The sequence below is a fragment of the Equus przewalskii genome, chromosome 1 (genome assembly GCF_037783145.1).
Source record: "Equus przewalskii isolate Varuska chromosome 1, EquPr2, whole genome shotgun sequence".
NCBI classification, from domain to species: domain Eukaryota; kingdom Metazoa; phylum Chordata; class Mammalia; order Perissodactyla; family Equidae; genus Equus; species Equus przewalskii.
This window is the reverse complement of record NC_091831.1, coordinates 48,195,456-48,339,634: the sequence shown is the minus strand read 5'-3', so window position 1 is coordinate 48,339,634 and position 144,179 is coordinate 48,195,456. Positions and strand designations below refer to the sequence as shown.

Below are 144,179 nucleotides of genomic sequence, written 5' to 3'. Positions count from 1 at the left end.
CTTGCTGCTTTCAAGATTTTCTCTGTCTTTGACTTTTGACAAGTTGATTATTATAATGTGTCTCAGTGTGGACGTCTTTGGGTTCATCCTAGTTGGAGTCTTTTAAGCTTCTTGAATTTGGATGTCCATTTCCTTCCTTAGATTTGTGATGTTTCCTACCATTATTTCTTCAAACAATCTCTCTGCTTATCTCTCTCTTCTCTACTGGGACTCCTATATTGGGTATATTGGTCTGTTTAATAGCATCCCATAAGTCCCTTAAGCTTTTTACGCTTAATTTTCTTCTTTTCATTTCTCTGATTTGATAATTTCAAATGAATGTCTTCAAGTTCACTGATTCTTTCTTCTGGTTGATCAAGTCTGATATTGAGCCCCTCTAGTGAGTTTTTCAATTCAGTTATTATATTCTTCAGCTCCAGGATTTCTGTTTTATTCTTTTTTCTAGTTTATATCTCTTTGTTGATATTCTCATTTTGCTCAAGCTTTGTTTCCCTTATTTCATTTACTTGTTTATCTGCGTTCTCCTGAAGCACACTGAAGTTCTTCAAGACAATTATTTTGAATTCTCTGTCAGGTAATTCGTAGATCTCCATTTCTTTAGGGTCAATTTCTGAAAATTATTTTGTTCCTTTGATTGGGTCATGTTTCTCTGCTTTTTCATGTGCCTTGATTTTTGTTGTGATTTTTGCATTTAAAAAAAGACCCATTTCTCCCAGGCTTTACAGACTGGCTTTGCACAGTGGAAGACTTTGACCAATCAGTCTGGGTAGAGATTCTGGGGGCCCCTCAAATCTTTTATGAGGATGTGACTTCTCTGGGTTAGTCTACGTAATTTTTCAATTAAAGGGAACTGCTGGTTTCTTTCTCATGAGGCTTTAGTCTCTGACTACCTCTGGTGTCTGTCTGCAGTACTGTAGGTTCTCTGGCACTGCCACAGGCTGCTGAGCTATTTTGAGCTCAGTTGCCCCAAGGCAGCCAAAGTATGCCAGTTACCCATTAGTGCTCCAAGTTAGGTGAAATAGAAATCAATCCTTCAAATAGCCCCCCAAAAAGCTGGAATATTGGACCTATGTTCCACTATTCTCTTTCCCTTTCAAGGGAGAAGGAGAACATTGGGCTTTTCCTTCCAACTGCTAGCTTTGCTGGCTTGTGGGAGAGGCTGATGTAGATTAAGTGAAACCATTTTCCTTACCCATTTCAGTGCAGCTGTTCTTGGTTTTGAGTTTGCCTGGGCATTCTCATAACAGCTTTTTGGACTGAAGATTGTTGTTAAGTTGGTATTTCTGTTGGGGAAAGAGGTCTGGGGTTTCCTATTCCACCATCTTGCTGACCACAGACAGGTTTATTTCCATAATCTTATATTACTGCATACTCAACAGAAACACACACAAGAACACTCACCAAGAATCTACAGCAACGGCTTTTCTTTGATTTAGAACAAAGCATATGAAATATTTTAAACATCCACTTCTCTATCTCCTTTTCTGAATTTTTTTTGCATTTAAAGTATATAAAGATAATGTACTGTACACACTATCTTATACACCATCTCATCTCCACTATACTTCATCTATGATTCCAGTCAGACCACAGTAAACAGCTCTGTGCAGGTGTCAACCCACTTTGTGCTGACAGTGCTTCATCTCAAGCTTACACAAGATGCACTTCTCACTGCCTGCTCTGAGAGCTTGCTGGATGCCCACAGGGGCCAATAAGTCACACATATGTAACCCAGAAGGGCAAGGTAGACAATCGCCATGGGGCAACCCTCAATCCTCTTCAAAGAGAGACAGAAGCTGACAGACAAATGCTTCTTTTAGTCCTTTAGACAGATGATTTAGGGATGTAATCTCTGGGACTCACCAGAAACAGCAGTTGCCCTCAGAGGTAACTAGGTCAATAATGCCCTCAAAGGTAACCAGCTCATTATATCAGCTTTGCCTTCTTCCTCCCTGTTTAACTTTCCTTCTTCCCTCACCTCCTCCCCTTGAAAGTACTTCCCCAATAAACTAGCTGTCACAAGCCCTTATCTTGTGGGACAGAGGTAGGTGACCCAGGCTAAGATGCACATGGAGTAGGGCCTTACTCTATGGGATGATCTTTTCTGTTCTGTGAATAAGTAGAGGTAAGTTTCCGCTCTTCTACTAGACTGTATTCCTCATAAAGCTAAAAGGCCTCATTCACTTGTGCAGTCCCATAACATGACCTCACGATTTTTTTAAACACATACAATGATTTCCCATTGGGTTTTTCAGATGGCCTCACTATTCCCAAATGATTTATGAGACAATTTTCATAAGCTTGAAAGCTAATCACTTATGCAGAACATCCTTCAAATTCAAATCCATTTTTATCATATTTTGTTGCTCAAGCCTAGTTGTTTTGACTTGGTCAAATATAACTTTCCATAGATAATGCATCCCAGATGTCCATTCACTGATAGTAAATATATAGTTGAAGGCAACATTTCTGTTTAGGTAACAATATGACTGCCAGAAATGTTTTACTAAAATATAGATCCCAGTAAAAAAATAAAAACTCTACAGATCTATGCTAATCTTGGGTTTCCTTTTCCCATATAAAAAATATTTTAATTTAAGAAAAACATTCCCCCTGGCTTAAAATAAACATATTTTTATATGATTTCTTTTCCAACACTTAAGCTAAACTTATATTTTTCTGGCTCTTTAAATTAAATCATTATAATCAAGCAATTTAAAAGATAAAATCTTACCAAAATATTGACTCTGCTTTGGAACAGCACTTCAAAAGCTCAGAATATAATAAAGGGACCAACTCAAAACATAGATAATACAAGCTTCATTGATCGTCTATACAAGATAAGAGAAATATTGTGTTAGTTCTCAGTAATCAACAAGAAACTAAAACAATTCTGAAAATACTTAAAATTTGGACATACAGATGTCTTTTTAATTGAGATTTTAATCTAATGAACATTATTACATTTCCCTGCTATGTTTCTCTAGTGGTTTAAATGATGGGTATAAATCGTGGCACATGAGGCTTGATAACTGGACAAATTGGGAGAGGAGAAGGAAAATGTGACCGAAAGATGCCACTCAGGGAAGCACACAATCTCCTTTATTCATCTAACACAGTATCAACACCAACAAGTCTCAACTAGGGTTTAGGCACTGTTATCGCCGCTCAGTTACAGTAGAAAACCTGAAATTAGCTAACATCTAGCCCACAGAAGACAGGGCACTGCAAACCTGACTGCCAAGATGTCAGAAAGCAGAGCTTATGAGTTAGCTCTCTCATGAGTGCTTGCTCCTCCAGAGCCAAGACTCTCCAACGGTCCTCATTCCACTACTTTCCCCATTTGCTATGTATCTTCATGTGTGTGGTACAAATCAAGACAAATTCCTACCAAAACTACTCATGTATGTAGAGCTAAGTCAGCTTCCAACACCACACACCAAGTACTACTGGGCTTGTATACTGGGCTTGTATTTGTAGACTGTACAAAAGACTCAGAATATTGGACCTGGAAGGGATTTTAGGGGCATCTAATCAAAAACTCTGAGAGGTTAAATGACTTGTCCAAGGCAACAGTGTCAGTGGCAAGACTGGGTCATGAACTCAAGTCACCTGACTCCTGGTCACCCATTCTGCTGGGAGTGGCTTACTTCCCTCTAACGCAAAATACCTCAATGAGTATCCTGGTACAATGAGAAAACTAACATAAAAGACCACTCCTTTTAAGAAAGGATTAGTATCTGAGATGCTTTAAGATCATATTTAAACAAGTACCTGGAGATGTATTATTGTAAGAACAAGATAATTCAGCTTCTGCAACTAAATAAATTGAAAAATTATACTAACCTTGATAAATTTCAATGTATAAAACTAATCCAGATCAGACACAGATATAAATTATTCAACAGTAGCCTCACTTGAATTAACTTTTGCATATCCTCATTCAAAGCTCCACACTAATGTCCCATTGCTAAGAGTACAACATTTTACACAGCCCCTAGACTGAGGGTGAAGACAGACCACTTTGCATGTGGAGAATTACTCTGCCTTGCTTATGTAAGGCAGAACTGTTTGGTGTTTCTAGGTCAACCACATGTCCTAGCTTCAAAGTTCCATTCCATGAGGTCAATGCCAGGTCCACCAGGCCAAAATGGGACAGAGGTTCTAATCCAGACCCATCATGGGTCATTTATTCTCTAAACATAGCATGGCTACTTTCATAGCACTAGGCTAGATGTTGGAGAGGAACAGGAGATGAATTTGAAACATACAGACTATTTACAAGGGATCAACTGTGAGTCAACTTTACAAACATTACCATATAATCTTCACAATAACCTGAGAAAAGAGGCATTATTAGCTCCATTTGACAAAGAAGGAAACTGAGAAAACTTAACCTGAGCTAGTAAAAGGCAGAGCTTTGGAGCATTCTCCCTGGGAATTCTGACCCAGCTCTGTGCCTACCACCACACTCCTCTGCATTTCAGCAGGGACCCGGGGGAGCACTGTAACCTATTCTGGAGCACACTTCATCCTCCTGGGCTCAGATCTGACCTGTCACCACACTACACAAGAGTGTAGACTCCACAACAAACCACAGAGGAAAACTACAATCTAGATCCACTCGGAATTCCAAAAAGAAACAAGGGCTTACAGACTTTTTGTCTGTAAAATGCAAATCTCAACAGCATCTCTATCTCACAGGTTGTTGCATGAGAGGCTGACAAGACTGAACAGGCATAAAACATCAAGAACAATGTCTCACACACAGTAAGTGCTTAAAGTCAGCTGCTGCTTTTAAAATCACCACCATTCTTCAGTAACCATATTTCTCAATTTTTTTTCCTTAGAATAAAGTTCCAAAGGAGAATAAAGTTACACAATCATGTTCACAATAAGGTGGTCTATACCACATTTTACTATATTAGGTTAAAATGCTGAGGATAAAACAGTAGTTAATGCTACAATAGCAGCTACATAAACTCTGTCCAAATGGTCAAGGACGATATTTCAAGGTAGAAAAATAAAAATAGCTGTTAGGATGGGGACATCACTGATGATTATTTTTCTTTTTAAAATTTCCCTTCACATAGCTTTTTAAATTTCTATAGTAAAAAATGTGTGATTTTAAGTTATTTCATAATATATTAAATAGGTGTCTATTACATGTAAGTTAACAGGAGTCTGTAAGGAAATTAAATGCATTCTGAGCCTACTGCACAATAAGATACTATATCCCCTCCACAGGAATATATAGGTTTGTGTTCTTCCTTCAAGTCCCTTACAACAAGCCACTATAAACAACATCATGCCAGTTATAAATTATGCTCCTAGACTAGAATGCTTCAAGATGGTTCAAGAACATGGAGAAAGCACTAGCTTCAAGGGTAAAAGGAATCAAAGAAACAAAAGGATCTGAATCGTCTTAACTTTGATCATCATCCTCTAACTACCTCATGATGTTTCTCAAAGTGTGGTCCTGGGACCACCTACATTAGACTCACATGAGATTCTTTTCAAAATGCAGATTCCTACCACCACTACGACTCTCGAACCTACAGAATCAGAATCTCTGAGAGAGGCCCAGAGTTTGCTTTTTTGCACAATCTCTTCAGGTGATTTTTACGCACACAAATTTTAAGAACTATTGAGTCACAGACATGAAAATCAGGTAAGATAAACATCATTCAAACTTTTCAGTGAAAGAAACAAACAGAACTCTAACTCTGGATTGCTAACTCAATTACTTCCTAATTTCTCACAACCACCAGCTCAAACAAGCCAGGTTGTAGGATCATAGGCACAAGCAGCAGATATCCTGCGGATCTGTTGTCTCTTCTGCTTAACCTGTGAGTCTTTCTAGAAAATAATTCTGCAAACTTTATCAAAAGCCTTAAAATGTCTATGCTTTTTGCCTCAAAAATTTCACTAGTAAGAATTTTTCCTATGAGAAAAGTCAAGGATGTATGAAGCGTTTTTAGGCAAAAGTGTTTGGGGCAGTAGTAGTAATATTCCTCATCCGCCATTTCTTGACTGTGTGCACTGGATTCCGGCACTGTTGGGTGCTTTACATACGGTATTTCTAACCCTCACAACCTAGAAGATACTTTTATCTCCATTTTAGAGATGAGAAGACGGAGGTTCAGAGAACTTATTCCTTACCCCAGGCCACACAACCAATTGATAGAGGCAGGACCTGAATCTTGGGCAGTTTGAGTAGAAACATTAGGTTCTTCCCACTACCTGGCCACCTAAAAACATTATGAAATGTCATAAAGTGCAAGCAAAGTATGATATGTCGAGGGAATATTTTATAGCCATTTAAAAACGTGTTCTTTAAGAATCTTTAATGACCTGAAAAATATCCATGATACAACATTAAGTGAAAAAGAAGTGAAGTGTGATCCTAGTTCAGAATTTAGGGGACCCAAGTCACACAAGGGTAAGCATCCCCAAAGCCTTACACAGTATCTAACATATGGTAGGAACTCAATATCCGTTGCAAAAATAAATTACATATGGGCAAAATTTTTAAGGATCAGCAAAAAAACCCAAAATATTATCAGTGGTTATTGCTGGATTCTGGACTTAGAGATGACTTTCGGTTTTTCTTTTTTTTACACCAGTTTTTACTTTCAAATATTCTATAATAAGTTTGTATTACTTTCATAATTAGGAAAGAAAACAGCAATGGCTAATTTTCAAATCCAATCATTTAAGCTTCTTCCTATACAAGAGATGTAGTTAAGCTCCAGATCAACTCAATATGCAGACTAACACATGGTTTATCTTATTCACTGTAACAGAGAAATGACTTTATAGCTAGAAAGTGAGCATTATCCGTTTTATATGCCAACATCATAAATGGTAACAGGATTTAATACCTGTTACAAACATAAATGTTTTCATCACCTACAGTTATTAGTAGCTTAGTAGGTAGGAAATGGATTTATAAATGTATAGCATCCACAAAATGCTTCTATTATTGGTGTGTGCATTTTGGATAATGCCATAAAGGCTAGCACCACACAGATTAAAAATCAACTGTGGTGGCTTTTGCAGCATAACAACGGTTTCTTGCCAAGCTCATCCCCCCACACTGCAAAAACCGTTATAAATTAGCACTAAAATTGTGCCTCATCCCGGCTAGTTTATTAAGCATTTTTTATTTTTATTTATTTTTTTTTTTTGAGGAAGATTAGCCCTGAGCTAACTACTGCCAGTCCTCCTCTTTTTGCTGAGGAGGGCTGGCCCTGAGCTAACATTGTGCCCATCTTCCTCTACTTTATATGTGGGACGCCTACCACAGCATGGCGTGCCAAGCGGTGCCATGTCCTCACCCAGGATCTGAACTGGCGAACCCCGGGCCGCCGAGAAGCGGAATATGCACACTTAACCACTGTGCCACTGGGCCAGCCCCTTAAGCATTTTTTAAAAAGGAATCTGTATGGTCACTATTATCCCATGTATTTTTTAAGAACTAAATTTTGAAATAAACAGAATAAACCAAGGATGAGACAACTGGTATATTTTATTAGCTCATCATTCTGTACAATCTCAAACAGCAAAACATGGCAAAAATCTGATGATAATCTTACTATCAAACTGCCTCCAAAATGACCTCATCTTCTGAACAGATTCTGGCTTTCTTGGCCAGATTATACTGCAATGACCAATCTACGAAAAGCCAAAAGGGCAGAGGAATGAACTACATTGAACCTGCCGATTCTAAAAGCAATTTGAGATGGGTGGTGGGCAGGAAGGAAGACAGAGAAAGGATATCTTGGAGTAATATAAGGTAAAATGGACATTTGTATTCCGTTGTGTAATTTTCAATTAAAAAAAGCACTTGACGGGGCCGGCCCGTGCCAGAGTGGTTAAGTTCGTGCACTCCACTTCAGTGGCCTGGGGGTCACAGGTTCGGATCCTAGGTGCAGACCTAGCACGGCTCATCAAGCCACACTGTGGTGGCATCCCACATAAAATAGAGGAAGACGGGCGGCAGATGTTAGCTCAGGGCCTCTCTTCCTCGCAAAAAAAAAAAAAAAGGTCACTTGACATGGTGAAAACAGTGGAGGAAAAAAAAGATAGAGTACTCAGTGGCCCTAGGTCCTGCTTGTAAAAGGAGTAAGAAGTAACAAGATGAGAACAGTTTCACAAGATCAAAGGTATCTCCTCATTGGAATTTAGGTTTATTCCTGGATTATGCCAAGAAAGAAATTCCATCTACAAATAACATTACCAAATAATCTAGATTTCTAGGGATTATCAATGCATGCCCAAATCTCCAATACAGGTAGGCTTTTGCCTCAATTACAGCTTGGAATTTCTGTCACAGCGCCCTCGGCTCCACCCATTGTGGGGAAGTTACGGGCTGGATCTCTCAGTGTCCATTCAGACCCACTTCTTCCTTGCCACTTCTACTAGAGAGGCTGGAAAAGCAGTTACGTTCCCAGAATCTCTTGTAGCAAAGAACAGCCAAAGAAATACAAACGGAAGTTCCAGCACAGAGAATTCCTTGTCACATAAAAAGGCAAAATCTTGACTGGAAAACAATTTTTGTTCTCCTCCCTTTTCCCTGCACAGACCACTGATGTACCTCAAGGCACAGCCACAGCCAGACTAGGACAATGAGGCCAAAAGCCGGAGCCTAAGGATGGCAGAGGCAAGGAGGGAAGTCGCTGGGCTCCTTAAGGCCCCCTCAGCAGCTACTGGGGCCTGGACCTCTTAGCCCCAGATTTTTTGTTGGGTGAGAAAAATATACCCCCAGCTTGTTTAAGCCACTTTATGTTGGGATTTCTATTAGTCGCAGCCAAATACATTCCTGCCTGTTAAAATCATTGATATGACATTCCTTTCTGTGTTTTAACTTATCAATGATCAACTTAACCAAAACCCCACAAGTCTTCACAGAGATAAGATTTACCGAGCGTGTGTACACTTTCTGAGAGGGCTTATTCCATGCCCCCAAGCACAGCCTGTAATGTCCATCTCATTTCCTCCTCACAGGACTCTACGAGAGGCAAAGTCAGGACTCTAATCCATGCCAGTCTGATGGCAGTTCCTGAGCTCTTTAAAGCTGTCAAGCTATCCAACCTCTGAGGGATTTTTTCATTGAGTTTGTAAAGCAATCTTAACGTTCAGTTATGCTCTCTGACTCAACTACAACCGTCCTAACAAACTTTCTGACTGGAGGAAGACTTTCACTAAAAAGTAAATCACCCCCTTCCCCTAAAAGAAAGATTCACATGCAGTTTTTAAAAAAAACTGGCAAGCACTTGCTTCCTAGTGTTTTGGAATCACATGGCACAGCACTGCCGCGGCACGAACGGTTACTCAGCACCACGTGCCTGGCGCTGGGCGAAGTGTTTTACACGCATCGTCCCATTCAGCGCTCGCAACATCCCCAGAAGACTGCACTGCCATTGTCCCTATTTCACAAGTAAGCAAACAGAACATTCGCCCAGGCACAGCATTTGCTTTGAAAACGTCTCTTTCTAGATGCCCATAAATGACAAGTTCAGGGCAACATAAAACTAGAAGGGGGATTTTGCTGCCAGTCTTTAGGAAAAATATCAGAAGTGACTGGCTCAGGACTGTTCAAAGAATGAAACACATTCAAGGCAAGAACAATTATAATTAAGAGGATATAAACCCCTCTCATCCTGAGCAAAATCTAGAATTCCACACTCCTGTCTAATGTAGTTTTACTCGGTCTGTACTCACTCACCTTTACAAGGGGCTGATATACTCCGCACACTGTGAGCTACCAGGTGGGCCAATAATAATCTTTAGATAGCTGTGAATATTCATTTATTGTAAGAGCATCTAATTCATTTTCCAATATACTTGATTTTCATTTTCAATATAAGAATGTGCATTTTATGAACTATGGTTTACGACGAATATGGTTATTAATTTATTCAGCACTTCCTATGTGGCCAGCACTGTGATGTTTCACATACATCTTTTTTCTCTTAATCGTCACAACCACCTAAGGTTGCAGGCACTATTATTAACACCCCCTTTTAGAAATGGGGCTGCAGGTGACACACTTTCCCAAGCTCCCTATTAAAAGCTAACACATCCAGGTCTGCCCAGAGCCCTGTGCCTTTAACCACTAAGCTTCATAAAGTTATTTGACTGGTTCTCGTTGTTTATTAGCCTTAACCAAGCATTAACTAGAAAACCATATTAAGCTTAGCTCTCATTTATCTTCACTTCCATTACTCTCCCATTTTCATATATTTTTGCTTCCTATTTCTCCCTGCTCCCACAAAAACATCTAAGACAATCTTTACTAAAGTTTGCTGAATTAAAGAAATAACATAATTGCTGCTCTTATTTTAATCAATGATGTGTGATAACCTAGTTTCGTGGTTAGTTCTGCTACTCAAGCAAGCAGCAGCAAATGACCCCCATTGTGCCTATCATTGTAAAAACGCAACATGGTTTTTAAATCTTTAACAGCAATATCCTAAAAGCCCACCAGATGTCAAACTCGGTTCCTGACAATAGGCCATTTCTCCCCATGAAATATTTCCTCCTTTCTATGATGAAACACAAGGGATTCAGAACTTTGAAAATGCCCATGCTTCTAAATTTTATGTATGAATTTTTAATTGTATGACACACATACATGTTTTTCAACATAAAAAGAAAAGTCTAACAGTAAGACGTAAAACAACCAAAAAAGAAAGTATAAATATACAAATTCCACATTTGCCTCTCACAACTCTGGCAAACACCAAGACTGTATTTCTAACTCTTTTGACCCATTTATTTCCCTCTTTCTCCGTGACTTTCCTCTATACCACTCTCCTCCCTCTTTACATACCGTAAATCATATTTCATTGACTTAAATGAATCAACACTATTATCTCACATGAAGCACGAAATCTAAATTTTGAAGATCAGTATTAAATAAATTAAAAACTATTTTTCTTTATCATTAAACAATGCTGTCCATGGCATCCATTCCAATGCTGACCATACTCATCAAAAACCTAAACTTTAAAATAAATTCCCATTTAAAAAACCGCTGACCTATAAAATCAATAATCTTCATTTAGATTTGAACAAAACCGTCAAATGCTACGTGACTGTTCTAAAGCAGTTATTAGACAAAAATAAAAACTAGTGATTTCCCCCTACATTTTTGGCCTGGTGGTTTTCATGCGTATCAATTCTTTGGGTATTTAATGATCATCCAAGAATGGTATTTCATTTCTTTGACCACTACCCTACTGCCCATATTTCAACCTCACTGAATTTTTGGTCCATTGCGTAAAAGAATTTCTCTACTAATAAAAATACAACCCATTAAAGATTAACTTGCCCCCAGGACAGTCTCTCTGGAAAGAAATTCCAAGCATTATAAACACCAATCTGCACCACGCAGACTTAAAGGCAGATAATTTTATTTATCCTGATTTAAATTGGAAACCTGCACATATTTTAAGGCGATTATAAAAAGAAAAATGGCAAATCCAAATTCACAATAATCAGAAACCCAACCAGGCAAATACAGACTTTACTTACTTGGCACTTTTCAAATGAAAAAATTTCCACCCAAGAATATCTGACAATAATAGAATATTTGTTGATTTACCAAACTTCCTACCTTGGTCTCTATCTATTTTCCTTCTGTAATTACGAAACTGCAAAATTCTTTTGTTCCTGAAATATTTAAGTATATACTATATGTCAGAAATGGTGATAGGCACAGGAAATCTTTTGAACCCATGCTGTAATATTTATTATTAATAATAATAAAAGCAACTGATATATATATTAAGCTCTTATAATTTACCAGTGTGGCAAGTTTTAGCTTATTAGGCATTCTCGCTTTTAATTTCTCACAAAACTCTAGCGTCCCAAGGTCCCACAGGGATTTGAACCTGGGTCTGAGTGATTCCAGTGCCCACATTTGCTATAACCACCTGGTATAAAGCAATGAGGCACATGATTATGTTTGGTTCAGAAAATTAGTCTTCCTCCTTCAGACACGGTGGTTCTACATAATGCGACACCAGGAAATACGCATCACAAAACGCCTTGGTACACTGTGCTCTGGGTGCTACTGTCAAACGTGTTCCAACTTCACTTTCTTAGAAGGCATAATTCACTTACTGGTGATTTTGGAAAGTTAATCTAACCACTATGTTCAATCACTAAAGAATTCTTTGGGGTTGGATGTGAATATTTCATGATATACAGGTTGTTGAAGAAATGTTAACTCTGTCAAGGCTTTCTGTGAAAGAAACTTTACCACTGCTAAGCAATTTGAAACCACCTCATGTCAGAATATCACACCTCTAAAGGGGAGAGCCTTCAAATTTAAAAAAGGCCCCACTCATATTTCATTTTATTCTAAATGAAAATGAATTAATTCAAAAAAGAAATCCACCTCTAAAGCTCAGGTTATGCATGAGGGCTTCCTAGAAGCTAACGTCACTGGATGTGCACAGGTCTAACAGGTAAGGGAGAAGCAGTGCTAGAATATCCATCTTTCGCATCACTCCAAACCCACGTAGAAAACAAACTGGAAATCTGTTGAAAGGACGGGTCTGTGCTCTATCAGTTCAATCCAAACAATCTCACGACAATATTTTTGTGAGTAAATTTAATATTTTGTTTAATAATCAGAAATCAGGCAAAAAGAACCATAGAACAAATGAAACAACCAAAATGGGTTCCTGAAATGCAACTGGGGCTGTAATTCCCAAATCCACTTTGCATATTCTCACTTGAACAGTTTATCAACGAAGTGACTCTCCAGAAAGTTAAGTAATATAAGGGGGAAAAAAGGCAGAGGGACAGAAACATGACAAGCACTGGGGATGTTTATCAATAAAAATAAGCAACAAGGGAGATGAGTTTGAGGCTCATCCAAAAACGCCTGCCAAACACTCCTGCTATTTGTTTCCAGCAAGTTATTGTTTTGGAAAACATGTTGTTCTCTCTTAAAATAACCTGTTTAATTGTTCTAAAAAGCCACTGCAGTTCCACAGAGGCCTAAACAGCTCCCACACTGTGATGCATCGACTGATAAAGTCAAAGTAAGTTATGCTTAAAGCCACAAAAGAAAGTTCGAAAGCTCCAATCCTCCCTTGATATAAGGACACTAGCTACTGAATGAATCCACCACGGTGCCCTTAGTGAAATCAATGCCCGGTCCTCTACAGTATTTTAAGAATGACAGTCATTCAAACTACCTTATTTCTTTGGATGAAGGAAGTGAGCCACATTGGTGGTTCAAGGTAGGCTAGTAATTAGCATTTTTAAGGAAGGTCAGAATGACCTTGGACATTTTAACATTCTGAGAACTCCAATCATCTCATTAACAATCAGAATTTGTTTCCACTCGGATCTGGTTAAAGCCGTTATGCCTTGGAAAGTCCCAGAGAAACGAGAGGGTTAAAAAAAAAAAAGTCCCAAGTTGTGAAAGACAAAGTCAGACATCCATAGTACAGGAAGATTTTTATGAACTGAGCGTAACTCAAGATGCGTTTTATAAGCCTGTTAGGAGATGAACACACACTGTCCTCCAACCCAGCAGCACTGCCCTGACACAATCCCCACGCTTTGGCTGCTCACCCCCGTCCTGGCCCCTCTTAACGCCCGCGTGGAGGGTGGGGGGGCGGGAACTCCTGTCTTAAGCCATGACATCTGCAGAGCGTTTCCCAATAGCGAGACAAGGCCCCTCAGCTGGAGGAAGTGGATACTGACACGAGCAGAGAGGGACAGAGCTAGAACTCAGGGCTGCCAGGCAGTGGGAAGAGAGTCACGCATACTTTGTGCGGTCCCAGTGGCTCCGGATGGCACAGCCCAGGTGTCCGGACAAAAGTTGACATCTCCGAAGTCCAGAACGCAACTTGGGCGCGCCCGTACAAACTCGGCCTTCGGCTTCCCTGAAGCGGGTCAAGTCAGCACGGGGCTCCCGGTGCCTGTAGACCTGGGAGGCGTGGAAGGGTGGGGAGCCCCGCGAGGGCTCCACTCCCTGGGTGTCCTCCGGCCCCGCGGGGGAGGTGACCGGGGAACTACGTCGGCTGTGGCCCGGAGTGGCGGGCGCTGGGGCAGGGAGGAGCGGGGGGCTCGGGCGGGGATCCGAAAACGCGGGGGGATGCCTACCTTGTAACATGGCCTCGAGTTTCTTCCTGTCCACGCGGAAGCGCTCCTCGCTCCACTCGGGGCTGTGCAGGGGCGCCCCGGCCACCAGGTCGTCCTCGGAGCCGGGCACGGGCGAGTCGGTGCTGCGCTCGCTGTTGGAGCCCGGGTCCGACTGCGCCGCCAGGTAGCCGGGCTCGCCCTGGGCGGCCATGGTGGGCGCGCGGCGCTCGGGCTCCGGCCGCTCTGCCTGCGCCGCCGCCTCCGCTCGCCCGCCGGGCTCGACTGGCTCCCCGGGCCGCGGCGCTAGCTCGTCCCCACGCAGCCGCCGACGCCGCCGCCAACGCCGCCGCCACGGAGACCCCGGCGCATCCCAGCCCCGGGCGCCGCCCCCGCCGCCGGCCGCCCCGGCTCCCGGCCCCGGTCCCGGGCCAGTGGCTGCGCCGCCCCCCGGCAGCAGCGCCAGCGCGGACTGAGCGCGCCGCGCCTCCCGCGCCTCCATCCGCAGGGCTCCGGCGCCTCCTCCCCGCCCGCCGCCCGGCCGCCGCGCGCTCATTGGCCCGGCCGGCCCACGGGAGCCTCGGCGGGCGGGCGGCCCCTGGCGCTGGCACACTCGCGCGCGCACACTCACCACGTACACACTGCCGCTCCTTTGCACTTACACGGGTAAACCTTGTCCCGCACGCATCTTCTCAGAGTTCTTCAAACACGCTCGCCATGTTCAAGCACAGCACCCTCCCGAACGCGCAAGAAGTGCACGCACAATCCCCTTCTATTTCCATACACACGCTACCCCCTAAAACTCAGCCCCAGTCGGTCCCAAAAGTTGGAAACGGGACGGAGGAGAAAAGAGAAGGCTTGCGGAAGAAACAGTATCCACCTCTCTCAGGCATCACTGCGGTCATTGCTTACAAGCACTTCATTCCTCCACTAAAGGTTCAAACCAGACTGTTCCCCTCATCCCAGCCAAGCGGCTTACTCTTTTTATTGTGAGGGAAGGGATTTTTTTTTTCTTAAATGAGGTGAGAACGGAGTCATTTTGTGTGTGATTCTCAAGGAATAGATTCAGCTGACTTTAAAAAAAGAAAAGGAGGGGCGGACAGAGGCTCTGAGGTTGCAGTGTTGGTTAGCTGGATCCAGTGGGCAGCTGAGAGAGGGCTGGCTTGTCAGGGACTGAGGGCTCTTCTCTGTTCTCAAGGTTAGTCTCTCATAGATGACCAGCAAATGAACCTGTGATCCTACCTGCCCGGGGCCAGCCCACCCACTGCCACTCTCAAACTTGGACTTCAGGCACCAGGGAAGAAGAAACTGGCTTGCACTAGGAATGCCTTGGAACTCTATTTTCCCGGTTCACACTGATTCATACCCTCTTTTGTTTTGTAACCAAAAGCAGAAAGATTTTTTTTACTTTTTCTTTGCGGGGGTGGGGGGTGAGATAGCAGTTTGTCACTCTGCCACAGAGGGAGTCTTACTGGCTCGCAAGGGGCAAGCCTATCATTGGCGCGGACCCTGGATAATTCTGTACCATGCTTAAGGTTAATAAAAATTCTTATAGGTTCAGTTGCCTAGGTAACAAGAACTGACTGTGCTGGGTATTGTTGGGTAACAGATGGGGAAACTGGGACTGTGGGAAGTCAAGTGACATGACTAAGGTCACCCAGCAGCAGATAATGGAGCCAAGAATCGAACCCAGGTCTGTGTATCTGACACACAACACCACAAAACCCTGCTTTGTTGACTCTTGCTCAGAGTCGCCTCCTGGAGACCCGGAAGCAGAGGAACAGCTTAATTGCTTCCATCACTACCATGTGTTCCTTCTCTGAACGTATTAATTACTGTGCAAAGCACTAATTTAGCACCAAAATAGGTTATCAAGGAGCCTTCCATCAGGGATGTTTACCGTCTTTTTCTGTCAGCAAATATTTTGGGGGAGCCCATTATGTGCTGGGCACTGTGTTAAGCCCAAAAACTAGTTACCAAAACCAAATACCACCCCTAGGCTCCTGGAGCTGACATTCTAATGAGAAAGATAGAATGGTGACCAAAAATAAATAAATAAATCACTCAGACAAAAATATAAAATTGCACCTGCATTAAGCATTATGAATAAGAGACTCAAGATGTGAGAAAACTTAGAGTAATTGGATTCAGCCACAGAGGTCAGCAGAGGCTTCTCAGAGAAAGTGACTCTGGAGCGGAGAACAGAAGTTTGAGAAGAAATTAACTGGGAAAGAAAGGGGAGGGAAGAGCCTTCCCTGCAAATGAACTTTGGTCATAATAACATCCCTAAAGGTAGATATTACAATTAGCCTTGTTTTCTAGTTGAGGATACTGAGGCACAGGAGGTAAGATAACTTACCAAGCACGCACAACTAAGTAAGTTGTAGAATCAGGATTTGAACCCAGGAAGTCTCCCTCGAAAATCAGACTTCAGGGGCTCTATGCTTACCCACTAAACTATATTGGCTCTCAGTAGGATTGGCATAAGCAAAGATCCTGTGGTTGGAGGAGGCAGCATGCATTCCTCCACTGGAGAAACTAAAAGAAGACCAGCATAGCTGGTATAAGAAAACAAGGAGTTAGATGGTGCTAGCCCAGGCAGGAGAGGTAGGTAAGGAGTAGAGCATGTAAGCCCCACCAGCCAAGCTAAGGAGTTTTTGTCTTTATCCTCAGAACAGAAGGAAACCATGTAGAGGCTTTAAGTAAAGAATGATATACTTAGATTTGCATTTTAAAAAGATGAGTGTGGGGCTGGCCCAGTGGCATAGTGGTTAAGTTTGGCATGCTCCACTGTGGCAGCCCAGGTTCACGGGCTCAGATCCTGGGCAAGGACCTACACTATTCATCAAAGCTATGCTATGGCAGGGACCCACATACAAAATAGAGGAAGATTGGCACAGATGTTAGCCAATCTTCCTCAAGCAAAAAAAAAGAGCGAGAGAAGGATTGGCAACAGGTATTAGCTCAGGGCCAATCTTCCTCACCAACAAACAAAAAAAAGATGAATGTGGCTACAGTATGGCAAATAGATTGAGAGTCAAGGATAGAAGTAGTTAGACCAATTAAGAGACTATCTAGGAAGTTTAGATAATAAATGCTGGTAGCTTACCTAGAGTGGTGAAGATGTGAGAGGATTTGAGAAACACTTCGACAGTAAATATCACCAACTAGATTTGTGATGGATTGGATATCAGGTGATGGAGAGGGAAATGTCAGGAATGACTCTAGGGTTCTGGCTAACATAACTGAAGAGAGATAGGTACCATTAACTGAAATAGGAAACACTAGAAGAGGACGGACTACATTGGAGGGAAGATGAATTTGAATTGGGCATATTGAGTTTGAGGTGCCATTAAGACCCCCAAGAAAATATGTCAAGTAAGCAATTGGATATATAGGTCTAGAGTTCAGAAAAGAGTTCTTGGTTGGAGATAGAAATGTGTTATTTATTTGTTTATAGGTGGTAATTCCAGCCAGATGCATGGATAGGAATGTCTAGGAAAGAGAAGAGAATTAGAAGAAAAGAAAATAAAGAGCATTTCACAAATTCTATCATTTAGCGATCAAATAGATGACAGCATAATGGAAAAGGAGATAGAAGGAGTAGTAAGAGAAGAAGAAAAAAAACCAAAAAGTTTGTCATGTAAGCTAAGGAAAAAAAGTATTTCAAAAAGGAGAATGTGATCATCTTTATACAATACGGGAGGTCAAAATTTTAGATGGAGGTCACTGGGACCGTAGCAAGAAAGCCAGAATGGAGTGATGGAAGAGTGAATATAGCTAATGAAATGAGGAGTGAAGACAACAATTTGGGAAAACTCTGGCTGAGAGGGGAGGAGAGAGCAATAGTTGAAGGATAACGTGAGTAGAGGAAAGGCTGTTTGTTGTTTATTGGGTTGGTTGACTGGTAAGTTGGATGATTGATTTAATGGGTGAGGTTTAAGCATTGGAAAAACCACTGGAAATGATCCAGTTGACAGAACTAGAATATATAAGGAAAAAGAGAGGAGAGGTTGATATTATAGGGCTTTGAAAGTGTAAACAGACTAGATTCCAAGACACAAGCGGAGGAGAAACAGCTCATCAGAAGATGAACACATGGGTGTAAATGTAGGTTAGTTTGTAGGTCTCATTTCTAGAACACAAGGGAATCCCATCTGATGGCTTTTATTTTCCCAAAAGAGTACAAGTCAAAGTTATCTGTTGAGAGTGTGGGGGAAGTGTGTGTATGTGTATTTAGAGGTTTTAAAATAGCCTTTTGCATCTGTAAAAGAATGAATTGGTACTGTTGAAAGTCCAGTTGATGTTGGCAGTCATAAATTTATAATGGGATCAGTCTCCTTGTCCTGATTTTCTCCACCAGTGTTAAGCTTCTTGGGTGCAGGTACAGAGAAAACATAGGAGTCCTGACAAATGGATGAAATACCAGGAGCTGGAGGCAATGGAGCAGTGCCTGATGGAAGGTAGTTTCCAACGTGGAAAGTTATACCCAGCCAAACTATCAATCAAACATGAGGACAAATTCATTCTTAGCCATGAGAGGTCTCAAAAAAGACTATTTTCCTTATATTCTATCTTAACAATATACTGAAGATTGTGTGCCACCAAAACAAGGGAGTAAACCAAGATGAAGAAAAAAACAGAAAAACAGGAGATCCAGCACATGATAGAGGCAAAGGTGCTCCTCAGGATGATGGCAAAAGGAGAACAAAAATTGGAACAGGTCAGAAGTGTCAGGATCAAGATTTCTGCTAGATTAACTGGCTATAATTCTTGAAGAGTATGAACATATTCAGAGGAGATTAAGACAGTTGGAAGAGACTCTGGGGTTAAATTTGTGATTGGTTCATAGAAAGCTATGGTCCAAAAAAGAAAAAGATAATGACTCCAAGAATAACAGAACATTATGCAGAAAAGTCGAAGTAGTCAGAGTATGCTACATGGCTGAGCTGTAACTAGCATTTACATAGTTGTAATTATGTAAACCATGAATACTGATCTAAGCTAAATTATAAATATAACTAGGTTAGGAATTTGGGGGATTGGGAAGTGAACATGTGTGTAGTGGGGCTTTCAGGCAGCAGTGGTAAAAAAGCAAAACCTCCTCTGCTTTAGGGGAACATCAATACATAGATAATCACTGAAACTTTTCTAAAATCAAGAAATAGCAATTTAAGCATATGATTTGGAGATATGGAGGTAAAAATAGAATCAAGCTCCAAGTATCAGAAATGGTTGCCTGTAGGAAATGGGAAATGAGGGGAAAGCATATGGTCCTTCTGGTTGCTATACAAGTCTTCTAGAACAATTTGATGTTTTAAACCATATGGGTGCATAACTTTAATTTTAGGAAAGCTAATGAAGTAACACGTTTATAATACCATTATTGAAATGGTTAATAAATAAGAGAACCTTGAATTCACGACTTCTGAGTCCTGTGCTCTTCCTACAAAACTTGAACCAGAGTTAGAATAATTGACACTATTTTTGTTTTCATTAAGTATATTTGTTTTGTTTGTCTTCATCTTCCTACATCATTCGAGAAAAGAATAATTTTAAATTCACTCAGAGGTATAGGAGCAGATCGGATGCCAGGTCATCAATTGCGTAGATTTTTTTTTAATGTAGTAAGGCTCTCGAAAAGAAAAATCATGGAGAAAAAATCAGATAACTAAGATCACATTAAATCTTCAAGTTCACAAAATATGAAAATCCATAAGCGATTTCTTTTTAAAAACAGGAAGTAAGTATTATCTTACATTTACTTTAGAAATTCATGTCTAACTTTGATTAGTGGTCATCTGATGAAAAAACTCCTCTGGGAACATTTGAAAGTAAAATGGATTGGCGTTCTTTTCCAAGCACTCTTAATTAGTTTCCCTGAATTAGTTTTTTCTAAGGCCAAAACAAAACTATTGATCCTGAACTTATGTATTTTTGTGAGCGTTTCAGAAGTTTACATTAAAACTACTTTTCTATTTTAACTTAAAACTTGGCATTTCGATTATGTTTGAATAATCTCAATATGTGGCCAGATGTTATTCAATTAAATGGCATACAAAGCTAATGGCCGGCCCCTGTTTAACAATCCCACCTCATTCTGTTTGCCTTTCACACTCCAACAATACTGAAGAACTTGTAATTCCTGGTCTAGTCCTGCTCTCATATCTAGAGCTCTGTGCTTTGCAAACAGTATTCCTCCAGCCTCTCTCCTATTTTGTTCCCCTGGCCTTCACAAACACCCCACCACCAGGCCAATTTAGGTACTCTTTGTCCATTGTTTCCAGTGAATGCTATGCTTATTCCCATTAAAGCAATTATCTTTGCATTTATTATCATTATCATCATCATCATTATTATACATCTGTTGTCTGAGTTCCTGAAGACAGAAAATGTATCTTTTCACGTTGTGTCTCCAGAATCCAGCAATTGCCTAAAATAGGTTGACAAGCTTTTAACCATGTACCTAGAAACATATGTTTAGAAATTATTTTGTGATACAGTTTGGATAATTGTGTAACCAGAGAGTAACTAAGTCGATGAGGAGCATAAAAAGAGAAGTTAACCTCTAATGCTAGAGTTAAAGCAGCTGATACGTAGGAACATTCTCTCCATTTGCAGCTGAGGAAACAGAGGCCTAGAGAAGTGAGAAGAATTGATTAGAGCGCCACATCACTTGAAAGTAAACTTAGAATCATCGATACTGAGTCGCAAAAATTATCTGGTCCAGTCCTTTTATTTTGCAGTTCAAGAAACTGAGACTGAAAGATTCAAAGAAAAATAAAGTTGTACAAATGTGTGCTTAAAATGTGTAAAAAAACTGATTTTCATCAAAGCATAATCCACAGAAACAATTTGTTTTATTAAAATATTTCTTTTTTCACAGCCAGCCCTAATGGCCTAGTAGTTAAAGTCCAGCACACTCCGCTTCAGCACCAGGGTTCGGTTCCCAGGGGCAGAACCACGCCACCTGTCTGTCAGTCGCCATGCTGTGGCAGTGGCTCACATGGAAGAAATAGAAGGACTTACAACCAGAATATGCAACTATGTACTGGGACTCTGGGGAGGGAAAAAAAAAGAGAGCGAGGAAGATTGGTAACAGATGTTAGCTCAGAGTGACTCTTTCCAAGCAAAAAAAAAAAAAAAAGATTCTTCTCTTGAAAAAAAATTTTTTTTTTTTTCATTTTAACTTTTTACTGAAACTTTTTGGCCAAAACTCTACGTAGCCATGGTATGGTGCAGTGTATTTTGGAGATTAGTTTGCTCTTAAGTGAACGTTTTAAAATCGTATAAATTTTCCCTGTAGTGTCAAGTTAAAAGCACAGTAAAGTGTTAGATATTCTATTTTAATGCCTTTAGAGTTGGTTCTAGGAGAAGGCTCATTTGAAATAAACATAAATGAAGTAATAAAGGAAGATAAACATACCACGTATAATGCCAATGTTCTTTCAGACTAATAATAATGCCTAACATTTTTTGAGTATTTATAATTTGCTGGACACTGCTAATTATCTCATTTGGTTCTCACCACACTCCTATGAGATTGGTACAACTACTGTCTCCATTTTTAAAGAAGAGAATAGCTAAGGCCTGGAGAGGATAACACACCCAAAGACCAACAGTATGGCATGGTTGTGATTCAAACACAGAAACATCCGACAGAAATAGTGTTCCTAACTACTACAGGAGGCTTTCTCTCCTATCTGTCTGGTTACATGTAGGTAATGTTAGAGGTGCAAGGAACCTAAGGTTCATTGAAGCTGGTAGTTTTCACAATTGAAAAATAGAAACTGTCTTTCAAATAAACTCTAATGCAGAATGCTCTTACAGAAAACTAGTAATAACAGAGTTGTCCAGTTGAAGAAGGACAGGAAATTCTCACTAGCTCAACCTTTTCCTCCCTGTAATTTCAGGGTTCCCAAGGCTCAGAAAACTACTGATCTCATTCTCTCCACACACCCCCCACCATATTTATACCTGGGTACAAATGAAGTATATAGAGCCAAAGTGACCTCCCCAAATTTCACAGCTCAAAGCATCAAGTCATGTTCAGGTTTCTATCACTTTCCCATCAGAAGAGGAGTAGTTTTGTTTTCCAGAGGTCGAGGGCAAAGGATATGTGGTTGCCGGAGGGCATCCTAGGATTCTCTGACTATTCCAATAAAATAGACTTCTGATAAAAAATATTCTGAAAAGTAAAAATTTTCACTGGAGTTTCAACACCCCAATGCTTAAAAATAACAGTGAAAACGTGGGTCACTGAAAAGAGAATAGAATAGATCAAAATGGAAGAAGAAAGTTAAGCAACAGGCGGAAGAATAGAAGACGAAAATGAACTTTCCCAGTCACTTACCTGAATTTTTAACACTGCCCTACCCTCAACTCTGACAAAACGGAAAACAAGAAAAAAGCTAGCAGTCCTGTGTTGAAACTACCACCCATGGAGATATTTAAGCCTCAGCCCCACAGTCCTGCAGTTGTCCAAATTTCAAGGCACATGTTAATTGTGCTTTTGATCTACAGTACCAATATTTTACCCTGTCATCCAGGATACCTGCACTAACATTCACACGTAAATTTATTCTCAGACCCCCTGGGACTGAAGAAGATGGAATGTTTGCAAAAGACAGCAGAGCAAGCATGTGCAAAATTGTACCTTCCTGCATTGTTTTTTCTTTTGGACGGGCTGACACTCTCCAGGCAACATGACTTTTAGATATAGCCAGAAATGAAGCCTACAAAGCCATGAAAGCATCCAACCTTCAGGGATGTGAGAACTGGCTCTACTTCTAACAACACACACTCAGCTACAAGGTAAATTCCACCAATGCCACTTACGTGCTAAACCTCACATCCAATGAGCAGAAAAAGGTTCCAGAAATGAGGGCCAATGGAGCATTGAAAGCAAGCCTTCCTGGGCAGCTTGTGAGGCAAGAATGGTTCATAGCAGGAAGAGAGTGGGTCATTAAAGGAAGGATCAGGCCCCAAATCTGCAGAAATGCCAGTGGGCAAATACATGGCACATACTCCACCACACCCTCAACCTCCTGTCATGGCTGACATTGATCACAGCCGGCCTCCACTTCAGCTAAGGAAATGCTTTTCAATGCGCAGTCCAAAGAGCCAAAACAAATCATTTTGGAATTGGCTCTCGACATAAAACTCCATTGCCATGTTGGATCCAGTACTGTGGTTAAAGGATTGGAAGACAGATAGTCATTCAGTTGGACACAGGCTGTTGACCCCTCTTTCAGGGGAGGTGAGCCGAAGAGCAAAAGAAATAAGTATCCTACTCGTTATCCGTCAGCTGTTCCCTTTAGGATTCCTGTATTTTTGTACATCAAAAATGAATGGGAATCAAGTTGAATCTACTCCAGGCTCAGACTGTGGTAGTGAGTTGTGATCATGTAGAAATATAAGTATATACCTGCTCACAGTCCTAAACTGGACCTCAGGAGACTTAGGTTCTAATCCCCATTCTTTCACTGCTTCTGTCACTTTAAACAAGTCTCTTAATTTTGCTCAGCCTAATTTCGTCATCTGTAAAAATCAGGAACAGGTTGATTTGGACTATGTGAATTTTCAGGTTCCTTCTAACTCTAGATTTCCATGACCTAAAGAAATTGCTCACTTATTACTCAGTTCAGCAACAGGCAGTTTTTAGTTGAAAAAGTTTCCTTCAGAGAAGAATGAATAGAATCAAAGAAAAACTGGAAGACTGCCAAATTCAATGTGGTGGAAATAGTAACTTGTTACCGTATAGGCTGATCAAAGTCAGTGTCACACAGAGGTAAAGAATACACACACTGGAATCAGATCCCCTGGGTTCCAGGGCAACTGGGACACATTACTTTTATGACCTGCATATTAGTTATCTCTTGCTGTGTAACAAATTACCCCAAAATTAACAGTTTAAAACAACAAACATGATCTGTGGATTTCTGTGGATCAGGAATCCAAGTACAACTTAGCTGGGTGCCTCTGGCTCAAAATCTCTCACAAGACTACAGTCAAGGCATCACCTGCAGTTGTGGTCTCATTCAAAGGCTCAACTGAGGGACAGTCTACTTCGAAGTCACTCATGTGGCTGTCAGCAGGATCCAGTTCATCACAGGCTATTGGGCTGAGGGCCTGAGTTCCTTGCTGGCTATTGGCTGGGAGCCTCCCTCAGTTCCTTCTATGTGGGCCTCTCCTAGGGCTACACACAACATGGCAGCTGGCTGCCATCTTAATGAGCAAGCAAGAAAGCAAGAGTGAGTGCTCAAGCCACAGTCTTTTTGTGGGTCAGTCTCAGAAGTGACATGCCATCACGTTTTCCACACTCTATGCACTAGAAGCAAGTCACTTGGTCCAGCCCACACTTGAGAGGAAGGGATTGCACAAGAGCATGAATACCAGGAGGCAGGCATCATTAGCACCATCTTAGAAGCTGCCTACTGCAATCTGGGACTAAATATTTTACCTCTCTAAACCTCAGTTACCCCTTATTTAAAATTGGCGTAAAGGGGTCGGCCCTGTGGCCTAGCGGTTAATTTCAGCATACTCTGCTTCAGCAGCCCGGGTTCAGTTCCCAGGCACAGAGCTACACCACTCACTGGCAGCCATGGTGTGGCAGTGACCCATGTACAAAACAGACGAAGATTGGCACAGATGTTAGCTCAGGGCAAATCTTCCTCAGCAAAAATAAATAAATAAAATAAAATGGCCATAAAGTAGCTACTTCTAAAGGTTGTCGTAAAGATTAATGAACACATTCAGTACCTGGAATGTAGTAAGCTCTTAATAAATGATGGATAATTATTTTTAACAGTTGTTTTGTGCATAACTAGAAAAATTGAGAAACTTACTTGAAGAAAGAAGACATATTCATACATCTGAAAAGATAAATAAAGGAAGATTGAGATGGTGTTAGCCGTGTATTTTCTGAAACTTCCTGAATCCTCTCCCACTCCCAACCCCCAAAAACCCAGGCAGAACTAGTTTGCAAAACCAAAAACCCACCAAGAATATACACAAGAAACCTAGATGACTATGTATCCCCACAAACCTCAGAATAGAGGCTGTGGGGAAAGCATAAGGAGAACCCCAAAACTGCCACCAAATACTCAATGGAAAGCATAGAAAGCTAATCTGAAACTGGGTAGGAGTCCTGCAGGCTCCAAGTCGTAGGTGAGTGCAATGAGATGGCAAGAAGTTCTGCATGTTGGTGTTGAAGCCGTGTGGACCCTGTGAACTCTCAAAACTAAGAAGCCAAAGCTCTCTTCCAAGTTGAATCCCTATATAGAGGAGAAACTTCTGGAAATAGGATAAATTAAGTAGGAGAAAGAAATAGGGGCAAAGGGAGAGAAGGTCAAGACACAAGTGGAAGAAGGGAAGAGAGAATGCAAATTTTAGAAGTATGGGGCCATATATGTTTATCTAAAAGTGAGCAACAGGAGTGGATTGAGGTTGAATTATGAGGGAAAGAGGAATAATGCAGGAGACATCCCTCAAGATAATGAAAACATGCCAGAAAGACCTGCCCTCCAAAGAGGCGAAAACTGTAACTTGAAATTTCAAAACAAGTGAAAAGAAATGTTTTAAATAATAGAAGCTATAAAAGAAGACATAAGTCAAAATTGAAAAAACTCTAATATGAATGGAGAAAATGGAGATTTGAAAGAGAGGATAAAGAACTAAGGGGCCAGCCTTGTGGTGCAGTGGTTAAGTTCATGCGCTCTGCTCTGGTGGCCAGGAGTTCACAGATTTGGATCCCGGGTGCAGACCCACACACTGCTCATCAAGCCACACTGTGGCGGCATCCCACAAACAAAATAGAGGAAGGTTGGCACAGATATTAGCTCAGTGACAATCTTCTTCAAGCAAAAAGAGGAAGATTGGCAACAGATGTTACCTCAGGGCCAATCTTCCTCACCAAAAAAAAAAAAAAAACAACTCAAGAAAGAATTAAAATAAACAAGTTTAAATTAAAGAAATTAACACTACAGTAGAAGAAGCTAAACAGCAAACAAACACAATGGATAATACCTGAATAGAAATAGAAAATGGAAGGAGAAAAGTATTTTAAGTCAAAAAGAAATAACGAAAAATATATTTTTAAAGAGATTGGAGAGACAGTGATAGAGATAGAACATGGAGGGAGAACTTCTACATAAATGGAGTCTCCGAAGAAGAAATCAAAGCAATTGGGTAGAACAAACACTAAAAACCGTAAGTTAAGAAAAGTTCTATGAAATAAAAGATGACATAAATCTATATATTTAAAGGAAATTTCCTGAACCTAGGAAAATCAACCTAGAATAGTCAACCCTGAGACATATTCTAGTAAAAGATATTAGATTTTAAATAAAAAGAAAAAGATGATTTGGGCTACCAGGCAGAAAGACCAAGTGATTTATAAGGAAAAATAATAATACTGTCATCAGACTTTTCAACAACAACACTTTATGCCACAAGACAAACGAATAATATATTTAAAGTATTCAAGAAGAGAAAAATTATGGTATTCACGAAAAAAAATAGGGAAACTCCCACATCAAGGATTTTACATCTAGCTAAACTTGTTTACTAGTATAAAAAGGCTACAGATAAAACTGTTATGAATGTACTTAAGAAATATTGCTCCCATGAACCCTTCTTACAGAATCTTCTAAAGAGTCTATGCTCTCAACACACAAAATGATTTGGGAGATATCCAACACATGGACTGAACATTAAATATATATCACTTGTAGAACTAAGCCTAAATGACGGTTATAAAGGAGAGAGTGTAGTATGTAACGTCCATATACTGACAATGTTGATACAGTATCACTGAAAGAAAGGCGGAAGAACCAGGAGAGTATATGAAAGAAAAATCTAAATAAAAAAGAGAGAGAGAAAGAAAAGAAAGGGAACAAGATAACTAAAAGACCATACACAATCATCGCCCTCATGCATACAGGCATTAATTGTTATGTCATCTTTCTTTAGCAGAAATCAGGCATAAGAATATCTATGAGAATTGTTCCAAGTCTTTTGCCTTTCAATAGCTCTGTATTCTGCATTATGAAGAAGAAATTTGGATATGAAAAATTCCAAAATGAAGACATCTCTATGGTCCCTTTCTTAAAAGTATAGTCCAAAGCCATCTATATTAGAATCACTTAGAGCACTTATTAAAAATGCAAATTTATGGGACTCTTCCCAAACCAGTTGAATCGGAATCTCACAGTGGGAGATGGAGGGAGAGTGCTTGAGAATCTACAGGTCTTCCTCAACTTACAATCGGTACATCCCGATAAAACCGTCATAAGTTGAAAATATCCTTGTTGAAAATGCGTTTAATACACCTGACTGACTGAACATCATAGCTTAGCCTAGCCTACTTTAAATGAGCGCACAACACTTATATTAGCCTACCGTTGGGCAAAATCATCTAACACAAAGCCTATTTTATACTAAAGTGTTGACTATCTCGTCTAATTTATTGAATACTGCACTGAAAGTGGAATACAGAATGGTTGGATGGGTACAGAATGGCTGTATGTGTATCGGTTGTTTACCCTCCTGATTGTAGGGCTGACTGGGAGCTGTGGCTCGCTGCCACTGCCCAGTATCAAGAAAGAGTATCTTACTGCATGTCACCAGCCCAGGAAAAGATCAAAATTCAAAATTAGAAGTATGGTTTCTACTAAATGTGTATCACTTCTGCACCATCGTAAAGTCAAAAAAATCTCTAAGTCAGGAAACATTTTTATATATTAACATGTTTTCCAGAAGGCCCAGAAGTCATTTGAAAATCACTATTCTAGATTTTTACTCCAACAAAACTTAATCTCTATGTCCAAATATAATCCCTTTCTCTAAAGCCAGGTCCTCTGGCTGGAGCTCCAGTTACAATGGCATATAGTCAGTGCCTGCAATATGTCTTTCATTGAAGTAATAAGGTATCCAATTACATATTCCTTTTTTTAATAAAAAGAGAAATTAAGCCCTTAAATGACATTTTTTCCTCTTGAAAATCAACAGGAAAATTCCCAGACCCATCCTTCGATCCATGCTAAAATACATTGTTCAAAAATCTAAACCACCCAAACCCCACATATTTGTGATTGAATCCCTCCCTCAAATATGTTTCAGTTACTGCCATATTTTAATTCTAAGCTAAATTCTACCATCAGTTATACAGCTCAGTGTTCCCTGATTATAGCACATACTTGGTGAAAACAAATGGAATCTGTATTTAATTCCTATATTAAAACTGCTTTTGCATAGTATAATTTGCATTTTATAAGGTCAAAGGCAAAACGGCTAAAATAACATTCAAAGGGAGCATGTGATTAGCTAAACTGAAGGGGAAATAGTGTATTGTATTGTATTTTGTGTATCTCAAGGTCAGACATATGAAAGCTTAGCCTATCCTTGGCTGATTTTTTCAGTGCCAACAAATTGAATACAGTAATTGCTCAAACCAACAGTAAAAAAACTTGCTCTTCTTGGCAAAGACCTTTATATTTCTGAATTCTTTCTTCTTTCTTTTGGCGCTGATACCACTGTGGTTTTGTTCTTACTCTTCCACTGTTACAATATCTCTGACGTTTTCAGCTACAATATCTGATCCACAAAAAAAAGGAGATGGAAGGAAGAAGAATCAATGGAGACTATTTATCTGTGTTCACTGTCTACTTGATAGATAAATTCTCATTTTTAAGATTCAAAAGACATTTCCTCCATGCATACTTTCGTAACCATCCCCATTCCAAAGGCAGAATTGCCCACCCTCTAACGTCTTCATGGCACTGTCTACCTGATTATATCATGGTATCTGACAATTCAGTTACTGTGTACTTACCCATCTTCATCTATCAGATCAGACGTCCCTGAGAGCAGAGTCTCTCTCTTTATATTCCCAGCACTTAACACATTTGACACATCTCAGGCACAAAAGAAAGTGAGTGAATTAATGTTCTACTTTAGAACAAAACTGAATAAAAAGTAGAAAAGATAAAACAATCACGTGTTCTGCTCAAGCACAAAATAACCGAGATGATTTCTTTCTTGCTTTTTTCTCAAGTGGCCTGGCTGTTTTGCCACCAAGACATGGTTTTGCATGATTATTTTCATGGACTTTAAAAGGAGAGTCACTCTAAGGAATGAATTAAATAACAGAAGTAGAAAAAGGGAAATAGCCCTTGGTACACGGCAGCTATTCACGTTTTACAGCCATGTGCTACCAGCTTGATGCTGCTTCTAAATACGTCTGAGAACGCGGAGTTGGGTTAAATGTTCAAATTCTTGAGTCAAATAATGCAAACTTTCCACCAACTTATTTAAAAATATTAAATTGATATATGAATTTCTTCAATTTTAAGCTGTTCTACCAAAAGAGTTTTTAAAATAATTTTGGAAACTATTGCTACTAATTTATTGACAAATCAATTGGATTTACGCACTAAGCATAGATTAATGGGGAACCCACTTACCATGAACTTATGCTTACTTACTTAGGCAACTTTCTCTTTCATAGGCTTCTTTGCTTGTGATTATGAATTAATAACTCATAACCAGAGAAACAGGAATGTCGAGATCTCCTCTAGCACTCTGTGACTACAAAATGGGAATCACATTTCTATCTAAGCATTCCCCGTGCTGGATAAACTGTTGTCTCTCAGCTACAAACCCACCCTGTTATATTCTACTCCATGAGGCTGGGACTGGGGCTCTGTAAATGCCATTTCTCTTTTTCACTTTCTGTTAGGTTCTGCAAATGGAAGCTATAGAGGGAGACAAGAACTCTGGAGGAGGAAGAAAGGATTTGCTCCTTCTGTTGTGCCTCCTCTTCCTCTCATTGCTGTCCCAGCAATGTCCTTTCACCCCAGCAGCAAAGTTTACTTCCAGTTTTGAGCTTCTTCCATCACTTCCAGAAGCAGCCTCATACTCAAAGTTCCCAACAGCAGGTGGGGGCACCCCCTCTGTGAAGGTCTTATCCCCAGCTTCTCAGGGCCCTTCCAAGCTTGCAGGTTTTGCTAATCTAACTCTTCTCTTTGTTCCCCCAGCCAGGGAGTCACAGCTGCTCCCCACAAGTATTCATTTGTATTACCATAATGTTCTCTTTTGCTTAACTCCAATACTGTTTAATCAATTTCCTGTATTGTAGTCTCTCTGTTAAAAATAACTAGTGTGTTTTTTGTTCTCTTGACTGGGCTCTGGTGCCTTGTTTGATTGTGGTTGTGAATGTACAATTCCTACATAAGAAAACAAAACTATACGGCACCCTTTCAGATGACTGTGACTGCAAAGGAGCGTCACATTTATATTTAACTAAGCACTTCCTCACCTGCTAAAGCAGGAGCTTAGTTCCACCTCAAAGGCTTCCTCCAAAAGGACATTATATATTGTCACACATCAATCTATTAGCACGATCCATCATAAGACATCCACAGTGTAATGTTCCAGCTCCCACTTATCCAGGTCCACTTCTGTAAAACTGCTTCGAAGACATCTCAATGTTCACGTCTATGCCAAACGTACAGTAACTGGATGGCTCCAAAACTGTCAATTCTTCCAGACTTGCAGTGTCCATAGATAAATAGGAAATGCCAAAACTTCCAAAGAGTGACATGGAACCATGTCTATACTGTATACTGTTAGGTTAAATAAGCAGATTTCGGAACAGTATTTACAGTATTGTGTTATAAATACATGCTATATTTTAAAATCTTTATTGTAAATAGTGGAGGAACAAGAGGTTGGATGTATCTGTGTTGAAGTTAAGAACAGTGATTATCTCTGGATAAATAAGTTCATAAATTAAAAACTTTTCTGCTTATTTGTGTTTTCTATTTTATCTTCTAAGAAAATATAAATTATCTTAAAATTAGGATTTTAAATATATATATATACTGAATTCCAGATGATCACACATTTCTCAAAATCAATTATTATGCATCTTCCTACCAAAGAGAATTAAATTGAACAAAATTTTTCTGCTGAGAAGTAAAAAACAAACCTCTCAAGATATCAATGTCATAATTCCCAAAGAGTGAGAAAACCAGCTCCCTACCCTGTTTTAGAAACTATACAGGGCCGGCCCCGGGGCCGAGTGGTTAAGTTCATGTGCTCCACTTCGGCGGCCCAGGGTTCGGATCCTAGGTGAGGACATGGCACCGCTCATTAGGCCATGTTGAGGCGGCGTCCCACATGCTATAACTAGAAGGACCCACAACTAAAATATACAACTATGTACTGGGGGAATTTGGGGAGGAAAAAAAAGAAACTATACAGAGGTTAGCTTTCAGATGCTTGGTTTAAAGTTCTGAAATTAGTATCCCAAAGTATAGTCAATTTATTCTGTTAATCGTGTGACTACACTGTTTCATGGAATTAAATATCTGATGCTCACCCTTATGCTTCAATTTTGTTTTTTAATAAAAAGTTTGGATCTATCCATAAAGATAATAAAACTGAAAGTCAAAGAAACTGCTTTTTAAAAATCGGCTAAATTCATTTGTCTGGGAAGCTGTTTACCCAATACATGACTTCTGGTCTGGTTCACCCATTTTTCTGTTTTTGGCATCAACAGAACCCTTTATTGTATACCACATAATTACAACCATTTCTAGCCAGCCAACACATATTATTTGTGCCAAGGGAAAATAGTACCTTGGTTTTTCTGTCATAAATGTAACAAGGTTTTTTGTTACATTTAAGAGATTTTTACCCTAAACTTTCATCTTTTATTTTCTTAGGATTGATACTTTTGCTAATCACTAATTTCAGGGTGGTAAAATTTGCAACATTATCTACTTTTGAAATTTATTTTCTATATGACTTTTGATGGTGAAATGAACCTATCTGTAAGTATGTCCCTACTTTAAGACAAACTATCACTTGGAAATTAAAATTTGCAAGACGTAAATTGGGGGAGGAGGTTGATTATTGTAATTCAAAAGAGATGCCCGCATATCATGAACGTATTGACAGAGAAGAAGGAGAAGGTGTTGATAGGTGCAAATTAGGAGAAGGGAAGAAATACTTGAACCTTAAGTGTAGTGTCTTTAGAAAAGTAAAAAGCTAACGGAAATTATAAGTCTATGAAAAGGCAATATGATATAGATTCCATTTATTAAAAAATTAGTGAATAGCAGAATTTTTAGGAACAGATATAATAAGGAAATCGACTCTCTCCTGTAGTGGAAATCTGCCCTTCATTTAATAACACATTGAACAAATTGAGCGTCTGCCTTGCTTCAAGGCGCTTTACAAAATAGTCACTGATGATGAGCATGGGGCTATGGCCTAGCAGGCCTTAAAATGAAAAATCAGGAATCTACTAGCATCATACAAAAGAAATGTATCAAACCATTTAAAATTATTGGTGGCATCAGTGATACCCAAGTTTTATGGTTCTTAGGCAAAGCTAACACTGGGGGTGGTGGGGCTTTGATGGGTCCAGGAGGGTCTGCTGGGAGCCAACAGAATCTACTGTTTCTATGTGAGTCATCTTTTGTTTTTCCAGAGACATATCAAATGTCAGGAGAGCATCCCCAGATGTGGGGTCTAGCAAGTAGCATGGAATTTTACTATGCATATTGAATGCTCATACTCAGAAGTTGTCCCATTGCCAAATGGCCCAATCTATCTGCAATTTGGCAGGGAGAATTTGCACCAACTGTGAAGAAAAACTTGGAATCACTGAAATAAAAAAGAAAATTGCCATTGAGTTTGAAAATAATGAGTTGAAAAACCAAGTGATCACTAAATGGCAATGTTTATTTCTTAATTAAATGGTATCTGTATCAATCTTAATGTGATTTTAATGTAATTAATAGAAGACATTTATTGATAGTTTATAATGTGCCAGTCACTGTTCTGAACGCTTTATATTTATTGCCTGATTTATTGCTCACAACAATCTTTTGAAATAGGTTCTTTTATCATGGCCCCCTTATAAATGAGAAACCTGAAACAGAGAAAAGGGAAGCAATTTAACCAACCACACACGGGTAATAGGCCTCAAAGCCTACCCACTAAACAAGCAGCCTTAATAATTAGTTTGAATGCCCTGTGTTTCCACGCCATGGATGCTTTAAAGTTCAGCCATTTTTTAAAAAACTTGATTCAAGGGTTTTTTCCCCAGAACTTTAACAGATCCTATCTGCCAATTTTCCAGTTGATGAGTTTCTATATATAGGCCTTATCTTATGTGTACCTCTCACATAGTTTGAAAAGTTTACTCTTCTAAGCAAGTACAAAAGTAGCTATTTTCAAGACTGATTTGAGAAGAATTTTTTTCCATAAGCTACTTTTTGAGCAGATCATGAGATTCTCAAAATAGAATAAAAATAGCAAAGTTCAAACCCATTTTGGTAACAGGAGCTAGAAGTATGCATAACAGAGGATGGTTTAGCTTTTCCTCTATGTACACTTCAAAAACATCTGAAAAGATTTAACCTTCTCAAAAAAATACTCACCTTTGGGCTGAAACCAAGTAGAAAGAGCTTCAGTTCCAAAGGAAGCATTCTTTTTAAAAAATTCTGAGTGAATTAGACAAGGCAATTGCCTGGAATTTGGTTGCATACAAAGCTACATTTTGTGCCCACACGTGCTCTAGTGTTGATTTCCTGCTCAGTCAGCACTGATAGTTATTATTCTATAAAATAAATGTTTGCTTCTCAGGGCTATAAATCCTGAGACCACCTCGGAATCTTTAATGGACTTCATCTCTTACAGCAGAAAGGAATACAGTCCTTTTTCTTTCGGTGCAGGGTTTAAGGGGTGGTGGAAGAAAGATATTGCAATATTTTCCCATCTTCCAACCGAACCCCATATCTAGTGGCAGCTTTATTATATCCTCTATGGGAAGCAATCGATACCCTGTCGATAATATATGCCATATATCCTTGTTTTAAAATCTCACCAGTTCAATAATAGTTTTTGTCTGTGGGGGAGGAAGAAGAAGAAATACTCCAACATAAATCATCAAATGAACACTCTGTGAAGCATGACTAGATATCAGACATATTAAATTATGAAAAAAATATGTCTTAGCATGGAAGAGATTTAAGTAACTTGTTGAATTGAATTAAACTGAAATAAAAGCCATTCAAAGAAGAATTAGATCTAGAAGATACTAAGCCCCACTTTTTTCTCTTAAGTTATATAAAAGATGGCAGCCATCGCTGCCACAGCTTTTTCTAAGAGAATCTACTCCCACCCCAGCCCCTACTGCATCCCTCATCACAATTGATTGGACGGTGAATGGATATTTGACACAATCTGGGCCAATCAGATCTTTCCATCCTGGAAATTTGAAATTAGGATACTGAAAGACTGGCTCAATTAGCTGGGGAAGCCACGTTTCAAGACATTAAAATCTGGATCAGTGTCTCATGGCCAAAGTCATCACATGTAAGTCAAAGTTGTAGGGGAGCGGGGATAGCCAGTGTGCAGAGAGAAGCACAAGAATGCGAACCATGCTGCCGTTGGAAGTCAGTGGAATAGCCTCAGTTTCCAGGTTTTCACTTTCGTTGCCTGTTCAACTCAGCTGTTCTTAATTTGCTGCCCCTTGCTAGTTTTAGAAAAATCAATTCTTTTTTTCTAAAATGACTGGACATTTTTTTTTAACAAACGTCCCATTTTCCATTCTCAAGCCATTACTTGTTGCCTTCCTGGCAGCCACAATGTAATGGTCATGCATCCAGGTGCTATCCGCTACAATATTACATAGCAGGATCCAAACAACCAAGCAAAGGTGAGCGACGCCCAAGGTTTTATCATCTAAGCCAGAGCTGGGTCCTAAGCCAGCTTTTCTTTACCACCTAATGAAGTGAAATCCTCTCCAAATCTGGTCCTGTTCTGCATGCTTCTGACAATAAGCTACATTCGCTTGGAAGGAAATATTGACTGTTCCCAAATTATCTTCCCAAAGTTTGTCAGTACACATTTTCTTTCCGAAATAATATTTTTAACGTTGGCTGAGTTTCAAGATTAGGCCTGTTTTACCTATCATGAATCTGAAACCCACTTTGTTTATTAAGAAAACAGTGCAATACAATACTGTAGTAATGATAGTTATTAAACAAAACAGTAAGTTGAATAAGAACTCTTTTTATGTATTTTGAATGTTGGGTTTGAGGAAGAGCAGATTTTATCGGAGGTTTTGTGCTGATTCCTAGGAGCAAGTCTGGATATTTTCAAAGGCTTTTCAGAGTTTCAGGAAACCAGCTCTTCTCCATTATGCTTAATTACACCCCAAAAGTTAACACCACCAGAAAGAAACAACGTGAACCAAGATGCCGTAAACTGTTCTCAGTGGTTGCCTCTTGTGGGGGAGGCTACATGAGACTTTCTCTTTCTTCTTCATACATTTTAATATTGTTCAAACTTTTTAAGCCACCATGTATTAGTTTTATAATCTGAATAAAGGCAATAAAAATATAAAAACCTTTGTAGCCTCCTTTTCCTGCATACTGTTGTCTTATCACAGTGTCCTGTACTTATTATTTGTGATCAGAGTCATTTTGAGATTCACAGATAGAAGAAAGATGCACTTTATTGTGCAGAGGTGGAAAGAGAGAGAGAGAGCTAAAGAAGATTTGAGACAGCTGGCAGATTCATCTGAGGTGGAAATATCCAAGTTGTGTTCTGGCTGGGGTGCCATCACTGGGAGAAAGGAAGAAGGTGATAGAAAAAAAGGAAAATTCTCTGCCTTCAAATATCTAGGATGGTTTTCCGGAACAGAAGAGCTGGATGAGAGTGTCCTCCAGGAAGACAAGAGGTAGAACCAATGTACACAAGGCTGGGATTGCCACAAAGTGGGCATTTAGAACCAGAGGAAATACCTATGCAGACAATAGGATCAGCCTTAAATATGAAAATAGGAGAGAAAGTGGATTTGAAGACACTCTTCCCTACTCCACATCAATTTACCCCATGAAATGACTTTGCTCAACTTCTTTCAATGTAAGAAGGGTCTTTATGCTCTGCAAGAATAAATTGAAGAATGCAAACGCTCTTGGGAGAGTAACTGAAAATCATACAAATACCAGTAATTAATATTAAAAATTATATTTTATAGAGAATATATTTGCCGTAAGGGTGAAAAAACTGTAATATAGTGCTTGATGAAGGGAGGAGGGGCTACCACAAGAAAATGATAAAAATAGCTGTAATTTCTTGACTACTTGTTATGTGTCTGACAATGAAAAGACTTTGTGTGCATTATTCCATTTAATCTTCTCAATATCCCTGTGTTTGATGAGCAAACTGTGGTTCAAGATTCCCAAGGCCATGAGGCTAAAAAGACAGCACTAAGACTCAAAGAAGAGAGTCATGGGAAAAGAGATCCCGAGGGCACTATGCAGCTATGTCCCAATTTGACCTGAGGATGGTCAGGATATCATTTAATTTGAGAAAGAGAAAATTGTGGGGAAGCAAGGTTACAATATCAATTGTAGTAAGGGTGCTGAAAATGAGGTGGGACAATTTTAGGACCCGCAGGAGGGAAAAGGGTGACCATTCTGCCTCGTCCAGGCCCACCTGAACCCAAGGCTACCCTCAAGTACCAAGTGCAACTCTCACTTGTTCCCACAAGTGTAGGGAGAGAACACAGAACAACAGGTGTCTCTTCTGTGACCAAGAAGGCAGGAGACACCCTCCTTGTTCAAGGGGATAACTAAATTCACTATCTTATCATGCCTCACAGCCATTTCATGTGAAAGAAAGAGAGAGAAAGATGTCCAGGCAGCAACATTGAACCACACTAATGCTTACTGACTGCCCCAGGCCATGGTCAGTGTCTCCATCCTCCCTCCCATTCTGTGGCTTGGAGTTGTCATGGGGCACTTTTTCACAGGGCACAGCCCTTGTCATTTTTGGTCCTTCCAGCTCCAAACACATCCTATTGCTTCAGGCTCCCAACCCACTGTAACTTGTAAGTCATTTTTGGGAAATGATGACACATAGATATGCTCTGGATGCTCACTCAGACCCACTACTCCTCAAACACATGTGATGGGGACAAACACCTCAGTCCCATTTCCTCATCAGTAGAACGAAGACATTGGGCTCAGTGATCTCTAAGATCCTTTCTAAAAAAAAGAAAAGAAAAAAATGAATAAGTGAAAACCTTTCTAAAAAAAAGAAAAGAAAAAAATGAATAAGTGAAAAGTAAGAGAACAGTAACTATTAAGGAAAATCGAATAAGTAGTCAATATATATTCTTTCAGACATTTCCTGCGATGAGAAAGTATTCTCTCTCTCTCACACACACACACCAAGTTGAAGATATCATAGATTTTAATATGCACCGTTTCTTTATGTACCACTAAGAAAGGAGAAAAATGCTACCAACTAAACCATGACACATCATTGATTGTAAGATGCATCCCAGTTTCAGAGATGTTAAACTGCAAAACAATATGGGTCCTAGAATCGATGAAACGCAGTGTGTTTGTGTGCGTGTGCATTTGTGTGTGCGGGGGCGGGGGTTGAGAGACTCTCACTTCTTACAGTAAGTGCTGACACATTATTGGCATTTGCTACAACATACCTGTATGACTCTATTGCATAGTACAAAGTTCATTCTCATCTCTCTATTTTATTTATCCCACTTTCCATCTATTGATGGCTCTTCACACCTCCACTCCAGGCTCCCCGAAGCCTCAAGCTCCCACCTCATTCCCAAATGTCCCTGAAACTTCCTAGAAGCATCTCTTACTCCTAACCATGGTAATTTTGACTTTTCTAGCTCTTCCGTCCCTTCAAAAATAATTCAGTGCTACATCTCATTCTCTTAGGCCTTGCTAAATGTTGGAATAAAATTTATGAAGTAATTATAACTAGAGTTTTCATAGTGGGCAATTAAATTTTCAGATGTCAGATTTTCATCTTAATGTAGGCTTTCTTACAAAAGAAACCAATGTGCATTTATTGAGGAATAAAGAGGGTGGTATATGGAGAGGAAGAGTTTTGTTCCCTTCAAATCCTACTGCTTTGATCACTATTTATTGCCTCAAATATGTAAGTGTGGGTGGCCCAGCTGCCTTCTTACCACAGGGGTTACCAAAAGTCTGGGGAGAAACCTCACTTTCCTTTGTCTCTTGCAGGAATGCAGAGGCAAGTCTCAGAAATAAAGTAAATCTAAACAGCTACTATGACCACCACAGACGCACTGTGGGCTCACGCTCCTCCTCCCCCTCTTTTCCATCCTCCTTCACCTCCTCTTCTTGCTTCCCCCTTTGACTTGGCTCCTCAGAATGAAAGTAATTCCCTTTCTCCAGGATCTGTAGAGGAACCCTATGCTTACACTTTGAATACTAATCACATTTCAAGTTGTAACCTAATTTTGGACCCTTATTTATTTTTATTTCTATATTATTTTGTTGTAATAGATACAACTTGGAAAGGCATTTTACATTTTCTTTAAATAAGAAAAGTGTTAATTAATGAGCACTTTACACCTTTTTAGCACTTTTCTCCATTTAGAAAGTGCTTTTGTTGGTACCCAAACACACCACTCCTGGGAAAAAAATTTGATAAGATTTCTATGGTGGGCAATAAGTCAATATGCATCAAAAACCTTAATATTGCTCTTGAGCATTAAACCCAGAAATTTCACATCTAAGAAATTATTTTAAGGAGAAAATTTGAGATAGATACAAAAACTAACATTTAAGGCTATTCATTAAGTGCATTTTATAATTCAATCAATGTGAATTTGGTTAGATAAATGCTAGTGAATCCAAATGACGGACTCATTGGCAGCCATTATATGTCATATTGTTCAAGAATATTATTGACATAGGGATGTTCATAATAAGTTGCTAACCCAAAAACACATGCTACAAACAAAATGTTCACTGTTACACCACTTTCACATGGTGTAAAGTTTAACATGTTTGGAGTCAAAGACATCTTGGTTCAAACTTTGATTCCCACACCCAGTTCTGTTACTTGCTCCTTAAACAAATGTGAGTAGGTTATTCAGCCTTACAGAGCGTCAGTTTCCTCATACATCATTTAGAAACAATAATATCCACCTCTTAGGGTTTTTGTGAGGGTTTCTTTAAATAACATATGCAGAACCCTAAGTACATGGCCCGCCACATAATAAGTGCTCCATAAATCATTCTCTACAATGAAAATGGGTGTCATTTGGGGTTTTTGATTACAGGTAACAGAAATAAATTTTGGCCAACTTAAAGGAAGAGGAATTTATTGAAAATAATGAAGGAAGGTTGGAGAAGCAGGCTTGGAAATAGGCAGAAATCAATTCAGCTTCAGGGGCTAGAGAGCAGGAATTGTCAGATTGGTCTCGTAGTGGAGTCTGGTAAGGATGTTGCTGCCAGCAAAAAAGAATGCCAACCCCTTCACTCACCAATTTCACACGCTCAAAAGTCAAAGTCCCAGCAGAGAGCTTCCAAGGGCTGAGCTGAAGCCACTGCCCACCTTCTGGCTACAGGAGGCAGGAAAGGGACAGTCTGGGCCTTAGGGGCACAGGCAGCTGGATTTTCCATCACAGCAAGATTACACACAATGGTGGTAGGTTGACTCTCCCAAAGGAAATCAGGGTCCTGTACTGAAGGATGGTGCGTGCTGCTGCGTGGCCATAAAATGGTAAATGTTCTTGTATCACCTAAGCACGAGGTGATTTTAAAATGGGAAAAATATAAATCAAATATTTATTTTAAAAAGAAAATAAAAGAAAGCTCTTCCATGTACATGTGACCATCAAAAAGTCCTGTGAGGAAAGCAGGAAAGAATTATTTTCATTTAATAAAGAGAAAGCAAGACTCAGGGATGATAAAGGACTCGCCCAAGGACTCTGCGCTTGATTTGGGGAAGAGCTGAAACAGAGTCCTGATTCACGGTCTAAGACTCTTCCCCAGGTAGCCAGAGACACTGTCAAACATTTCCCAGCCTTCCCTGCTTCCCAACCCTAAACTTCAAAGGACACAGATCACCAGTTGGTGGCATTTCCTGTTCATATGACTTGCTGGTCCCCCTGCTGCTTGGAGTTCAGGCCCTGAGCCGGAGTCACTGCTGGAAACAGCGCAGTTGCCGCGGCTGAGGGTGGCTGGGAGACCTGGCAGCCGGCCTCCTTCACACTCGCAGAGGGAGAGGGTGCAGACCCGAGGGCTGAGAAACCACTGCAGAAAGGAGTCAGGCTGGAGGAAGACAAAAGGCAGGAGCCAACCTGGAGAGGAAGCGGTATGGAGAGCAGGCGGTGGGGAGACAGAAGGAATGATTTTTTTTTTTAAGCCAAAGAATTAGGAAAACTGTTAAATCAGCCAGGAAGGGGCCCAGTGATTACCAAGATCTCCTGCACCTGGGTGTAGAGAAAAACGTTAAAGCCTCACAAAACTGCCATCCGCCTCTCTGGAACGAATCACCTTTCATGCTTTCCCACATATTTGACATCGAAGTTACTGAGCACTGTTCTCTGCTTTTTCTCTCTCCTCACTGCTTATAGAAGAGCCCACCACCAGAAAGACAGAACCAACTGCAAACTCCCCGACTCCACAAGTTACGATGACAGCTGAAGAGTTCTTGAAAGATCCTATTTAGGAGTCATCTTACCTAATATATGCATTTTTCACTTAGAGAAACTGAGGCACAGAATTACAAATATGGCCACAACTATTTATTTACTTTTAAACGCTTAAAAGATGACTATCTAGACCAGGAATTGGCAAACTTTTTCTGTGAATGGCCATCTGGTAACTATTTTTGACTTTGAGGGCCTATGGTCTCTGCCACACCTACTCAGCTCTGCCATTGCAGAGCAATAGTGGCCATACACAATAAAGAAATAGGTATGGCTGTGTTCCAATAAAACTTCATTGACAAAAACAGGGTGTGGACCAGACTTGACCAGTAGGCTATAGTTTGTCGACACCTGATCTAGACCTAGTTATTTATTAAATTTCATGTGAACATCCCAGAAAGACATATGAACAAATGGTAGACATAAATTAAATTCTCATAGGAGTGATAATAATAATGGCTGCAATTTCTGAAGCACTTCCTTTGGGGCTTTCCACATTTAATTGCTCCACGAGTCCTATGAGATGGATACTATTGTGCTCTCCATTTTTTCACGTAAGAAAATGAAAGCACCTGCAGGTCAAATATCCTACCAACGGTCATACAACTAGAAGGTGGCAGTGTCAGTGCTTGAACCCAGATCTGTCTCACTTCAGGATTCAAGTGCCTAACAACTATACTAGATGAAAGAGTACAAATACCTGGAAGGCAGAAGAGAATCCTATGTCAGATTTCTCACAAAGCATTGAATGTTCTCATGTTATTCTGAAGGAGACTTCCAGCAGTTTAAATATTTAATAATGCATCCATATCAGCAACTTGGACGAAGCACGTGTCTGTATCTCTCCCTTTCTTCCTCTTTCTCCCTGACACATTCATTTTGTTACCTCTTTCTCACGATCTGTCTGTTGGGCTCTCTCTAGCACACATTCTAAGATTTAAGGAAGGATATTAGCTGGAGCCCACCCACCTCAGTCACTGGAACGTGAAAGGTCTCTAACACTGAGAGGAAGTCAAGCCTGAAGGGGAGAAGAGGACAGCTCTTGATGATTATCCTAAATTTTTGAGGCCAAACCAGGGAAGACTTGAGGAAATGACTCACTGAACCCAGGAGAAAGAAAAACAGCCGAGTGATGGCAGGAGAAAATGAGGATAATATAGCCTTACTGTTAAAGTGAGGGTTAGAAGTCCACAGAGACCCAGAAAGGAAACACTGAAATGGCTGAGTTACATTCCTGAAACTAACATGCAATATTGTTTTATCAGGCTTACTGCTGTTTGGGCCAAGAATGAGGCAGGAACAGATTTCTTCTTAACAAAGACATCATCTCATGTTCTTTACTGTCCCCAGATTGTCTCCTCTGCTGGAGCCCTAAGAGGAAGCCACAGCCATCTCTGTCCCTTCTATTCTGGAATCACAAAATTGGCTGTTTCTGACTCAGATGCTGAGATTGGTGTGACACATAGATGTACTACACTGCAGCCATTAAAAATCTCCTAACCTCTGTACTGAGCCCTAGAAAGGACTTGGAGCCATCAACACTCCAGCTAAAAAGCAGCCTGATAGGAAAAGTTGGTGGATGTTTTCAAGCATGAATACAGTTGGCTTTCACTTAGTAGAATATTAGAAACAAAAACAAAACTGTGAGGTAAGTAAACTTTGTCCTTGGCCTTTTCCTAAGCATCTATCAAATTGTCACTGAATTAACTTTCTTAATGCAAAGCTCTGATCATGTCACTCCTGTATGCGCAAACCTGCAAAGTTAACACACAGCATTGGCAATGGGGCTGTGAAACAGGCACTTTCAAATGTTGTGGGGGGAAGTGTAAATTGGTACAGTCTCTAAGGAGAAGATTTTGGCAATGTCTCCAAAAATTAAGAATGCACATATCTTTGATCGAAGAATTTACCCTACAGCTGTGCTTGCTTTTGTATGAAATGAAGTATGTATAAGATTATTGGTTGCAATATTATTAGTAAGAATAACAGATTAGATACATTTCTGCTCCTGGATACAATGTAGGAGTTCACAGCAGGTCAAAGCTCTTGCTGCAACAACTAAAAACAAATGGATAAACTGAAAGAAACATGTTAAAGAAATCAAAGAGCTGTGGAGAATTAGATGTACCAGAAGTCCAGAAGGAAAAGCCCTTCTTAGGGCTGGGAAGACATAGACACACAGGCTTTCAATCAAAAGCCTGGAAAAACCATGTCTAAAGACAAGGACAAACCTGGGGTGGACAGGATCTTGCTAAAATTGTAAATCCAGCCCTACCTGAACTCAGTCTATGACTGAACTGAGGTAATTCACCTTGGGCTCTATCTGCCTAACAAAAAAAAAAAAAAAAAAAAAAAAATCCCTCTCTGGTGAAAGATATCATAAATGTCCATTCTTTTATACACAATGCCCAGGATACAGTCAAAATGTTTTATTCATTCATAGAAGCAGGAATGGTGATCAACAATCACAAAGTAGAATAAAATAAACACAAACTCACAGAGGATTGGGATAATGAAGCTGCAATAAAAGCACAATACAATAATTATGCCTAATATATTAAAGAAAACAGAAAAAAATGATAAAGGATTAAACTGAGAATCAGAATCTACAAAATAAAACAAATTGATATTTTAGAACTGAAAAATACAATTTCTGTATTTAAAACTGATTGAGTTGAGTGTCCAAATGCATTACTGAGATGACCCAGAGTAGTAATTATGGAAAGACTGGCAGTGGTGGTAATTATGGGAAGACTGGAGCAGGGGTAGTAACAGGAGGTGTCTAGTAATAGTAATAGCAATTGTGGCTAAAAGATACTAAGCACTTACCTGTGGTACTCTGCAAAAAACTTTGCACATGCAATTTCACAGCACAGTTTTGTAGATGAGGAAACAGAAGTGTAGACATGAAGTAAAAGAGTGAAAGCACAGTGAGATGGAGTATCAAGTGGGATTATCTGGAGAACAGCTTTCTTCCCAGCCTACTGGCTGGTTGTGATTCTCATGCTCTGGGATAGAATGGGACTAAAACAATTGTCATTTTTTTCCCAACAAAAAGATCCTGCCAAGACAGGGGGTCAGCTTTCTGCTTCTCCCACCAGGACCTGCCTTTTTCAACAATTAGACCATAGATCCATCCATCATCTCTACTTGCCGAAGGCCCTCAGCACCTTCTGAAACATACACACCCACTCAGCCATGAGGGGTGAGTAGGTACAGAGCGCATGGGAGAGCTCCCAGTTTAATAGAAGGGACGTCTCAATGAGATGGCCAGTCTTCAAGCTCATATAACAAAAATCTTCAAAGAGAACATGGAAATTCACCTTGTTCACTTACTGATACACGACCCTGAAAGGATTACTATCCAGTGTTTAGCAATATGCCCATAAACCCTTGCTAATTTCAAATAACCATTTTCCATTGATCTCCTGGAAGTTGAAAGAAAAAATCACATGCAAGTGAACTGAAAAAACAAACAGATGAGCACCACTTGTTTCTACACTTTCTCCATTCTAATGAGGCATTGGTCCAAGAAACCACATTCCTGCCCTTAGAAATCAGCTGCCAACATGAATGTGATTCTTCAGCTATGAGAAAATGTCTTTTGAAGGGTACAGGTTGGTTAATATTGGAAATTCTTATGTACTTTGGGAGATAACAGTATTTGCTCTGATAAGGACCAGTACTTTTTTGCATTGATAAGGACCAGTGCTTTTTTTCTTCCTTTTTATCTGGACTTGTCAAGATTCAGTCATGTCATTTTGCATTTTTCCTTTTTCTCCCTCTTGCCTTTGACCTCTTTGGGAGTAATTCCAGTTACGTGTTTTCCTGATACAGTGGTAGATATAATCCAGTATTGACGTTCCCTATGTTAAATTAAATCTTGAGACTTAGAAAAAGTTCTCATTTAGGAACAGTAAACAAAAGTTACAATGTGGAGCAGCTACAAAGCAAGAATACACTAAGTGTCAATGCAAGTGTTCAGCTTGATGACTTTGAAATCTCTTATTGTAAATCAATTCACTGGTGTTAAGGTTTACACTTCAAATAGAAAGAAGATGGGTGGATAGAAAGAAAGAAGAGAGAGAAGGGAGGGAGGGAGAGAGGAAGGAAAGAAGAAAGGGAGGGAGGGAGGGAAGGGAGGGAGGGAGAGAGAAGGGGAGGGAGGGAAAGAAGATTAGGGAGGAACAGAAAGAAAGAGAGAAAAAGAGGGAGGGAGGAAGTAGGGGAGCGAGGGAGGAAGAAATTCAAGTTGGGATTCAGATACTTGGCAGAGTAAGTCAATTTTGAATGGCAAAAAGAAAATAAAGCCAACTCTGGAATTTCCAGCTACCTACTGGTTACTGTTTGGAGAGAATTGCTGGCTGACAGATGGAAATTTACTCTCAGCGAAAGGTCTTACTCTGTGAATTCAGTGAGCTTAATACTTAAGATATAGACAGTTCTCAGTAAATGTTTGGTAAATAAATAAATGAACAGGTAAATGTACCAGTTTCTTTTTGTATGTTAGTATAACTGAGAAATCCAAAATCACGTAGAAAATCTTAGGTGCCTAAAGCATATTAGATGGAAAATGTAAGAAAGATGACCAATGAGGACCTAAAAGATCTGGATGCTGGTTTGGGGCTTGCTTTGTCATTTCACTTCCTGGGTCTCTAGATTGCAGAAAGCAGGAACTCATCTATATTGTTTTCTGCTGTGCCTTTGATGCCTAGCTCAGCATCTAATACAAACTAGATAATCAATATTTACATGTCACTTCCTCATCTGTAAAACTTAGTCTCCCCACATGAAAAGTGAGGAGGTTGGCACCAAGGCTTTCTGAGTGCTCCTCCCAATTCTACGTCACTGTGAGAGAGGATATCTCCTCCCAGTCCTCATTTCGTCTCCCACTTGTTAACTTCCACTGCCCAAGTTGTATGGGAAGGCAAATACAGGTGGGTGAGGTTCCAACATCCTTCCTCTAATGTTACACCATCATCCCTCTGAGCTCTTATTTCCACAAGAAAAACCACAAAAATGCAATCTTAATTGAAAACAGTGAATCAATCAATTACTTCATTGTCTATTTTATAAAATGAGTTCCAGAATCACCACAGACCTCCCAATCTCCCAACCTCAGCAGCCGAAGATTCCCAAAACTTTCATATTAGGTGGTTCCAGCTACTCTTCCCTATTGAAGAAGCCAAGTGACATTCTTTCTCCCTGTCTTCTGAGGGAGCTTAACAGCAATAAACAGCCTGGAAAAAAACAGCAGCGACAATGATCCATGTACGAGAGGAGGGTGTCCTTGAAAGAGACTAATTCTCCACACTCCTAATGTGAGGCTTTCCCCCTCCTTTCATAACACATCCCCCAGCAAGAAAAATAGTAGCAAACTCTGAAGCATGGGCAAGAAAACCTGTGAAATTGACAGCAGAGATTCCTGTTCCTCCAGAGAGGGAGGGGACCCACCCACTCAGAAGACCCACGTTTCTCCTCTTTTGGGGACTCCTTTCCTGAGAAGGGATGGCTCCAGCAGTGGCTCACCCTAGGTGATTATGGGGTAATTTATAGTATCCTAAGGAGGGTCCTAGTTCAGCGAGCCAAGAACTCCGATTTGATCTCTGACAGACTGTGTGACTTTGGAAAATTCACTTTTCTCTCTGAGCTTCAGATTCCTCAATTTTTAAAACTTCTTTGTCCTTTTAAGTAGTTATGACATTCCTTTTTAAAAAATACTTATGTTGTATACCTGAAACTAAAATAATGTTATATTTCAATTATTCCTCGATGAAAAAGTACTTTTCTTACTCTAAAAATGATATATAATATTGTAGACATTTTTAAAAATACAGATAAAAAATAATTATTCATAATCCTACCCCCAACTGTAATCATTGTTAATATTTTTGTGTATTTCTTTTGGCGGGACTACTTGGGATTTTAGTATCACTGAATGTATATCTCCCGGTGTGGGTTGCTCCTACCATGCCTTTCTGAGGCTTGCACTTGTGCCAACAACACTATCCATATACTAGGCAGTTTGATAACTAACTCCCTGTAGACTGGGACATAGTCTTCTTTTTTTTTTCAATTGAGGTTGTAATAGTTTATAACATTGTGAAATTCCAGTTGTATGTTTTTATTTGTCAGTCACCCTATAAATGTGCCCCTCAAGGCTTGTGCCCACCCCAAACCCCTTCCTCTGGTAACCAATAAATTATTCTCTTTGTGTGTTAGTTTATCTTCCACATACGAGTGAATCATACAGTGTCTCTCTTTCTCTGTCTGGCTTATTTCACTTAAAATAATACCCTCAAGGTCCATTCACGCTGTTGCAAATGGGATGATTTTTGTCTTTTTTATGACTGAGTAGTATTCCACATCTTCTTTATTCATTCATCCGTTGATGGGCACTTGGGTTGCTTCCACTTCTTAGCTATTGTGAATAATGCTGCAATGAATACAGGCGTGCATAAGACTCTTTGAATTGTTGATTTCAAGTTCTTTGGATAAATACCCAGTAGTGGAATAGCTGGGTCATATGGTATTTCTGTTTTTAATTTTTTGAGAAATCTCCATGCTGTTTTCCATAGTGGCTGCACCAGTTTGCATTCCCACCAACAGTGTATGAGGGTTCCCTTTTCTCCACAACCTCTCCAACATTTGTTGTTTTTTGTCTTGGTGATTATCGCCATTCTAATGAGTGTAAGATGATATCTTAGTGTAGTTTTGATTTGCATTTCATTGATGATTAGTGATGTTGAACATCTTTTCACGTGCCTATTGGCCATCTGTGTATCTTCTTTGGAAAAATGTCTGTTCATATCCTCTGCCCATTTTTTGATCAGGTTGTCTGTTTTTTTGTTGTTGAGTTGTGTGAGTTCTTTATATATTATGGAGATTAGTCCCTTTTTGAATATATGATTTGCAAATATTTTCTCCTAGTTGGTGGGTTGTCTTTTTGTTTAGTTCCTGGTTTCCTTTGCCTCTTTACTCTGATGAAGTCCCACTTGCTTATTTTTTCTTTTGTTTCTCTTGTGCAAGTAGACATGGTATTCAAAAAGATCCTTCTAAGACCAATGTGTGACATAGTCTTTTGAATGCCCTTGGTGATATGTCATCTGAGACTGGTTGTAAATATTGGAAAGGTCACTTGAATACAAATCTGCATGATGAGAAGGATGATCAAGCTGGCTACCTCCATTTGGTGTTGCTTATTATTATTATCATCATCATCATCCTCACTATAAAGTTTAAAGACTGTTTTTCATCTTTCTCTGGAGTTTCCAAAATTTCTGATGCTTACATGTACAGGAGAAGAATAAATTTCATTATTTTAAAGCAATATTTCCCAAAATGTGTTCTGTGGCACTGCAGATACTGGAGAAGTTCCCCCCAAAAAAGAGTTCTGTGGTCGAAACAGTTTGGAGAAAGCTGCATACTTTATCTACTCCCTTAGGGCAAAGAAAACCCTTTAAATTTAATTAGCTGTGTTTCCTAAACTTACTTGAGTTCAAGACACTTACTTGGTAATGACACATCAGTTTGCCTGTCAATCAGTCACGACGGGCAGTATAGTTTGGTGGACAAGCAGACTTCTATGGGCACATAGCTTAATCTCTCTGAACCTCAGCCTCCTCTTCTGCAAAATAAAGATTAAAACTTTACCTCCACCACAGAACTACTCTAAAGGCTAAATCAAATAAAACATGTAAAGAATTTAGACCACTGACTAGCACGTAGCAAGTGTTCAAAGAAATGGGAGCTCTTATTATTTATTAGTTGGAGTAGAAGAGAGGGCGAGGAGAGGATGAGGATGGAATTTAAAATGTGTGGAGAAAGAGAAGGGTAATAAGGGCAGTGATTCCTCTTAACCGAGATAGCAAGTTGTTGCCCAAACACAGGACATCCATTTTTGGCACTGAGGCAATCTAGATTCCAGAGAATCCCTCCCAGTACAGAACATCTAAAAATGTTTTGTAAAATATAAAATTCATATTTTTAAATACATGGTAGAACTAGGGGGAAAGAAGAGGAAATAACAAGAAAGCGAAAATTCGAAGAAGAAAGCAAGCACAGGAGCCTCCCTCCACTGGGCTCATTCTCAAGTTTTTAGTAACGGACAGTTTGGGTTTAGTGACCTGTGCTCAAGTGGCAAAGGACAAATCCTGAGACCACTGCAATGTGGGAAGGTGTAGTATACATCACTGTATACATTTAGGAGCCCCTAAAAGATAACTAGGTCAGTGAATGAAATAGGAAGAAAAAAACCCAAAATATAAAGGGACGAGTGGTGGGAACACCTTCTGTCTCAGCTTTAGCTCTAGATGGAAGAGAATCTAAAGAAAAAATCTCTCCTGATAATTCCTAACTCACCATGAATCCATCCTCCCTCATATAAGCTAGAACCCATATCATAAGCAGTCTCAGGTTGATGGCGCCATACAACACCTGACAGGAGCAAAACCAACCCTCTCTTAAGAAACACACTTCAAGACAGGTCTCAAAGATGTCCCAGAGGAATCTGACTACACAATTTAAAAACTCTCTAAAGCATATTTGGAAAGAAATTATCATCATCATGAAATAAATAAACTGCAGGTCATCCTCAAACAGACAGCAGACGCTGGAATTACCGGATACCAAATACAAAATAAGTTTAAAGGACCATCCAAAAGTATTTAGGGGACCAGCCCCATGGCCGTGTGGTTAAGTTGGCATGCTCCCGCTTCAGCCCAGGGTTTCACCACTTCAGATCCTGGGCGTGGACATGGCACCATTCATCAGGCCGTGCTGAGGCAGCGTCCCACACAGCGCAATCAAAAGGATCTACAACTAGAATATACAACTATGTACTGGGGGGCTTTGGGGAGAAGAAGAAAAAAAGAACAACAACAACAAAAAGATTGGCAACAGATGTTAGCTTAGGTGCCAATCTTTAAAAAAAAATTTGAAGTATCAACCTTGATGAGCCAGAGTGAAAAGGACCAAAGAAAATGTCTGAAGATAAAAAATTTAATAATTAAAATTTGAACCTCAAAGGAAGATTTAAACACTGGTTTAGGCAGAGACAAAGGGAAAATTAGTGATCTGGAAAATAGATCTGAAAAATTACACAGAATGAAGCACTTTATTTGAAGAAGAGACCACAAATCCACCACCATATAGTGAGAGATTTTAACATATGTCTCTCAGTAATTGATAAAGAAACAAATGAAAACTGGTAAGGCTGTGGGAGATTTCATCACATAACCCACTAGTTTGGATTTTGTGTGTGTTTGTGTGTGTGTGTGTGTTAATGAGGAAGATTGGCCCTGAGCTTACATCTATTTCCAATCTTCCTCTTTTCACTTGAGGAAGGTTGTTGCTGAGCTAACATCTGTGCCAAGCTTCCTCTATTTTCCATAGGATGCTGCCATGGCATGGATTGACAAGTGGTGTGTAGGTCCACGCCTGGAATCCAAACCTGTGAACCCTGGACCACTGAAGTGGAACACACGAATGTAACCACCATGTCACTGGGCCAGCCTCTAGATTGGCTTTTTGATGGCTGGGAGGGATGGCCTCATCAGCTGCCAGTCCCTCAGCGCTTAGTGGGAACTGTTTTACCTGGTTCTTCTGCCGCGATAGCTAGCTTAAAATGACTGAGGGAAGGATATTTTAAAGCTACCTCAAGCCTCACCTCCCAAGAAACCTTCCCACAAGACTCTCCTGAAACTAGACTTCAGTAAGGCTTACATTCCTGTGCCTCCTGGTTCTTAATGATTGCCACTCCGCATAATTCCAGTTGTTTTCTCTTTTATTTTTATTTGACTTTCAATGTAATACATATACATTATTAAAAATTTCCAAAATACAGATAAAACCCCCACCAAAAAAAAGAAGAAAATTAAAATGACCCATGATCCCATTATTCATAGATAAGCGTTGTTACTGTTTTAATATATTGATTTCAGTTTTTTAATGTGTAATTTCATTCATTCGCTGTTTAAAAGACGTACCACATGCCTTACACTGTTTTAGCATTTGGGCACCAGTAGTGAAAAGTAAAGTCCCGGTTTCATGACACTTACATTTTTTCTATACTTTCATATGTGTAAATATGCATACATTTCATTTAAAAACAAATGAAGAGAAAAAGCCAAATGAGATCATCAGTTGGCGATTATTCATGTATCTGTAATTCCCTCAGTGAGGAACCAGATGGCAGTAATGACTACATTCTTCACATCACCTGGCAGGGTATCTGCTGCTAGAAGGCACTTAACAAAGATTTGTGGATCCAAAAGTTGAGAGTGAAAGGGAGCAGAGAAAAGGCAAGAAGCAATTGGGATCATGGGTCCCTCTTACCTTTGGGCTGACCCTAGTGTAGCTCTCAAGAGCTGGTACAAACCAGCTCCAGCACACCACTGCCCAGCCCTAGCCCTGTCCCTGACAGGACCCTTACATCCTTCTGCCTCCTAGTTCTGCTGGTGCCCTGAGGAACAGGACCTTCTCTCAGAAGGAAAGAGGAGTGCAGAGAGAGAAGGCTGGGATGCCAGAGACCAACCTCACCAATTCCTCCTTTTGATCTAACCCGCTTTCCTTTTCTTAATCCTGTTCTCATCTCTGGATAATCAGGGAGTTGCCTAGAACAAATGGAAGACCTACTATGCACAAGACTGTGGTGTGGATTCAGAAATCACAAAATTGTGATCCTCACTTTCCGCCAGCTCACCATGTAGTGGCGGAAGGGATCAGAAAGATTGCTAAGCAATCATAAAAAAAAAAAAAATTGGTATGGAGCCAGCCCTGTGACCGAGTAGTTAATGTTCTGCACGCTCTGCTTCAGTGGCCTGGGTTCATGGGTTTGGGTCCTGGGCACAGACTTACTCCACTCGCCAGCCATGCTGTGGCAGCATCCCACATACGAAATAGAGGAAGATTGGCACAGATGGTTAGCTCAGCAACAATCTGCCTCAAGCAAAAAGAGGAAAATTGGCAATAGATGGCAGCTGAGGGCCAATCTTCCTCACAAAAAAGAAAGGGTGTGTGTGTGCACAGGACCTGGGCAATCCAGACTTTGCCTCCAGGAATCCTCCAGTGGCCTCATCCCAGGGATGATTTGCCTCTAAATCAGGCAGTGAGCATTTCCCCGAGCTATGCAAAGTCCTTCTTTCCCTTCTATCTTTGCTGTTTTTTGGCTCATAGAATCACTAAATATTAACAACCTTTAAAAAGATCCCAAACCAACTCATTCCAATGAGACTAAGAGTTATCTAGGAATCGAAGGGACACACTGAAGCTCATCAAGATAAGCCTGCTTCTATGTCACAGCCTGTAATTTCTTTGTCCAAGTTTTGGGGGTAACCAGGTCACTAACAATAGCTTTTCACATTTCTGATAATCTTATGTAAGAGGCAACGTTTTTTAAGTTTGTAGACACATGAAGCAAATAAGCTGTTGGAGAGGTTTGTTGCAAAACTGGAAACAAAACGTATCTCATAGTTTACAACGACTGGGAATCAAGGGTTGGGAGGTGGCCCAAAAATTCTCGCTTCCTGTCGAAAGCACATTCAGCTCAGTGGGATACATTTGTCTGGTTGTGATATGTTAATGATCTCTGTTGTGTATTTACGCTTGAAATTTTCACTGATTCCTGTTATTTCAGACCGCATACGCCCACACAACTATGGTTACTTGGAATCCTTGACTGGAATACATCAGGAGTAATTGGGCTGGTATGCCATCTTTTGTTGATAATTGGAAACTTTTGGACGCAACACAAGAAGTTAACAAATTCCCCTGAACTTAGCCATATGTTTGAGGAGTTATGGCAACAACAATTTTCTGCATGTTTCTAGCTGGAACTCAAGAAGGACTTTGTGACTACTGCACAGGTCTAACTCTAATGGTCTCCAGAATATTATTTCATAAGCAGAAACAAGATCCTTGCCTAATAAATTATTCATAGACCTGGTTGGGACCCCATATTGCACAAGATCTACTCAAAAGGCTTTTTTTTATTAAACTACAGTCAGACCGCAGGGCAAAGATAAAGGTTTCCATTGCAAGGCAAATTAAACACTCCATCCAATTTATCATGTGTACTGATTTAAACTGGAGGACTCAGTGAGATGTTAAATATTTTCCACATCTGATTATAAAAGTGAGAGAAGAAACACAGATGGAGATGATTGCGCTTTGGATGAATTTGGGAAACCAAGGAGACTTTATTTTTTAATATACCACATTTTCCTCTTAAATACCTAGTGAAAGAGATGTTTCTCTTGAAAAATCTATCAGATCAAAACTAATCAGTCAAGAGGAGGAGGCAAATCTGATTCCCAGGATATAAAAACAAAAATCTAATTAAACAGGAAAGGTAAACACAGTAAAAGTTTTTAAAAATATACCCCTAAGACTGGATATACATCAGAGAAAGCAAATTTATGTAAAGAAAACATGGTATGGGAATTGTTCAGATAATGTGAAGTAACAGCATTATCAATATCAGGTGAAGTCAATAAAAACAAGATTGGTGAAAACTTTAGCTGGGCTTTTAGTAGGGTCATAGCTTGGTGGAAGGGAGGGGCTTGGTTAGTCTCGTGAGCTTGGGACTGAGAGCCAAAAGACAAAGCTCCCAATCTTGCTTTGCCACTAACAAGCTGTGTGATGTTGCATTACTCACTGATCCTTTCTAAACCTCAGTTTACTTCTCCATAAAATGGTGACGCCAGGATATATTATCTCTACTCTTTCTACCTATGTTAAAATTTAACTTCTTGCCCTTTCTCCTCTTCCTCACGTTTCTGGTCTTATATCAAAAGATATGTTTTTAAGAAAATGAAGAGTGTGTCATTAATAGGATTTTATATTGAAAGCTACCTGCAAACAAAAGGCTTCATTCGTTGGGCCATTTTTTTCAATCATTCAACAAAATTGATTTGAAAACCCAATGCCTGTTGTAAACCAGATACTGTACAAACCCACAGAAGTCTTCCATATAAGGTGTGAGAGTGAACTGGACAAATTATTTGCCCTCAAGGAGTTTATTGTCTGGTGGTGGGGACAGACACATAAATAGATAATGTTAATAAAAGGTATAAGTAAATGGTAGAGGTAAACACAGCAAGCCTTGGGAGGATGAGGAAAGGATATCCTCACATCTAGGATGGGGAAGGTTTCCTAAAAGAGGAGACACCTGAGCTAAAGAATGAGTGGGGCGTTACTGGGCTAGGTAGAGAAGAAAGATCGCCAAGTATAGAAGAGCAGAAGTGGAAAGAATTACAAGCTGTTAGGAGTTGCTAGAAGGTAAAGCACAAGGTAATGACAGCATAAAAAGTAAGCAAGCGCTACATAGTGGAAATCCTGATGTGCCTCGTAAAGGAGATTCATTTTACCCCATAGCTCAGTGCTTTGCTAAGAAATCTAGGATGCAAATGCACCAAAATTCTAATATGGTACTAATAAAAAGAAAATCTGAATTTTGGACTTAATCTAGATCTATTTATTCAGAACCTCTAGGGATGAGGTCGGGGGTTCTGTATTTTAAAAGAAGAATCCTAGTATTTCAGATATGACCTAAAGTTTGAGAATCATTTGTATTAGATATTTTTACACCCATTATTTTCACTTAATTTCCACCATAATACTATGAGTTATGGGAGTTGGGGCTCAAAAAAAGATTTCGTTTCCTAGGAGAGCAAATGAGAACAAGATAGATATTATGTGCTAAATAATATGGAGATAAATGGATGGTGATTATCTCAGGAACAGAGAATAAAACTGGGACTTGGGGGCCAGAAATAGGTTTCAAAATGGGGATTTCATCTCTATCACAAGGTAGAATATCCAGGCAACAGACTGAAGCATAAGATCAGATATAACAAATACTAGTAATTGAAAGCACTTCCTAAAGTCTCAGTTTTTATTCTGTAAAAGGGGAATCATAAAATCTTTCAAAGGACCATATAGAGTCTGAGGCAATACCCTACTTGCAAGCTACAAGGTTAGCCTGACACAGTTTCATGGATGCTAACAGAAGACACCAGGTTCCCGTGTCAGAGACAAAGGACAGTTTATGACTTATGTCAATAGCAGTAGCCAGAAGGTCAGCATTTCTGTGCTGGCCCCCCAAGGCCCATTTCCCACAGAGATATGCAAAAAGTGTTACGTTACAGAAGAGGAAACTTGAGTTTGAGGAACCTGAATCTTTTATAATGGTCAATAAACATGCCTATGCTTTGCTCTGACAGGAGACACTATCTCTATCTTCCAAGGCTGTTTGTTATACAAACATCCTTCAAAAACTAGTCTGGAACAAAGGGGAGCCAGTGCCTCACTCACAATATGTGCAGAAATGCAAGAGACCCACAGAGAATTATCTCCCCATCACATATACCTCATAGGCTGATACAGTAATTAAATGGAGTAAAGCACATAAATTATTTAACAAGGAGTTTAGAACATAGAAATTTCTGGGTAAAAGTAATTGCTATTATTACGGTTATAGTAATTGTCATTTGGTTTTTTGTCGCTGTTGTTAAATATCACTCAAATTAAAGCTGGTTTATGGTTTACCTACCAGCCTGCAACTTATCTTGAGCAAGAAGAGGATCAATCCAGAAGCTTGGAGTAGGGTGAATCTTGCAGGTGGGACTAGATGGCCATGGCTGGGGAAAAGAGAGTGAAAAGGGCAGAATGGTCACTGGAAATATGGCCCTTAGGAATCTCAGTGGGGACCACACGGTCAGGCCTCTGTTGTCAGAGGCTTCACACTCTGCTATTTTGTTTCTTTCTCTATCCAAACAGAATCTGAAATTTCCTAACATGGCATCAGCCTACCTGGTATGCTTTGCAGCATAGAGAGGAAAGAACATAAGAAGTCTTGGATTTGAATCCAAGCTTTGCAACTTACCAAAATTCTTTTTTAAAATATAAAACAGAATAACTGACATTTAAATCTTTTGTATTTCCACTACCCAAGATGAGCTTTAGGCAAAGTGATGAGTTTGGACATAGGAATTCAGTCTCTTTGAGGTCCAGCCTCTGATGGCCACTGCCCAGGGGATGGTTGGCCTAGATCTGCTATTCATGGCCTAGAATATAGGTTTTACTTATCCTTTATCTCCCCAGGCCATTTGGAAGTTGTAGTCCTTGTTTAGCTTTTTCACAGGATTTAATCCTTTCCATCAAAATACTTAATGGTAATTTCAAGTAGCTCAGTACCTTGCTAAAGGCCAAAACTTTCAACCTACCCCAGAAGCACAGGCCAACTGCTTGATGATGGGCTGGCCTATTTATAATTTAATGACTATCGCAATGTATTATTTTCAGAAGCTCTTCCTGGGCATGTAAGTCATTTCCCGGTGGAAATGGTCCTTTCTTCTTGCTCTTCTTGATTTGTCAGGAGATAATTGCTTGCCATGTCTTTGCAGACTTCAGGGCCTGTGCCTCTAATGTAGTATGACATTTTAGAATGGCCACTAGGCTTGGGGTCAGACAGTATGGGTCCAAGACCCAGCTTTATCACTTCCTAGTTCTCTGGGAGACAGCATCTAGAGGGGACGAACTCAGGCAACCCTGGGTCTGAATCCTAGCTGTTCACTAACTAGGTGACTCCTGGCTGACCACATAAACTTTCTGAGCCTCACTTTTCCCATTTGTAAACTAGACGTGATAATACCTACCTGGTAGAGTTTCCTGTGAATAGTTAACGTGGCATCCTGCCTAGCACAGTGCTTATCATGTTACAGCAGTCACTCAACAAGTGTGACATCCACTCCAGCCTCAAGGGTCTCATCTTCCTCTGAACTTACAGCACTTGATAACCCCAACAGTAGTGAAAAACTCACATGCCTATGGGGCCCAGCACATAATTGAAGTCAGTGAGTACAAGAAAAATAACACTGCAATTTTCAGGATACAAGGCAATTGAGAGTTGGCCTCAGCAATGGGAAGAAAATAGGGAGGGCTGAGGACTGTGGAAAACTGGGGAATGTGTGTTTCATCTAAAACACCCACCACTCCAGCCCATAGTTACTCTATACAAGGACAAACCCATATTAATAGATCTGTTTTTTCAAAAGAAATCAGAAATCTGGATTTTTAGGTAAACGGTCTCAATTTTTAAATATTGGCTCACTAAAAAACAAACACACGCACAAATTTGGAGCCCAAACAAAATACTTCTATGAGCCTAGTCCAGCCCACCAACTAAGAGACTCTGTTTAATCCCATTTGCTTGCATCACTTAAACCCTGGACTTAAATTACTCCTTAGCTCTTTTTATTTTATTGTATAATTTTCAGCGCTCAAGTTCTGTCTCCAATTACATCTTGTTAAGCTACTTGAATGAGATATCTGAGAGCAGAGTTGGTGTCTTACTCAGGAAATAGCCACAATTGGTAAACTCCCCTTTGGGCTATATCCTTTAAGCTCTTGAAATGGCTTGCTTCCCTCCAGAAGAACTTGTTGACTTCTTTCTGCCATGACACAGGAATACAACAGCTGGCTGCCTCTGGGAGGTTGAAAATAAACAGGTTCAGAAGCTCTGAGGACAGCAAATGGGCGTTGTAGGTAGAGAAACAGCCCAAAATAAATACAGCTGTTGAGGCGGAAAATTCTATTTACTTTGGCTCTTTTGAGGTCTGCACTGGGGGAGGGAGAGTTGCTCATCCTGAGACTTTTCATTTACTGATGATGGAGACCCCACTCAGGGGCTGGCCCCCAGAGCTAAGCACATTCGTACGAGCCATTCAGTATACACTTGATGATTAACAGATCGACTAGATAGATAACTCAAATGATAGAGAACATTCTAGCAAAATGAAGATGATGACTTAAAGGTCTCTGCACTGGAGGGCCTGTGTTAATATCCTTTCTAGTTTGAAATATAATTCACATCGAATGTTCTTTAACAACTAGCTTTTGTTTGTCATGTTGATGTAATAGAAAAGATACTAGTTTAGGAGGCAGAAAATCTTGGCTCTAGTCTTAGTTAGCTAAGCTGTGTGATCTTGGTAAATCATTGCAATATTCTGGGCCCCAGTTTCCTCAGCGATGAAGTGAAGGATTTGGAGAGAAGGTCTCCACTGGGAGCAGTGGAGACAGTGTGGGATGAGGAACCAGGAGGGCCACCTTCACAGCCTGGCTCTGACCATTCTTTCCTGTGAGAACTTGGATGGCAAAGAACGTAATCTCTGAATCTCTGTCTCCACCTCTGCCGGGCAGGACTAATCACAGTCTCCTTCCTGATGCTGCAACTGTGAATTAGTGAGTAGAATTTGCAGGAAAGTGCTTTGTAAATGGATATGCAAGCAGAGACATCAGTACCAGACAGACCTAGCTTTGAATCCTGATGACTTCCCTGTGCTGACGGAAAGGTGACTTAAGACTTTTAAGTATCATTTTCCTAATTTACAAAAGGGAAATAATAATACCTACTTCATAGGGTTGTTGTGATGTTTAAATTAAGTGAAGTGACGTCAGGAAAGTGCTAGACAGGACCTGGCACAAAGTGTCTTAAATAGTTATTATTATTGCTAGGAAACCATGAAAGACACTGATATAAGATCGCCATTTCAAAATTCTATGATTCTGATTGGCTGACTCCCAAACAAAACTTCTTTTTCACACTTTGATATGACGCAAAATTTGTTTCTCTCCCTTCCCAAAAAAAAAAAAAGAGAGAGAGAGTATTAAACAACAAAACAAAACAGAAACAGTGATCCAGTTTAAACTGAGTGTGAACCTAGTTGTTTTCTGAAGTCTGGGAGAGACTAGAACCGAGACATTCAGACACCCAAGACCAAGCTTGGCTTTCCTTGCAAGGGCCTGCTGCCCTGAGGTAAAAGGTAATGGGAAGCTTTCCCTCAGAAAGAAAAGATCACACTCCCTTCTTCAGAGGGGGCCCCAGGGAAATACTTGGGTCTGCAGTGGTCCAGGAAGCAAAAGTAAAAATCCCAGACAGGTACTATTGCAAATGTGTTCTCAGGGCAACGTTCCAGGCTTCTGTAAAATCCAGGTCACAGGAATAACTCTTTATCTAAATGGCTCTCCAGACCTTGCCAATATCACAGGGTACACTTGACATCAAACGGCATCTAGATGGCAAGAAATGGGTTGAAACTCTCCTCACAAGACAACTGAATGAATCAGTCATTTATTCATTGATTTACTCACTTAAAACACAGCTATTATGAGTCTAATAATAGGCACCACGCTGGATGCTACAACCATACACAAAGCAAAGTCCCTTCTCTCAGTGATGATCTGAAATATAAAGAGTCTCACACATCACTCCGAGGGCTTTATAAGTCAGGGCCCAGAGAGGAAACATTAAGATACATGAAACAATATTAAATGTGTCTACTCTACCACAGATATCTTACTGCTGACACTTTATCCCCCACAAAAGGGAAAGACTAATTATACACATAAATATGTTCATGAAGTATTATTTATAGTGTTAGCAACAATATAAATGTCAAAAAAAATTGAATAATGGTTCATAAAGTTGGGGTGCATGAAATAACGGAATGCTATGCAGACATTAAAAAGGATATAATTATGCAGATTAGAAAGATGAAAATTGCTTATTCATGTGAGATGATAAAAATAATACAAAATTATGGCATATCAAAGACATTCAACATAGAGTTTGATTACATCTCTGAAAAATAAACATTTGTTTCTGAATAAGACCTGGAAAGGAATATAAAATATTTGTAGTTTTATAGGATATTGGAATTTTGGATGTTTTCTCCCCCTTTTTCTAGACTTTCTACAGCATTATTACATGTGTAAGCAAAATAAGAGGTTGACACATGTTGTGATTTGAATGATGGGAGAAAATGTTTCTTATCCTTTTAAATATCTCTTTCTGTACCATATCACTGGATACAAGGTTTATTAGTTAATTCTCTTTCACATCTGGTCCCTTTCTGCATTCTCATTGACACTGCTTTAGTTCAGCTTCTCAGTTCACTTGACTCCTACAGTAGCCACTAACTCACCCATGTCCCCATTTTCAGACTTCCCAGGTGTTTCTTCTTTCAATTAAAATACTTCTTTTCCTCAAATATTCTGTCCTGGTGATTAAATGACCTATCCCCAACACACCAGACCTGCACGTGTATATCATGTCTGAGCCTCAGTCTTCCACCATCCCTGACATTAGAGATGCAGGTACAAAGCATAAAAAAACAGCTTCCTTTCCTATATTTCACATTTCTTCTCTTTGGCATGACTAATTCTGAAGTCTTTCCATTTATACCTGGGGAGCAGAAGAGGGTACTAGGTAAGACTTCAGAAGCTATTCTTCAGCACAAGAATAGCTAAGACATATCTGAAGAATTAGACTACAGTGAGGGGACTTGTTAAAAGCCAAAATAAATAAAATAGGGTGGGTACTCTCCTCCCAGTAAGGATTGAGTAGCTCCTTTCAGATTAATCCTTCAGGTATAACAACTAAAATTCTGGAAAAAATGTATAAAACAACTTCCTGGAAGAATCGGAAAGCAACTGAAAGCAGGAAGAAAATGGAGAGGAGTCTACACTTAGATGAAGATGATGGAACTGGGTGAATTTTCCACTTTTAAATGGATTTTTATTTGAGGGCAGTCATTAGCTGGTTAAACTCAAATAGAAGTCTGTAATCTTAGCGGCTTGAAAAACCAAAGAACAGAGTTTGGGGCCAATATAGTAGCTGAAAAGTTAGGGGAGAAATCCAAGGGAGCAGAGAGCCAGAAAAGGGAGAGTCCCAAATTCCACATACAAATTCTCCCCAAATCTCTGGCTGATCTCTGAACCACACAAGTGTGGAGCAGACTCTAAGCCGTCCTGCTAAGGCTTCAGGGGTTAAACAGAGATTTCATTGGCAGGGTAGACAGAGCTGGGAGTTTGAGGTGAGCAAAGTTAACTGCCTTCAAAGTCAACATTTGCAGAAGAATATAACAGAATTTAGAGACTGCAAAATATCATTTACAGTGTCTAGGATGTAATCCAAAATTACTAGACATGCAAAGAAATAGAATAATGTGAGGCATACTCAAGAAAAAGGGCAATCAGTGGAGAGCAACTGGCCAGATGTTAGAATTAGCAAAGATTTTATTACAACTATCCTCGAGAACACAGAAGAAAAGATGCTTATAATGAATGAAAAAGTAGAAAATCCTCCAGCAGAGAAACAGTAACTATTTTTTAAAATAGAAATTCTAGGATGAAAAGATGTCTGAAATTTAAAAATAAGAGATTTTCCCCAGAAATAGATGGAATGACAAATAAAACAGAATAAAAAGCTCAGAAACAGACCTATGAAAGTGTGGAAACTTGGCACATAACTGAACTGACACTGAAGATCAGTAAGTAAAAAACAGACTATTCAACAAAGTATATGAGTTAAATGGACATCCATACTAAAAAAAACAAGAATGGATCACTTCCCCACACCATATTTGAAATCAACTCTAGATTGATTAAAGATTTAAATGTAAAAGGCAAAATTTCAATAATTTTAGAGGATAATATAGTAGAAAAGCTTCATGACCTCTGGGCAGGTAAGGGATTCTTAAATAAGAAACAAAAAGTAGTAAACAAAAATTATAAATTGATAAATTTTAATACATTTTTAAGATTCTAAAGCTGGACACAATAGCACGTATATAGAGTAAGCTACTGTTTTTATAAGAAAAAAGAGAAAATGAGAATGTATATACAGTTATTGTTGAAAAGAAGCAGAGAAAAGATAACCAACAATGGCTGTAAATGTTTATCTATATGGAATAGAGTAACTGGGAACCGGGTGGAGAGTGAAGAAACAGGGATCAGGACTTTCTGAGTAGATATATACATATATATTTGTATGGATTATTTAGTAAATGTGTATATAGATATAGATTATTTAGTAAATGTGTATATATTCACCTATGTTGGGCCTGGGCCTTGCTTGCTCAGCCAGAGCCCACAAGCCCATTGCAAACATGTGTCCCTCTGCTTCCCTTCCGGGCAGGATGCCCAGCTGCTAGGCTTTGTAAGGATCCAAGGCCTGGCCAGCCCAGATCCTACCTTATTTCACTCAAAGAACATCACGTCTCAAAGGAACACAGAGCCCCTCCACGTGAGCTGCTGTTCCGGGGAAGGCTGGCTGTACCAGGGACAGCCCCTCTTGGCAAGCGTATAGAACCTTGTATCCCCTGCCTATATAAGAAACTCCTTCCCCACCCATGGTAGCAGGTGCACATTTCCGTCCAGCCAGCTGCCACTGGACATCCCTGTAAGTAACTCAGTGAATCTCTATGTCTCATTTGCCGTCTTTGGGTCTTTCCTTTGCTCTCTCCTCAACCTACCCTCCACTGCTCACCCAACTGGGTGTGCAGCCAGACAACCCATAAAATATGTAAATATTGGAAATATCTTTTAAAGTTAAATCAAAATGGATTTTAAAAAACCCAAACTCTAAAATTGAATACGAACAGAAACAAATGCTTCTACCTGTAAATCAAATTGATAGAACACTTAACCGTACAGCGAAAATAATTTAAGTAACTTTTGAACACAAGACTTTCACTGTTCCCCCTTAGTGTGATACAGTCTAAGGATAAAAAAGAACTGCAAAGAAATTTTGAACTCTGTTTAGAGATTTTCTTTTAATAAGGGTACTGGTGGTGTTGCTCTAAAACTGTTTTGTGTGCATTGTAGGATAGAGAAAATGAGAAAATGTTGATTGTGGGGTTTGGGGGAAGCAGAGTTTTCACTACGAGAGAAAGGAGATACAAAAATGGAATGGGAGAAGATAAGAAATAACCCTGTGGTACTGGATTTGAATTAGAAGTAGCAGCAAGAACTTGGGATTTTTTTTTTTTAAAGGAATTTCCTAGCACTTTCCCCTGAAAAGAGCTAGAAACAATGAGGCACAGTAGCAATGAGCACATCTGGAGCAGAGATGTTGTATCCTAAATCTCATTCCCCACCACAAGGAACCAGAACTCTTTGGAGAACTGGCTGACACCAAATCAAGGACAAGGAATGTACAAAGTAAACCTGGAACATCACATGGTGCCAGAAAGCAAGTATGTGCTGAAAGATGAGTGGATTCATGTTGTTATCAGCAGCAGAGCTATTTTCCAAATAAAAAATTATTTGGAACACTAATAAGTAAAAGAGACAAGGTAAAACTATGAGAAGTGTTGGGGGCTCAGATCTCCGATCATTCACCCTCCGTCTCATCTCACATCCCCATTTGGTGGCAGCCCCTGAGACCCATAGGTTGAGAACCACTAGTCTATTGAAAATATCTTGGGTTTAGATATCTGGAGACCTGGATGCTAGCCCAAATTTGGCCAAACACTAGCCGTATGGTCTTAGGTAAATATTTAGTCTCTCTGGGCCCTATTTACTTATGTGTAAAGCAAGGCTAAAACTACTAATTTACTTATTTCACAGTTGTTGTGGGGATCAAAGAAGAGGATAATTGTGAAAATGCTTTCGAAGGTTAAATAGAATGGTTCTATAATAGTGTAATTTATTATAGCCCATAGGGCGTTGAGACACATTCTTGTACACCATTTGGCTGCTGTCATTCTTAGCAGTTGCCAAATGGCAATGTAGTAGTAAGGGATTTTTAATACATATTAGGGGAAGACGTAGGTTCCTGACTAGCCTTCCTTTGATCACGAATTAACTAGTCACATACTGTGTCAGGCATCTGACAGCACAAAGACAAAGACACAAGATTAGGATCTCAAGGAGTTCACTGTCTAATACAGGAAAATTAGCGTAAATAAAATACTTGCAATGTGCTGTAAGCACAATGCTGGGAACATTCATATTACATTTGTAACCAGAAGACAATACAATTAGCAGTGCCAGGATTAAGGGTAGAGAAGGTGGAAGAGAATGCTGCATAGAAATAAAGTGCCAATGTAGTAAATCAGCTGGCAAAAATTAACGAGTAATGGGGACAACCTGATGGTGTAGTGGTTAAGTTCGGCACACTCCACTTGGGTGGCTCAGGTTCATGGGGTCAGGTCCTGAGCACAGACCTACACCACTCATCAACTCATGCTGTGGCAGCGTCCCACATACAAAATAGAGGAGAATGGGCACAGATGTAGCATGAGAAGAGTAGCTCAAGGCCACTCTTCCTCAAACAAAAAGAGGAAGATTGGCAACATGTGTTAGCTCAGGGCCAATCTTCCTCACCAAAAATAAAAAAATTTTAAAAATTAAATTAATGAGTACTAACTTGGAGTTAACGATGGCAGACTGAAAACATGCATCTACTTTCACCCACCCTTGAAACCCTCACTGACCCTAAAGTAGCATCCTAAATCTAGCAGCACAGCAAAAGGATATAATATAAACCAACATGGGTTTACACCAGCAATCTAAGATTGGTTTAACACTTAAAAAACAATCAGTCAATGGAACTTGCCATATTAACAAGTTAAAAAAGAAAAATCATTTGATCAATTCAACAGATACGGAAAACAATTGATAAAATTCAACATTCTTATGTGATTAAAAAGAAAAGGATCAGCAAACTAGAATGGAATGGATCTTCCTTATCTGAAAAAGAATAAAGAAAAATAGATTTGAAAAACCCATAACCATAATTTTTAATAAGGAGACACTGAAAATTATCCCTTTGATATCAACAACAAAATAAGGATATCACCATCCCACTTCTTGTCAACATTGACATAGGGGTCCTAGCCAAAACTACAAAGTGAGACAAAGAAATATGTGACATAAGGATCAAACACAAAATATAAACGTTATTATTTGCAGGTGATAAGATTGTATTCATAGAAATACAAAAATAATCTAGAGATTAAATTATTAATTCAGTTTGGCAAGGTTGTTAGATACAAAATCAATACAAAAATTTGTTATTTCTAGAAGATCCAAGATGGTGCCGTGAGTAGTCCTCTTTGTCTCTCCCCCTTCGAGTCTACAATTATTTGGACACTCATCGCTTAACAAAGGATATCCAGATAGCATCTCAGGACGTCTGAGAGACCCACGCGACTATACATCGGAAGGCGTACAGATTTCCCTCTGGGATGAGGTGGAGATAGGTGAAAACTCTCCGATCCCAACTGAACAGCCTAGTACATGCAAGCAGCTTTCTTCCAACGGACGCCCCCAGAAGATCAACACACACCTAGGGCAGGAGCGAGCACACACCAGAGGAGCGACGGTGGAAACAGGTGACCAGAACCCTACCTAAACCCTCTGCAATTACTCCTAAACGTAGAGGGAAACTCTAGAGTTACACACTTGAGCCTGCGGGGAGAGTCTTGCCCCGCCATTGGCGGGGAGATCCCGCCTGGTGTCCACGGCGCCCGGAGGGTCCCAGAGAGAATCACAGAGGGCGTGGCGGCCCCCCAGCTGCCACTGCCTGCACAGCCGGACAAGGGATTGCCGGAGATCTCAGAGAGGACTGGGGCTGGGTGGAGCTCCAGAAGCCAGCTCCGCGGCCCAGGGGGGAAGCTCCAGAGTTCCGCCTGGGCAGCAGACAAAACTCTCTGTCTGCCATTAGCGGAGGGGCCACACCCAGCAATCACAACTCTGGGAAAGTCCCGGAGAGAATCCCAGAGGGCTAGGCGACCCCCAGCTGCCGTTGCCCACCCCGTGGGGCAAGGGATTGCCTGAGATCTCAGAGAGGACTGGGGCTGGGTGGAGCTCCAGAGGCCGGCTCCGCGGCCCGGGGGGGAAGCTCCAGAGTTCCACCCGGGCAGCAGACAAAACTCTCTGTCTGCCATTAGTGGAGGGGCAACGCCCAGCATCCACAACACCAGGAGGGTCCCGGAGAGGAGAATATCAGGCAGGGCAGCAGCTGACCAGCTACCACTGAAATCAGGATCTCTGGCTATCCCTCAGTCAGGGCAAAGGGCTCCCCGAGTTCCTGGGGAACAGAACTGGGGCAGGGTGGAGTTCCAGCGACCTGGCTCCGTAGCCCAGGGGGAAAACCTACAGGCTCACAGCAGCCTCAGTGAAAGCCTCTGCACAGCACTAGTAGAGAGCACCCATCCGGCAGCCACAAGGCTGGAAGACCCCGGGACAAAAGTAGCATAGCTAGGTGAGCTAACCACAGACTGTAGAAGATGCCAATAGCTCTGCTACGACCCATAGTGGACAAGTGAGATTTTGTGGTTGCTGACAGTGACGGAGTGGCAAATATAAGTGATCCTACCCCTGGCCGCTGGAAAAGCCCATAACACTGTTGCAGACCCCAAGGAGGGAGCATGTCTAGGTGGGCTGCAACAGTAGGCACCAGCAGCCTGAAGCCCCCCCGTGACGGCCCCCACGGCAGAAGAGGGAATCCAAAGGACCACTGTGACTACGAGGAGGGGCCCAGGCCCAGTTAACAACTGCGGATAGGGTTCCTGGTTGGTGCAGTATAAACAGCTGCTCCCCCACTACACCAGCAGAAACAAGTGGAAGGAGCAACTAATCTCTATCTCTATGCGGAGGCACAAATCAACAACATCAAGCAATATGAAAAAATACATTAAATCTCCAGAACAGAAGGAAAACAACAAATACACAGACAACAGTCCCAAAGAAAATGAAATATATAACCTAAATGACGATGACTTCAGAACAGCCATCATTAAAATACTCAATGAGTTAAGAGAGAATTCAGATAGACAACTCAACAAGTTCAGGAGCTATGTCACAAAAGAGTTTGATACGATAAAGAAGAACCAAACAGAAATACTGGAAATGAAGAACACAATAGAGGAGATTAAGAAAAATCTAGATGCACTGAACAGTAGGGCCGATAATATGGAGGAAAGAATTAGCAATTTGGAAGATGGGAATATAGAAATGCTGCAGGCAGAGGAGGAGAGAGAAGTAAGACTAAAAAGAAATGAAGAAACTCTCCGAGAATTATCAGACACAATTAGGAGATGCAACGTAAGGATTATAGGTATACCAGAGGGAGAAGAGAAGGAGAAAGGGGCAGAACACTTATTCAAAGAAATAATGGCTGAGAACTTCCCAAATCTGGTGAGAGAGATGGATCTTCAGGTGACAGAAGCCAATAGATCTCCAAACTTTATCAATGCAAGAAGACCAAGCCCACGGCATATAGTAGAGAAGCTAGCAAAAGTCAACGACAAGGAGAAAATACTAAGGACAGCCAGGCAAAAGAAACTAACCTACAAAGGAACCCCCATCAGGCTATCAGCAGATTTCTCAGCAGAAACTTTACAGGCTAGAAGAGAGAGGAATGATATATTCAAAAATCTGAAGGACAAAAACCTACAGCCGAGAATTCTCTACCCAGCGAAAATATCCTTCAAATACGGTGGAGAAATAAAAACTTTCCCAGATAAACAAAAATTAAGGGAGTTCATTGCCACAAAACCTCCTCTTCAGGAAATCCTCAGGAAAACCCTCATTCCTGAAAAATCAAAATAAGGAAAGGGGCTACAAAACCAAGAGCAGAGGAGATAAGTAGAAGGACAACAACAGAGAGTAGCAGCTCTTCATCAAAACAGATTAAACCATGGGACAAGAAACAAAGGAAGTTGAAGAAAACCAGAAAACAAGACATAAAATGGTAGTGGTAGGCCCCCACATCTCAATAATCACTCTAAATGTAAATGGATTGAACTCTCCAATCAAAAGACACAGAGTGGCAGGATGGATCAAAGAACAAGACCCAACAATATGCTGCCTCCAGGAAACACACCTCAGCCCCAAAGACAAACACAGACTCAGAGGGAAGGGATGGAGAACAATACTCCAAGCTAATAATGAACAAAAGAAAGCAGGTGTCGCTATACTAATATCAGACAAGGTAGACTTCAAAGCAAAACAGATAAAGAAAGACAAAGAGGGACAATACATAATGATAAAAGGGACTCTCCACCAAGAAGACATAACACTTATAAATATATATGCACCCAACAGAGGAGCACCAAAATTTGTAAAGCAACTCTTACCTAAAAGAAGACATCAACAACAATACAATAATAGTAGGAGACCTCAACACACCATTAACACCAATGGACAGAACATCCAGACAGAAAATCAACAAGGAAATAATAGAATTAAATGAAAAATTAGACCAGATGGACTTAATAGATATATATAGAACACTTCATCCAAAAACAGCAGGTTACACATTCTTCTCAAGCGCACATGGAACATTCTCAAGGATTGACCATATTTTGGGAAACAAAGCAAACATCAATAAATACAAGAGAGTTGAAATAATATCAAGCACCTTTTCTGATCATAATGCTATGAAACTAGAAATCAATTACAAGAAAAAAGCAGAGACAGGTGCAAAAATGTGGAGACTAAACAACACGCTTCTGAACAAACAATGGATTATTGAAGAAATTAAAGAAGAAAGCAAATATTATCTGGAGACAAATGAAAATGAGAACACGACATACCAAATCATTTGGGATGCAGCAAAAGCAGTCCTAAGAGGGAAATTCATCGCAATACAGGCTCACCTCACTAAACAAGAAAAAGCTCACATAAGCAACCTCAAATGACACCTAATAGAACTAGAAAAAGAAGAACAAACAAAGCCCAGAGTCAGTAGAAGGAGGGAAATAATAAAAATAAGAGCAGAAATAAACGATATTGAAACAAAAAAGACAGTAGAAAGGATCAATGAAACAAAGAGTTGGTTCTTCGAAAAAATTAACAAAATCGACAAACCTTTAGCCAGACTCACCAAGAAAAGAAGAGAGAAATCTCAAATAAATAAAATTAGGAATGAGAGAGGAGAAATCACAACAGATACCAATGAAATACAAGGGATCATAAGAGAATACTATGAAAAACTATATGCCAACAAATTGAACAACCAGGAAGAAATGGACAACTTCCTAGACTCCTACAACCTCCCCAAACTGAATCAGGAAGAAATGGAGAATCTGAATAGGCCAATCACAAGTAAGGAAATAGAAACGGTAATCAAAAACCTCCCCAAAAATAAGAGTCCAGGACCAGACGGCTTCTCTGGAGAATTCTACCAAACATTCAAAGAAGACTTAATACCTATTCTTCTCAAACTGTTCCAGAAAATTGAGAAAGATGGAGTACTCCCTAACACATTCTATGAAGCCAACATTACTCTGATCCCCAAACCTGACAAGGACAACACAAAGGAGAACTACAGGCCGATATCACTGATGAGCATAGATGCAAAAATCCTCAACAAAATTTTGGCAAACCGAATACAGCAATACATCAAAAAGATTATACACCATGATCAAGTGGGATTTATACCAGGGACACAGGGATGGTTCAACATCCGCAAGTCAATCAACGTGATACACTACATCAACAAAATGAAAAACAAAAACCACATGATCATCTCAATAGATGCAGAGAAAGCATTCGACAAGATCCAACACCCATTTATGATAAAAACCCTCAGTAAAATGGGTATAGAAGGAAAGTACCTCAACATAATAAAGGCCATATATGACAGACCCACAGCCAACATCATACTCAATGGACAAAAACTGAAAGCCATCCCTCTGAGGACAGGAACAAGACAAGGGTGCCCACTTTCACCACTCCTATTCAACTTAGTACTGGAGGTGTTGGCCAGAGCAATTCGGCAGGAAAAAGAAATAAAAGGAATCCAAATAGGTAACGAAGAAGTAAAACTCTCGCTGTTTGCAGACGACATGCTCTTATATATAGAAAACCCCAAAGAATCCATAGAAAAACTATTAGAAATAATCAACAACTACAGCAAAGTAGCAGGGTATAAAATCAACATACATAAATCAGTAGCATTTCTATACACTAACAATGAACTAACAGAAAAAGAACTCAAGAACTCAATCCCATTCACAATCGCAACGAAAAGAATAAAATACCTTGGGATAAACTTAACCAAGGAAGTGAAGGATCTATACAATGAAAACTACAAGACTTTCTTGAAAGAAATTGACAACGACATAAAGAGATGGAAAGACATTCCATGCACATGGATTGGAAGAATAAACATAGTTAAAATGTCCATACTACCTAAAGCAATCTACAGATTAAATGCTATCCCAATCAGAATCCCAAGAACATTCTTCACAGAAATTGAACAAAGAATCCTAAAATTCATATGGGGCAACAAAAGACCGCGAATTGCTAAAGCAATCCTGAGCAAGAAAAACAAAGCCGGCGGAATCACAATCCCCGATTTCAAAACATACTACAAAGCTACCGTGATCAAAACAGCATGGTACTGGTACAAAAACAGGTCCAGAGATCAATGGAACAGAATTGAAAGCCCAGAAATAAAACCACACATCTATGGACAGCTAATCTTCGACAAAGGAGCAGAGGGCCTACAATGGAGAAAAGAAAGTCTCTTCAACAAATGGTGCTGGGAAAACTGGACAGCCACATGCAAAAGATTGAAAATTGACCATTCTTTTTCACCACACACCAAAATAAACTCAAAATGGATCAAAGACCTAAAGATTAGGCCTGAAACAATAAGTCTTCTAGAAGAGAATATAGGCAGTACACTCTTTGACATCAGTTTCAAAAGAATCTTTTCAGACACTATAACTCCTCAGTTGAGGGAAACAATAGAAAGAATAAACAAATGGGACTTCATCAGACTAAAGAGCTTCTTCAAGGCAAGGGAAAACAGGATTGAAACAAAAAAACAGCTCACTAATTGGGAAAAAATATTTACAAGCCACTTATCCGACAAAGGGTTAATCTCCATAATATACAAAGAACTCACACTGCTTAACAACAAAAAAACAAACAACCCGATCAAAAAATGGGCAGAGGACATGAACAGACATTTCTCAAAAGAAGATATAAATATGGCCAATAGACACATGAAAAGATGTTCATCATCGCTAATCATCAGGGAAATGCAAATCAAAACTACACTAAGATATCACCTTACACCCGTTAGATTGGCAAAAACATCCAAAACCAAGAGCGACAAATGTTGGAGAGGTTGTGGAGAAAAAGGAACCCTCATACACTGTTGGTGGGAATGCAAACTGGTACAGCCACTATGGAAAACAGTATGGAGATTTCTCAAAAAATTAAAAATAGAAATACCCTATGACCCAGCCATCCCATTACTGGGTATCTATCCTAATAACCTGAAATCAGAAATCCCAAGAGTCCCTTGCACCCCTATGTTCATCGCAGCATTATTTACAATAGCCAAGACGTGGAACCAACCTACATGCCCAGAAACTGATGATTGGATAAAGAAGATATGGTATATATACACAATGGAATACTACTCAGCCATAAAAAAAGACAAAATTGGCCCATTCGCAGCAACGTGGATGGACCTCGAGGGTATTATGTTAAGCGAAATAAGCCAGTCAGAGAAAGATGAACTCTATATGACTCCACTCGTAGGTGGAAGTTAACATATTGACAAGGAGATCTGATCGGTGGTTACCAGGGGAAAGGGGGGGTGAAGGGAGGGCACAGAGGGGGAAGAGGTGTACCCACAACATGACTAACAGTAATGTACAACTGAAATCTCACAAGGTTGTAATCTATCATAACATTAATAAAAAAAATTTATTTCTATATATGAGCAACAAACATTTAGAAAACAAAAGTTAAAAGAATATGCCATTTATTATAATATCAAAAATATTAAGTAATTAGGAATAACTATAACCTAAGATTTGTAAGACTTATATGGCAAAGACTGCCAAATTTTAATTAAAAAAATTAAAGGAGACATAAGCAAACAGATATACTATGTATGTGGATTGGAAGACTTGACATTGTAAAGGTAGCAGTTCTCCACAAATTTATCTAGGATTTCAATGAAATCCATTCAAAATCTCAGTAGGTTCTTGGAGAGATATTGACAAGCAACTTCTAAAATATATATAAAACACAAAAAGCCTAGAATACACAAGAAAAAATTACAATAGGAAGAAATTAAGACACTAAAAAAATGAGGTAGTCATGCAAGGATATGCAAATAGATCAATAGAATAAAATATGTCTGCTCCAAAAACTGACCTATAAGTATATGGATACTTGATTTATGACCAAGGTAATACTGCAGATTAGTTAGAATGGGTGGACTTTTCAATACTTAATGATAGGAAAGTTGAGCATTATTTTGGGGAAAATGATATTGGAACGTTTACCATGAAACAAAATCAATTCCAGTTAGCTCAGGGCACTAAATAGGAAATGCCAAACAATAAATCCTTTCAGAAGGTAACATAGGAGAATATTTTTAGAACTTCAGGGTAAGAAAATATTCTCAAACAAGACACAAAAAAAGGATAAGTTTAATATTAAGAAAGATATTAATAAATTTGACAAAATGTAAATTAAGTACTTCTATTTATGACCATACACCATTAAAAGAAACGATGACAATCCAGGAGTAATGAGTGCCCTTAGCATGTAGATTGTGATCTCTTCATATCATTTCTCCAAAAAGGGAACCAGGGCACCTTATAGAAATGGCAATTCTAAATTTGCAAGAGGAAACGTACAGGATGAATGTGAGACATCTTGTCCAGCCTGAAAGAAAGAAAGTTATCGATGGCTATTAGAGTCCAACCTAAAGAACACAGGAGCCAATTAGAAGCCTTCATACTGGCCAAAGACGGGATAACTCAAGCATCTAAAAAATAATGACTACACTGAATTGAGGTACATCAAATATATACAAACCCATGTATTCAGAATGATACTCCAAAAATAAAAACTCATTGATCCGTTTTAGAAATTGCTGGAGCATGAAATCTTTACTCTAAAAACGATAACTAAAGGGAAAAAATAAAGTTTTTGTACTACTGTCCCTGTACACTGTACTTCAGGTTAATAAAATTAGTGACCAAGGAAATTTCTTCTTTATAAATGAATCAGAGCTAGCAAATGCAAGAAGAATGACAGTATTAGAAAATCACCAGTTCACAACCCCGAATGAAATAATTCCTCAAGACAATGTTAGTGATCCAGAAATAAGTGAAAAGTTGATAGAGAACTTTTTAATGGACGGATCACATTGACATCATCTCAACTCAAATCTTAGCGTGATGAAGAGTGGGAAAACCGGGCATTTATCTGTCTCCAGGCATGACAGAGAGGAGCTACATAGAATTACATCTATATATTAGCAACAAAGACTTGTAAATTGAAATTGGAAAGCTTGCCATTTATAATAACAAAAAAAAATATGAAATACTTTGGTGACCATGGGTTAAGCAAAGATTTCTTAGATATGACACCAAAAAGACAATTCATAACAAGCAAATTCATAAATTGGACTTCATCAAAATTCAAAACTTTTGCTCTTTAAAAAATGCAGGGTTTTTAAATGAAAATTAAATTAAATTAAAAATGAGAATGAAAAGGCAAGCCACAAACTGGGAAAAATCTTTGCAAAGCACATATCTGATAAAGGACTTGTATTCAGAGTATATAAAGAACTTTCAAAACTCAACTATAAGACAAGAAACAACACAATTAAAAATCAGGCAAAAGATTTAATCAGATAATTCACCAAAGAAGATATACAGAGGGCATATGAAAATAAGGGAAACATTATTAGTCATTGGGGAAATGCAAATTAAAAGCATAATGAGGTACTGCTACATACCTATTAGAATGGCTAAAATTAAGAAGACTGACCTTACTGTGTTTGGGCAAGACTGTAGAAAATCTGAAACTTTCATGCACTGCTGATGGGAATGCAAAATTGTATAGCCATTTGGAAGAGATTTGGGTAGTTTCTTTAGAAGTTAAACATACACCTATAATAATATCCAGTTATTTTATTCCTAGGTATTTACCCAAGGGAAAAGGAGATACATATCCACACAAAGATTGCACCTGAATGTTTATAGCAGCTTTATTGTTAACAGCCAAAAAGTGGAAACCACTCAAATGTCTATCAACAGGTGAAGATAAACAAATTGTGGTATATCCACACAATGGGATACTGCTCGGCAATAACAAGGAGTGAACTAGTGACGCAACAACACGGATGAATCTTAAATTACGTATGCTGAATGAAAGAAGCTGAATAATACAGTACACACTGTATGATTTCATTTACACAAAACTCTAGAAAATTCAAACTAATCTACATAGAAAGAAGATCACTGGTTACTTAGGGAGGAGCAAAATAGAGGGATTACCAAGGGTCATGAAGCAGGTTCCTGACTGCTGGGAGAAAGGGAGTCAAAATGTGGGAAGAGAGAAAACTAGAACTATGTGGTGTTGAATTAAAATTAGAGTTATCAATGTGAACTCATAGCTTTTAACGCATAGATTGATAGTGAATAAATATAGATGTAAATATGTATTGTTATGTGTGAACATTATATATACATATGATATATATGTGCATACATATGCACATATGTACATATAAATATATGCATACACATACGTATATTCTTTAGCTATGTCCACTAAGACCTCCAACAGTAATGAGCACATCTAGTGCTCAGATCTTGTTCTCTAAATATCCACTAAACGGAAGCTTGGAGTTAAATTTCTTGGAGAAATAGCTGGTTCCAGAGTAGGGGAAGGGAAAATAGAAGATGACTCTGGAACATTCTTCTTGTGCCTGAAAAATAAGGAATTTCTCAAAGAATGATGGTGACATGGCAAAAGGGTAAAGAACCATCTTGAAGGGACTACTACTGGTCAAATCTGGGATGATTTGAGCAGCACAATAATAATATATTCAAGCACTATAACCTACTGAATAAAATTGGAAATCATGATTCAAAATTAATATAAATTTTAAAAGGAATAAACTGAAAGTTTTGTGGGGTATGTAAATGGGATACTTCAATATCTTCAAAGACTCTCCCCACAAAATATCTATTAATCATAAAAAGGAAAAAAGTACACTCTTTGACGTCAGTCTTAGCAGCATGTTTTCAAATATCATGTCTACCCAAGCAAGGGAAACAAAAGAAAAAATAAACAAATGGGACTACATCAAGATTAAAGAGCTTCTGCAAGGGAAAGGTAACCAGGAACAAAACAAAAAGGCAACCCACCAACTGGGAGAAAATATTTGCAAATCATATATTCAACAAGGGATTAATCTCCAAAATATATAAAGAACTCATACAATTCAGCAACAACAACAAAAACAACCCAATCAAAAAATGGGCAGAGGATCTGAACAGACATTTTTCCAAAGAAGATATATAGATGGCCAACAGGCACATGAAAAGATGTTCAACATTAATAATCATTAGGGAAATGCAAATCAAAACTACAATGAGATATCACCTTACACCTGTTAGAATGGCTATAATCACCAAGACAAAAAATAACAAATGTTGGAGAAAAGGGAACCCTCACATACTACTGGGGGGAATGCAAACTGGTGCAGTCACTATGGAAAACAGTAGGGAGATTTCTCAAAAAATTAAAAATAGAAATACCATATGACCCAAATATCCCACTACTGGATATTTATCCAAAGAACTTGAAATCAACAATTCAAAGAGACTTATGCACCCCTATGTTCATTGCAGCATTATTCACAATAGCCAAGACGTGGAAGCAACCCAAGTGCCCACCAAGTGATGAATGGATAATGACGATGTGGTATATATATACAATGGAATGCTACTCAGCCATAAAAAAGACAAAATTGTCCCATATGCAACAACATGGATGGACCTTGAGGGTATTATGGTAAGCAAAATAAGCCAGACAGAGAAAGACAAACATCTTATGATTTCACTCATATTTGGAAGATAAACACACGGACAAAGAGAAGAGTTTAGTGGTTACCAGAGGGGAAAGGTTAGGGGGTGGGCATAAGGGGTAAAAGGGTACATTTATATGGTGACTGACAAATAATAATGTACAACTGAAATTTCACTACATTACAAACTATTATGATTTCAATAAAATGAAAAAAACTAAAAAAAAAATTTAAAAAAAAGGAAAAGAGTAAATTTAAGTTGAGAAGCCTAGCAGACTTAACCACCTTAATCAAGTGATCGAAATGAACAACATCAACAATGGAACAAATAGAAATTATGTGCCACCTGGTAAAGTGATGTAACATCACTTTTATAGTTTTCCTGCCAAAGATGCATAAACTAAATCTAACCAAGAGGAAACAGCAGATAAACTCAAATTGAAGGACAACCTACAAAATAACTGAAATGTAATCTGTAAAAGTGTTATGGTCACATAAGTCAAGGAAAGATTGAGTAACTAGTCTGAAATAAAGGCCACGAAGGAGACAGGACAAATAAAGGCAACGTGTGATTCTGAACTGGATCCATTAGCTATACAGGACATTATTGGGACAATATGCAAAACCCAAATGGACTCTAACGATTAGATGGTACTGTACCAATGCTAATTTCCTGTCTTTGATGGTCATATTGAAGTTGTGCAACAGAATGTTCTTGTTTAGAAGAAATACGTACTTAACGATTACAGAATAATGGGGCATTATGTTAGCATCTACTCTCGAATAGCACAGAAAAAAATGTTTTGTACCATATTTTTAACTTTTCTAAAAATGTGCTTATTTCAAAAAATTTTTAAGTAGAAAAAAAGTAAGCCACAACAAAATCGGTAGTGTGTGATTTCACTTTTACAAAGTTCAAAAATAATAGGGATGCACAATTGGGTGGCAAAACTAAACTGAAAACCAAGGAAATGAATACATAAAAGTTAGGTTATTGGTGCCCACCAATGGTATGGGAGAGGGTTATGATTGGGAAGGGAAGTGCTGGGAGCTTCTTGGGTGCTAGCAATCTCGTATTGTTTGACCTGGGTGATGGCTAAACAAATGTTCCTTTTATAACCATTCATTAAATTGTTTTACGCACATTTACGTTTTATGTATTTTTCTGTTTGTTGTATTTCACAGTGTGAAAGTTTTGCAAAGGAAATTTTAAAAAGAGGGTAATAAACAAACAAATGAGACAATCACTTAACTGAAACCATTGGAGAGTAACGTATTTCAAATTTTAGATTCATTTGTTTTCCAGATTTTAGAAATATAATATGGTGCATATGATATGTATTATACAACTTCCCAAGTAGGTCACTCACTCTAATCAAACACATCAAAATTTCTGCACCAAAGCATCTAAATAATCGCACCAGGTAGCATAAATAAAAACTGTAAGTAGCCACAGCTACATTTGGGACAGAAGTCGCTGTGAAATGAGTTTGCTGCCAACATAAAATTTTGTTATATTTTATTTTGTTTTGGTTTTCAGAGTTTTTTAAATTTTGGAATTGCAATAAGGGATTTTGAACCTGTATTAACTTCAAAAAATGTGTAGAAAAGGAAAAGTAATCATTGTATTCTACACAGTTCAGCTGTGAAAAGCATTTATATAGCAATAATGACATAATGTATATTATTCAACTCAAAACAATGGTATAACCATCCTGGGAAGATTGTACTAGGAGTTAACATTGATAATAACTCATTTCCTGAAGACTAGAAGTTTCTATGTATATAAAGAGAGCTAAATCCTTATCTTCCCTAGATAGATATTGCCTAAAACTGAAAATCAAGAGGTAGCAATGCAAGAATATTATTTCGCAATATGGAGATAAATACAAAAATCATATTCTAAAAAAAGTTGTTTCTAGGTTTTTGGAAATGAGGAAAGTGGTAGGAGGGAGGAATAGGTCTGCTATTTTTCATAAACAAACCTCATGGATTTGACTTTCTAAATTGTGTGAAAGAAATGGTGTAAAAGTATTTTTCAAAGGTAATTGTTACGCACATGGTATGTGCAGGGTGCTGTACATATGTAAGATACAGAAACTAGTCTCACAGCATTCTATCTCGGGTGTCAGCCATGTACCCACAAATAAAATGACCAAGAATACCAGATATATATGACAACAGTCACTGGAGGTTTAGCCGGCAGGAGTTCAGAAGAGGGAGAAAGTGCTCCTAAAAGAGGAGGCAGAGAAAGGTTACTGGCGGGGGTGGGCTTGAGCTGAGCCTTAAAGATGACTAGAGTCAATACTTTTGCTCATACTACACTAAGCCCTTGCTGATGAAAGGGCTTTCTGCTCTGATCTGGGATTTGGATATCTGACATGAAGACTTCGGGGAAATGCTGTTTTTGATGGTGTCTTCTATTGGCAAAGGAATTCCATTAAATACAAGCCAAAGGAAAGTCAAGGAACCACAACAAAACAAAAATGCATCTTTCTAACCTATTAATTCCAAAATTAGATGGTTTCTACTACGGAGCAGTAGTTCTCAACTGGGGGCTACTTTGCTCCCCAAGGTGCTGTTGGCAGTGCCTGAATACGTTTTTGACTGGAGAAGTGCTACTGCCATCAAGTGGGTAGAGGCCAGGGATGCTGCTAAACATCCTACAAGGTACAGGATGGCCTCTAATGACAGAGAATTATTCCGTGCAAAATATCAGTAGTGCTGAGGTTGAGACACGCTGTGCTAGATCATCCAGTTCTGTTCCCTGTGCAGTGACGGCATTAGGAAGAGGGGGAACAGGAACCAACACATACGCTGTATCTTCAAAGATTCCAGGAAAACCTCCCAAGCACGCTTGTGTCCACCAGCTGGTTACTGGTGCCCTACAGCTTCCCATAAAAAGCATTCCTTTGGGTTAAAACATTGCATCTCTAGAAGTTCTCAAGGAAGAGGTGACCCACTAAAGCAGCAATATCAAATGAGTTTCATCTTAATGCTGAATCTAATAAGTTGGAAGTAGCTGTCAAGAGTACTATGTTAAAAAGAATTCTGAATCTCATCTGGGTTCAGAATAGAAAAGGACCATGGTAGATTCATGCTATGTAAAGAGATGTAGGAGAAAAAGTGGGGACATATCCTACAAATTTGCCTTTGACATCTTCTATTGAGTTCAATTATCAGGTCTACTTTTAAGCTTAGTAGAGAGTCGTGGGAGAACGTAAAAGTAAGTTTTGTTTTGGTTTGGTTTTTTGGTGAGGAAGATTGGCCCTGGGCTAACATCTGTTGCCAATCTTCCTCTTTTTGCTTGATGAAGATTGTCGCTGAGCTAACATCTGTGCCAATTTTCCTCTATTTTTATGTGGGGCACTGCCATGTCATGGCTTGATGAACAGTAGGTAGGTCCGCACCCAGGATCTGAACCCACAAACCCTGGGCCACTGAAGCGGAGTGTGTGAACTTAACGATATACCACTGGGCCAGCCCCAAAAGTAAGTTTTTTTTTTTTTTAAAGATTTTATTTTTTCCTTTTTCTCCCCAAAGCCCCCCGGTACATAGTTGTGTATTCTTCGTTGTGGGTTCCTCTAGTTGTGGCATGTGGGACGCTGCCTCAGCGTGGTCTGACGAGCAGTGCCATGTCCGCGCCCAGGATTCGAACCGACGAAACACTGGGCTGCCTGCAGCAGAGCGTGCAAACTTAACCACTCGGCCACGGGGCCAGCCCCCCCAAAAGTAAGTTTTGATAGTAGAATTGAAGGTGAGTGTGGTAGACAGACTAATGACCCCATAAAGATGTCCACGTCCTGATCCTCAGAACCTGTGAATATCTTATGTTATGTGGCAAGAGAGAATTAAGGTTGCCGATGGAATTAAGGTTGCTAATCAGCTGACCTTAAAATAGGGAAATTATCCTAAATTATTCAAGTAGGCCTAAAGTAATCACAGGGACAAGAAGTGAAAGTGGAAGCAGGAGAGTAAGAGTCAGAGTAAAATGTGATGACAAAAGTGAAGTCAGAGATGATACACGGTATGAGAAAGACTCAACCAAACATTGCTGGCTTTGAAAATGGAAGGGAGCCACAAGCTATGAGGGAATCTTCTAGAAACTAGAAAAGGCAAGAAAAGGGACTCCCCTACAGTCTCCAGAAAAGAATGCAGCCATGCTGAAACCTTGATTTTACCCCAATGAGACCATTTCAGACTTCTGACCTTCAGAACAGTAAAATAATAAATTTGTGTTTTAAGCCCTAAGTTTTCAATAACTTGTTTGCAACAACAGGAAACTAATATAGTAGGGAAGTACAAAATTTAGGGGAAAATATCAAAACAAGTAGCAATATTGGGTCAAGTAGGGCAGATCAAGGTAGGGCTCCATAGCGGTGAACTCTGGTCTCCCGGAGGAAAACAGGCAAGTACTGAGAACTGGAAGATGGGAGTGATAGATCCTTGAAGGAGAAAGAGGTCCTGGGAGAAAACAGTCTATGACAGACTTGACTTCTTTCACTGTGTTCCTAAACACAAACCCTGGACTTGAGTCCCCAGAGAAAGACAAGAGAGAGCAGGTTTTCCTTCTGGAGTTTGGCAGAAAGATTCCTGAGGACAGGTAGAGACTTGTTGAGGAGCCCAAGAGAATCAGTCACTTCATTGTTCCCATCAGGTACTCTCATTTTCCGAGCTTGAGCCCAGCCAGCGTCTTACCTGAATTAATGTGAGGGACAGCCTTCCCAACCAGCGCATGAGCTGCAAATCTGGGACATTTTTGAGGTTTGACTCCAAGCTTTCTGCAATCCTTGAGTAATCGCCATCCACTCAAACCAATGCTAGTTTTATTTGTGTAAAAACTCTTAGCCAGAGTCCTTTATTACTCCCAGTTATATGATTGATTACTTTAAACCACACCAGCAGTAGGATAAGGCATCAAAAATAGAAAAATCTGCTTACGCAGTCTTTGGATCTGAAAACCAAATGGAAACATTAATATCTTAAAGCTGAAAGCAGTTACTGGATAAAACTCCTGAGGAACCTTGAACAACCTATTGAACCAAAACAACATCCTGTCCCACAAATGCTTTCAATTCATGTTGTGAAATAAAACAGACATCATGTTTTTACCCTTAGAACATAAAACATAGCATTGAGCTTCCAGGGCCTTGAAATAGATATACAATTTCAGAAGGGGGGACAAATAAGTCTCTTCAGTTCTGTTGAAAAATAATTATGGTTTTGTATTTATTTTTTTTCAGGTTGAACCTATTGCCAGATAATCATTTCAAAATGAATCTCTTTCCCAATCCTCTGGAAAAGAATGCTTGGCATGTTTTGATTGGTCAGTGTGCCATCATGCATTTTATGAGCTCTTCGCTTAATCTGATGTTAATGTATTCTTTCCAGGCAAAGGAGAAAGACCATGTTCGGAGGTGACAGCAGTGGCACCTGAATTGCTCAACAGATATTGACAACCCTGTCCTCTTCTTTTTTTTAACCACATTCTTCCATAAAGCCTTCCTTGACTGACTGGCTTCAACAGCACCATGCACTTCTCCATCGTGGCCTCAATGCACACATTCAGTGTCTAAGTGAGTAATAACCTATTTGATGTCTGTCTTCCCTGTCATATTGTAAGCTCAAAGAGGGTAAGGACCATGTTGGTCTTATTCTAGGCCCTGTTCCTAGTGCCTAATACTGTGCTTGGTACATAGTAAATTCCAATAAATATATTTTGAGTTAATGAATGAATGAACAGGCAATTGCTTCCTTCCCTAAGGGCTGGGCAGTTTAATCCCAAGATACCTAGGTGCTTTCAAAATAGCTCTTTCTAGACAAATGCAAATGACGTGGAAATTTTCTAAATATACTATTAGTTAAGGAAACATTTCTTTGTTTGTTCTGCCACACTAAGAAAACACTCTTATCTGGCAGTCTCTTCAGCATGTTTACACTTAGTGTTCATTTAGTGTTTTTTGTTTCCTAACTTTTTGTTAATCTTATATCTTATTGAATCATACTATTTACATGTTTTTACCTTGCATGCTCTTAGACTCCCTCTCTGCCTGCTGTGGTTTTTAGGTGCTGCACATGAAGGACCTTAGCAGTCCTAGCTTCAAGTTAGCATTAAATGCTGGCATTGGCCCATCCCAGGCCCGGGTAAACAGAGGTCAGATAACTGTCTGATTTTAACAGAGAAATGGGATCCTCAAGAAGAATCTCTCTGGTATTAGACATGAGATAGCAGGAGAAATGGCCAAATTTGACCTTGAAGGTCTGTTCTCTCCCTTTCAGAGTTCTTCTTGTGATCAAATAACCAACACAAAGTAGGTAAATTTCCAAGGAGATGGTTTATTGGTGCATGATCTCAGGTTTCGAGAAATAGGGCTTCCAGGGAGAAGGATCAGCGAGGGCGATGTCATCAGAAGAGGGGAAGAGGTCAATCTAGGCGGAATTATGTCTCTGCTCAAAGCTGTCGCTTATCTTATACCACAGTTCAACTCTTTCCCTCATCCCTTTCTCCACTCTTCAAAAATGTGAGTTTTGGTAACTCTGTTGGCCTTGCTTCTTATCGCAAAAAAAAAAAAAAAGTTTTGCTATTTAGTGACTGGAATACAGTTTGTTGTATGGATTATATTAACAAAAAATTATTGTGCAAGTGGGGCCAAAAGCATTACTATATAAGAGTTCACAACTTCACCCCTCTGTGACTGTGTGCCGGCCTCCAGGCCTTCTGAGAAGCTAATCAGGACAATGGTAGAAAGATCTGAAAATTGGAAGATAAAAGACAGACTGAGAACATGTATATTTTTAATCTCAGAAAGAGAAAAAAGAACTTACTGTGTTGTGGGAGAAAAAAAGGGGGAAAGACCAGAATTATGAGTGCATGCAGGGATGAGAAAGAGATGCGGTGAGCTGACAGTCTTTGGGAAGAATTTAGCGTGGGTAGGGAATTGAACAAGAGATGAAGAAATAATTTTAAAGACTTCTGCTAGATATTCTTTTGATGTTCTTTTAAAGTCCCTGGTAAATATTTGAATTACCTTCTGATTAGTCTCGGCCGTCAAACTTGTGTTCATTGGAATGTGATGCATCACACAGACTGGACCACATGGGGCCCCATGTTTAAAGGGGCTCTCGCTCCCTTCCTTTATCCTTATATATAAAAGGAAACCAATACAAGTGGAACCCAACTAATCCAGAATTTCCTTAGCTAATTTAACTTTCATCTTCCCAGAGAACTCTTAGGAGAAACAAATAAATGAAAGGGAATTATACAAGAAATTCTGCTAGAACACACATACACAAACTGTTACAGGATATATACATTCCAATCTTGAATACTTTCTACATCTACAACTCTAATCTATAAACATGAACACTCAACTAATGTTCAGAATGATGACCTTGAGATACTTCTAAAATCTCACTTTTTGTACACACTAAAGAAAGAAAAATAACCAAAAGAGATTTTGGCATAAGACTCAATCCATTCTAGCCCTGAGCATTGTGGTTAAAGGCAGTTTGGCCACCTTAAAGACACAGCGTACAGTTCAAAAATGGATTAGAGACTGGTCACTTATGGCCACCTTACCTTGATACACAAATCATTTTTGTTGTTTCTTTTCTTTAAAAGATGGGACGTTTTGAGCAGCACCTGAAAGAAGCACATTGGAATCTCTCTGTATCTTGAGGAAACTCTAAAACACTGAAGGGCAAAGCAACTAGACTCTTCTCTTTCCCACTGGAAACTTTTTCCCAAAATGACCCATTTCTACCAGTTTTGTTTATACTTCCTAAACCAGGACATAGAGGCAGGCCCTCACACCCGCACAGCATTTATAGGCATTACTGTGGCCAGTTTTTTGGGTTTTGGTGGGGTTTTTTTTCCTCTTTTCATTTCTGTTGACAAGAAAGTCCTGAATCCCAACTTCTCTCAATGGCTTTCATCCCAGGCCACACAATAGGCAAAAGCCTGAGTCCCAGGACCTCCCGAAAACATAGAGATGCCTGGGAATCTGAAACAGGTACCACTGATTATGTTAGCAGTAGAGGCCTTTTGTTTTCATTTGCCACTGTTACTTAAACAATTCTGTAGACATGACTTTCAAGTCCCCTCTTGATCTTTTTTCCGCTGACATATTTACCCTGATTCTCTCCTCCTCTTCTCAGGCTTTGGCTCTTGACATCTCTGCTAGAATTGATATCAACACCATGGCTGTGTTTACGTCTCTCCCCAGGGCCAGGCTCACTGATGTGGGAAGTGGAGCTCTGGGAAGTGGAGCCGAGGAGGCTGAGTCATCGGTCATCATTCCCCACCTCCCCGGGTCTGACCAAAATGACAGAGGCTCCTCTCACTAAAGTGTCACTGGGAGACCACAGCAGAAAGGAGGTGGAGGACTGCTCCTGTTTGACTCTACCCACTTTAAGAAAGGACACATTTTCCGCAGAGCAGTGGGGAGATGTTAGGGTAGTAATCTCAGTGCAGCTTCCATTCCCTTTTGTCCTTCAGGCCACAGCTTAAATGTGAGCCTTTCTAAATGGGTAAACCCCTTTGGAGAGCTATGAAAGCTGAACATACACATACTCTGTGACCCAGTATTTCCACTTCTGATTACATATGTCTATGCATCTATACCATAGGTTCATATTATATACTCATATTATATACCATATATTCCATATATAATCTATGCATATAAATAATACAAATCCATTCATGTGTTCACCAAAAGACATGGACAAGAATGTTCATAGCAGCATTATGTATAATAACTAAAAACAGAAACTAAGTAGCTACCAACAGCAGGGGATAAATAAATTGTGGTATATTCACACTATAGAATATCACACAGCAATGAGAATGAAACTACTATAACAACACACGATAATATTGATGGATACCACAAATACAATACTGAGCAAAAGAAAGTAAAAGAGTAAGTAGTGTATGGTTTTGCTTATATAAAGTTAAAAACTAGGCAAAATTACTGTATGCTGTTAGAAGTCAGGATGGAGGTTATCATTGGTGGTCATGACTGGAAGGGAGCATGAGGAGGTCTTCTGTGCGCCGGTAAATTTGGATTTCTCGTCCATGTGCTGCTTACTCCCATGTGTTCACGCTGTGAACAAGTTATGCACTTTTCTCTTTGCATGTTATACTTCAAATAAAAGCTTTTTTAAAAGTCATCTTCTTATACATGCTACAACATGGATGAAACTTGAAGACATTATGTCAAAGGAAATAAGCCAGACACAGAAGGACAAATATTGTGTGATTCCACTGATATGAGGTACTTAGAATAGTCAAATTCATAGAGACAGAAAGTGGAATAGTGGTTACCAGGTGCTGAGGGGAGAGAGAAATGGGGAGTTATTGTTTAATGGGTGCAGAGTTTCCGTTTGTGATGATGAAAAGTTCTGGAGATGGATGGTGGTGATGGTTGTATGACAATGTGAATGTACTTAATACGACTGAATCACACATTTTAAAATGGTTAAATGGTGAATTTTATGTTATGCATCTTTTAACACAATAAAAAAAGTTTTCTTCTCATTGCAGACTTTCCTGATCATCTCAAGTAAAGAACTACACTTCCAATTATTCCTATCAAAAAATCATGTTTTATTTCCACCATAGCACTCTGACTACGTGCTGCTTTCTTGTTCCTCGTCTATTCTCAGCCTCCTTATTGTCAGCGTCTACTAGAATGTAAGCTCATGAGGCTAGGTATCTTGTCTGTGTCATTCAACTCTATCTCCCAGCTCCTAGACTACTACTTAACATAGTAGGTTTTCAGTAAATGTTTGATGAATCAGCAAGGTTTCTGGGTGATCTGAAGCAAGTTATGAAACACTACGGCAAATCCTTTATTTACTTATTTATTCATTCATCCTACAAATATTTATTAAGCATTTATGCACATATTGTGGGGGATTCAAAGTGAAATGAGGCAGCATGTTCTTACAGAAATGAAGCTTACTAGCTGTTGCAAGTAGCAATAAAATAAAACAAGTAAAATAAAATAAAACCCAGGCTTTGGCCAGCTCTTGGGTAGATGCTAGTTCAGAACAGCATACAGACTTCAACTGAATATGACAGATCAGATTGTCTAGTATTAGCTGCTTCCAGAGTTTGTTGAAAAGGATTCTGAGGCCCTGTCTGGACTCAGCAGAAAAAGAAATGCCATAAAAAATTAGTGATGTCTACCATGAGACCTTAAAATGGGGAATGGTGGTATTGATATCATGGATTTTGTCATTCTTGGGCTTGTTGACTTCTTATCAAGGGTGTTGTACGTGTGATTCAGGGACCAGATTGAACCTGAACTAACAGATGAATTCTGAGTCCTTTCCAACCTGGGAGTCTATGAGTCCAACAATTGGAGGATATGACTAGAGAGCGCCTGATCCATAGTCTTGGAATCCTACGCAATATAGCATCTGATCAGGGAACCTACTGAAGGTAGAGGAGAGAAGGTATGGAAGTGGGCCAAGATCATGAGATCCACTGGTCATATCACATACTGCTCCATCCACAAGCTACCAACCTGTTAGAGTAGTGAAATGACCTACTGAAGTACTAATTTCTAGGCAATACTCTGCAAGAATAGGATGCCACCCTGCAGAATGCCATGCACACACTTAATCAGAGACCTCTACATGGTGCTGTGCCCCCAATAGGAAGAATTCTTGAGTCCAAGAACCAAGGGGTGGAAGCAGGAGTGGCCCTACTTAACATCATTTGTAATGACCCATCAGGGGACTTGGTGCTTTCTGTCCCCACAACTCTGGGCTCTGCAGGAATAGAGGTCCTGGTTCCAAAAGGAGGCCTACCCTTGCAAAGGAACATAGTAGCAAAGTTCCACTGGTCCATAAGACACAGCTCCCAACGGGAACTTTGGGTTCCTTATATTTGGGACCAGCAAGAACAGGTATCATTGCCTTAACAGAAGTTATTGACCTTGATTAGTAGCAGGTAGGGTTGCTGTGACACAACTGGGACAGGGAGGAACATGTGTGGAACTCAGGTGATCCACTGGGGCACTTCCAGTTGCTCCCTTGTCAAATTGTAACTGTGAACCAACAAGAGCAGCCATCATGACCTGAGAAGAGTGTGATTCCCAGGGGGTCAGACTCCTTAGGAATTAGCATTTGGGTCAAACCAATAGATAAGCCATGGAGGCCAGAGAGGCAATAGCTGAGGGAGAGTGTAATTTAGAATGGATACTGGAAGAGGACAGATAATGAATACTAGTTGAACCCTATAACTCCCCCATTAGGAAGAAAGGCTCATTGGAACCCTGGAGGAGCTGCTGCCATGCAGCACAAGGGATGGACAATGGCAACCATTGAGATTTACCAGTCAGAACGCCTGTCAGGAAAGAACTTGCGGGCATTCTCGGCTATTAGTGCTTTCAGGATCTGCCTTAACTTTCAAGCGGAAGCCACTCTCTTCCAAGGCATCCCCCAACGAACGACAGCCCAACAGGGACAGTAGTGCCTGGCCATTTTTGCATATCTCTCTAATGAGCAATTTTTGCTCTGGAGCTCCCCATTGGATTGGCTGGGGTTTTGTCGGATCTGCATCGTGGTCTGAGGTCTCCCTCCTCAACATTGCTTCCTCCTCCTTTCTCCTCGCAGGCGTCAGAGCTACATCCCAGTCTGAAAGCTCTCCCTGCCAAACCCCACTTCTTTTCTCTTTTGTCTGTCACAGATACCTCCAAATAAACTTCTTACACTCCCAACTTTGTCTCAAGGTCAGCTTACTCTAGGACCCAAATGACACAAATGGTTTCAAGTATAAGATCCAAATTTAATGCCACAAGGGCCAACACTGCAAATTACAAGTGTTCGTTCGGAAACAAGTTACTTATTACATCAACAACTATGTGTGGTGGGCTGCAGGGTAACGGACAGCAGGACTTATCTACTTAATGATCATTAATAATCATTTTGAGAAATGCAGAGAAGGCCAGTTAGAAAGAAAATCATAGTTGAAATCTGCTGAATAGTTACTATGTACCAGACTCTTCACATGTAATTTCCCACTTACTCCTCACAATGCCTTAGGAAGTGTGTGGTGTTTTAATTATTCTCTTTTACATAGAACAAATGGAGATTAGTTTGATTGCCCAGTGACATGATTAGTAAGTTAAAGAGTCAGAATTTATATCCAGGAAAGCCTAAGCTATTAACTACTACATCATTCCACTCACCCAGAGTTGATTTCTATTGTTTACAACTGAAGAATCCTAACAGATACGAAAATTGGTTGCAAGGAGCAAGTTGTAGGGAGAAGACCATCAGGGAACTGTGCAGTCAGCAAGACAAATTGAGCCCCATCTCAAAGGCTCATCTATGCTTTTGCGCCAAGAGCCTCAATATCTATTCCTAAAAAGATTGCTTACCATTTTTGCCGGTATAAATTAACCAACTCCTGCAATGTTTTCAAAATACAAGCTTCCTTTTGCGATGTCTGGTTTTGCACATGATCCCAAGGAAAAATGGGATCTGGTCCTAGTCCCCGGCCTGCTGACAGTAGATTAACATAAGGGGATTATTAGCTTCCTTCTGGAAGAGAGTGTCAGGATGGCAAAAAGAACAGTTTCTATTGACAAGGAAGTAGAACTGCTTCTGTATACAATGAAATTTCAATGGTGGGTTTTAAGAGAGATTGAGTATGTGGAAATCTCTCATTCCTTTTCCAGTTCTGACAGCACCCTCAGCCCTGCAGCTACAAGCGTTAGGGATCCTTGTAGCGTGCTGGTCATAGAAAATTGAGAGCTCTCAGTTTGTGACTCCATGAAAATCAAACTCAGAGGTTAATTTTGCAGGTTTTAGGTTTTATTTGCAGTCTTGTAGAGTATGTTACGTAAAAATCGGGACATTTATCATTAGAGTCCACTTACCAGAGACTCTGTATTCAATATAGTAGCTGGAGTAACAGTGTCATTCTACGAGTGGCTGGTATACTGGGGATTCACATAAAGGGCCTTCGGACTTTAAATACTCCAAGAGCAGCTGTTGAAAAGCATAAATAAGTAGAATGTGTCTTGTTTAGTATCTATCCTGTCAGGCCAAATGGGTTTAGCTGTTTCTCATGCTAGTGTGTGAAAAGTGTCAGGGAACACATCCCAGCTGTGCCTCATCCACAGGAAGGTATGGAGAATAGCTGAGGAAGTTGGCCGGCATCCTCGGATCTGTAGGTTCCTCAAGCCAGAGATATCAGAATGCGTCAGCCAGTGTGTCTCTGTGGGGCCAGGAAGCCACACTACACTAACGTCAGTATGGTTACTTTCTAATGAGACTTTGTAAACCATCTCCCTGTCATCTGCTGGGAAAATGCTTATTGAATGAATTATGGCTGTGAACTTGATCTCCAGCATGCAATCCAAGAGATCACCACCTCACATCCATTGTATTAAAGGCAGTGGTGGGATCACAGTTGCTTACTTTAGAAGTGGGGCAAGGCACACAGGAAGACGAAGCTTATTACTCCCGAGCTTTCACGGTGGTATTTCATGTCAGTTCACCTGAGGGTTACAAAGATCAAAGAGACACAGATCACAGTGCCATACGTGGGCTGCAGCTTTTGCTTACCTTCAGCCAATGTATTATTCAGGGGTCCGTTTTAGAAAACAGAAACTTTAGCTATTTTAAGCAGGAACATATTTAAGAAACAGAGAATTGAGTGTGTATATAATATTGGAAGTGCTGGAGAGGCAAATTTGAGGTGGGTCCTCCAGGAATGCCTCCCAGACAACAGAGCTGGCTTGCCATAATCAAGAAGGCGGAATCAGGAAACTACTCTGGAACTGTTAGCTCCAGAAATGCACAGCCTAAACAGCAATCTTGGAATCATGATGCCCCACTGCTGCAGCTGTTGCCTTCAAAGTCACACTGCTCCTGCCAGACTGGCATCAGCAACAACTGGATGTCCAGCATCCGATGCTTTGACCCACATCCAGCAAGTGACTGGACATTGTGATGCTACTACTCAAAGCCTAACCCCTCCACACCATGCTTGCCTGCAGGAAACAGAAGCAGCAACAGTGCTTCTCCATGTACATTTCTGTCTTCCAAATGTCCCACAAGTACATCTGATTGGCCCAACTTCAATTACATCTGGAACTTTAACTATAGGGAATGGGGAGATAGAGTTTTTGGCTTTCCAGCCTATGTGTCCCGACAGCATCCTAAAGGAGGGGGAAGGGATGCTGAGCACTAATCCACTATGAACCTCAGCCAGCTTGCTGTGTCCCTGGAGGAAGAAGGGGGCAGTGGGTAGTGAAAAGACACAGGTGAGGGCATTTCCTGGCTGGAAAACAGAACTGGAATCAGGAAAGAATAGAGAAAAGCTTAGCCCAATGGAGCATTCAGGCAGGTTTGGCGTGGAGAATTTTTTCAGTCTTTTTGGAATCCCTATCAAATGCTGCCCTCTGATGTTTATGGAATAAACTACTTTTGAGAAACGCTGAAACACAGCCTGATGAGAGAATGCCTCTAGCTGTAGTTTTCTGGGGTGAACAGCTATGGATGTCTGAACCTCATGGAAACCGGGAAAAATTCACTGAACTGGGCACCAAAACTACTTCCAAATGATGCGGCCAATTGGCATTCAGGTCAAGTTTTGCCAAGGAGTTATTGACTCTGACTCTAGAGGTAGGTTATTTTTTCCTGTACAATCAGAGCGGGAAAGTTTTAAGTATTCCTTGTGGTTCATGTGATGATCAGGAAAGCAGATAGCACCTAAATTATGAATCATTTATACAAATTATGGATCAAAGGGAAGATTTACATTTACTCCATGTTGACTCTTTTATGAGTTTAATTTATTGCCAGTATTGTTAATTGACTTTTCTTGGTTTGTAATCTGTCTTTAGAAGGTTCCCCCAACCATTCCACCATAGCAGATGGGGATTAGGAAAAGAGTAATATCACTGATTTTCAGAATTTCATATGCGAATAGGAATAAGTTTGTCAGCAGAACAAAACACAGTTATGAATAAAGTATTGCTCAATGCCACCAAGAAATGATGGCCGCTATGTTTACAGTTATTAAATCCACAGCTATTAATTGTGATCCAAAACACCTGTGAGAACGATGGATTAAATAATAAAATCTATGGATTAGGGCTTGTCCCTTGGACACACCAAGCATGCTCCTGCCTCAGTGCCTTGACCTTTTCCCTGCTTGGAGCATGCTTTCCCCAATATTGCATCCAAAGGAGTGTGGTTCTCTCTAGTTCGCCTTCCAAGCTACTAAAGTGGTAAGGTCCAGGGTCCATGCTCATCTCCTTTTTGTCGTAGTCATCACCTTTTCTTCCTTCTTCCTTCCTCATGAGACCATTTTGTGGTAAACCGGAGCTATGGTTTGGGATCTTCGGATGGGTGAAGTTGGGTTAGAATAGGCCCTGTCTAAAAGGAGCTTTAGTCAACTTTATGCGAGTTGTCTATATTGGGGTTGGGCAACAAAACCCTCCCATCTATCAATCAACTGTTACTTGGTTTTCCTTTGCTAATCTTCCTTGATTATATGCCTTTCTTGGTTACCCTTTGGTAGAATTTAAATATTAGTCTCTGGCCAAATAATTTCTAGTAGCATCTCAGTCTCACTCTAATCTCTAATTGGATCCAGGCTAGAGAAGCCAAGGAGATTAGTGAGAAAGGGCATCATGACTGGAGTTGTAGCACACTTTTCTGAGAACTGTCTCCACCCCAAGACCACCACCTCTGAGAACCTCTAAATATTTGGGGACTCTGACAAACAGTATGAAACTATCCAAGTTTGAGGTTAGAGCAGAATGAAAACATGACAAGCTGGAGATGCTCAGAAGAAACCACTTCTTACATTGCTTTATGCAGATAAACCTTCATTTTCCAGGTGCCTGAGCTGTCCCCATTCCCACTTCTCTCTTCAGTCCTCTGGCATTAAGGGAAAGGCATTTGCAAACAAGTCACTGCAGAGATCAGAGCATTCCCCCTCTGCATAGCCTGGGGGACATGCATCACGCTCTTCTCACTCCACTGTTTACTTTCCCACTGGGGAAGAGATGGACTCATCTTCAGGATGCAGTGATGAAAGGCCTCAGAAAACAACAAGATTGAAGCTGTGTGGGGTCAGGGCTGTGTGTAATCAGTCATTAGGGGGCCCTGATCTGCTGATCTGCTTCAAAGCTTTGGAATTTGACTTAAGGGATGTCATCCTGCTGGGTTCACAGAAGAAATTCCCAGGGGCTAGAAGTGAGGTCTAGCCACAAAAGTGAGATCATAGATGGAGAAACACTTAGAAAAGAGTTTGCACTGCTGTTGTTATGATAATGACAACAATAAGAAGTCAACCACAAGGAGCCTCCCAAGATTGTCAAATCCTCCATGTTGAGTAGTTTAGTCATAGTACAATCACATGAGATAGATATCCCCTCAAATGATCATTCATACAATTCTGTGTATTGTATACACTGTAGAGTTCATGTGCACAATACATGAGTATTGTAACATCATTGTTTTGTCATTTATCTTTATTTCATCATTAGTTTTCTTTCGCCATTTATTTTTCATTTATTTCTTTTGTTATTTTTAGATGTGATTCAGGAAAAACAGAAGTGCAAATACATGTGCAACATTTATACATTTTCCTATACCACTGGTTTATTATTCTTTTCATCAGCTCTGTGATATTTCTCAAACCCATCAATAGTCACAGTTTCATTTGCAATTTAAAAAGTTCAAATTACTCAGTAAACTTTCCCAATTTATATTTTATTCAGGAAAGAACAATGTAACCTTTATTATATACTAGATGGGTGAGAACTTGAGCACTGCATTTTCACAAAATTTTGTTCTGAGACACGTTTCCTGACATGTAGTGCTTACTGTATAAGGTACTGTTCTAAATGCTTTATAAATATTACTAATTTAATCTTCAAACAAGACTATCAGGTAGGTGCTCTTCTCACTACTCCATGTTGACTCTCAATATTGCTGTCAAAGTTAGACTTCTGACCCTAATTGAAATCCATCTTGAATTGAAATCTCCCTGTACTATCTAATTCCAAGAGCAAGGGGTCTCAAAATCCAAATGCTCTGTGGCCTCCCCAGGGCTCTCAGAAGACAGAGTTTTTCCTACACATCGTACTGCTCCAGGTCAGTCCCCACAACTGTGTAGTGTCTTGACAGTTCCTGACGGAACTGGAGTCCTTCCTTGCACCCTGCCCTTCTTGACATGTTGCCCAGCCTTTGCCCTACAAACCCTCTCTTGGGTGTTGGTCTACGCTAGCCTCTGCCTGGCTTCCTGAGGCATTACTGTTGCTTCCACTTGTTTTTATTTTACCTATCATCTGCATTCCCTCTGAATACTGTACATCTTGACTTCACCCCACTATTCACCCCATGGATGGGACCTCCTAGAGACTGTTGTCTACTTGATTTCTTCCAGAGTTCAGGAGGCCCTTTAAATGCTGACAGTAACCCCCCAACTGGCCCACTTCTGACTTTCTATCTCCATTTCTTGGGTCTGGGTGCTTAACACATGTAGTATAGAATCTACCTAAGCTATGACACTTTTGTGTCAAAGGTGGACATTCGTCTGATTTAGAAATGATAAAGGCTCTGAGAAACTAGATCTTAGTGATGTGACTGAAAGCATAAAGCTCTCATGTTATACAAAGAAGAAGTTGAAATGTAACAGAAGTCCCAGAGGAAGGTTAACACCCTCCCCCAACACCTCCTGCTTCAGAGTTATGTCCTATTCTGGTTCATACCTGGTCTACGTTTTCAGTTTATGTGAAGAATCATCTATTGAGAGCCTGTAGAATTTTGTTCCCTGAGATAATGGTAGTGTACTTCAAGTTGGGCAGCTCAACACATCCATACAACTATGCTAAATTTACTTTCCCTCAAACTTACTTTTCCTCTTAAGTCTGGCATTCTGATTGTAAGGAAGAAGAGTGAGTGCTTAGCTTTAGAGAATCCTGCCTCATATTCGAGACCCTGCATTATCACTGGAGCTGGTTCAACAAATGGCTGTATGAGCGTTCCTCAATTCCACAGTATTCATAACCTGCTGGTTTTGTCTCAAAAACACTGAATCAACCTCTTTGAAAGGAAAGGTTTCTGTTTTTGTTTCAGACAGGGTACCCTCCCAGAAGTCCCTAAAATGGTTTAACACGTTTACTGAGGGATCTCATTGACCCAAATAGACTCTAATGTGAAAAGTCTTCCGTTTCAAGTCTACTTTCATTCTTTCTTTTCTTCAACATTTACTAGTGCTGAGTATACGCGAGGCAAAATTCTATGTACAACAGAAAACAAAACAAAGATTTCTGTCCTCAAGGAGTTAAGATCCTAATGGCAATAAATACTAAACATAATGAGTAAATTACATAGTATCTAGAATGTGTTAAGGTCTATCAAATAAAGAAAAAGCAGAGTGGGCAGAAGAGATGGGAGTATGAAGATAGCGATACAAGTCTCCATTTTAAAGGGTATTCGTTGACTTAAAGGAAGGAAGCGAGAGTCATGCCCCAGAAGTGGGTGCACGGCCCGGTGGGGGAGAGGTGGGTGGAATGAGGTGAGTTAGGGGTAGACTAGAAAAGGAGCGCAGATAGCAGGATGGGGGTGAATCTACAGCAGCCCTATCAGCTTTGATTCAAAAATAAGAGACAGATTTTTACTGGCTTGAGTAGGGATTTATTTTTCTGCATATTTCTAATAAAATTTTACTTTTTAACATTTATAAAAACTTGGGACTATTTTTATTGACTTTATTGATGTATAATTTAAACTGTACCGTTCAATGAATTTTGGTAAATGGTTACATCTGTGAACTCACCACAACACTCAAGCTACAGAACATTCCCACCATCCCTAAGAGTTTTCTCATAACCCTTTGCAGTCCATCCCTCCCTCCACTGCCAGCCCCAGTCAACTACCAGTCTGCTTTTTGTCATTGCAGATCAGTTTGCATTTTCCAGGATTTTTATATAAATGGAATCATACAGTATATACTCTTATATGTCTGGCTTTTTTCAGCATGATGCTTTTCAAATTCATCCATGCTAATGTATATATAAGTATTTCATTCCTTTTTAGTGCTGCACATTCCATTGTATAAATATACCATATTCATTTTATCATTTCACCTGTTGATGGAAATTTTGTTTTTTTCTCTCAAAACAGTAATATATTAATGTTGCTTTCATTAATTGTGTTCCAATAGTTATTATAACGATCTCACAATCCAGAAATTTTATGTACTTAAAGCCTGTGGACACAGGAAATTTTAAAAGTTCAATCCAAATTTATATACATATTTTCGCTTCAGAGAATTATTACAGGATAATAAATAAAAGACATTTAAGCATGAAAATATATTACATTAGTAGGATAACATTCTACGGCGGGAGTGGAATGGAAAGGAATGATGGGAAATTTCCCAGTGATCGGAAGTTTTGTTATATGTTACACTATTTACAGCCCATTATATATATTTAAAGAAGTGATGTGACGTTTATCTTTTTAAGTCAATATTTACAATATGCTAGAAATTTAATACTTTTCAACTCTTCAAACTTACAAAATTTTACATATCAATTTCTAAATGTGAATGTGAAAATTAAAGGAAAAAAGTTTCAAAGTGTGAGTACCCCTTCTCTCAGGTCCCATCCTACAGGCTGCTCTTTAATTGGTCTGGGGCGGGCAGGAATGTCATGATTTTTAAAGTTCCCCAGGTGATCCTAATGTGCAGCCAAAGTTGAGAACAGCTAGTCTAAAAATAGTAGACTCAATAGAATGACACCGGACAAGGAGTAGAAAAAATGAAAGCTGCATTGTTTACCATTTGCCTAAGAGTTAGCCATCCGGCAAGTAATTGTTTGCAAGGTTTGTAAAAATATCAAATCAACAGTCCTTACAAACTTAAGCACAAAAATGTTAACTGATAACCATGGCTGATGACTATGGTGCCTTCCAATGATAAAATGCCATTGTTCGTAAGGCACTATGCCAACCATTCTAAGTAAATGGAATTATCTCCACCGTAGATAGTGCCAGGCCTGCAACATTAAATCACAGGGAGGTAGGGTGACAAAGAAAAACTCCAGCAGGGAGTAATTACTTATTGACTGGCAACTGCCCCTGGCCTCATCCACTGGCCTTTTTTCACAGCAGTATTTCTTTTTGTTTGCTGTCCAAAATTTCATCGGCAATTGGATTTTGTGTTCTACTTCCCTATTTCTCCTCTATTCTCTTTTTGCGCCTTAGCTATTTTTTTCCTGCTCTTGTTTTTTGTTATGGTTTACAGTAGTGTTCAAAGATGGGGCTAGGATCTGAGCTCAAGGCTAAATTCCATAATTAACTAGCCATGTGACCTAGTAAAATAATGTAAGATGAGGGTCACTGCTGCCCTGTATAGTGGGGGGAATAGTAGCCTCCAGAAGGACATGGAGGGTCCCACGAATATTACCTTACCTGACAAAAGATGTGACTAAGTTAAGGGTCTTGAGAGGAGGACTTTATCCTGCATTATCTGAGCGGAATTTAGATGCAATCACACATGTGCTTCTGAGAGAAAGGCCGAGGGGGTTGAGACACATACACAGGAAAGAAGGTGATGAGAAGACAAAGCAGAGAGAGATATAGCCATCACACACCAAGGAATGGTGACAGCCACCAGAAGCTGGAAAGAGCAAAGAACAGATTCTCCCCTAGAGCCTTTGGAGGGATTGCGGCCCTGCTGAACCTGTGATTTCAGACTTCTTGCCTCCAGCACTATTAAGAGTAAATTTCTGTTGTTTCAAGTCGCCAAGTTTGTGGTAATTTGTTACAGCAGCCACAAGAACTAATAACACTCTGGTTTCCTCCCAATAAGATAAGGAATGTACAAGTGCTTTGTAAACAGAAATGCTATATAAATATAGGCTCTCCTTACTGGTCACTTTCCATGGGGACTATCCTGCCCATTGCACGTTTAGCAGCATCCCTGTCCTCCATCCACTGAATGCCAGTCGTGACAATAAAAACGTCTCCAAAGGCCAAATGTTCTGAGGGACAAAACTGCCAGCCCTCGCCTTACCCCAACCAGGTCAAGAACCACTTATTTAGAGGATGATCACACAGGACTGGCCAAAGATCTATCTGGCATGGCTCTACTACTGGTAGATAACCCCCAATCTCCATTCACACATTAAAATCTGTTCTAGACCTAGAGAGAAGACATATCTTGTAGTAGCCTGCTAATTCATCATTAAATTGGACTTTTTGATAGTTTCATCAGTGTTCCTCAAATTATGACCAATATTCAATTTGCAGCAGAATCATCTGAGCTTCTTGTTGACCTACTGAGAGACCCAGGAATTAGCATTTCACGTTTTGCAGATGATTCTTATTTTAATTTGTTAGTTAAAGACTGGTTTTGATGAGCTTCAGACTCCAGGTGGATGATGTTCTTTAGTCTACACTCTTGGTTCTGGAATCTGATCCTGGTTTACCCAACAAAGTCCTTCACACTTGCTGTCAGTTGAACACTTGATTTTAGATGGTACAGCCTAGCCTCTGCCTATACTGACATCTCAGATCCTACATCCTCACTCACAGTGCTGATGTACACCTGTCTGTCCCCAGTAGTACAGATCTCCTTGGGTGCACATATAAGACTCTGTGTTGAGAATTTAGCTAAACTACTCCATGATATTGCTGCCTCAACATCCATTTTGTGTGGCCAAGTGGCCTGTAGTGGCCTGGAACTGACACTAGCCCCTCCCTCAAGTACTTGCTCTGGTAACAGCCCAGAGTCACAAGTAAATGTAAGTTCCTGATGCGACCCCCCAACACCCTTGTAATAAGCACTCTCTCCCACCTCCCAGGGCCTTCCCCTTGTGCACCCCTTAGATAAGATCCCTTAAGAAGCTTACCAACATCTAGCTCTTTTTGGTTTGAGTTGGCCAATCTGACCTTAGCCTGGAACTTCAAAACACTCCACCCGAGGACCCTAATAAAAGCATTTGCCCCGGGTCCTGCCACTCTCTCTCTGCCTGCATGGCCCCTGTAGGCATCCTATGTATCTTCTCCAGGACATGTGAGCAATAAACTTCTCTATTTCACCTTCTCTTGTGATCTTTTGTTGAACTCTGGCTCACGGTCTGATACCCCAGGGGTTCTACTTAACAAATGTTAATTTAATAAAGTCACAACACTGTATTTATCTCTGTACAAATGAACCCTTAACTCTATCCAATGTAGCAACTCTCTTGACTCTCCTAGCTTCAACACTTTTGTGCATGTGCCTACATTCTAAATCTTGGCCTTGTCCTGCCTCTTTAACCCCAGAAACAAAGTCCTACAGGGGCCAAAAATCCACAGATCTAGGCAGAGAAGTGGTCAAGTTGAAGGAAATCAGCTCCTTCTTCAACATTCTCCATTTTGGTTGCCCAAAGAAACTTGGGAATAGGGGCCGGCCCTGTGGCTGAGTGGTTAAGTTTGCACACTCTGCTTCAGCGGCCCAGGCTTTCCCTGGTTCAAATCCTGGGCGCAGACATGGCACCGTTCATCAAGACATGCTGAGGTGGCATCCCACAGAGCACAAACAGAAGGACCCACAACTGGAATACACAACTATGTACTGGGGAGCTTTGGGGAGAAGAAGAAAAGAAAAAAAAAAGATTGGTGACAGATGTTAGCTCAGGTGCCAATCTTTAAAATAAAACAACTTAGGAATAACCTTTTATATCTTTCTTTACCTTACTTCTCACACTCCATCAATTTTCAAGTCCTGTGGATTTGACCTCTTAAACACCTCTTGAATCAACCTAATTCTTGCCATCTCCAACATAAGGGCTTTGAATGTGCTGTTTCCTCTGCCTTTCCACAACTACAGAAGATTAACTGCATAGTGGCCACTTCACTCTTAGGTTAACCCACAACCACCCTTCAAAATTATGTCAAGGACAAATTTATATATCTGCCAAATTCAAGTTAATATGAAGATGCCATTGATGACACAGAATAACGGAAATTAATATCAAGGGCCGACCCGGCAGTGCAGTGGTTAAGTTTGTGTGCTCTGCTTCAGTGGCCCAGGGTTCAGTGGTTCAGATTGCACGCATGGACCTATGCATGACTTATCAAGCCATGCTGTGGTAGGCGTCCCACGTATAAAATAGAGGAAGATGCGGACAGATGGTAGCTCAGGGCCAGTCTTCCTCAGCAAAAAGAGGAGGATTGGCAGTAGATGTCAGCTCAGGGCTAATCTTCCTCAAAAACAAAGTAAGAAATTAATATAAAAAAGCACCAAATTCAACGCAATCCCTATCAGAATTTCAGTTGGCTTCTTTGCAGAAATTGACAAGCTGATCCTAAAATTCATATGGAAATGCAAGAGATCCATGATAGCCAAAACAATCTTAAAAAAACAGAACAAACTTGGAGAACTCACACTTCCCTGTTACAAAATTTAATACAAAGCTACAGTCATCAAGACGGTGTGGTACTGGCATAGAGATGCACATATATATCAATCTAATAGAATTGAAACTTCAAAAATAAACCTAAATATCTGTGGTCAATTGACTTTTCACAAGGGTATCAAGACAATTCAACAGGGAAAGAACAGTCTTTTCAACAAACGGTGCTAGGACAATACATACTTACATGGGAGAGGATGACACTGGACCACTACCTCACGCCATACACAAACATTAATTCAAAATGGCTTATAGATCTAAATGTAAGAGCTAAACTATAAAACACTGAGAAGAAAACAGAGGGAATAAATCTTCATGCATTTAGATTTGGCAATTTTTTCTTAGATTTGATACCAAAAGCATAAGCAATGAAAGAAAAAATAAACTGGACGTCATCAAAATTAAAACTTTCATACTGTGAATAATACCATCAATGAAGTGAAAAGACAACCCCCAAAATGGGAGAAAATATTTGCAATTCACGTATCTTATAAGGGACTTATATCTAGACTATATAAAGAACTCTTGAAACTGTATCATAAAAAGATAAACAACCCAATTTTAAACAGGGCAAAAGATCTGAAGAGACATTTCTCTAAAGATGATATACGGGGGCTGGCCCTGTGGCCAAGTGGTTAACTTCATGTGCTCCATTTCAGTGGCCCAGGGTTTCGCTGGTTTGGATCCTGGGTGCGGACGTGGCACCGCTCATCAGGCCATGCTGAGGTGGCGTCCCACATAGCACAGCCAGAGGGACCTACAACTAGAATATACAACTATGTACTGGGGGGACTTTGGGGAGAAGAAAAGAAAAAAAAAAGACTGGCAACAGATGTTAGCTCAGGTGCCAACCTTAAAAAATAAAAAAAGAAGAGATACAAATAGCCAATAAGCACATGAAAAAACGCTCAATATCATTAGCCATTATGTAAATACAGGTCAAAATCACAATAAGATACTGCTTCACACCCACTAGGATGGAGATAATAAAAAAGACATACAATAACAAGTGTTCTATAGAGAACAGGTTGGTGATTGCCAGAGGTGGGGGTAGGGAGTAGCCAAAATGAGTGAAGGTGGGCAAAAAAGGAGAAACTTCCACTTATAAAATAAATAAGACCTGGGGATGTAATGTGCAGTGTGGTGACTATAGCTAATAATACTGTATTGGTATTTGACAGTTGCTAAGGGAGTACATCACAAAAGTTCTTATAAAAAAATTTTTGTAACTATGTGTGGTGATGGATGTTAACTAGGCTTGTGGTAATCGCTTTGCAATATACAGTTATCAAATCATTATGTTGTATATACCTGAAACTAATAGAATGTTATATGTCAATTTTATGAGAATTAAAAAAAAAAATAAGTGTTAGCAAAGATGTGGAGAAATCAGAACACTCACACATTGCTGGTGGAAATGTAAAGTGGTGCAACCACATTGGATATCAATGTGGTAGTTCCTCAAAGGGTTAAAGATAGTGAACATACGTCCCAGCATTTCCTAGGTATATACTCAAGAAAAAACAAAAACAAACATTGACACAAAAACTTGTACACAAATGTGACAGCATTGTTAGTTATAATAGCCCAAAGTGTTACTCATAATAGCATATATGTTCATCTGTTGATAAATGGATAAACAAAATGTGGTATATCTATGCAAGGGAATATTATTTGGCCATAGGAATGAAGTATTTATACATGCCTCGACATGGATGAATTTTGAAAATACTTTGCTAAGTGAAAGAAGCCAGTCACAAGACTACGTATTGTAGGCTACTACATATTGAAGTAGGCTTTCTGAAATTTTATCTTTCAGATTTCAAAATGATAGGGTAACTAAGAGTGAGGGCTCTGGAGTCAAAGTATCTAAATTCAAATTGTGGCTCTGCCACTAGAAAGTTACTTAACATCTGGTTACTCAGTTTCTCATCTGCAAAAATGGAAATGGTAGCACCTACCTCATGAGGTGGCAGTGAGGACTACATTAAGTAAATTCATGTAGAGTGCTTATAGTACCTGTAACACAGTAAGCACTCAACAATTAACTAAAATGGAAGACTGAATACAATGGTTGAGAGTCAGATCAAATAGGATGTGAATCCTGGCCAACCCCTTAAGAGCTCCAGGACCCTGAAGTTCCGTTCGTGGTATTTTTTCTTTCCTAAAAAGATCTGTAAATACTTCAGTTCTCCACTTAAAACATATTTAAATAATACATAGAAATAAAAACATCAGTCAGAAGGGTAGCAGAAGAAAAGCAAGTCTCGCTTCCTGCCCTCCCTTCGCTATTTCCACTTCTTAGGCTCCACCCACTCCACTGTTCAGGTTTCAGCTGCTATGAGGATTACACCTATAACTCTACATATCATTGTACCTCCATAATTTTATTTATATGTAATATCTCCATAAAAGATGAAAATTTTAATCACTTACAGTAACACTACTCCTTCCCCCAATTTTTCTTATACTTTTAGTTCTTCCATTGCTCTATAACTTTAAATAAAACAAATTTTTCTCTTGACCAACCAAATTTAGAAAATATCTCCACTTCCTTCCAAATTATTCGCATATTTTTACTTTTGTAGTTTGTTTCTCTAGGAATTTATCCATTTCATTCAATTTGTTGGCATAAAATTGCTCGTATTTCTTTAAAATTCTTTTATTTCTGTACAGTCGGAAAATGCCCTCTTTAATTTCAGATTCTAGTAATTTGAATCTTTTTTTCGCCCCAGGCCAATCTAACTAAAAGATTTTGTTCAGTTCAGTTCAAATAACCAACTTTTGGTTTCATCCACTTCTATTACTGTTCTTTTATCTATCTTGTTAATTTCTATTCTAGTACTTATTTCATTCCATCCTCTTGCTCTGGGCTTAGTTTGCTCTTCTTTCTCTGCTGTCTTAAGATAAAAGGCTAGCAATTTTGTTGACTTGCAATCTTCTTTTATAATGTAGGCAGTGGCAAGCTGTACAGACCTCTCCGGCCACTGCTTTAGCTGTATCCCATTGTTTCAGTATGTTGTCTTCACTCTCAATCATCTCAATATATTTTCTTTTTTTGGTACCATTTTGTAATTTATTTTTTCTATTGAGGTAACATTGGTTTATAACATTATATAAATTTCAGGTGTACATCATTATATCTTGATTTCTGTATAGACTACGTCATGTTTTCCACCACTCTAACCTCTGTATCTATGTGTTTGTTGTTGCTGTTTTTATCTTCCACTTATGAGTGAATCATAAGGTATTTCACTTTCTCTGACTTATTTTCCTTAGTATAACACCCTCAAGGTCCATCCATGTTGTCACAAATGGCAAGATTTCATCTTTTTTGTGGCTGAGTAGTATTCCACTGTGTATGCATACCACATCTTCTTTATCCATTCATGCATTGACGGGCACTTAGGTTGTTTCTAAGGCTTGGCTATTGTGAATAATGCTGCAGTGAACGCAGGGGTCCAAATATCTTTTCAACTTAGTGTTTTTGTGTTCTTTGAATAAATACCCAGAAGTAAAACAGCTGGATCATACAACAGTTCTATTCTTAGTTCTGAGGAATCCCCACACTGTTTCTCAAGTGGCTGCACTAGTTTACATTCCCACCAGCAGCGTATGAGGGTTGCCTCTTCTCCACATCCTCTCCAACACTTGCTATTTCTTGTCCTATTTATTACAGCCATTCTAATGGGCACGAGGTGCTATCTCATTGTATTTTCTATTTCTCTTTGACATGTTCTTTAGAAATGTGATGTTTAAATTCCACATATTCGTGAATTTCCCAAATTTCCTTGTTACTTTTTCATTGTGATTATTCTGCATGAATTTAATCTTTGTAAATTTTTCGAGGCTTGTTTTATAACCTAACATATGGCCTATCCTGAAATGTTCCATGTGCTCTTAAAAAGAAATCAAGTACGTCTGGCCACACATGGGATAAAGGGAAAAAAGTCCTCGGTCAGCTTGATTCCACGCTTCAAGCAGCATTAGGCCTATCGGCAGAGTTTAAATAAGGAATTCAACACCCAGGGAGGCAGCATTTCTTTCAGAGGAAACACATTTTACTACATGTGTTAAAAGCAGCCTGAGGTTAGCCAGAAATAGCCCTCACCAATCTTTTTCTTACATCACAGCATACAAAAAATGCTAATATTCACAAGGTATAATGGAGTAAACAAAGAAGCTACTTACGGAGCTCTGGCTCTTTCAGGCAATAGCCCAACTACACCAACAGGTGAGAGGAATACATACCCAAACACACTCCTAACTAGAGTGACCATGTGGCCCAGGTTGCCTGTTTTCCAGGCATAACTATTAACAGTCTCCACTTTTTCAAAAACCTTCCAGCTCGGATAACTATGATTACCCTATCTATAACCCACTCACTACAGGTCACTACCACCAGGTTGGGAAGCTCTGAGCTACAGCACTATCCCACTAAGAGGATCTCAACCCTAGCTGCACATCATTCCACTGAGAGAACCTTTAAAATACACCAGTGCCCCGTCTTGCCCTCCAGATTCTGGCCTAGGTATCTGCATGTTTAAAGCTCTAGGGTTGATTCCGTTGCGCAAGGGTTGAGACACAGCACCTAGTTTAAACAGAGCACACCACGTAGTAGCGTATCACTCTACTTTCCTCACCTTAAGCAAAATACTAACTGGGGAGAAACAAATGAACTCTCTTTAGTCGGTCCATTTGTACTTACCCCTCTCCTGCCCCACCAATCCCAATTTCTCTCCAACCACCTCAAGGGTTAATCTTTGTTACCAGCCCCCACTGCTCAGAACTGGCGAGACTTCCATGCTTCTACTTACATCACCTTACGTGGTTTGCTCATATCGGCACCAATGAGCATGTTGCCCTACCTATCTTCCAAAACCACCTATAAATTGCTGCTTTACTGATGGTACTATTTCTTGTTTTCTAACGTTGCTATTATTTCTCTACTCATTTTGCATCTTTTTAGTCACTTTAATGAAACTCTGGAAGAGTAAAAGAGACAAGGGCTTTGTCTCACCATTTTTAAATCTTTTTTTCATCGCTTGGTTTTTATAAAGAGCAAAGGCTAGTTCTAATTATTTTGTTCACGTACATTTTCTTCTTCTTACCACTCAGCAGCAAACTGAATCAACGATCAATTTCCATTTTCCATAAAAAATAGATCCCTTCTGAATCCAAGATAACACTGTCAATAATAGTATTGGCTAAGAGTTGTGACATGTCTCACCATCCATTCAAATAGTCATTCAGACTTATTACAACAGATAAGTAGGAGCTTTGCAAATGTAAAAACTGAGGGTGAGGGGATAGCTTTGGAGAAATATCCGGAATTATTTAAGTCTAAGTAGTATTTGACATTAAACTTACATAAATTCAGATGTTATTAATGTCAAAATTAGAAGAAAACTTCTATACTTTTAACAAATTTCCACTATCCCATCTAGGTCATCTAATAGTCAAGGTATAAATTCCAGCCTGCAAAAACTATTCGCATCTGTAAGTATCTATCATCAGTAAAATTCTTGTTAAGCATTAGTTCCACAACTACTGAGGACCTGTTCTGACTGTTGACTGAGTAAAAAAATCCAAAATTGAGTAAAATGGTCATAATACTTTCAGAATTTCTAAATGATTAATAAACACACTTGGACCTCTCCTCTCATCACTTAACCCTATCCAAGATTTAAAGTACAAAATTTCAGTTAAAAAAAAGTAATTTAAGAACCTTTGCGGGGGTATAACCAAATCAAGTTTTTTAAGGTGAAGGCTGGTAGGTGGCAGCCTATATAGTAAAAGGTCACTGTGTCAAAACTGTACTCCCTTCCTTCTTCCCCTATCTTATACATGATTTGTTGGGAAGGAGGAATGAAACTGGATAAGCTTTAAATTAATACAGGCAAAAAAGAATAAATTCAAATATTTTCTTGCAAGTCACATATGTAATCAGAAACCATTATGTAAGGGTGATTTAAAAGTTAGGGTGATTTAAAAATGTTTAGCTTACTTAAAATTCTTGTTTAGGATCAATTTTAAGTATTTAGCCCCTTAGCCTGGAAATGTACTAGAAAACAGTTGTCTATGAAATATAATCAATGATTTAATGAATTACCAAAAGTACTTTATTTGTGAACAATGTGAGAGACTGATGATACTAGCTTTGTATAGTTTTACTTTCTGTTTGGAAAGTTTTACAAATTCAAAGTAATAAATATGTTCATTTTCTTATGCTTTCCACAGGTTCAATTTAAAAGACTATTACTGCTTTAAAATTTCAAGAAACATAACATAGGTCTGTGCTTACAACATTTTCAAATTTGTCTGTAAGAGTATGGTGCTATGAAGAGAAGAAGGAAGAGTGGCTGTGAGGAGAGGAAAGAAAGGAGAAAAAATTCTTACAATAAATATTGACAAAATTAAGAAAAATAATGGATACTATCATAACCACATAAAAACTTCTTGCTGCTTTAGCACAACCTGGTGGTGATTAATTTTAGGTACAGTAAATGTCAAGAAAAAATAAAATTTTCTAGTTACTTTAAACCCACTTACAGCAATATCATTTTAATTGAGAAATTCAAATATACACATTCAGAGCAACTGTAAAAAAAAAATGCCTTGTAAAAAAATGGCATTTCCAAAAAAAGAGCCAAAAGTCATAGCAAAATTACATGATTACAGTAGGCTCAAATTTGCACGCAATTTCCTTTAGGTAAACATTAGAAAGTAAAATAATCACACAACCCTCTGTCCTGTCATCAAATTATTTCAAAAAATCTAATATTGGTATTCCAATCAACAAAAGTATAAAAGTCTTTTCATGACTAACTGATCAGAACAGCATAAATACTATTTTGTTTCATTCCTTCAGCATCTTTCCTTCTAGCACTCTTCTTTAGCTCCTACAGCAATTACTTCATTGGGTCAACTTAAAATACGTCTAAAAAGTAAGGCTTTATATGAGTTGCCACTGGTTAATGATACAAGTTCTTATTCTTTATAAAAGAAAATCTGTGTTAAATATTGCTAAACTGGATGGCATTTGTTATCCAGCATACCAGTCTTCAAGATGGACTGAGGTTTATTAAGAAAGGCATGGAATCAGATTATCCTAATATTTAAAGTATTAACAATGACATTCTTTTAGAAACAAAGAAAACCAAATAAAATTTGATATTACCATAAAATGGTTTTGCTCCACCTCTTTTCTGTTTCACTTGTTTCCCCTATATTAAGTTGTAAATACTTGAGAACTTACTAGACACTCAACTTTCCAAAATATTTGGGAAGATATGACTTGAAGGTGTACAGTATAAAATAGGTAGTGAAATGCTAAAAGAACTCAGAAGATGGTAATTGCAAAGATGTGTTTTATACTGCATTTGTCCTGCAGGTTATTTATTTACATAACTCATTTCTCTACCTTACTCATTCTATTCTATAATATTCATTATAAACACTGACTCCCATGTGCTCCCTGGGCTCCTCTGAAGCACAGTACACAGTAAATGATTTGAGTGATGACATTCTCCATTCTCTCAAGGATGGTACATAATCAGTACCATTCTAGATGCCACAGGGAATTACCACTTATTTCTCACCTGGAAACCCAAGATTGTGATAGACTCTAGCACACGTCTTCCCCAAACCCTCTTCCTCAAAATAGCCCAGCCTCAGATCCATATATTTATTTTACTATCGGCAGACTTTGTCCTGTATTCATAACCACAGAAGAAAGTTGTTTGAAAACACCCAACTTTATATATTTAAATCTTATTCTTCCTCTTAAGTTATATTTTTCTCTTCAGTCCCTACCTTAGCCAAGTTCAGAATATAACAAGTTATTTTTTTTTGTGACTTTTTACTTATTTTCTAACCACAGACAAGAAAAACTTTCAGTTTTTCTGGAGATCTGGAATCTACAATTTCTAAATATTTTGCATAATACAAAGTACATATAAATTTTGAACTATCCTATTCCCAGGAACTGATGATGAAAGAGAAATTATTTTGCTCAAAAATGTAGTGTGGGTTTTGAAAACCTTTGCTTGACTCTCCTAAGAGGATAATCAAATGCTAAAAGATGGTAAGGTTTTTGTGAAATGCGCTAAGTGGAAAACTCTTAAGGTTCATTTTACCCAGCCATAGCGAATAATTTGAGAGATCTCATTTCACACTATATGAATCTTTTTTATTACACTGCCACGTAATTTGAAACTAAAGATTGTTTCTCCTTGCTAACACTGTGTAGCAAGTTTGTTTAGCTTCTTTAGTGATTTGACCTCTTTCCTCTTAAGACAAGGGTGACAAAGATTCTAAAATAACAAACTCTAAAACAGTTAAAAAACCATCCCAACACATGAGTATGTTGGAACACTAGTTATGCTACACTGTACTGTAGACCATGGTTGGTGAACTTTTTCTGCAAAGGGTCAGACAGCAAACATTTTCAGCTTTGCAGGCTACACTCTCTGCAGCAATAACTCAACTCTGCCATTGTAGCACAAAAGCAGCCATAAACAATAAGTAAAAGAATGAGTATGGCTGTGTTCCAATAAAACTTTATTTATGCACACAGAATTTCATATTCATTTTCATGTGTCTTAAAATATCCTTTTTTTTTTTTTAACCCTTTAAAATCATAGACACAATTCTTAGCTCACAGGCCATGAAAAGCAGGTAGTGGCTGGATTTGGCCCATGGGCCAGAGTTGGCGGTCCCTTACACAGGCTTTTATCTATTATGCAAAATGTTTAAAAATTACAGATTCCAAGTCCAGAGGCTTTGGAGACTTTTGCTTTTTAGATCTCTCATTTTAAAAGAGACAAGTTCTCTACTTTCTGGACAAATATACTCACAGGAGAGAGAGAAAATAATTCAGAATACAAATCCTTACGTAAAAAAAGAAAAGTTGTAAAATGAATGTTTCACCCTACAACATATAATTAGGCAACATTTTAAATTTCTATTCTATGCAATATAAAACAATATGCATAGATTCGGTACATAATTTCTTAGTTTTCACTTTAGGAAAAAAAACAATGAGGAATAGGTTTATAAACCTCTCCATCGCTTTTATAAAAAGTTGCAACTGAAACCGGCAATCCCTTGCATGCACAACCATCCACCGTGAACATACGAGTTATACCTAGGAATTGGAATTTACCTAGATGAGTTCTGAGTGCTCTTTAAAAAATGCACAGTTATATCGTAGAACACTACAGCTTCTACAATTTGGGTACTTTTGAACAGGAAACTCCTGCCTCCATAATATAAGGAAACAAGAACACTCTTTCCATAGTCATCAAGTATAAAAAAACTTAACAGTCTGGTGTGCCTTTATCAAAGGTAAAATAATTCACAGCTACATTTCATGTACTATTTTGATGCTCAGTAGTTCCTAAACACAATATAAATTTCACATGAACTTTCACCTGTCTGGGTTTCCCAAAGCAAGATACTAATACAAAATGTACTGAACTGGCAGAAGTCCATGGGCTAAAGAAAAAGAAATTAAAATATAAAATGTTTACCAACTTTATCCTTTCTAATTTTACAACACCTTCACGTATTGGGACCTAATTGGTTTCTCATGTCTATCTACTGTGAACATAACTCAATCTTCTATTTTAACACTCCTCAGTGCCATCTTTTGCTTGGTGCTTCACTTTGCGACGTATAAGATCATTTCGTCCAACTTCAATCATTTGTTCTTCCCAAGATTTCATTTCATTATAATAACGAATTTTGTCATCATTAGCAAGTTGAATATATACCTGAGAAAAAGTATAATTGTTAAAATGATTTCTTTAGAAGAGTCTTTGCAATTAATTTCTGGACTACTTCTATCTATACTCTAGAAATTACCTTACTATTCTACAACTATAAAGGGGTATTGGAGAAGGAATGTTTTTATGAGATAAAAGTTAGGTGATAGAGGTGTAAGAGATAAAGATTTTGCAGGTACTAGTGAAGCTGTTAGAATTTCAGGGCTTGGGATGTGGAAAGCAGTAGACGCAGAGTATGACTGTCATTGGATACAGTGGACACCCTAAGTTATGAGTGCCATCATTTTTTTTTTTGTTTTGTTTTGGTTTTGTGAGGAAGATAGGCCCTGAGCTAACACCCACTGTCAGTCTTCCTCTTTTTGCTTGAGGAAGTTGTCACTGAGCTAACATCTGTGCCAATCTTTCTCTATTTTATGCAGGATGCTGCCACACCATGGCTTGACGAGTGATGCTAGGTCCGAACCTGGGATCTGAATCTGCAAACCCCGGGCCAGTGAAGCAGAGCATGCGAATTTAACCACTACACCACCAGGACAGCCCCAACATCGTTTTTGAATACCAATTTTATTTGCAGTCCAAAACTACCAAAAGAAAAAAGCCAAATTGGTTCTTCTAAGAATACGAAAATAATTTAAAAATACTTTAACTGTGTTATAAGTAATACAAGCTTGTTTTCACGTGAATCAAGCCTTGCCCTAATATATTCTCTCACAGATATTCTAACTAGATACTTGAGACTAAAACCATTCTACTTACTTGCTTTTGAGAACTAGAGAGATTTTTCCAGTTTTCATTTACAGTCTTCAGTTTTACCTGTAAAACAACATATGTTTAAATACCAGATATAGGGACTTCAGTGACTAAACAAAGATCTTTCTTTTTGTGAGGTAGAGCGGCCCTGAGCTAACATCTGTGCCAATCTTCCTCTATTTTGTATGTGAGAGTTGCCACAGCATGGCTTGATGAGCAGCACATGGGTCTGTGCCCGGTATCCAAACCAGCAGACCCCAGGTGGCCAAAGCAGAGCACATGAACTTAACCATTACGCCACTGGGCCAGCCCCAAGATCTTTTTATTATTCATTCCAACAAGAATCACAGGCAAAGCCTCATCAATTCTTAACATCTTTTCTTTCTAAATAAAAACTATTAAACTGTTAAAATGTACAAAAATAAATGGAATGAAGATATTTACCTTTTATTGAGATATAACTGATATATAACATTATATTAATTTCAAGTGTATAATATGATTCAATATTTGTATATATTGTGAAATGATCACCACAAGTCATTAAAATCCATCACCACACATAGTTACAAAACTTTTTCCTTTTTTTTTTTTTGAGCAAGACTAGCCCTGACCTAACATCTGTATCCATCTTCCTCTAGTTTATATGTAGGACGCCTACCACAGCATGGCTTGCCAAGTAGTGCCATGTCTGCACCCGGGATCCAAACCGGCGAACCCTGGGCCGCCGAAGTGGAACGTGTGAACTTAACCACTGTGCCACCGTGCCAGCCCCCAATTTTTTCTTCTGATGAGAACTTTTAAGATCTATTCTTTTAGCAACTTTCAAATATGCAATACAACATTTGTAACTATAGAAACCATGTTGTACATTACATCCCCAGGACTTACTGACCACCTTCAACCATTTTGCCCACTCCCCACCTCTGGCAACCACCAATCTATTCTCTGTATCTGTGTTTGTTTTGATCATCCAGTATCTTTCTGTTTAACTTCTTTCACTTCGCATAATGCTCTCAAGCTCCATGCATGTTGTCACAAATGGCAAAATTTCCTTCCTTTTTTTTTGTGAGAAAGAGTGTTCCTGACCTAACATCTGTGCCAATTTTCCTCTATTTTGTACAGGGGATGCTGCCTCAACATGGCTTGATGAGTGGTGTGTAGTTCCGTGCCCAGGATCCATTCCCATGAACCCTGGGCCACAAGAGCAGAGCACATGAACTTAACCACTAGGCCACCAAGCTGGCTCCTTGATTTCCTTCTTTTATGGCTGAATATTCCAATGTATATAAATACCACATTTTTTTTATCCATTCATCCATCGATGGACACTTAGATTGCTTTCACGTCTTGGCTACTGTAAATAATGCTGCAATGAACATGGGAGTGCAGATATCTTTTCAACTTAGTGTTTTTGTTTTCTTTGGATAAATCCAGAAGTAGAATTGCTGGATTATACGGGAGTTCTATTTTTAATTTTTTGAGGAACCTCCATGCTATTTTCCACAATGGGCCACAGCAATGTACATTCCCATCAGTAGTGCACAAAAAGTTCCCTTTTCTCTGCATCTTTGCCAACACTTATTTCTTGTCTTTTAGATAACAGCCATTAGCCATTCTAACAAGTATAAGGTGGTATCTCATTGTGGTTGTGATTTGCATTTCCCTGATAATTAGTGATGTTGAGCACCTTTTCATGTACCTGTGAGCCATCTGTAGGTCTTCTTTGGAAAAACATCTATTCAGATCCTCTTCCCGTTTTTTATTCATATTGTTTTTGTCTATTGAATTGTATGAGTTCTTTGTATATTTTGAGTATTAACTCTTTATCAGATATATGATTTGCAAATATTTTCTCCCATTTGGTAGGCTGCCTTTTCATTTTATTGAGTTTCCTTTGCTGTGCAGATATTTATCTTTTTTGATTCAGAAATATTAATATTCAAGTATAACCTACATTCTGTCACAGACTAACTTCAAAGACTAAGAGTTTTTATTTCTTTCCTGTAGCTTAATATTTTCTTCTAAAACTTGTGCCAAAGTGTTTGGATATAGTCATAGGACGAATAAAAGACCAGTCCTTAATTCTTCTTAGCTGAATTTAATAACGTGACTTTGAAAAAGTCATACTACCTCCCTTAAGCGTGGTTCTTCATCAATAAAATTAAAGGGATGGAAGGATCTCACAGATGGAGGAGGAGCAGAGAGGAGTCAGCACACCTCATACAACCTGTGCTGCTGCTCCCAGACAGCAGAGACTGGAGGGAAAAATGAGTGGGCGGAGAATGAGGGGCAGAGGTGGAGATGGAGGGTAGACAGGGAGTCTGAGGGAGAGAGGGACACGTTCTGAAAAGTATTTGTTTAAAGCTAAGAGGAGATCATCATTGATTTTAAGAAGCAGAGTGAGAATAATGAACTTCATTGTTCTGATCAGAACTCTGATTAAATTTTATTTTCCTATCAAGAAAAACAGAGATACCAGATAGTATCTGAGACCACATAACCATTATGTTTTGAACATTTTAAACTAACCTTTATAAACACATCTAATATATTCAGGGACAGTTACTCACTAAATAACTGAACTGACTCTTAGCTTTGGAAGAAATTGCTTTAATGCTCTGAATTCTTTCATAACTGATCTTTTTGCTTATATTTAAGCCATTAAGTTTCATATTCACTGAGTTCAACAATAATTTATGAAGTTGCATGCATAAATAATCTCATCTTTGACCTAAATAAAATAATTCATTAAAAAAAATTAAAGGGACAGAAAGATGTTTGCTTTCGCTCCTTCCTAAAACTGTATTCGAGGCCTTCTACCATGTGAGGACACAGTAAGGAGGTGCCAGCTATGAACCAGGAAGGCCCTCACCATAGGCTACCATGATGGGGGCCTTGATCTTGGACTTCCCAACCTCCAGAACTGTTAGCAATAATTTCTGTTATTTAAAAAAAACCAACATTAAACAGAATTTTTTAAGGCATAAATCCACATGGACAAAGACAACAGGAGAAGGCACCATCAACACAAAATTGTGGAAGCTAAAAAGCAGAGAAATGGTAACTGACTGACCTAACCCAAGAAAGCTAATTCCCAAGCTGGCACTGGGGAAAGCCAAGAAAAGCAAACGGATTTACAATGCAGAATCCCCAAGTAGGTCACGAACTGGCAGCACCAGATAGGTATAAGATAGAGGTGAATGTCAGGCTAAAAACAGGAAGACTGATTGAAAGTCTGTTTAAAAAGAGTTTTTAAATCCCCACCATGGGTAGATTCAAGGACATTTATCATAGCAAAAGGGTAAAACAGAGTTAGTCTGTGGAGATGAGGTACAGTTGGGGGCAATGGTACCATTCTGAAAACCGGGAGATTAAGTGAAAATGTATGCAGTATCCTGAAAGAAAAGCAAATAGGCTAAGAGAAAACAATACAGAAAAGACAAGAAAATTAGAGAACCAGTTCAGAAGATGCTTAAACAAATAACAAGAGTTCTAGAGAGTCAGGACAAAGAAAAAAGAGAGGGAAGGTGAGAAAAAAGAAACCAAACCACATTCAAAGGACCAACAATCAAAAAGGCTTTATACTTCTCAAAACGCCATACAAGAAGCTACAAGAGAAAGAAGCAATATTTCGTTGTTGTTGTTGTTGAGAAGATTTGCCCTGAGCTAACATCTGTGCCAACCTTCCTCTATTTAGTATGTGGGTCACCACCATGGCATGGCCACCAACAAGTGGTGTAGGTCCACGCCCAGGAAGCAAACCTGTGCCGCTAAAGGGGGAGTGCACTGAACTTAACCATTATGCCACCGGGCTGGCCCCAATATTTTTAAAATTTTGGAAGAACATGATTTCTACCCTACAATTCTATACTCAGTCACACTACCAAACAAATGTAAGGATAGAGACATTTTTAGACATGCAAAAACTCAAAAAAACTAATCTCTTGCATACCCTTACTGGGGGAGATGCTATAACGGAATCAGTAAACCAAGAAAGACAACAACAGAAGAAGCAAAAGCACCACAAGGATGATGATGAAGGAGGATCCCAGGATGTCAGCTGTGCACCAGGTACAGAAGGCAACAACCAAACTGGAACAAATCAGAGGCTCCAGACTGAAACTAAGAGAATACCTAATGCACCTAAATGTACTGAAAACTGGTGAATACTGAAGAGTTTTGGGATGAATTGACATGACATAAAAAACTAAGCAAACAAAAAAAATAAGGCAATCAACTTCAGGGAAAGTTGCTAGTTTTCCAAGAAAGAAAAAAACAAACATAGCAAATGGCACAGCTCAGCTATGAACAGGGTTTACATAATCATAACAACATAAATAATTCTGATTTAACCAAAATTATGACTACTATATTGGGAGGTAGGGGGATGGAAATGTGAACAGTGGGATGAGAAAGAGTTAAATGTTCATCTTAGTGAGAACTAATGCCTAAAACATAGGTAATGCTTAAAATTGAAAAAAAAAATTAAGAAGTAACAATATAAGTATGTTATTTAGAGATATGGAGGTTGATAAATACCACAAGAATCAGCTAATACAGTAGAATGTATTTGCCTCTGGAGTAAGGAATGTGACAGGGCAGTGAAAACTGGTATCTTTCATAACAAGCCTTAGTTTGATTCTTTAAACTATGAGGATGTATAACCATTATTTTTTAAATGAATGAAAATGATATAGTCAAGTTAATTTTAATTTCTAGGGACAGCACCCAGCCATTAAGTTTCCCAGGTGATTCCAAGGTGCAGTCAGAATTGAGAACCACTAACTTAGGAGGATTTTCTTTCTAATAATCTTCTTATACTGATAAGAAAACCAAATCCAAGGTAAGTTAGTGACTGAGCAAATTCCAACTAAAAAATTAAATAGGCTTGCATTTCAGTAATGTAGGGCCATGGAAACTGAATTTAAAACACCAAAGGGAGTAAAGCAGTGAAAGCCAGGGAAGACTATGTTACATACACACACTATTTAATCATATGTTAAACAGGATTTGTAAAATGAACTACAGATCCAAATAACCCAAAGAGGCTGAGAGGCAAAAACCTTCATCTCAGATTGACAAGAACTAGAGATCTGAACATACACTTTTCTTACCATGTCATATTATAGAAGGAAAAATACAATTGCCAATTTGGAGCTTCTAAGAAATAAACAAAGGAAAGACTAAGTCACATTAGGAATGACAAGCTTTTTTTTCTTTTGACAAATTTGTATGATGACATTCACATATATAATCCATTCCCATGGCTGTAACCAAAATTTTATTAAAGGATATAACATGAAGCAGTAGGTTATACTCAAATCCTAGCACAAAATATTATAGCTCTAGTCTCATTCTTTCCCAGTGATTGCAAAACAGTTAAGAAGTGCTGGATAAGAAAAGTCTCCAGAACTTTAACACCTCTATAAACTTGAAAATTGTATACGTTTTTTAAAATTAAAAAAAGTTGACAACCTACAACATAACTGACAAACATTAATGTACAATTGAAACTTCACAAGATTGTAACCTATCAATAACTCAATAAAAAAAAAAAGTTGACAGTATATACATTGGCAACTACATACTCAAATTAATTGTGTGGTAAGAAACAAGATTCTTTTATAAAAGAGATACAAAAAGAGGGGCTTATTTATATATAGCACTTGTTTATAGTAACTTAATACTTTTCCTCACCATGTGACATACAGCACCCCTAAAATTTCCCGTCTAAATATTTTAAAAATTAAAATAAACAAAAACTTAAAAAACAAATGCAACTCTGTCTTACCTGTGATGGACCATCCTTAGCTTCCTGGAAGCATTCAGATATAAAAATGTTATAAGCTGAGCGAGGTCTTTTTGGTTTTCCAAGCATTGTTAACTCCTGAGTAATAAAAATAGAAGAGTTAGATACAGTTTTAACCTTTATGAGACTTAATTTTACCTAGAGAAACTTTATTCACTACATTCACTTATTCACTTTATTCACTATGCATTACAGAATGTTCCTTAAAGTGAAAGTTACGATTCTTATATTTAGCATGTGATTATTCCCTCTTGGGGTCAGAATTTTTTGATAACACTAACTTTTGAAAATTATAATAGATTTTACGAGTTATTTCCTTTAAATATTATTTTTGTGTTCTCCACAAACTAAAAAACTGAGCACAAATGTACAAAATCTTTTTTAAAAAGACAAAACAATCTCAGTTTCATCCTTACAGGACACTACCATCTCTTTAGCCAAATCACTACATGCCTCTACCACAACTCATGACCACTGGAGTATCTGTTTAATCATCCATCATTTCACTTCCTTCTCTGCATGTCTCTCAACCTTTAAACCTCAATACATGTGTTACTAGGTATCAAAAGGAGGGGAAGAAAAGACGGAAAAGAATACCCAGTATCCCTTGCTATATAAATTTAGAGTTCAGAGAATGAGGGATATTGAATTATCCTAACCTATTTAGTTTCTGAATTTGGATAGAGACTAGCACCTATACTTTATAAAATTATGTGGCTTTTAATGGCAATTTGATTATAGTCAGTAACAAACTCAACTTTTATTCATAAGTAAAAGGAGGGCTCCTCTGATTTACATCTAGAGACCACTTCCTTCTTTTGAACCTTTCAGTCATTAAACTACTGTAGACTCCAGACACTTTACAACTTCACTATTTTCCCTTCTTTTTCTTTTCTCTCTCTTTTTTTTTTTTAAGATTCATTTTTCCTTTTTCTCCCCAGAGCCTCCCCGGTACATAGTTTTGTATTTTTAGTTGTAGGTCCTTCTAGTTGTGGCATGTGGGATGCCCCCTCAGCGTGGCTTGATGAGTGGTGCCAGGATTCGAACTGGTGAAACCCTAGGCTGCCGAAGCAGAGCCTGTGAACTTAACCACTCAGCCACATGGCCGGCCCGTCCCCTTCTGTTTCTAGAACTACTGCTAGGGATTTCTCTCTTAGGTACTTCATTTTTAACTTCTTGATTCCCACATTTCTCACCTGATCTCTAACTAGTTGGTACCGGGAATCTTTAATGGGAAGAAAAATTCCGACAGGGAGTGAGAATGGAAGTCAGGGAAAAAACTCTCAGGCTGCAGGTTTCCGGTTCTACAGATAAGAAGCTTGGGAGTCACCACTCCATCCTAACAAGAGTATAAAGCTGAAGAGACTGAAAAATCAACAACTCTTCTTAGATTCGTAAGAGAGAAGAGGACACAGGGCAAACTGTTCCCCCAAAATTGGAGAGACACACAGGTGAACATATGGAGCCGGGGCTTACTGGAGCAGAGACTCAGGAGTGGAAAGCACTGCAGGAACCGGTGCCAGGGCAGGAAAATCCAAACTGTAATTAAGGAATTGCTGGAGGCTCCATGTGGACAACTCTGGGAGTTTAAAAAATCCCAAGGGACCCACTCATACTAGGGCGCTCACAATATTGTGAGATTTACCTCCAGGAGCTCAACCAGATTGCCACAGTAAATGTTGAGAAAAATCTCCTGCTTCACGAAGCGGGAGAGGAAAAGGAACCATTTTGAAATGTCTGAGCACTCTATTATTCTTAAAAAGCCTGCCCTCAGGGGGAACTGTTAACCAGAGCCTAATCTGCTACAGTATTATCAGAGCCTAACTGACCTGAGTGAAGGGAAATACCCAACTCCACCCACTCTAGACATCCTGTCTCACCTCAGGGGGAAAGAAGAAACTGAGAAACGCTTGTGAAGTTCACACACCAAAGCACAGGCTCCCTAAAAGTCTGGGACCTAATCATAGGACTATAGAATGCTTCCCTTGCTCCCACACCTCACCACCACACTACTAAGTGCTATTTACAGCAGTTCCTTTTACCTAGTACATTATCTCTAGCTATTAAGAAAAAATTCCAAGGCACACTTAAACACAAAAAACATAATTTGAAGACAAAGCAAGCATCAGAACCAGACATGGCAGGAATGTGGGATTATCAGACGAGGAATTTAAAACAAATATGATTAACATGCTAAGGGCTCTAGTCACCATGCACGAACAGATGGGCAATGTAAGCAGAGATGGACATCCTAAGAAAGAACCAAAAAGAAATGTGAGAGATCAAAAACCCTATAACAAAAATCAAGAATGCCTTTGATGGGCTTATAGGTAGACTAGATAAGGCTGAGGAAAGAATCTCTGAGCTAGAGGACATATTAATAGAATCCTTGAAAACTCAAAAGCAAAGAGAACAAAGACTTGAAAAAAAAAGAATATCCAAGGACTATGGGACAACTACCATAAGTTTAATGAACACATAATGAGAACACCAGGAGGAGAGAGAAAAGAACAGAAGTATTTGAAAACGGAAACCCCTTATATCTGCCAATTCCCATTTCTGGTCCTCCACTCTTAGCACTGGCTGGGTGCACTGAGGAGGAAGGGAGAGCAAGCTTTAGTACTCACCTCGCCAAATACTACCCCGTGCAGAGACTGTATTTCTCACTCTTAGTATCTTTTCTGGCTCACTTTTACTAATTGGATCAGCAGCCTTAGATTACCAACATTGTCTTGAAACTAGGTGAGTCCTCAACCCTAGGGCTAGGAGGGTTTAAGACATCAGGGGCAGGGAAAGATATCTTGGCAACTCACATTAAAGGCTGGAATCTGCTTTTTCAGAGAAATAGCTTTAACTCTGATGACCATTTTCTATAGTGTATGTACTGGACCAGTAAGCTGACCATCTCACACCTAATACTGGTTCTACAAAAAATAGTCTCACTTTACGGGGCTGGCCCCGTGGCCGAGCGGTTAAGTTTGCGCGCTCCACTGCAGGCGGCCCAGTGTTTCGTTGGTTCGAATCCTGGGCGCGGACATGACACTGCTCGTCGAACCACACTGAGGCAGCGTCCCACATGCCACAACTAGAAGAACCCACAACAAAGAATATACAACTATGTACCGGGGGGCTTTGGGGAGAAAAAGGAAAAAATAAAATCTTTAAAAAAAAAAAAAAAAAAAAAATAGTCTCACTTCCCAACAATGGAATTTACGGGATTAATTCCTTAAGCTGGGAACTATAAAATCTGAACCATGTGGAGTTTTTAATGAGGAAAAGTAGGATTTCCCCCTAAAGGGACTTCTTATTTGATAAGATACAATAGGCACTTTTCCTTGATGTGTTAATGAATTCAGTCTATTCAGCAATATTCAGAATGAAACTCACCATTACCTATATAACCATTCAAATCAGTAGGTTATCCTAGACAAGATCCAGAAGCAAAAGTTCTTGCTATTCTTGATTTGGCTGTCTCATAATTCTGTTCCCACAGCCTTCATGCCAGTCCTAACTACATGCCTTAAATTCGGATACATCTGAAAGTAGCAACAAGGGTTTCCAAGATAGACTCGACAGCAAGCGGTCCTAGTGGCAGAAGAGAGCTACCCCATTTTTTCCTAACTGGAGTGCACCTGATGACATTCTACCACATAGACACAATAAAAATAAGAGAAAACTACCAATACTCATAGTTACATAAATTTCAGTTCTTTGCCAAAGGAAAAGAATATTTCAATGATACTCACTCTCTTTTTTATTAATGCTTTCTTTTTTAAACGTTTTTGTGTGATTTCTTTTTCCAAAGATACCATCTGACTTGGAGTTAGCTGTTCTTGAAGTCTGTTTATCTCTTCTTTGTATGCCTGCCAGTCTGCCCTGTAAGCATCTTCATATATCTATAAATAAAAAACCCAAATAAAAAGTCAATAAACTGTTGCTGGCAAATTATACACAGCACATCTGCCGGGGAAAAATAAGTGTATGACTTCGGATAAAGACAGACTAAACCACCAAGTGGAAATGTGCTCTGAGATCACACTTATATGGATTAAAACATGTATTTTTCATATACATGCTAACCAAGGTGAGAGTCTAGCAATTAGCTTTCAATTTCAAATTGCTGCCAATCCTTCATCACCACCCCCACACATCCATATTCTCATCATTTATGTGGATCAGAAGGTATGAAGTTCCTTTGTACATAATGGATGTTTAAAAAAACCTCTGGGTCATCTGGTCCCTTAAAGGCCATGACAATTGCTCTTAACCACAGAATAACTGGTCAGCATTGTTGAAAATCTATATGCTTACTTTTTTCTCTGAATCAGGAAGTTCCCTCCATACCTGGGCGATTTTTTTAATTAGTTCTGAGTTTTTCGCATCTATAAATTAGAATAAAATGAAAAAAGATGTCACAATTTTATGTCTAAGGATTAATTTCTAAAAACTTCCAGGAAAGCATTATCCATTAGCTCTAAAAGTTAAGTTTTATTAGACACTTCTCTACCACACACAACTTAATACAAAGGTTCAGCTTTTCTTTAACCAACCAATTTAAATATAATACTATTTAATACTTTATCCAACATTGTTAAAGTCTGTTATCTAATAATTAAGGAATATATCACATACGATCAAAATGGTCCTCAGAAACTGATTACTAGTTTAAGAAGTAGGGTAATCAATTTATTCAAGTCTTTTACTTCACATTACAATCAAAACATTTTTTTCAAGTCTTTCAGGAATTATTAGTTCATAAAACCTAACAACAAAATATAATCTGGATTCATATAACACCACTTTATATTTCAATTACAGAAATACCATTTGCAAACAAACTATTCTAAAATCAATTCACTATTCCCCATTTTTTCCTTCATCTTAACTGGAATGAGAGGGTGTAAATGATTTAACAAATCACTTGTTAGTTTCAACTCCTACATTTTAGAAGATGTGAGTACTTAAGCATGCCTCTTACACCAACTCTTTATAATGTGAGAATTTTTATTATAGCTCATTTGATTTCCACAAGTGCCCTGTGATTACTGCATGTGAAAGGCCTTTAGAAATCATAAGCAAAGGTTAGCTATTGTTAATTTAGTTATTATCTTTACACTATAACCACAAATGAAGGCCCCACAGCCTTTCTAGGGAGGCAACAAACATCCTACCTGGAAAACTTTCTTCAGGAACCCAAGACAAGAACTAATTTTCAGTGAAAAAGCTCTCGAAATTAACAGTAATTTGTATAGAGCTTTACAGTTTACAGAACACTTCCAGAGAAGTTATTTCTTTGCAACTTCATTAACAATTCCCTGAGGCAGAAGGAGCTAAGCAAGAGATTAAAGGACTCTTCAGTGGTCCTCTAAGGCAATGGCAACTAGACCAAAATTCAAGTTTTCCATCCTCTTCCCCGGGGGCTTTTCACTCTACATGCTGCTATTTCTAAAATACCTTTCATCAGTTCCCAATTATATTTAACGCATTTCTATTTGGTAAAAAATATGTCATAACTCCTATTTCACAGCCCATCAAACCGAATGGTTAGGTTTCTGCAGTCACTGGATGCTTTTGTAGTGCAAATCAAGTTAACTGCTTAGTGGCCTCTTTGTTACATCAGAATAGAGTACAAGCCCCAAAACTCCTTACCTGGGTTCTGAGCTCTAAATATGGGTAGCTGTTCTTTAGAAAATCGAACGTATGAAGTCATAGGCTTCTTTGGATAACTACCCAAGGCGGACGAAAACCACCTCGGCATATACGCAAAACTACATAGAAATAAGAAGAAAGTAACCAACGTCAAATATTTAAGTGCCAATATTTATACGCATATGAATACAGACTCTCAAATAACATGTCATCAAGATACTATCTAGCATCCGGCACCTCCGACAAGAAAGCTAGTGACATTTAAAATCCTGTGCTAAGCAGAGGGAAGAGCCTCAAAACTGAGTCTCAAAACCCTCACCTCCTAGGAAGGGCAGAGGGGCGGAAAGCACCTACAGTCCAGCTCCCGGGCCCCGCCTCCTGAACACCTAGATGATGGCGGGAGACTTTTGGCGCGACTTCGCAGAGGACGCTGAACGTGTGCTCCAAGGCTGGACAGCTGGGAGGAAGGGGGAAGGCGGAGGATGGCCGGAAGCAAGGGGGGGGTACTCCGGGAGGAAGGCCTGGACTCAAAGCCATCATCCCCTCAGCAAGGTCGAGGTCTGAGTCAGAAGGCCAAGGTGGCCCTCACCTCCTAGAAGGGACAGAAAGTGGGGGAAAGCGTCCACAGCCCGACCCCAGCGCGTCCTGAGCCCCGCCGCCCGGTGAAGCGCAGGCGAGCGGTCCTACCTGAAGGGAGAGCGCAGCCGACTTCCACAGCTCGCGCACAGGTCCGCTCCGGACTTGCTTAGGCCGCTCAGCACGCCCCACACGCCCCGGAGAAGCGCCATTGCACGCGCCGACAAGGCGGTGACCGGGCCACCTCGTAGAGCCCCCTTGCACAACAGAGCAACCCCAACCCAGACAACTTGAACCCGCGTGCGACCCTCCTGATTTTGCTATCATGCCCGCCACTGGCGAGGCACTATGGGAAATCGGATAATACCCGGCTGGTAGATAGGGGGCGGGGCAAGGCAGAATTGGCGCAGGCGTCGTAGTGGCCTCCCCGGTGGGCGGGACTGCGGAGAAGGAGGAGGAGCTCCGGGGCGGGGAAGGGAATCCGCGACCCAGCTCGGCTGCGGAAGGTCCTGGCCCTGCCGGGGGCGCTGCTGAGCCGCGTCTGCCCCCGGCCGCCACCCTCCGCTGTTGGTTCCTCTCTTGGGCCGGGAGGCTGGTGGAGACGCGGCGGCGGCCTCACCCCGACTGGACACTGGCTGGCGTCCGCCTGTGACGGCCGGAAGGGCCGGTGCGTAACAGACAGTTCACCTCCAGGACACGGGCTAGCGGTGCGGCCCGCGCTGCTCTGAGGTCAGGCAGGCGGGGGCTGCAAGCCTGGCAGAGCCCTCCGTTCAAGCCGGAGCTGGAGCTGAGTCCAAAACTGCTGCCGAGGGCGGAGGGCGGGGGGGGGGGAGGGGGGCGTATTTTCAAACCTAAAAACGCAGTTTTCCGGGCATTGCCGCAGAGCCTGATTCAGTATGTCTGTGTGGGGCCCATGAATCTGCGTTTTAAGTTCCTCAAGGTTTAAGTTCTAATGCCAGTGGTCATAGGAGCACGTTTAAAGCAATACTGACCGAGACCATGGTCCCATCCACTGCCACTATCGCTGACCCCAGTCTTCAAGGCTGACATCCAACCCTGCTTAATCCGTGGGGAGGAGTCTTTGGCTAGCTAGTTGTCCGGCGACTCGAGTTCTAGCACCAGCATTAAGGTTAACCCTCTTGATCCGGGAATGTCGCATCCCCTCTCTGGGATTCACTTTCCCACACTGCAGATGAGGATGTTGCACCAGATCAGAGTTTTCCCAACCAAAGCTCTGAGAACGCGTGACAAGTACGCCTTGAGATATTGATTGACGTGCTGTACAACCATTTTCTGTGTAGAAATGGCGTGAAAAAGATTGGGAAGACCCAAACTAAAGATACGTAAGGCCCTTTCAGCTTTTTCACTCCAGTTATTGCAAAGATAGGCACCTCCTGAGACAGCCTTCCTCTGGTGGATAGCTGTGATTGTTAGAAAAGCCTTAGCGGTGTAAAACCTATTGAGATGAGTCCACGGTCTTTCTGTAGCTTGGAAACATTGGCCCTTTGGTGCCACCGAGGACAAAGCCCACTTCCTCTTTTAAGTGGTAAGCAACTATCACCACTTCCCTTTTCATAGACTCTCAGGATTGAAAGGGACCTTCTAGGTGATCTGTTCAAACCTCCCATCTTGTCATGGAAGAAACAGGGTTTCTTTTTTTCCTGAATGCATACTATGTACGAAGCCCCAAACATGGATGAAAGACACACCATTCCTCCTACCCCCTGGAAAGTGTAGTGGCAGAGGCAAAGAAATAAACAATTACAATACAGTGCCAAGATAGAGGTAAGGATAGCATAGAATTCCTTATAATTAGATTTTAGCTGACTTCTGAAATAATTTGTTTTCTCTATATTTTTCTACACTGTTTTTGTTCCTTCAAATTTTTGATATACAAAATTAAATTCTTTTGGATATTTAAAAAATCTTTTTGTTGTTTTAAAGTGTCATTTTGATAAATCTTGCTATAAAGCTCTTATAAATCAGATCAATAACATTGGTTTTCATCAGATACCAATATTTCTTAAAACTTGTTTACATTGCAGTGATTTTATTCCAAATGTAGTATTTACAAAGAAAATATAATTCTATCTACTTAACCTGTCTTAGAACAGAAAGGCAAGTTTTCCTTTATATTTACTTTATAAAACATGGAGATTTACCATAGCCTTTCCCAGGGTTCTGTCCCTTTGTTTTAAAAGTTCATCTACTCCCATGACTTCACCTATCAGTTATAGTCTCCTGATTCCTATATGTCATGTTAAATCTAGACTTTTCCTTTTAGTCCCATATCCTTATAACCACTCTCTTCTGACATCTTTACCATGATATCCCACAGGTATTTCAATTTTCCCTGAACAGAATTCACTCTCTTTTTCTTATCTTGAGCTCCTTCTCTTGGTAAGAAGCACCAGTATCCCATTTGAATCATCCAAGCCGATAACTTGATAAATCATCTTATAATCTCCCCCATTGACACTCCTCCTCCTCAATCCACTGATGATAAATATTGCTGATTCTCCCTCATTAACCCCTTAGTAAGTGTTTGCTCCTCTCCAGCCCCATTGCTGTTGCTTTTGTTCAGGCCAGTAGCAGGTTGGTAAGTCAACTCTCCAAAAAGAAAGCTCTGATTTGTAGCATTTGCTGAGATCTATGATGTAAATATTTCCACTGTGGATGATTTCAAACCAACTTGATGTCACTGAACCTGAAGTTGGGAAGAGATACGTAACTGGCTCTCCAAGCCAGGACCAACCAGCTCCTGTGGGCCACTGGTTCAGGCGCTGCCATCTTTTCCCAAACTCTTAACAGTAGTTTCCCAACTTTCACTCTTACTTTCCTCCAAACTGTATTCCACACTGTCCCCAGGTCAATCTTTCTAAAAGGCAAATCCCATTTACTCATTTGTTCATTGAGTATGTTTGGAGCACCAACTCTATGCCAGGCAGGCAGTGATCACATTTCTGTACTTGGAGCCTTCAGTGGCTCCTGATAACCCACAGAATCAAGTTTAGATTCTTATACATGGCATACAAGTTGTCCATGAACTGGCCTGTTTCCTCTATAGCTTCATTCCTCACTTCACCTTTGCTTGAATTAATTTATTACTTAAATACCTATTTCTTCTTCTGAGTTAATAAATACATCAAACCACTTCATTTGGCTCTGAGTTTACCATTGCATTTTGTGTTATATGTCAAAGTTATGGAAATTACTGGATAAGAAAGGCTTGGAAGTTAGATCTAGATTCAAATCCTGTTCTTGTTACTTACTAGCTGTGTGACCTTGACAAATGACAACCTCTCTGACCCAGAGTTTTTCCATCTGTGAAATGGGGACAATGATGGTTGATTCTTAGGATTGTTGGAAAAATTAAATTAGAAAATGTATCAAAAGTTCTTAATAGAGTCCCTGGCACATAGTAAAGACTCAATAAATAGTAGCTATAATTGTCTTTATGTTATTCATAACAATTATTATTAGCATCTAGATTATTGTTATTAGGCTAATTATTATTATCCCTGTTATTTACTATTAAATAACATGTATACATATTATATACCAGCATTGCTCCTCTCTTCCTATTGAACTTTTAATATTTCTTAAATTAGAGATGTTTGAGCATAAACACTATGGTAGGTGATGAAAAATTAAAACAACACACCCTTGGGTTAGAACCATACTTTAATGTTTTCAGAACATTTTTATGTAGTTCTATTTGATTGTATGATTCACAAATTGAAGAAGTAGACAGAGAAGGTATTATCATGATCATGGTTCCCAATTTACAGGCAAGAAAAATTAAGTTCAGAAAGCCCAACTCATAAGGTTACAATAGTAAGTTGTGGAGATAAAAATCTGGTCTTCCAATTCATTGTCTTGTGCTTTTCCTGTTATAGCAAACCATCCCTGAGACTCTGTCAAGATACCACATCATTCTAGCCCAAAATGTCTTTCTGGGATCTTCTATAGTGTGTGAGCTTGTATTATTTACCTGTGACATATCATATACCACTCTGGTTTTTAATCTTTTTGTGTGTGTACGTATTTTTTTCCTCAATAGATGGTAAGCTGCTTGGGGACAAGACTAAGTCTTATACTTCTTTCTATCCCTTATAGTACCTAGCATAGTACATTGATCATGACAGATGGATGGAGGGAAGGAGAGAGAGAGAGAGACAGAAAGAGAGAGAGAAAGAGAAAGAAAATGTGAAAAAATTAGTATCTGCACAAATTATTTATATACAAATTTGGCCCTATAGAAGACAGCAACTACCTGTTAGAAATGTCATTTGCTGATAGAGAGGACAGTTTTGTGTGGAGATGGGAACAATGTAAAATTTTAGAATGTACATATGAAAGTAATGATCATGGTTTATTGATACTTGCACATTGGTAAAGCTAAAGGTAGCATCAATAAATAGCAGCAGTAGTCAGAGACCAAGATAATTCCCTGCTGAATATTGGAGTGAGATACATAGATATCCCTCGAAGAAAAAATATTCCTAAGAGAAAGCAGTCTTGTTTTGTAGTTATAATGGATAAATAATTCAGCTATAATAGGAGCAATCACCTAATAAGTTTAGCACAAGGAATAGATGTGATTCTGAACTCATAAGTAAAATATATTTCTAGAAATAAGATTATACTATAAACACCACATTTAAAGATAATTTACTCATCAGCAATTAAATAGCTCTGTGATAGGCATTGGAAGTGGCACAAAAAGGGTGAGACATTGTTCCTGTCCCAAAGAGGTTACAACTGACTGGGGAAACAAAGTATTAAAAAATGTATAACAATTAATTGCAACAATATGAGAAAAAATTTATAATCTGAAAATCTCCTAGTATAGCTTTCTCATAAATCAAGATTTTAATAAATTATACATGTAGGAAACTACATGTATAATTTTTTCCTTCAAACTGTTTTCATTCACTTAGGGTCTGTTATCACTTCACTGGAGTTTGCCTTTAAACTCAGTATACAAAAGGATGGAAGGAGAAAAAAATAAGAAAGATCTATTGCATGTTAATAGTTCCCAGATATCCAAATTAGTTTATGAATTATTTCACAATTAGAACAAAATCTTCATGCATCCTTAATTATTAAGAGCATATTGGAGTTATTTTTAGCCATTGCTGTAGCAGCATTATGCATAATAAATATAGCTTTTCTATTTTAAAGCTGATTTTATGAGTCAGCAGGAGGTAGGACAAGCAAAAAAGGATAGCTATAATTTTATGCAAATTCTTGAAATCCAAATTCATATTGCTGGATATCCATGCAAGCTGATTTAAAGGGTGGAAGAAATCCAGAATGATTGCATTGGTGGAATAATGCTATTAATAAACAGGATAACCTACAGTGTTTGCCCTCACATTCTTGTAAAACATCTGATCAATACAAATGATAATTGTAATTTATTGCTTAACTACATGCAAGCATTTTAATATGTTATCTCTAATCCTTTCTTAAATCCTGCAAGATGGAATTATTTCCGTTGTACAGGTATGAAAACTGGTATTCAGAGAGAGATATATATAGGAAGGATTACCTTCCTTGTTTCGTCCTATTAAAAATTTCCACCTATGAATCCACAGTTTGCAGCTTTGAATTTATATTTGACTCTATGTAAGCACAATATGGGCAAATTAGTCATGAAGTTGCAGTAGTTTTTTCCCCAACATTCCCTCACATTCTACTGTTTCTTTTCCAACCCATAAAGACTCTTTCTTGACTTCTTTAACTAATGAGTGGATTGTTAAAATAACATCTTAAGTTCCTTTATTCATTCAGTCAGTCATTCAAAAAAAAGCTTGAGTTTAAAAAAATTACACACACATATGCATGAATGTGCATGCATAATAAGTGTGCGAAATAGTACACACAAAATTGGGTTTAATAGTGATTATACCTGAGTATTGCAGGAGTGAGTAGATGGTACTCACTTTTTAGTTTATATAGGTCTGTATTTTTATATTTTTACCCAAAATAAACAGTAATATTCATCTTTTGTAATGATTGTTTTTAAGCTCAGTTCCTAGTAGAAGTCAGTGCTATGCCAGATACTGCAGTAAGTTCTAAAAATACAAAGATGACTAAGTCATGATCCATCTGTTTAAATCTGCCTGGGAGAGTAGGTTATGGCTTCATAGAGTAGGTGACACTTGAACTGTTTTTTCAAGTGGGGAAGGGTGGAGGTGCTTTCCAGAAAAAGGAAACAGTATGTGTAAGCCACATATATACATGAGAGCATGGTGTACTTAAAAAAACCAAAATATATGTAAAAAGGAGTGGTATGAGAGAAATCCAAAGAGGTTGGGTGGCATTAGGTTGTGAAGGGCTGTGTATAATATGCTAAGGAGCTTGCTAGCAAAAGATAGACAAATAACTTTTTAGGCAGGTTAAACTTGTTTTTAGAAAAATCTCTTTGGTAGGAGCACAGAGAGTGTTGGAAGTGAGGAGACTGTAAAGAAGGAGATGAGTTAGGAGGCTATCGCTATAATCCAGGAAAGAGAGGTTGAGATTCTGAACTAAGGTACAGCTGTGGTTCACACTCCAAAGGCATTTCTAGGTACAATCAGTGGGACTTCATTGACCAGTTAAGCATATGGAAGCCAAGAATGACTTTGAGGATTCTAGTATGACAGACTATTCCATTTCAAATTCTATACTCTGGTAAATACATATCCCTAAACAAATGCTTTTATTACATCACTTTGCTGGTTAAAAAGTTAAACTGACTTCTTCCAGGCTTTCTAATCAAGGTTTCACATCCTGTAGATCTGCCTTCTCCATCTAATTTTTTTTTTCTCATTAATGCACACAGACCTACCAGGGCCATTTTCACTTTATCTTTGTTTGGTTTCTCTTATTTTAATTAATGGCTTCCTCAGTTAAATATGACATTTAAAATCCTACATATCTTCTGAGGCCTAGTTTATTAATTTATTTAGTCAATAAATATTTGAGTTCTTGTGTGCCAGATACTGTGCTAAGTCCCAGCGAGTTAATAATGGGAAACACCAAGGATCTCACAGTTAATGATACCCATACTACAGCATGATAAGGGCGATTATAAAGATACACATTGGGAGTAGAGTGATGTCAGCATTCTGGCTGAATAAGACGTCCCTTGTTCGTGCTCCCCACCAACAATAATTTGGCATCCATCCATGGACAAAAGTGCCTTGTAAGAGCTGTGGGATCCAGCACCATATGCCAAGGGACCTGAAAGGAGTCCCACCAACCTGTGCATTGGGCAATATGCAAATAGACCTTAGTCCCAGCTGTGGACCCTGCAGCAGCCCATGAGCTGGCTCCAGCCTCTCTCAGCTACAGTCCCGAAGCCCCTTTGCAAAACACTTTCTTAGACAATCACTTATGGATGAAAGAGCCATTGTGGAAGTCCAGGTTTCCAGCAGAGAACTTCCAGGACAATGATAAAGTAAAAAAATATGGACTTGGACACAGTGGAGAAGGTAGGAGGATCAGTTTGACTTTATCTTCATCACCCCCCTCCCAAGACTGCACAGCTTAGGGTCAAGAGAGATCTTCTGAGCCTGTGATTTCTCCAGTGAGGGAAAGTGACAGCACGTGAACACCTGGCTCCCCCAACTGTGGTGAACATTGTGAAAGGAGCTCATTTCTCTTTCAGCCCATCCAGAATACTGAATCATGAACTTTAGGACTGGGGACTGGGAAGAAGCTGGGAAAGCACCAGCTAGGATTCTCCAAGAGCAGTACAGGGAGATAAATCATACTAACTGTTGTGGACTCCATCAAGAAGCCAGCCCACGAGGTGCTGGGGATGCTTTATGGATCTACCCAACTGGCCCACAGGCACCTTCAGTGCTCACTGCACCTCACACACACATACACACAAAGCCACCCTGTGTACAACTTCTCGTGCACACTTCTGATAACAGCAGTGAGAGCCAGCTTTGGCTTATGGCTAGTGAGCATGCACAGAAAGCCAGCAAGAATCTGCAGGCCAGAGAGAAACCACAAACTTGAGCTTTAATGCCACTTGGGTAAACAAAAGAGAAGCTGTCAGCACTCAACCTGGTATGTTATAGGATCAAGAGAAGGCATACAAGCTTAAGAATTCTGCCACAAAAGGGAGCAAGAAATGTGTAGCAGATGTATCTGTAGAAGGTCTGAGAAAGCCTCAGAATCCCTAGCAGGGCTGATGGAAGTTATTTCTCTCCTGAAGGCATTTAGTAAAGACTGGAGGAGGTGCTACTTGAAATGTGAAGATGGCAATGCATAACTGCAAGGAACATGAAAAATCAAGGAAACATGATGCCATCAAAGGATCACAATGATCTTCCAGGAACTGATCCTTCAAACATTGACATTTGCTATTTACCTGATAAAAAATTCAAAAGAGCTGTTTTAAGAAAATCAATGAGCTACAAGAAAACACAGAAAGACAATTCAATGAAATCAGGAAAACAATACATGAAAAAAGTGAGAAGTTTAACAAAGAGATACAAATCATTAAAAAGCCTAAAACAAATTCTGGAGCTGAAGAATTCAATGAATGAAATGAAAATGCAATAGAAAGCATCAACAGCACAATGGAACAAGAAGAAAGAATGTGAGCTAGACGACAAGAACTTTGATATTATCCAGTCAGAAGAAAACAAAAACAACAAAAGAATGCAAGAGTGAAGAAAGCCTATGTGACATGTGGGATACCATAAAAAGAAAAAAATTTGCAATTTATTGAAGTTCCAGAGGAGAAGAGAAGGAGAAGGGGACAGAAAACATATTTAAAGAAATAATTGCTGAGAATTTTCTACATCTGGGGAAACATTTGGATATCCAAGTTCATCAATCTCATAGATCACCAAACAAACTCAACTTAAAAAGATATGTCCCAGGCATATTATAATAAAACTGTCAAATATCAAAGAGAGAGAATCTTAAAAGCAGAAAGAGAAAAGAATCTTGTTACTAAAAAGAGAGCCCCAATAAAACTACCAGCAGATTGTTCAGGGAAACCATACAGAACAGGAGAAAGTAAGATGATATTGTCAAAGTTCTGAAAGAAAAAAAATACCTACCAAAAATACTCTATCCAGCAAAGCTGTCCTTCAGAAATGAAGGAGAAATAGACTTTCCTAGACAAACAAAAGCTGAGCGGGTTCATCTCCAGTAGACCTGCCTTACAAGAAATGCTGAAAGGAGTTCTTCAAGCTGAAACATATAAGACACTAATTAGTAACACAACAACATATGAAAATATACAATACACTGGTAAGGTAAATATATAGTCAAATACCCTTATACTGTTATATGGTGGTGTGTTAACCATTTAACTCTAGTATAAATGGTAAAGGACAAGAGTACTAAAAATAACTATAGTGACAATAATTTGTTAATGAATACACAATATAAAAAGACATAAATGGTAATGTCAAAAACATAAAGGGTGGGGGGAGTAAAAGGGTAGACTTTTTGTAAGTAATCAAAGTTAAGATGTTATCAGCATAAAATAGATGGCTATACCTGTAAGATGTTTCATGTAAGCCTCATGGCAACCACAAGCAAAAATTTACAATAGATTCAGAAAAGATAAAGAGAAGGGAACCAAAGCATACCACTATGGAAAATCAGCAGTTCACAAAGGAAGGCAGCAAGTGAGAAAGAAAAGAACAAGGGAACTACAAAACAGCCAGAAAAGAATAAAGAAGATGGCATTAGTAAGTCACTACCTATCAATAATTAAATATAAATGGATTAAATTATCCAATCAAAAGGCAAAGAGTGTCTGGATGCATAAAAACACACACACACACAAAAACAACACTTAACTATATGCTGCCTATAAGAGACTCACTTCAGGCTTAAGAACACACATAGATTAGGCTCAAAGTGAAGGAATGGAGGAAGATAGTCCATGCAAGTGGAAAGCAAAAGAGAGCAGGGGTAGCTGTACTTATATCATACAGAATAGACCTGAAGCCAAAAACTGTAACAAGAGACAAAGAAGGTTGTTACATAGTGATAAAGGGATCAATTTATCAAGATGGTATAACAATCTTAAATATATATGCACTCAACATTGGAGCAAACTAAACAAATTCTAACAGATCTGAAGGGAGAGATACACAATAACACAATATGGTAGGGGACTTCAAAACACCACTTTCAACAATGGATAGATCATCCAGACAGAAAATTCATAAGAAAATGTTGGACTTCAACTATACTTTATGACCAAATGGACCTAATGGACAAATACAAAACATTCTGTCCAACAGCACCAGAGTACACGATCTTCTTTTTTTTTTTTGTATTTTTTTTTCTGCTTTATCTCCCCAAGCCCTGCCCACCCCGCCCTGTACATAGTTGTATATGTTAGTTGCAGGTCCTTCTAGTTGTGGCATGTGGGATGCCACCTCAATGTGGCCTGATGAGCGGTGCCATGTCTGCGCCCAGGATCTGAACCGGCGAAACCCTGGGCCGCTGCAGTGGAGCTCATGAACTTAACCACTTGGCCACGGGGCCAGCACCCACAATCTTCTTAACAGCACTCACAACATTCTCCAGGATGGATTTGATAATAGGTCACAAAACAAATCTTAGCAAATTTAAGAAGACTAAAATCATACCAACAATCTTTTTATCCCACAGTATGAAACTAGAAATCAATAACAGGAGGAAAGCTGGAAAATTCAAAAATATGTGGAAATTAAACAACACACTCTTGAATAACCAATGGGCCAAAGAAGAAAACAAAAAGGAAATAAAAAAGTATCTTGAAGCAAATGAAAAATGGAAACAACATACTAAAACTTATTGGATGCAGCAAGAGCAGTTCTGAGGGAGAAGTTTCTAGTGATAAACATTTACATTAAGAAAATAGACAGATTTTCAAATAAACAACCTAACTTTACACCTCAAGGAACTGCAAAAAGAGGAACAAACTAAGCTCAAAGTTAGCAGATGGAAGAAAATAACAAACATCAGACCAGAAATAAATAGAGACCACAAAAAAAATAAATAAATAAAAGATGAATGAAACTAAGAGCTGACTTTTTTTTTTTTAAAGATTTTATTTTTTCCTTTTTCTCCCCAAAGCCCCCCAGTACATAGTTGTATATTTCTCGTTGTGGGTTCTTCTAGTTGTGGTATGTGGGACGCTGCCTCAGCGTGGTCTGACGAGCAGTGCCATGTCCGCGCCCAGGATTCGAACCAACGAAACATTGGGCCGCCCGCAGCGGAGCGCACGAACTTAACCACTCGGCCACGGGGCCAGCCCCTAAGAGCTGACTTTTTGAAAAGAAAAACAAGATTGATGAACTTCTGGCCAGACTAAAAAAACAGAGGGAAGACTCAAGTAAATAAAATCAGATATGGAAGAGGAGACATTATAACTGAAACCACAGAAATACAAAGGATCATGAAAGACTACTATGAACAATTATACAACAACAAATTGGATAACCTTGAAGAAACAGACAAATTTCTAGAAACATACAACCTGCCAAGACTGAATCATAAAGAAACAGAAAATTAGAACATACTAATAATAAGGAGATTGAATCAGTAACCCAAAATTCCCCATCAAAGAAATGCCCAGGACCAGATGGTTTCCCTGGTGAATTCTACCAAGCATTTAAAGAAGAATTATTAGCAATCCTTTTTAAAGTCTTCCAAAAACTTGAAGATGGACTACCCCAAAACTCATTTTATGAGGCCAGCTGTACCCTGATACCAAATCCAAATAAGGAAACTACAAGAAAAGAAAACTACAGGCCAATATCCCTGATGAACATAGATGCAAAAATCCTGAACAAAATATTAGCAAACTGAATTCAACAGCATGTTAAAAGGATTATACACCATGATCAAGTGAGATTTATCCCTGGGATGCAAGAATGGTTCAACATATGCAAGTCAATAAATGTGAAACACCAAATTAATAGAACAAAAGATGAAAATCCTATGATCTTCCCAACTGATGCAGAAAAAGCACCTAACAAAATACAATATCCTTTCAAGATAAAAGCTATCAAAATATTGAGTATAGAAGGAATATATCTCAACATAAGAAAGGCCATATATGACAAACCCTCAGCTAACATCATACTCAACAGCGAAAGGTTGAAATCTTTTCCTCTAAGATCAGGAACAAGACAAGGATATCCACTCTCACCCCTCCTATTCGACACACTTCTGGAAGTCCCACTCAGAGAAATTAGGCAAGAAAAAGAAATAAAAGACTTCCAAATCAGAAAAGAAGTAAAACTGTCTTTGTTTGCAGACAATATGATCTTATACATAGAAAATCCTACAGACGCCACCAAAAAACTGTTAGACCAATCAACAAATACCGTAAAGTTGCAGGATACAAAATCAAATATAGAAATCGTTGCATTTCTATACACTAAAACAAAATATCTGAAAAAGAAATAAAGGAAACAATCTCATTCACAATAGCATCAAAAACAATAAAATATTTAGGAACAAATTTAATCAAGGAGGTAAAAGTTCTGTAAACCTAAAACTATAGACTGATGAAAGAAATTGAAGACACAAATAAGTAGAAAGATATCCTGTGTTTATGGATTGGAAGAATTAATACTGTTAAAATGTTCATACTACCCTAAGACATCTATATACATTGAATGCAATCTCTATCAAAATTCCAATGTCATTTTTCATAGAAATAGAAAAAGTAATCCTAAAATTCCTATGGAACCACAAAAGACCCTGAATAGGCAAAGTAATCCTGAGAAAAAACAAAGCTGGAGGCATCATACTTTCTGATTTCAAACTATACTGCAAAGCAATATTAATCAAAACAGTATGGTTCTGGCATAAAAATAGATACATAAACCAATGGAACAGAATCAAGAGCCCAGAAATGAATATTTGCATATATAATCAACTAATATTTGGCAAGGGAGCCAAGAATACTCAGTGGGGAAAGGAGAGTCTCTTCAATAAATGGTACTGGGAAAAATGGAAAATCATATACAGAAGAATGAAATTGGACCCCTATCTTACACCACTCACAGAAATTAACTCAAAATGGATTAAAGTCTTAAACTTGAAGCATAAAACTCCCAGAAAAACACAGAAAAAAGCTCCTCGAGTTTGGTCTTAGAAATGGTTTTTTGGATATGACACCAAAAGCACAAGCAATGAAAGCAAAAATAAATAAGTGGGACTACATCAAACTAAAAAGCTTCCACACAGCAAAAGAAACAATCAACAAAGTGAAAAAGGGAATCTATAGAATGGGAAAAAGTATTTGCAACTCATATATCTGATAAAGAGTTAATATCTAAAATATATAAGGAACTTATACAACTCAATAGCAAAAAAACCCAAACAATCCAATTAAAAAATGGGCAGAGGATCTGAATAGACATTTTTCCAAAGAAGACAGACAAATGGCCAAAAGGTATATGAAGAGATGCTCAACATCGCTCATCATTAGGAAAATGAAAATCAAAACTATAATGAGATATCACCTCACACCTATTAGAATGGCTGTCATCAAAAAAACATGAGATAACAAATGTTGGTGAAGATGCGGAAAAAAGGGAACTCTTGTCCATTGTTGATGAGAATGTAAGTTGGTGCAGCCACAAAGGAAAACAGCATGGAGGTTCCTCAAAAATTTAAAAATAGTGGGGGCTGGCCCCGTGGCCGAGTGGTTAAGTTCATGCGCTCCGCTGCAGGCGGCCCAGTGTTTTGTTGGTTCGAATCCTGGGCACAGACATGGCACTGCTCATCGAGCCATGCTGAGGTGGCGTCCCACATGCCACAACTAGAAGGACCCACAACTAAGAACATACAACTATGTACCGGAAGGCTTTGGGGAGAAAAAGGAAAAAATAAAATCATTAAAAAAAAGAAAAAAAAAGAAAAATAGAGCTACCATATAATCCAGCAGTCCTGCTTCTGAATGCACATCCAAAGGAAATGAAACAGGATATCAAAGAGAATCTGCACTCCCATATTCATTGCAGCGTTATTCATAACAGCAATGATATGGAAACAGCCCAAGTGTCTACTGAGGGAAGAATTAATAAGGAAGGTGTGGTTTGTATATATATATATATATATATATATACACACACATATATAATACATATAGAATATATATGCGTATATATAATACATATAATAAAGAAGGTGTGGTGTGTATACACACACACACACACACACACACACACAAGGAGATATTATTCAGCCTTGAGAAAGAAGGAAGGAAATCCTGCCATTTGCAACAAGATGGATGGACCTTGAGGGCATTATGCTAAATGAGATAAGTCCGACAGAGAAAGACAAATACTGTATGTCACTTCTATGTGGAATTTTAAAAAGTCAAACTCATAGAAACAGAGAATAGAATGGTGGTTTCCAGAGGGGATGTGTGTTGGGGGAGGGGTGCTGGGTGGGAAATGGGGAGACGTTGGTCAAAGGTTACAAACTTCCAGCTATAAGATGAATAAGTTCTGTGGATCCAATGTACAGCATGGTGATCACAGTTAACAATACTGTATAATGTATTCGAAGCTGCTAAGAAAATAGATCTTAAATGTTCTCACCACAAAAAAGAAATAGTAATCGTGTGAGGTAACAAAGTGTTAACTAACCCTACTGTGGTAATCATTTCACAATATGTAAGTATATAAATCAATGTGTTGCATGCCTGAGACTTACGTATGTTATATGTTACTTGTATCTCAATAAAGCTGAAGGAAAAAAAAGATGCACACTGAGTATTATGGCAGCACCAATGAGGACTACACACTTCCTCAACAGGTAAGGAAGGAAGAAGTAACATGGAATTAGAGATTCAAAGGATTGGAGAACAGGGCCGTTTAGGAAGGATGAACAGTTTGACCGAAGTCTGAGAACGAGAAGCACCATTCTGTACTGGAAGTGGGAGAGGTCGGGAGCCAAGATGGACTGCGGAAGTTTGGTGGGAGGCAGGGAGTGGAAGCTAAGTCTTGAGAAGCAAGCCAGGTCAGATCACGAGAGTCTTAACTACTTAGTTCCTTATTCTGCTGGTTGATGATTTAAACAAAAGGAACAAACCTGAGAACTCACAGGACCCCAATATATAAATTAGATGAAAATGAACTTCACTGTTTGAAGTAGAAGTGTAGGATTCTAAGGCTAACTCCTTAGCATTTCCCTTCTTTCTTTCCCAGGTCCCTCTGAAAAACCACTGCTGCGGCTGTGGGGAGCTATTTAAAAATGTTAAAGCTGATAACCCACAAAATCAGATTTGGGTTAGATGGAATTCTTTGACATTATGATGATGAATGAATTTGAGGGCAGTCCGAGGGTAGCGGAAAAGATAGGAGGTTGTAGTAGTGGTGCGTTCAAAAAGTGAAGAGGTAGGGATTTCTGTTTCCAGATAGATGGTCCTACTGAGACTCAGAACTGTATGAAATATAAAAATTATAATTGAAGAGGTATGAGATTGCTGTAGAAGCCATGAGATTCTCAGAGGTACGCTCAGTATTTGCAGTCATTCTCCTCGAGTACAGGCTGGAGGCTGAGAATTTGGGCTTAGCACAGGCAGTAGGCTACTGCTGGGGGCAGAGAAACTAGCAGAGCCTTTTGTGATTGCACAGTGCTGGAGTGCACAGTGGAGACGTAAGGGGCCTCAACATGCAATTAGTTGTCTCCTCAAGATATGTGCCAGAGTCTTAAGCTATGCTGGTCAGAAAGTTAAAGAACTCGACTTTTGAAAACATAGTGTCATTTCCTGCAGTCTCACAGTGTTGAGAAGACAAAGGCCTACCGAGGAAAGAGACCCCAATGAACCCACTAGGAGTTAGAAGACTGAAGTGGGGAACTGACCCTGATGATCTACAGTCCTCCTTTCCCTGGGGCACTTGTTGATTTGGTTGTGGCGAAAGCCTGAGAATTCTGGCTTGATCTCCGCCAGAGCGTGACTGTTCACAACAGAAAAACCAGTAGTTGGTGGTTGCACAGATCAAAAGTGACAAAACGGCAGATCTAAAAGGCTTCAAACAAGTGTTTAGTTCCCCTTCAAGATATTTGCCAAATTCTGCAGCTCCAAGAAGCAAGAAACTAAAACTGTGAATCAAAAATATTGAAAAGCAGAGTGGAATTTCCTGCAGTCTCTCTGTACTGAGCAAACAAAGATGGACTGAGAGGATTGTGCACTATGAACAAGGGTGAACCAGACACGGACTGAATGTGATAAAACTGCAAATAAGCCCCAACTAAGCGTAGATCCTGATTGCCTTACAGCGATAATCTTCACACATTATTCTGTCTAGCTGAGGGGAGGGCGAGCCCTCTCTAGTGGAAGATAATATCACCTAGAGTCTCTACAGTTTTTATACACAATCTCTGCCTTTCAGTAAAAGCACACCCACAGGTGATTCAGTTTATTGAAGTCAGCAGAGAAAGACTTTAAAATAACCATGATTAAGGACTTCAAAAAATAGAAAAACATGGAGAAAATAAACAACGTAGGAACTCAACAGAAAACTGAAAAATGTGAAAAAAAAATCGAATGGTAGTTCTAGAACTGAAAAATACATCTGAAATTAACTACAATATCTGAAATTGAGTGGAAGGGTTTAAGAGCAGATTGAACATAGAAGATGGGGTTAGTGAACTGGGAAAAAGGTCAATACAAAATTTCCAAACTGAAGCACAAAGGAAGAAAGAAAAAAAGGAAAACAGAGAAAATAGATTAGGAACTATGGGAGATACAGTCAAAAGTTCTAATATATTTTATATGGGAGTCCTAAAGGAGAGAAATAGAATGGAACAGATGCATATGTGATGAGACAATGGCTGAGATTTTCCAAAACTGATGAAAATGTAGCAACCTACAGATTCAAGAAGCTCTGTGAAGCCCAAGCAGAATAAAGACAAAGAAAACTACACCTTGAAACATCACAGTAAAACTGCTACAAATAAAAGGATAATCTTAAAAGCAGTCAGAGAAAATAGGCGTATTATTTTTAAAGCAGCAACAATAAAGCTAACGGCTGAATTCTATCCCTGGTGAAAATATTCTATAAAAATGATAGCAAAATAAAAACATTTCAGAAAAAAAGGCGTATTTTTCACCAGCAAATTTGTGCTAAAAGGAATACTAAAAGGCGTTCTTTAGTCAGAAGGCAAATGATCTCAGATGGAAGGATGAAATGCAAGAAGCAATGAACAGCACTGGAAAAAGTAAATATGGAGGTAGGTATACTGGCAATGACATATCAATAAGAATATTAATGTCTCGTGGAATTTAACATATATCTAGAATTAAAATATATGACAATAATAATGCAAAAGGTGGGAAAGGGGTAACGGAGTCCAAGTAGTGTAAGATTCTTACATTACCGGGAAAATGGTAAAAGTAATAATTTATATTACACTGCAATAAGACAAAGATGGATCTTTTAATTTAGGGTAATCATACACACATAAAAGAATGTCTTCACTAACAAATTATCACAGGGAAAAAAATAGGACTATTACAAAAATAGATTCATCCCAAAGAAGGCAAGAATAGAGGAAAAAAGTAAAACATGGTTTTAAAAAAACCCCGGAAACATAGTATGTAGAAACCCAACTACATCAGTAATTCTATTAAATGCAAAGGACTAAATACTCCAGTTAAAAGACTAGAATTGTCATATTGGACAAACCAAATCAAATAAAACCCAACTATATGATGAGTACAGGAGACACACATTTATAAAAAAGACACAGAAAGATCCAAAGTTAAAGAAAGAAAAAGACATACACTGCAAATACTAGCCAAAAAGAAAGCTATATTAACATTAAAGTAGACTTTAAGGCAAAAGCATTGATAGAGATAGAGAGCCATTTCTTAATGTGAAAGGGGTTGCTCTGGCAGTAAGACATCACGATTTTATGTGAGTGTATTGTGTGTGTGTATCCAATAATTTGACTTCATAATCTTTAAGAAAAATAAACTAATAGACAATTTCACAATCATAAAGGGTAAACTAACACATCACCCAAATGGCTGTGAGAACAAGCAAATAAATATTGTGAACACAATTAAGAAACTTGATCTAATTGGCACATATATAAACACTGCACCTAATCATAACAGATTCACACTCTTTTCAAATGCAATCAGAGCATTTATCAAAATTTAAAGCAAGCTTCGACAAATTTCAAAGAATTGAAATAATCCAGATTATATTTTCTGGCCATGGAGAAATTAAACTAGAAATCAGTAGCAAAAATATAACTAAAAACACCCAATTGCCTGGAAATTAGACATTACATTTCTATAACTCAAGGGTAAGTAGAAAAATCAAAACATGACTTAGAAAATATTTTTAACTGAATGATAATGAAAGCACACTATTTCAAAACTTGTAGGATGCAGCAAAAGTGGTAGGGGGAAATATATAGTCTTAAATGCATATATTAGAAAAGAAGACAGGATTAAATTATATTTTAATCTCAAGAAGCTAAAAAAAATCAAATGAAAATAATCAAAACTAAGGAAATAAAGGAAGTAATAAGTAGAAATCAATGAAATGACAAAGAAATGTATGAGAGAAAAATTTAAAAATCAAACATTGATTCTTTGAAAGATTAATAAAATTGATAATCCCCTAACAATAATCAAGAAAAAAGAAAATATAAAATTAAGAGATATGATTACATAAGATGATATCATGAACTTTATACCAACTAGACTGACAATTTAGATAGAATGCACAAACTCATTGAAAAACACAACTTAAAATTGAGAATAACAAACAGAAAACGTGTCTAGTCCTACACACATTAAACAGATAGAATCTGTTATTAAAATCTTCCCACAAAGAAAACTTTAGGCCCAGATGGCTTCAGAATATTCTTTAAAATATCTAAGGAAAAAATAGCATAAACCACACAAATCCTTCCAGAAGATAAAGAGGGAATACTGTCCAACTCTTTTCATAAGGCCAGCATAATGTGAAGTATCAAATTTAACAAAGATATTCAAGAAAGGAAATTATGGACCAACTTCTCTCATGATCATACATGCAAAAATTCTCAACAAAATATTATCAAATAGATTCCAATGATTTTTAAAGAGGATAATATATCTCAAGTGGGTTTTAGTCCAGAAATGTAAGGACAATTTCCCCACATGAACGTCAGTTAATGTAATTCATACTACATTAACAGGGAAAAGGGATAAAAATCACAACAATAATCTTGATAGATATAGCAAAAGCATTCAATAAAATTCAACATATAACTTAGTTGGTAAACATGCTAAATAAACTAGGAATAGAAGGGAACTTAGTAGTACAAAGCAAACACCGTATTTAATATTAAAATAATGAAAGCTTTCCCTCAGAAATTAAGAAAGGATGCTTGCTAACACTATTTTTATTCAACATGATCCTGGAGGTCATAGCTAACGCAACAAGGACAAAGAAATAAGAAGCATACAGATTGGAAATGAGGAAATTATCACTTTGCAGGTAACCTAAGTGCAAAAAACCTTAAAATTCTACAAACTTTTCAAAAGTGAATTTAACAAGGCTGCAGGATACAGGCGAATACTACAAATTGTTTTTCTATACAGTAAGAACATGCAAATAGAAAATCAGATAAAAAAGAACTTGCATAACAGGTTTAAAAAGTTAAATACTTAGGAATAAATCCAATGAATACTATGCAAGATCTCTACACAGAAAACTACAAAACGATTAAAGAATCAGAAATTAAAGACAACCTAAATAGATTGAGTGATATACATACTCAGGGAATGGAAGAAGATGTGGTGGCGAGCCCCACTTCTTTCTCATGGAAAGGTGGGGTTCTACGTTGCCTTCCCTTGAGTTTGAGAGGGCTTGTGACTGCTTTAACCAATAAACTACAGCAGAATTGACACCATATGATTTCAAAGGCTAGGTAATAAAAGGTCACAAAGCTTTCTCCTCCAGTGTTCTCTTGGAACACTTCCTCTCCAGATGCTCACTTTTGGAACTGAGCTGCCATGTTACAAGGACAAGCCACATAGAAAGGCTTTTAGTAAGTGCTCTAGGAGACAGTATTTGTACAGGTGCCCATATCTGAGTGAAGAAGCCTCCTAATGATTTCAGCTCCCAGCCATTTGAGTCACCCCCCCGCTGAGGCTCTAAGTGTCACGGAATAGACAAGCCATCTCTACTGTGCCCCATCCCAATTCCTGACCCAACAGGATCCATGAGCATAATAAAATGGCTGTTCTTTTACACCACTTAGTTTAGAGTCGTTTGTCATTCAGTGATGACCAGAACAAAGGTTAGCAACTTTACCAAAATTGCTCTATGGTTCAATACAATCCCAATTCATGTCTCAGCTGGAAAAATGGAAAAGGTGATCCTAAAATGCATTTGGAATCACAAGCGACGTGAATAGTCAAAACAATATTGTAAGAGAACAAAGTGGGAAGACCCACACTTCCCAATTTCAAAAATCACTACAAACCTACAGTAATCAATATAGTGTGGTACTGGCATAAGGCATATAGATCAGCAGAATAGAATTGAGAGTCCAGAAATAAACCTTTATGGTCAGTTGGTTTTCAACAAGGGTACCAAGACCATTCAAGGGGAAAGAACAGTCTTTGCAACAAATGGTGCAGGCCTGCTCTTTAGAAGGTCTTGCTTACCAGCTTGGCCCTCGGCTGGCATCTAGGAATTTGGCTTTTGAAACTTGCCCTGTGTGATAAGCTTGTGTCTGCTATGTTAGCCTGACTAGAATTTTTAAATATATGGTGTGATTTGTGATGAACATCTGCTTTTCTTCTGAGAGACTAGAATTTTGGTGGGCAAAGGGTGCCTACGTGATTTAGCCTCTAATTAAAACCCTAGACTTTGAGTTTCAAACAGGCTTCTCTGGGCAGAAACACTGGTGCCCAAGTCATTGCATTTCACTGTTGGAGAGTGCACTCTGCGTGACCCCTTCACGGAGAGCATAGGAAACCCGCACGTGGATTCCTCCAGATTCTGCCTGATCTGTCTTTTCCCCTTTCTCATCCAGCTGCATATCTTTGTTGTTTTGCTATAATAAATCTCAGCTGTATGAGCATATGCTGTCTTGTGAATTCTTCTATTAACATATTGAATGCGTGGGTGGTCGTGGCCCTGCTAAAATGAGTGTATCAGCAATGCTAACATAAGTGGTGTCACAACCTCGCCCCACAATAAGTATATTGAGTTTACAATTAAATATTTCATACACAATTCATAGTGATCTTTTGCACTAAAGAGATCTTAACACAATCAAGTAAATTATCTAGGGAAAGCATAGCTCAGAACTTATATATGTGCCAGTGTAACAAAAGCAACTTCCTCCTGAGGTAAAAAAGGCACATCCTTCTCTCTACAAGAGTAGAACCCGAGAGTGTTAAAATAAATTTTTAAAGAACTGTATATTTTACAAAAATGACCCCAAAAGCTAATACTTTTAGGTGAATATTAACCTCTTCCTATTAGTTCATTTATAATTTAAAACCACATTCTTATATATAATAGGATAATGGGAGCGGAGATTTAAATGTAATATAATACCAGTAAGTGAGATAACACTATCAGGTTGACACCAAGATACAACTGCATTACAAATTACTTCTACCACCAAAAACATCAGCTGCCCACAAATTTTCAGTTATCACCACTACTGAAAAAACTCCTGGTGAAAACATATCAATCACACAGTTTAAGAAGAGTTTGCAGACATCACTCAGTACAAAAAAACACCAAAAAACAAAAAAAGAGTAGAAGTGACTAGTTTTCTTTACATGGCAATTTTTACAAGTGACATTAGATGAATCCCCACCTGCTGCCTTATTTGTACAACTGTTAGAACAGTAAAAGGGAGGCACTATAAAAAATGAGAACTTTTACAAATAACCTGCATTATATTTTAGAGCTATTAAATTGCAATTAAACCTCTGGTTTAAGGAAAAACTTTTTGGAAGTCTTTGTTTACAGTTGATAGAGTGATAGAATGGAACTTTTTGTTATTATATTAATAATCACTCAAAAGATTTAAACAGACTGGAAAGATAAGCAGTACTCTGTTGTATCTTACCAGAGCAAATTCAACAATTTGAATACACTGAAGCTCTATTTATATGGCCATGGCTAAAGCATTAATCACATTTTCCATGCCTGGTCCTAATAAGAATGAGCAACAGAACTAATAACTCTACTGCAAAAGTCAAATTTTAAAACATCATTGCCTGGGCTAGACTTTGAGCCCAGTTCAAAATGACTACCAATAAATAGACATGATATAAATAGCTTCATGACCAAGAACCTCTTTTAATCCAAGAGGAAAATTAATTTCCCCAATCTTTCCATCTTAAAAATACAGAACTGTAAGAGAGCAGGATCCTGTGGAACATCAATGACTGAGTATGTACAAAGATAAACTGATCATTGTGATTAAATAAGAGAAATGAAAAACTATATGTGCTACTGTTTTTATTAGGTCAAAAAGTTACTTTTGAATATTAACTCTTAGAGTTGCCCTTATGCTCTGTGTTTGTTTCTCACCTAGTACTTTTTGATTCTTTGAAATTGATAAGTAGTTGATTCACAAAGTAAATTTTTAATTTTCCCTGACAGAGTTCACAGGTGGGGGGAATAACCTAAAGCAAAAATGAATAATTACACATGGTTTACTGAGGCAAGCGTAAAGCCTGCAGTTCAGGAATCATATGCTTTCAAGATAGTTGGGGGATGAGGGCAAGCTTGCCTTTAAAACCTGTACTACTAATTTATTGTAAGGGAAGTTACAAGTGTCCAGAATCCAATTTGAGCACGATTTCCAGCTACGTCTCAAAGCATCCAGGATTCCAAGAGGCAGGATC

The 144,179-nt window shown here is 39.0% G+C and overlaps 2 protein-coding genes across 10 annotated transcripts in view; both read right to left on the bottom strand.

Annotated features, from left to right (window-relative positions):
* BICC1 (BicC family RNA binding protein 1) overlaps positions 1–14,584 on the bottom strand; it is a 267,016-nt gene extending 252,432 nt beyond the window's left edge. For 2 of the 5 annotated variants that reach the window (XM_070611494.1, XM_070611480.1), the window contains exon 1: positions 14,134–14,584. In XM_070611494.1, the coding sequence (XP_070467595.1) occupies positions 14,134–14,323 (190 nt within the window). In that variant the 5' untranslated portion in view covers positions 14,324–14,584. Of the gene's footprint in view, positions 1–13,796; positions 13,936–14,133 lie in introns of those variants that run through there. The other 3 variants (XM_070611485.1, XM_070611476.1, XM_070611515.1) reach the window with 2 other exon arrangements.
* Positions 14,585–28,583: 13,999 nt separating this feature from the next.
* Positions 28,584–121,938, bottom strand: TFAM (transcription factor A, mitochondrial). 5 transcript variants are annotated; one of them, XR_011537712.1, is made up of 11 exons: positions 121,424–121,800; positions 120,737–120,855; positions 119,399–119,469; positions 118,834–118,983; positions 115,070–115,165; positions 109,282–109,338; positions 82,870–82,932; positions 55,191–55,278; positions 48,151–48,266; positions 28,943–29,024; positions 28,584–28,704 (listed from the first exon to the last, which is right to left on the bottom strand). XR_011537712.1 is itself a non-coding variant. In XM_070611441.1 (8 exons), exons 1-8 carry the CDS (start codon positions 121,522–121,524, stop codon positions 82,021–82,023), a joined length of 678 nt encoding a protein of 225 aa, XP_070467542.1. In that variant the 5' UTR covers positions 121,525–121,800; the 3' UTR covers positions 81,607–82,020. The 5 variants fall into 5 exon arrangements, 3 of the variants coding, with proteins under 3 accessions (XP_070467542.1, XP_070467534.1, XP_008516994.1); XR_011537710.1 differs by lacking the exons at positions 28,584–28,704; positions 28,943–29,024 and adding an exon at positions 45,693–45,879; XM_070611441.1 differs by lacking the exons at positions 28,584–28,704; positions 28,943–29,024; positions 48,151–48,266; positions 55,191–55,278 and adding an exon at positions 81,607–82,041.
* Between the last annotated feature and the right edge of the window lie 22,241 nt (positions 121,939–144,179).

Bases quoted from the DNA above. Each gene is read 5' to 3' on its own strand.
- TFAM (XM_008518772.2), bottom strand. From the start codon at position 121,524: ATGGCGCTTCTCCGGGGCGTGTGGGGCGTGCTGAGCGGCCTAAGCAAG. The intron at 120,856-121,423 runs GTAGGACCGCTC...ATTTCTATGTAG, and splicing joins CGGCTGCGCTCTCCCTTCAG to TTTTGCGTATATGCCGAGGT. The intron at 108,514-109,281 runs GTAAGTAGAATG...ACTTTTTCTCAG, and splicing joins TCTCTAGTTCTCAAAAGCAA to GTATATATTCAACTTGCTAA.